The sequence below is a fragment of the Oncorhynchus mykiss genome, chromosome 18, assembly GCF_013265735.2.
Source record: "Oncorhynchus mykiss isolate Arlee chromosome 18, USDA_OmykA_1.1, whole genome shotgun sequence".
Lineage (NCBI taxonomy): Eukaryota > Metazoa > Chordata > Actinopteri > Salmoniformes > Salmonidae > Oncorhynchus > Oncorhynchus mykiss.
Window position 1 is genome coordinate 58,813,647 of NC_048582.1, and position 114,325 is coordinate 58,927,971.

The 114,325-nt window shown below is 42.0% G+C and overlaps 10 protein-coding genes across 16 annotated transcripts; 4 read left to right on the forward strand and 6 right to left on the reverse strand.

Annotated features, from left to right (window-relative positions):
• Window positions 1–9,555: 9,555 nt before the first annotated feature.
• nanos2 (nanos homolog 2) lies at window positions 9,556–10,283 on the forward strand. Its single transcript, XM_021572954.2, has one exon. It carries the CDS (start codon window positions 9,582–9,584, stop codon window positions 10,119–10,121), a length of 540 nt encoding a protein of 179 aa, XP_021428629.2. The 5' UTR covers window positions 9,556–9,581; the 3' UTR covers window positions 10,122–10,283.
• Window positions 10,284–10,564: 281 nt separating this feature from the next.
• Window positions 10,565–38,895, reverse strand: LOC110496613 (nuclear pore complex protein Nup153). Of its 5 annotated transcripts, none has more exons than XM_036953389.1 (21): window positions 38,701–38,895; window positions 30,576–30,789; window positions 25,495–25,782; window positions 25,135–25,262; window positions 24,774–24,902; window positions 23,736–23,852; window positions 23,197–23,241; window positions 23,067–23,120; window positions 21,546–21,674; window positions 19,897–20,082; window positions 19,542–19,661; window positions 19,218–19,322; window positions 19,019–19,103; window positions 18,820–18,921; window positions 18,010–18,579; window positions 17,598–17,789; window positions 16,589–17,428; window positions 16,087–16,419; window positions 15,604–15,858; window positions 12,348–12,510; window positions 10,565–12,056 (listed from the first exon to the last, which is right to left on the reverse strand). In XM_036953389.1, exons 1-21 carry the CDS (start codon window positions 38,776–38,778, stop codon window positions 11,963–11,965), a joined length of 4,227 nt encoding a protein of 1,408 aa, XP_036809284.1. In that variant the 5' UTR covers window positions 38,779–38,895; the 3' UTR covers window positions 10,565–11,962. The 5 variants fall into 5 exon arrangements, with proteins under 5 accessions (XP_036809284.1, XP_021428284.2, XP_036809285.1 ...); XM_021572609.2 differs by having other exon boundaries at window positions 25,102–25,262; XM_036953390.1 differs by having other exon boundaries at window positions 30,576–30,786; window positions 38,701–38,878.
• Window positions 38,896–40,634: 1,739 nt separating this feature from the next.
• ptdss1b (phosphatidylserine synthase 1b) lies at window positions 40,635–50,096 on the reverse strand. Its single transcript, XM_021572611.2, has 13 exons — window positions 49,808–50,096; window positions 48,323–48,414; window positions 48,001–48,045; window positions 47,761–47,885; window positions 46,283–46,441; window positions 45,838–45,989; window positions 45,218–45,359; window positions 44,772–44,884; window positions 44,492–44,557; window positions 43,846–43,945; window positions 43,533–43,601; window positions 43,350–43,407; window positions 40,635–41,630 (listed from the first exon to the last, which is right to left on the reverse strand). The coding sequence occupies exons 1-13, from the start codon at window positions 49,984–49,986 to the stop codon at window positions 41,539–41,541; spliced, it is 1,392 nt and encodes a 463-aa protein (XP_021428286.1). The 5' UTR covers window positions 49,987–50,096; the 3' UTR covers window positions 40,635–41,538.
• A 270-nt stretch (window positions 50,097–50,366) lies between these two features.
• Window positions 50,367–60,046, forward strand: LOC110496618 (cytochrome b-c1 complex subunit 7). 2 transcript variants are annotated; one of them, XM_021572615.2, is made up of 5 exons: window positions 50,367–50,392; window positions 50,793–51,153; window positions 58,266–58,334; window positions 58,470–58,636; window positions 59,842–60,044. In XM_021572615.2, the coding sequence occupies exons 2-5, from the start codon at window positions 51,075–51,077 to the stop codon at window positions 59,917–59,919; spliced, it is 393 nt and encodes a 130-aa protein (XP_021428290.1). In that variant the 5' UTR covers window positions 50,367–50,392; window positions 50,793–51,074; the 3' UTR covers window positions 59,920–60,044. The 2 variants fall into 2 exon arrangements, with proteins under 2 accessions (XP_021428290.1, XP_021428291.1); XM_021572616.2 differs by lacking the exons at window positions 50,367–50,392; window positions 50,793–51,153 and adding an exon at window positions 57,201–57,348 and having other exon boundaries at window positions 59,842–60,046.
• A 2-nt stretch (window positions 60,047–60,048) lies between these two features.
• On the reverse strand, window positions 60,049–63,245 carry LOC110496616 (leucine-rich repeat-containing protein 14B). Its single transcript, XM_021572612.2, has 3 exons — window positions 62,812–63,245; window positions 61,905–62,533; window positions 60,049–61,338 (listed from the first exon to the last, which is right to left on the reverse strand). The coding sequence occupies exons 1-3, from the start codon at window positions 63,085–63,087 to the stop codon at window positions 60,663–60,665; spliced, it is 1,581 nt and encodes a 526-aa protein (XP_021428287.1). The 5' UTR covers window positions 63,088–63,245; the 3' UTR covers window positions 60,049–60,662.
• Window positions 63,246–64,199: 954 nt separating this feature from the next.
• LOC110496617 (protein naked cuticle homolog 2) lies at window positions 64,200–92,525 on the reverse strand. Of its 2 annotated transcripts, XM_036953392.1 has the most exons (8): window positions 92,280–92,525; window positions 92,138–92,164; window positions 91,963–92,048; window positions 67,051–67,111; window positions 66,591–66,670; window positions 66,348–66,443; window positions 65,714–65,990; window positions 64,201–65,574 (listed from the first exon to the last, which is right to left on the reverse strand). In XM_036953392.1, the coding sequence occupies exons 1-8, from the start codon at window positions 92,302–92,304 to the stop codon at window positions 65,057–65,059; spliced, it is 1,170 nt and encodes a 389-aa protein (XP_036809287.1). In that variant the 5' UTR covers window positions 92,305–92,525; the 3' UTR covers window positions 64,201–65,056. The 2 variants fall into 2 exon arrangements, with proteins under 2 accessions (XP_021428289.2, XP_036809287.1); XM_021572614.2 differs by lacking the exons at window positions 91,963–92,048; window positions 92,138–92,164 and having other exon boundaries at window positions 64,200–65,574.
• A 333-nt stretch (window positions 92,526–92,858) lies between these two features.
• On the forward strand, window positions 92,859–101,753 carry LOC110496619 (cation channel sperm-associated protein 4). The gene is made up of 11 exons (XM_036953393.1): window positions 92,859–93,109; window positions 93,306–93,398; window positions 93,650–93,793; window positions 94,128–94,229; window positions 94,369–94,466; window positions 94,927–95,056; window positions 95,412–95,548; window positions 98,742–98,904; window positions 100,473–100,687; window positions 101,058–101,220; window positions 101,352–101,753. The coding sequence occupies exons 1-11, from the start codon at window positions 93,077–93,079 to the stop codon at window positions 101,520–101,522; spliced, it is 1,449 nt and encodes a 482-aa protein (XP_036809288.1). The 5' UTR covers window positions 92,859–93,076; the 3' UTR covers window positions 101,523–101,753.
• Window positions 101,515–104,404, reverse strand: LOC110496620 (GATA zinc finger domain-containing protein 1). The gene is made up of 5 exons (XM_021572618.2): window positions 103,959–104,404; window positions 103,189–103,311; window positions 103,006–103,065; window positions 102,698–102,881; window positions 101,515–102,531 (listed from the first exon to the last, which is right to left on the reverse strand). The coding sequence occupies exons 1-5, from the start codon at window positions 104,136–104,138 to the stop codon at window positions 102,359–102,361; spliced, it is 720 nt and encodes a 239-aa protein (XP_021428293.2). The 5' UTR covers window positions 104,139–104,404; the 3' UTR covers window positions 101,515–102,358.
• Window positions 104,405–104,672: 268 nt separating this feature from the next.
• chrc1 (Chromatin accessibility complex protein 1) lies at window positions 104,673–108,373 on the forward strand. Its single transcript, NM_001165203.1, is given in 4 exon segments — window positions 104,673–104,837; window positions 105,182–105,308; window positions 105,410–106,489; window positions 108,120–108,373. Coding segments are annotated over 3 exon segments (348 nt in total). The 5' UTR covers window positions 104,673–104,696; the 3' UTR covers window positions 105,490–106,489; window positions 108,120–108,373.
• An 8-nt stretch (window positions 108,374–108,381) lies between these two features.
• si:ch211-57n23.1 lies at window positions 108,382–112,842 on the reverse strand. The gene is made up of 3 exons (XM_036953394.1): window positions 112,695–112,842; window positions 111,300–111,917; window positions 108,382–108,765 (listed from the first exon to the last, which is right to left on the reverse strand). The coding sequence occupies exons 2-3, from the start codon at window positions 111,845–111,847 to the stop codon at window positions 108,624–108,626; spliced, it is 690 nt and encodes a 229-aa protein (XP_036809289.1). The 5' UTR covers window positions 111,848–111,917; window positions 112,695–112,842; the 3' UTR covers window positions 108,382–108,623.
• Window positions 112,843–114,325: the final 1,483 nt, after the last annotated feature.

The window sequence follows — 114,325 nt, forward strand, 5'->3', positions numbered from 1 at the left end:
GAATAGTGAAAACATTAAAACTATTATATAACACATACAGAATCATTTAGTAACCAGAAAGTGTTAAACAAATCAAAAAATAATTTTATATTCGAGATTCTTCAAATAGCCAGCCTTTGCCTTGACTCTTGGCATTCTCTCAACCGCTTCATGAGGTAGTCACCCGGAATGCATTTCAGTTAACAGGTGTGCCTTGTTAAAAGTTAATTTGTGGCCTCCCGGAGGGCGCAGTGGTTAAGGGCGCTGTACTGCAGCGCCAGCTGTGCTGGGCGCGAACCAGAGCCTGGTTCTGTCGTAACCGGCCGCGACCGGGAGGTCCGTGGGGCGACGCACAATTGGCCTAGCGTCGCCCGGGTTAGGGAGGGCTTGGTCGGTAGGGGTGTCCTTGTCTCATCGCGCACCAGCGACTTCTGTGGCGGGCTGGGCGCAGTGTACGCTAACCAAGGTGGCCAGGTGCACGGTGTTTCCTCCGGCGCATTGGTGCGGCTGGCTTCCGGGTTGGATGTGCGCTGTGTTAAGAAGCAGTGCGGCTTGGTTGGGTTGTGTATCGGAGGACGCATGACTTTCAACTTTCGTCTCTCCCGAGCCCGTAAAATTCAAAAAAAAAAAAAAAAAAAAAAAAAGTTAATTTGTGGAATTTCATTTTCCTTCCTTTCCTTCTTAAGCATTTGAGCCAAGATATCCCAATTTGGTAAAAATACCAAGTCCATATTATGGCAAGAACAGCTCAAATAAGCAAAGACAAATTACAGTCCATCATCACTTTAAAACCTCTTTGGGCTAGGTAGGACGCTAGCATCACACCTCGACAACATCCGATGAAATTGCAGAGCGCGAAATTCAAAATACAAAAATTGTAATACTAAACATTCATGAAAATACAAGTGTCTTGCATTGTTTAAAAGCTTAACTTCTTGTTAATCCAACCGTGTTATCAGATTTCAAAAAGGCGTTACGGCAAAGCATACCATGCGATTATCTGAGGACAGCGCCCCGCATACACCAGCATTAAAAACATTTTTCAAACCAGCAGAGGAGTCACAAAAATCAGAGATAGCGATAAAATAAATCCCTTACCTTTGAAGATCTTCCTCTGTTTGCAATCCCAAGGGTCCCAGCTACACAACAAATGGTTGTTTTGTTCGATAAAGTCCTTCTTTATATCTCAAAGAAGTCCGTTTAGTCGGCGCGTTTGATTTAGTAATCCACCATTCCACATGCAGACAAAGGAATCCCAAAAGTTAATGGTAAACTTTGTCAAAACAAGTCAAACAACGTTTCTAATCAATCCTCAGGTACCCTAATATGTCAATAAACTATACAATTTAAGACGGAATGTAGTATGTTCAATACCAGAGACAAATAACGAAGTGTGCAGCCTCATCCACGGAACCACAAGACTACAGTCCTAATGAGAGACACCTTGAAAAACTAGAACTACTTGCTAATTTTTCAAAAAACAAGCCTGAAACTCTTTCAAAAGACTGTTGACATCTAGTGGAAGCCATAGAAACTGCAATCTGGGAGGAATTCCTTTGAATATTCCATAGACAAGCATTGAAATGGCCTGTGACCCCCCCAAAAAAAAAAATTCCGGATGAATTCTCCTCGGATTTTCACCTGCCATATCAGTTCTGTTATACTCAGACATTATTTTAACAGTTTGAAGTTTCTAAGAGTGTTTTCTATCCAATGGTACCAATTATATGCACATCCAAGCTTCTGGGCCTGAGTACTTTGGGCACGTCAGTCATCCGAACTTCCGAATACTGCCCCCTAGCCCAAAGAGATTTAAGACATGAAGGTCAGTCAATACACAAAATTTCAAGAACTTTGAAATTTCTTCAAGTGCAGTCGCAAAAACCATCAAGCACTATGATGAATCTGACTTCCATGAGGACCACCACAGGAAAGGAAGACCCAGAGTTACCTCTGCTGCAGAGGATAAGTTCATTACCAGCCTCAGAAATTGCAGCCCAAATAACTGCTTCACAGAGTTCAAGTAACAGACACATCAACATCAACTGTTCAGAGGAGACTGCGTGAATCAGGCCTTCATGGTGGAATTGCTGCAAAGAAACCACTACTAAAGGACAGCAATAAGAAGAAGAGAATTGCTTGGGCCAAGAAACACGAGCAATAGACATTAGACTGGTGGAAATGTGTCTTTCGTTCTGGAGTTCAAATTTGAGATTTTTGGTCCTAACCTTTGTGAGATGCGGTGTGGGTGAACGGATGATCTCCGCATGTTTATTTCCCACCACAAAGCATGGAGGTGGTGTGATGGTGCTTTGCTGGTGACACTGTCTGTGATTTATTTAGAATTCAAAGTACACTAAACCAGCATGGCTACCACAGCATTCTGCAGCGATACGCAATCCCATCTGGTTTGGGCTACGTGGGACTATCATTTGTTTTTCAACAGGACAATGACCCAACACACCTCCAGGCTGTGTAAGGGCTACTTGACCAAGAAGGAGAGTGATGGAGTTCTGCATCAGATGACCTAGCCTCCACCATCACCCGACTTCATTCCAATTGAGATGGTTTGGGATGAGTCGGACCGCAGAGTGAATGAAAAGCAGCCAAGAAGTGCTCAGCATATGTGGGAACTCCTTCAATACTGTTGGAAAAGCATTCCAGGTGAAGCTGGTTGAGAGAATACCAAGAGTGCACAAAGCTGTCATCAAGGCAAAGGGTGGCTATTTGAAGAAACTCAAATATATTTTGATTTGTTTAACACTTTTTTGGTTATTTCATGAATCCATGTGTTATTTCATAGTGTTGATGTCTTCACTATTATTCTACAATGTAGAAAATATTACAAAAAAAAAAAAAACCCTTGAATGAGTAGGTGCTCTAAAACTTTTGACTGGTAGTGTATGACACCAAAAACCTGTAAATTTGTGATACTGAACAGTGCTGGAGAGTATTCCATAGAAACAACGCCATCTTGTGTTCAAAACAGCTTTCAATTCAACGTTCATCATGGCGACATGAAGTTGGGGGGGAAATCCCTTAAACTTTATAAATGATTGGAAAATAAATTTCATGATTTATTTTTTGGTTAATTTACAATATTTGTATTATAATAATGACCCTCTCCCTCCCCCTCTCATTCCCCCTTGCTCATTTTCTCTATCCTCTTCCTAGTACTTCACCCCTATGTGCCATTTTCTACTTCCCTCATTTTATCCATCCTTTCGTTCTCAGACACACTAGGCTCTAATAGATAAGATGCTCCCAGGCAGGTACGAGAACATCTCCACAGTTTGCTCAGTCTGTTGAAACGTGGAGTCATTTCTCCATCTCCAGATAGGCTAAGAGAAGCTGCCCACTGACCCCACTTCTGACTTCCACTCTCCCTGACCCCTCCACTCCCTCCATCCCCTCCTCCCTGGGTCTGATTGGGTCGGTGTCCAGGGGGTCCTGCTGGATCCCTGTCGGGCTGGGTGTGGTCTCAGAGGCCTGGAGGACCTCCACAGGGGTGACTACGTCCCCCTCTCCGGTTTTCCCTGCAGTGTCTGGGCCACGGACACCAGCTGACTTAGTCCTCGGGCTCACCTTCAGCTCCCCATCTTTGACCTGAAAGAGAAAACAAAGAAATGTGTTTAGTCTGAAGCTGGCTAATGAGCACAGGTCATATTCAAGGCAAATGTAGTTCAAGTTGGTCCCAGTTTAACCCCCTAAAGCCAGTTTTCCCCTATTCCCTCACCTAACATTGATATTTTTCACTTCATAATCAGTAGCTAGCTCTTCATAGGCCACTTTTATCTTATTCCTCAGCTTGTTAATTCTCTCCTTGGCCTGCCTCATCCTCTCCTCCATGTCCTCTTTGCTGGTGACAGACTGGTCCCTCCTGACCTTCACAGACTCCAGGTGACAGTGTCTCTGTGTCAATCGGACAATACACACACACACACACACACACAGCAATTAAACCATGAGTGAATACACACTGCAACAACAGATATTAGGCAGACACTCATGTACTGTAGTTAGTGTAATTAACAAAAAAATATCTTCAATAGTGTTACTGTCCTTTGCATATTCAATCAGCTATGCACTCACTTACCATAAGATGGCAGCAGTTTTATAAATAATCAGAACACTAATCAAGAGACTACCCAACCAAGCCCCAGTCTTAAAATGACAAGAGATGATGGAACTCATCCTCTCACTGAAGGTCCCCACTTTACTGGGGGCTGTACCCAGGAAACTACCGCCACTAGCAGGAGTGTGTGTTTGATTCTGACACCACTATAAAGGTCTGAGGCTACAAAAGGCTACACTTTTCTCTGCCCCACCAGTAGCCCTGGCCGGTACCCACCATGTTGTATGCCTCCCCGCTGGCCCACTCCCTGGGCTGGGCAGGTATGATGCCTTGGCTAAGTAGCTGCTCCAGAATTTCACTGGACCTGGGTCTCTCACCACCCTCATGAACCAGGCTAGGGATGTGGGCTAGGAGTGGGAAACACACAAGGTCTCTGACAAGCATACACTCTTTCACTCTCTCTCTTTTACACACACACACGCTAGTGGTGGTAGTTTCCTGGGTACAGCCTTTGGTAAGGTGGGGACCTCTCCAGTGTACAGGACCACTCCACTGTCTGTGGTGAACTTTGACACTGCAGAGTCGCCCCTACTACCTTGTCTACTCCCTGTGTCATCCTGTTGGGAGGAATTACAAAGTCACCTATGAGTTAAATACACAGTGGCAATGTCCTAAATGAGCTTAAATATATACACTGAACAAAAATAATAACACAACATGCAACAATTAACGATTTAACTGAGTTACAGTTCATATAAGGAAATCAGTCAATTGAAATAGGCCCTAATCTATGGACTTCACATGACTGGTCAGTGGCGCAGCCATGGGTGTGCCAGGGAGGGAATAGGCCAACCCTCTGGAGAGCCAGGCCCAGCCAATCCGAATAAGTTTTTCCCCACAAAAGGGCTTTATTACAAACAGAAATACTCCTCAGTTTCATCAGCTGTCATCAGCTGGTCTAAGACTATCCTGCAGGTGAAGAAGCCAAATGTGGAGGTCCTGGGCTGGCATGGTTACACGTGGTCTGTGTGTTACCATGGCACGTTGCTACAATACATCTGACCCGGTTTAAGGCCAGTAGGTGTCAGGGTCACTGCAAAACAACAGCCAATCTATTGTCCTTAATATAAATCCCCTTCCAAGTCGTTATTAGTCCTTGTAGGGGCCCCTGTGCAAGCAGTTTGACTGCAACCAATTACTTAACATGAAATTTTAAATCACACATACAAGAAATAAAAATATTTAATATATGCTCTGGGAGGAGAAAGCAGAGCCAGGCGTTCCTGTGTTGGAAGTGACCATGGTGGTTCCACACGGGCAGGAGACACAGACAAACCTCCTGTCGATGTCCAACGCCTAGCTCTTAGCCTCATTTGCATGGCCTCCATAGTTTTCCTGTATGTCAGGTTACAGATAGCTATTGAGCATTTAAGTGTGTTATGTTGATGTAGTCAAGTCAACTTTTATCAAGACAAAAGAAAATCTCGATGGTCTTTCATACCCACAACCACAAGGAGGCGATATTGAGGTGTGCGGTGTTGCTCTCATAGAACAGTCACTGTTAGTTCCAGAGGAGGTACGTTTTAGCAGACTGATTTGTCTTCTTCACTACTGTCGAGGGATAACTCACAAAGAGGAGTAGTTTCTTCTCGAGTTCTTGGTCTCCTGCAGAAGACCAATGTGGGGCTGGAAGGGTAGAAGCAGTGGGTCAGGGCAGCCACACATACATACTGACAACAATTAACATTGTATTGTTACCATGAAACAATTATAGGATGAGAGAAGGCAAGTGACATACAGACAAGACAGACAGGCAGGCTGACCAGCAGGCTAGACAGGGACAGACCTGATCCATGCAGAGCTCATAGTTGGCCCTTTGGGCCAGGACGTCCAGCTGGGTGTGGGTCAGCTGTTGCTCAGAGTTCATGACCCGTCTCTCCACCTTCTGTATCTCCTTGACCAGGCCCACCAGTGTCCGCCACCTGGGGACAGTTCAAAGGTCAGTCAACTTATATCATCAGCATCACTAAGGCTACTAAGCTCAAGAAATATTGTTTTACATGACTATCCTTTTCAACATTCTGTTTTATAGCCCTTGCACAACGGAATTAAGTGGAATTCTTATGTAGAACTCTTTAGGTCTCTGTCAGGCTTACAGCACATTTCACAACGGTGTCAATATTTACAGAAATGCCAAGTGATCACAAGGCAGGTCCCAACTGTACGGCAGATGAATGATCAACACGGCTAGGATCAGGATATCTGAACACCTGCCGTTTCTCCCACTCCAGAGTATCCCTGTCCCCAGCACAAGGTGCACCTGTGTAATGATCATGCTGTTTAAACAGCTTCTTGATATGCCACACCTGTCAGGTGGTTGGACACGATCTTGGCAAAGGAGAAATGCAGACTAACAGGGATGTAAACACATTTGTGTGCAAAAATTGGAAGACAAATGAGCTTTTGTGCATATGGAATATTTCTGGGATGTTTTATTTCAGCTCATGAAAACACGGGACCCACACATTACATGTTGCATTTATATTTTGTTCAGTAATATCTTGCATTTTTCAAATTCTACCAACTGGACAATTTTTGACTTGTAGCTAAAAGGTTGTAATTTTTATGCAATTTGTACCAACACTGGCTTCTTAATGTCCACTTGAAATACATTATTTTTCATCAGATTTCACAGTCCGTGCCTAAAATTATATTAAGCCTTTACTAACAGGAGAATGCATCAAACCACTTCCAAAATAAATCACTTACCACATGAATTCAAAATTATAAAAATGACAGAAGTATATAGCAAAGAGCTTGAACGTGGAGCAGCTTATTAGCAAAGAAAAAAGTGAAATGTGGCAAAATTCAAAACTCTTCAGAATCACTTGGAATCCTCCATTGGAACTATACCGTCTGTGACAAAACCATTTCTGACATCCCAAGTAAGCCAGTAAACATATTGTATGTTGAAAACAGAATGGTGCAAGGTCACAACAGAGTACAATGTTTGCATTTGTACTGGCACCTAATCAATGATTTTATAACATTGTCATGTTTTTCTCACTGCACGTGGTCAACTGTGTCAATGTAAGGAACACATGCAGCTGGTGGAGAATACAGGAGGGTTTGCATGCATGCAGTCAAAACGCTAAGGACACTAAATGTGATACCACAGTGCCTTGCGAAAGTATTCGGCCCCCTTGAACTTTGCGACCTTTTTACACATTTCAGGCTTCAAACATAAAGATATAAAACTGTATTTTTTTGTGAAGAATCAACAACAAGTGGGACACAATCATGAAGTGGAACGACATTTATTGGATATTTCAAACTTTTTTAACAAATCAAAAACTGAAAAATTGGGCGTGCAAAATTATTCAGCTCCCTTAAGTTAATACTTTGTAGCGCCACCTTTTGCTGCGATTACAGCTGTAAGTGGCTTGGGGTATGTCTCTATCAGTTTTGCACAGCGAGAGGCTGAATTTTTTTCCCATTCCTCCTTGCAAAACAGCTCGAGCTCAGTGAGGTTGGATGGAGAGCATTTGTGAACAGCAGTTTTCAGTTCTTTCCACAGATTCTCGATTGGATTCAGGTCTGGACTTTGACTTGGCCATTCTAACACCTGGATATGTTTATTTTTGAACCATTCCATTGTAGATTTTGCTTTATGTTTTGGATCATTGTCTTGTTGGAAGACACATCTTCGTCCCAGTCTCAGGTCTTTTGCAGACTCCATCAGGTTCTCTTCCAGAATGGTCCTGTATTTGGCTCCATCCATCTTCCCATCAATTTTAACCATCTTCCCTGTCCCTGCTGAAGAAAAGCAGGCCCAAACCATGATGCTGCCACCACCATGTTTGACAGTGGGGATGGTGTGTTCAGGGTGATGAGCTGTGTTGCTTTTACGCCAAACATAACATTTTGCATTGTTGCCAAAAAGTTCAATTTTGGTTTCATCTGACCAGAGCACCTTCTTCCACATGTTTGGTGTGTCTCCCAGGTGGCTTGTGGCATTCTTTAAACGACACTTTTTATGGATATCTTTAAGAAATGGCTTTCTTCTTGCCACTCTTCCATAAAGGCCAGATTTGTGCAATATACGACTGATTGTTGTCCTATGGACAGAGTCTCCCACCTCAGCTGTAGATCTCTGCAGTTCATCCAGAGTGATCATGGGCCTCTTGACTGCATCTCTGATCAGTCTTCTCCTTGTATGAGCTGAAAGTTGAGGGACGGCCAGGTCTTGGTAGATTTGCAGTGGTCTGATACTCCTTCCATTTCAATATTTTCGCTTGCACAGTGCTCCTTGGGATGTTTAAAGCTTGGGAAATCTTTTTGAATCCAAATCCGGCTTTAAACTTCTTCGCAACAGTATCTCGGACCTGCCTGGTGTGTTCCTTGTTCTTCATGATGCTCTCTGCGCTTTTAACGGACCTCTGAGACTATCACAGTGCAGGTGCATTTATACAGAGACTTGATTACACACAGGTGGATTGTATTTATCATCATTAGTCATTTAGGTCAACATTGGATCATTCAGAGATCCTCACTGAACTTCTGGAGAGAGTTTGCTGCACTGAAAGTAAAGGGGCTGAATAATTTTGCACACCCAATTTTTCAGTTTTGATTTGTTAAAAAAGTTTGAAATATCCAATAAATGTCGTTCCACTTCATGATTGTGTCCCACTTGTTGTTGATTCTTCACAAAAAAATACAGTTTTATATCTTCATGTTTGAAGCCTGAAATGTGGCAAAAGGTCGCAAAGTTCAAGGGGGGCGAATACTTTCGCAAGGCACTGTATGTTTCTGGCCAGACCTTAGTCTAGTCATCCTCCGTCTAGACATAATGAGGCTCCATGTACAGCTGCAAAACCAAATCAAGAAGATAACCATTGACCTTTAAAGTTTAAACCCTCAGGGCCTTATTGATCAATCTATTCATATAGCGGACATATCAACACATTTGCTGTAATAATCAGGAATTCCAGCACCAATGCACAGTTGAAGCATTTTCTACACAATGTTGGCTTTAAATGCATAAGACTATAGGTTATTGTTCATACAACTTTGAATTAAGGAGAATATGAATGTGAATTGACAAAAGGGACCACTGAAATCCGATTTGACCTGTTCTACCAAATTAAGCTACACAATATGGGCATAAAATGGTCCTACAGATATACATTTAAAATCTGCATACAAGCTTCCTCGTTTGGTGTACAGTGTTAAAAATCTGTGTTCAAACACTGCAGAACTATAAAGAGAGAGTATGGCAACAAACATAATTACCTTTAATTATCTGACAGACAGCTCAACCTCTACTCAAGTGTTGTTTGAAAAGGTTACTGTCAAAACAATAGCTGCACGTGGCAATGTTTACCACCTGGCTGGGGCCAGCCCCTTGGGACAGACACACTTCGCAAGCAAACCGCCCCTCCGACTAGACAGACAAACTACATTCCTAAAATGTTTGCCCCGGGCCACTATAAATTGCTGGAATGCGTCCAGGCCACAAACATTATTGATGCAGAGTTCCAGACGCGTGTGCATGATTTCCGGAAAGGTTTCAACAATGCAAAGAAACCTAATGGCTGAGAGCAGCCTCGCCCCAACGCATGATTTCGACATGTGGCATGACTATATGAACCTAGGGAGGCTGCTGGAGAAACTGTGTGACGTCGCAGATCGGACAGCGACCACCTGTACCCAGCTAAAGGAGCACGTGCCGGACGCAAAAGACCACCAGACCGGTCGCCAGGAGCAACAATGGTTTCGTCTGAATTCGATCGGGACTGAGAGTCTGAGTTCTGCAAGCAGCATTTCAGGCAACACGAGCCACAGCCTGGGTTCCGGTGATTACTGCGGCTTCTGCAAGCAAAATGGAGAAACGGCAGAGATCTACCGGAGCCACAAACTGAAATCCAAAGACAGCAAAGTCATCTGCCCCATTCTGAGGAGCTACATTTGTCCTATGTGTGGCGGCACCGGAGACAAAGCTCACACGCGCCGGTACTGCCCACAGCGCAACGGCGTGGTGCCGAAATACCGGGGGACTGTGGAGTAGAAAACAGGAGGAAAATCAATCTGTACATATTTATGGAGAAAATATATCCAACGTTCTTGTTCAGTTAGGTAGACCTATTGTTAACATATATATTTTTTACAAAGTGGCTAATGCGCCTTTGATGTTCTGCTATGAAAAAAATAAACCTATTTTCGTACATAACTTAAATGGTTTTTGTTCACGTTCTCCTTCCTCAATTCTGGAATATGACATGTTATAAAACTAAATAATTTCATACTGAACCTGTTTAAATAGGCAAGTCAGTTAAGAACAAATTCTTATTTACAATTATGCCTACCGGGGAACAGTGGGTTAACTGCCTTGTTCAGTTGGCAGAATGACAGATTTTCACCTCGATCTAGCAACCTTTCGGTTACTGGCCCAACGCTCTAACCACTAGGCTACCTGCAGTCTTATTATTTTGTGGGAAAGAAATCACAACATGTTAATTACATATTATAGTTTTATTGACGGCAATTACCCATGGATCTTATTTTTATTACTAATCCAGTAACAATCATGGCTTTAAAATTAAATCGACTACCTTATTATCCAAAGTCACCCTAGTCCATTTAAACAAGCAATATAAAAATATATACTAATACTTTGTACAATACTGGTTTTGGTCCAAACAAAAGTGGATCAGAAATGCCAATATACCTTTAGTCTTCAAAGGATCCCAATATGCATTTATTTTTTTAATGGATTTCAGGCAACTTTGAATATAGGGATTTACATAATAAATTCTAATGACAAAATGCTGAATGTAGAGTTGGTTTAACACACAAATTCAACTTCACAGATAAAAAAAAGAAGCAAGTTACTATTTACAGGTTATAATGTTCAAAGGCCAATTAAGAGAGCGGCAGGAGGTGGTGAAGGGAGAGAACGTGAATAAGAAAAGGGAAGAGAAAGAGGGCACAAGAGAAAACATGAGAATAAAGGAGATGGAGCGACAAAGGGATTAAAAAAGTAGTAAGAACAGTGAACGAATGTGGAACTACAGATTTACAAAGTCCTAAGGATGATATTTCAGGAGTCGGTCTCCAGCCCCAATCTCCACAGTGCTGGGGTAACGGTCCTCTCTTCCCCACTCTCCTCTGCCTCCATTTAAACACATTCATAAGCTTCTCACCTACAACTGTCCGACAGCCTCAACCAGCCACTACCACACGACACTTTCGTCCAGTTTACACACACACACCTCAAATCTGTATACAGAAAACAAGCACGCGTCATTCAGTACACAGAAAACTGTACTGTAAGCTTACACGCCATTGACACTGTCTACGCCTCAAATAGTACCCTATTCCCGACCCAATGATGTGCACTGCTTCAAATTCACAAGTTAAACTAAAGTTCACTACATAGGGAGTAGGGTGCCATTTGGAATTCGCACCACAGTTCTTAATCTCTGCATTAACTTTCGCAGTTCATAACCTGATCACCCATACTAATCAACTTAACAGTACGATTTTTACACTGTCAACTTTCAATTTCAGTTTTTGCATTTGTATTTTAATTACAAAAAGTCACGACAATGTTCTAGCCAACATTTGGAGGTGTTGTTAAGCAGAAGTTTCTCGCTTGATTGTGTTGTTGTCGCCATCATACTGTAGGTTCATTTGCAGTTTATTTTTTAAGCCTGACACCTGCTCTGTACAAGGGTCCCGCTCTCTAGTTGCTCTGGGGTCTACCCCCCCCCCCCATCAGAGTATCACCCATACATCTCCAAATGGGGGCTTCACCAGAGCTCTTTTACATGCTAAGTAGTTCAGTGTTTGTCCAGAGGAAGTAGTCCTGTCTATGCTTAAAGGGTCAAGTCTAGTCCGATGGATGTTTTACTTCTTACGCCGGACTGCTGTTTTGATCTTGCGTCTAGCGATTGAGTTCTGTCCTGCAGGGGCTGCAGTGAAGGTGGTGCTCTTTGTTGACCTGTAGTAGGGGATAAGACGTCATCAACACATAATTCAAACTAAGCGTGCGCACATCCAATAACTTGCAGATGTTCGGTACAAAAAGGCAACTATTTTTATTTAATTATCATCAACACCATCACAATTATACATTACATTTGTGTTAAATGCAATGACTTGAGACTAACACCTGAACCACTAAACCAGGAAAAGCAAAAATTCTGAGAGCATATAAATACCACTGTATTTACATAGGGACGGGTGAATTTGGGCCAATCCTTTTTTCAGGAGTTGGAGCTGTTGGACTCACCCAATAAAGTTAAAGCCACCTCCAGGTGCACTGGGTTGGGGTGCCATGGAGGGCGTGGCAGAAGAGGCGGGGGACCCTCCTGGTACCCCTCCGAAAGCAAACACCCCCGTGCTGTTACTGGACGTGCCGAACGCACCGACTCCTCCAAACTGGAAACCTCCACCTGGTAAAACCATGGACATCGGGTGAATCTTTGAAGTTGAATCTTTAATGTTGCGTGATAGGATGATTCAAAATTAATCTCGTTACTCAGACTTAGTAAAATGTTTTTTTTTTTATCATATCAATCTTAAAAAGGGCATTTGTTTTTTTTATTGCCTTCAGAATATATTCATACCCCTTGAATTATTCCACATTGTGTTATAGCCTGAATTCAAAATATTTTTTCAGTCATCGACACTCAATACCTCAATGACAGAGAAAACATGTTAACATTTTTGCAAATAAAATGAAAATTAAATACAGAAATCTTATTTACATAAGTATTCACACTCCTGAGTCAATATTTTAGAAGCACATTTGGCAGCTTTTCCAGCTGTGTAAGTCTAAGCACTTCTCAACCCTGGATTGTGCAACAATGGTTGCTGATCATTGCTAGACAGAAATTTTCATGTCTTGCCATAGATTTTCAAGCTCATTTAAGTCTAAACTGTAACTAGGCCACTCAAGAACATTCACTGTTGTCTAGGTAAGCAACTTGTGTATATTTGGCCTTGTGTTTTCAGTTATTGTCCTGCTGAAATATGAATGTCTCCCAGTGTCTGTTGGAAAGATGACTAGGTTTTCCTCTAGGATTTAGCCTTTGCTGAGCTCTATTCCGTTTCTTTTCATCATAAAACACTCCTTAGCCCTTGCCAATGACAAGCAAACCCATAACATGTAGCCGCCACCACACTTGAAAATATGATGAGTGTCAGTGATGTGTTTAGGGCAAACACAAAATTTGATTTGAAATACAAAGCCTTATTTGTCACATGCGCCGAATACAACAGGTCTAATACATCTTACCACAAAATGCTTACTTACAAGACCTTAACCAACAGTGCAGTTAAAGAGTTAAGAAAATATTTACCAAATAACCTAAAGTTAAAAAAAAAATAAAAACGAGGCTATATACAGGGAGGTATTGGTACCGAGTCTACAGCCCCGTTGATGTGAATGTGGGCTTGTTCAACCGGCCTTTTCCTGTAATCCACAATCAGCTCCTTTGTCTTGCTCACATTGAGGGAGAGGTTGTTGTCCTGGCACCACACTGCCTGGTCTCTGACCACCTCCCTATAGGCTGTTTCATCATTGTCAGTAATCAGGCTTAAGACTTGTGTTGTCAGCAAAGTTAGTGTTGGAGTAGTGTTTGGCCACACAGTCGTGGGTGAACAGGGAGTAAAGGAGGGGACTAAGCACACACCCTTGAGGGGCCAGAGTGTTGAGGGCCAGAGTGTTGAGGATCAGTGAGGCAGAGGAGTTGTTGCCTACCCTTACTACCTGGGGGCAGCCCATCAGGAAGTCCAGGATCCAGTAGCAGGGGGAGGTGTTTATCACTTCATGGCTACCGACGCGAGTGCTACGGGCAGTAATCATTTACACAGGTTACCTTTGCTTCCTTGGGCACAGGGACTATGGTGGTCTGCTTAAAACATGTAGGTATTAGACTCGGTCAGGGAAAGGTGAAAATGTCAGCGAAGACACTTGCTATTTGGTCCGTGCATGCTTTGAGTACACGTCCTGGTAATCAGTCTGTCCCCGCAGCCTTGTGAATGTTGACCTGTTTAAAGGTCTTGCTCACATCGGCTACCGAGAGTGTGATCACAGTCATCTGGAACAGCTGGTGCTCTCATGCATGCTTCAATGTTGCTTGCCTCAAAGTGAGCATTAAAAAGGAATTTAGCTCGCCTGGGCAGCTCGAGGCCGGGTTTCCCTTTGTAGTCCGTAAAAGTTTTCAAGCCCTGCCACATCCGACAAGCGTCAGAGCCGGTATAGTAGGATTCAATCGTAATCCTGTATTGACGCTTTGCCTGTTTGATGGTTAGTCGGAGGGCGTAGAGGGATTTCTTAGAAGCGTCCGGATTAGTGTCCCGCTCCTTGAAAGCGGCAGCTCTAGCCTTTAGCTAGATGCAGATTTTGCCTGCAATCCATGGCTTCTGGTTGGGATATGTGCATATGGTCACTGTGGGGACGACGTCATTGATGCACTTATTGATGAAGCCTGACTGAGGTGGTATACTCCTCAATGCCATTGGATGAAACCTGGAACATATTCCAGTCTGTGCTATCAAAACAGTCCTGTAGAGTAGCATCCGCATCATCTGACCACTTTTGTACTGAGCATGTCACCTCCTGCTTTCATTTTTGCTTGTAAGCAGGAATCAGGAGGAAGGAATTCTGGTCAGATTTGCCAAATGGAGGGCGAAGGATAGCTTTGTATGAGTCTGTGTGTGGTTTCACGTGACATGCTGGTAGAAACGAGGTAAAACGGATTTCAGTTTTGCCTGCATTAACGTCCCCGGCCACTAGGAGCGCCGCCTCGATGACCATTTTCTTGTTTGCTTATGGCCTTATATAGCTGGTTGAGTGCGGTCTTAGTGCCAGCATCGGTTTGTGGCGGCAAATAGACAGCTACGAATAATAGAGGACAAAGTCTATTTCTTTGCCACATTTTTAGCAGTTTTACTTTACTGCCTTATTGCAAAGAGGACACGTTTTGGAATATTTCTTATTCTGTATAGGCTTCCTTCTTTTCACTCTGTCATTTAGGTTAGTATTGTGGAGTAACTACAATGATGATCCATCCTCAGTTCTCTCCGATCACAGCCATTGAACTGTGTAACTGTTCTTCTTTGCGAAGCATTGGAAAACTTCCCTGGTCTTTGTAGTTGAATATGTTTCAAATTCACTGCTTGACTGAGGGAACTTCCATATATAATGTGTGGGGTTTGTATGTGTGGGGTAGAGATGAGGTAGTGATTCAAAAATCATGTTTATTATGTGACATGTTAAGCACATTTTTATTCTATGCTTGCCATAAAGTGCTTGAACACTTGACATTTCAGCTTTTCATTTTTAATTAATTTGTAAACATTTTAAATAACATTCCACTTTGACATTATGGAGTATTGTGTGTAGGCCAGTGACAAAATCAATTTAATCCATTTTAAATTCAGGCTGGAACAAAATGTGGAAAAAGTCAAAGGGTGTGAATGCTTTCTGAAGGCACTGTACATACACTAAACAACCCCAGAAAGTGAACGTAGCAACCCACCTGGTGCGGCGGGGGTGGATGAGCCAAAAGCGGGCGTGGAGTTGGCTTGGTGGTCGAACACAGGGACAGAGTTGGCCTTCCCCCCGAAGGCTGGGGGCTGGGAGGCCGTGGCAGAGAAGGGGGACGGGGCGGGAGAACCAAACGCAGGGGCATTGGGCTGGGAGGTACCCTGACCAAAGGTAGGAGCTTGTCCCGACCCAAAGCCAGAGGAGGAGGCAGGGCTGAATACAAACTGAGCAGGGGCTGCTGATGGAGCTGGAGAGACAAGTTGATTACATTTCAACCAACAGAAAAAGAGCACTTAAGTGGAAAAACATCTTGGGTAAACTATTGGTCAATGCAGTCAACAGCTACACATATTCAATCAAGAGAAGTGAACAGAAAAAGCCCAACACTATCAATTCACAGTAAAATAGTGCACTGGCATCATTCGGGATGAAAACAAACAATGTTCCTTGAAAATAAGTCCTAAAAAGAACCAACCTGTAGTTAAGGCAGTGGAGAGCGGTGCCGCTCCAAAAGCGAAGGAGGGAGCAGCAGTGTTAGGTCCAGACCCAAACAGGAATGGTTGAGCCGGGCCAGGGTTCAGGGAAGCTGCAGGGGCAGGCAGGCTGTCCTGGCTCTGCCCAAACAAGAAGGACTTGGCTGGGGTGGCCTCACTGGAGGCACTCTGCCCAAACAGGAAGGTACTGGGGTCTGGGATAGGGGCTGGGGTAGTGCTGCTGGTGGGCCCAAACAGCCTGGGGGCAGGGGTGGTGGAAGTAGAGGTGGTGGTGGTTGACATAAACCCAAACACTGGCTTTGAGGCTGCAGCATCTGCAAGAAAAACAACTGAATTAAAGAATGATTGGTTTAGGTGCAGACAGTGTGTACATTCACACAAAAAAAGTATCAATTTTATAGTAGAACATCCATTTAAAGAATTGACAAATACAAAATGAGTTAATAATAACATGAACTAACTATTGCAGGGTATCCCTCCCACCTGTAGCGCTTTGCCCAAAGCTGAATGAGGGCTTAGGGGCTTTTGCTGCTGGGGTCTCGCTGTCTGCCAGCTTCCCAAATGTGAAGGTAGGTGCTTTGGGCTGGTCTGCAGATGGATCTACCATAAAGAAGGAAAAGCCTCCAGAGGGAGCCGATGCCTCCGCCCCTTTACTAGCAGCACTGAACAGGAACCCAGACCCCATAGAGGCCTCCTTCTCAGGCTTCCCAAAGGTGAAAGGGTCCTTGTCTTTCTCTAGCAATTCCTCAAATATGCTGCCCCCTAGTGGTGTGGCCAGGGTAGGAGGCTCAGCCAGCTTCCCAAAAATAGGAGCTGATGCTGTTGTGGTGGTTTCGGTAGAAGCTCCACTGTCGTTCTCTGTAGAGACAGGAAGGCTTAAAGTAGAGGTGGTGGTTGTCGGTTTTGATAGTCCAAAGGAGAACCTTCCGTCCGAGGGTTTGCTCTCCGTGCTAGCAGCTGATGTAGTGCCGAACGTGATCCCACCGCTGATGCCAAATTTGAACCCGGCACCCATACTCAGGGCTTCAGCCTTCCTCCCCTCGTCCGCTGCAGGGGTGGAAGCAGTAGATGCTCCAAATTTGAAGCCCTCTGTGGAGCTGCCGAATTTGAAGCCTGCAGAGCTGCTGGTGTCTGTTGAGGTGGTGTCTGATGAGGCAGCTGCACCGAATTTGAAGCCCCCTGAAGAGGAGTCAGAGAGGGTGCCGCCGAATTTGAAGCCCCCAGAACCAGAGGCCGAGTCCGATGACACCCCCATGCCAAACTTGAATCCCCCTGAGCAGGTGTCAGACAAGGACTGGATACCAAATGACGAGGAACCGAATGCTGAAAGAGACGGAGGATCACATTAATTAACTACTTCAGTATTCTGTATAAATTTCTAGTTCAGGATTCACATCTCTCCTCACTAATATCAAAGCTCTTGCTACAATGACAACGCCCTCTAACGAAGCCTCTATAACACACAAAGATGGCAGTTGACAGCTGTACGTACCTTTAGGCTCTACTAAAGCCCCAGGCTTGGGGGTCTGACAGGCCACACACGCCTGGTCTACTCCCTTGTTCTGAACACAGCACACGTCACACTCCCACGCTCCATCTGGCTTCTTGAACTGGGCCCCAAAGCCTAGTAGAGGAGTGATGCTGACAGGGGCGGGAGTTAGAGACGGAGTCGCTGCCGTCACTCCTGTTAGGTAGATGAAGATATGAGCGATAAGCAAAAATGTAAACATCAATTTGCACCAGATTTCTTTAAAATACTTTCTTGAAGATCTTCTGATGCAAAATTAACAGTGGGCCAAGATAGCAGTACTGAGACAAACACTCTCAAAGGCAACTTCATGAGAAAAAAACATTACTAAGCCAAAAACTAAAAAAACAACCAGGTTGTTCCCTCTTCTCATTACCTGGCTTAGTGCTCATACAGGAAACACACTTGATGTCCTGCGCCTTGTTCTGCACCATGCACATGTCACACTCCCACGCTCCCTCCGGCTTCTTAAACTTGTCCCCGAAGCCCAAGAAGGGGGCAGCAGCGGGCAGAGTCTTAGCCTCCGAGAAGGCATGCAGAGTCAGTGTGGCTTTAACTCCAGTCCCAGGCTTGGCTGTCTCACAAGCTACACATTTGACTGCTTGAGGCTTGTTCTGAACCAGACAAGTGTCACAGTCCCAGCTTCCCGCAGACTTTGTGAACAGGGCTCCAAAACCAGCAGCGGTAGTAGTGGTGGAACCCTCCAGCCCGGACAACGTTGTGAAGTGTTCACTGTCAGTCTTCGCTAAAGTAGAGTTTGGATGTGGGGTCATACAGGCCACACACTTTGTGGCAGTGGGTTTGTTCCTAACCATGCAGACGTCACAGTCCCAGGAGCCTGTTGGCGCTTTGAACAAGTCCCCAAGGGAGGGGGCAGTGGACATGACTGGGGTCTCCTGGGGGGCTTTGGGGACAGGAGAGGTCTGAGTAACAGGAACGGCAAACCCTATGGGAAAGAGATGGGGTTAAAAACCACCCTAAATAAAACCAGAAAGGAATATAAAGACACTATTTGAAAATACACTCATTTAAACCCACCATTAAAAAGAGCCACAACACTGTCACGACAAATTACATAAGTAATGACAAATGATGGCAGATGACTTGTAAGTCGTATAAGAGAGAGATCAGGTAAAGCGTTACTAGAAACGTCAAGGTTCTGTATTCATGTTGCCGTCCTTCTCACCAGGTCCTTTGAGGAGCTCCAGCACACTGCCCTGTTTCAACATCTTGGCTGGTTTAAATGGCCCTTCAAACTCCTCCATGCTCTCACTGGCAGCATGCTTCACTACAGAGATACCAATGGAAACAGAAGACAACCATTAGGTATGAAATTGGTTTCCCTTTACATCAAGGCTTGGATCTTGTTCTCATCCCACTCTTACCTGCTGCCACTACTGGGGTGACCATCTTCCCGTTGGATAGTGACAGACCCGTTTTCACTACAGGTGCACTGAAGGTAAATCCAGACTAAGAGACAGAAGATGGTCAGCATCTCACCATTGTTGAATGTCAGAACAGAAACAATATTCTACGGGGGTCAAACTGTCATCATAGCAGGTATACTCAAGCTGCGGGACTTACAGACGGGGAAAAGGATGGTGGGCTAGCAGCAGTTGTCATGACAATAGGGGAGGAGAAAGTGAAAGGTGTGGAGGGAGGGGTGGAGGGTGCTGTAGTCAGTGGCACCTGAAAGAAAGACAGACTTCATTGTCATTAGGATGGACACAACACATTTGGATACATTGAAATAAAGCCAACTTAAGATATCAAAAGTCAATGGCCGTGTACCAAATGGCACCCTAAATAGTGCACTACTTTAAAGCAGGGCCCTATTGGGCCAAAAGTTGTGCACTTTTAAGGGAATAAGGTGCCCTATGGGACACAGTCAAATGGAGCTGGACGGACCTCGTTAGTGACGGGCTCCACCAGGACGGGTGTGGTAGTGACAACAGGCTTGGGGTTGGGGAAGCTGAAGCTGGGCAGACCGATTGAGGTGTTGGCCGGCAGGGCCGGTAGCTCAGCAATCTGAAGAGAGGGGTCAGAGTGTAGAAAACCATTAGCAGTACTATACATTAACCAGAATATCTATACTACACATGGCAATTATTGCCATTTGCTGCTTTGCACAATTAGACAATGGTTTCAACCCAACCACTCACTCAGAAACATTTCAGAACCAACCAATCATTTATTGCCTGGATCACAAACTTCTCGCCAGACAGAATAGAAGGGGTCATATAGATAAGAGATGTGTACCCACCTCGTCTTCAGGTCGTTTGGACGAGGGTCTTGTGCTGGTCCTCTCCCTCTTCATCTTCCCTCCTCCTGACCCTGTGCTGCTGGTTGCAGGAGTGCTGGACAGAGGGTAGGTGGGCAGGCTGCTGCTGCTTGTGCTTTGACAAGGATCTGCCACTGCTTCAGGAATCAGAGGGGATTGTCTTGTGGGCTGGAAAGGAAGGAGTAAAGGGTAGGGTTAAACATGAAGCATAAATACATCTGGTTCTATGGACTGGCTGTAATTTGGAAAGCAACTATCTGGAATAAAACAACTTCAGCTTGTTAAGGCTTCTACACATCTATCCAACTACAGCCAAACCAACAGTCTATGGATGCGTTTTAAAAGAATCAGCCGGTCTCAGTTGGTAGGGCTGGGCTATACAGCCTACAAATCATTTCTAGATTTTTTCAAACTAATGTGCGATGCACAATATAAAGTATAAATACTGTTTTTCTTCATATAAGCTTCGTTTCACAATCAAAGGTCAATAAACCGCAATTAAAAACAGCCAGGAATAATCAAATGTAAAATCATACCTAGACCAAATAAGCCTTCCACAAGTATAACTTAATTATTTATTTGATCAAAATAGTTTAATGTGCTTTTTTTGTTGTTGCAATAATCACTGATCTGGCTTTCAAGTATGTCTATGAAAATGTCATTTTTGAACAACGCACCACCACTAATGACGACACACTTCTGGTAGCAGGCATTTTTGAACATTAACACAGGTCTCAAACAATCAAGCCCACGTATTTAAAGTCTAGCCAACTTGGATCTAACTTGCTTGCTAAAAAACAAAACAGGACAGTTGAATTATGAACACACCCTTCTGTCCGTCACCAACTGTTTGAACAACAGCCTGTTCACTTTGTTTAGATGTTGAAATCCAGCGGCCTGCCTGGATAAGAAGATTTCTAAGAATGAGAACGAGTGGCCAATTCCTTACATAAAATGTGTCTTTTCATGCCCATTGCACATTGTGTTTTATCAGACTAGACAGCTAGCGAATAAGCCTGTGGCTAAGATGCTGCTAGAGGTATGTGGTACCGCAATAGCACGCATGACAAACTGAGCATTCATTTCCCACATGGTCATTGATGCTCTCGTTTTAGTAGGGTCTGCTCTGTTCTATTTTTCAGGAGTTGAGACATTTACAGACATCTCGTCCATTACAGTAAAATAACGTTTAAGTGTTTGTCTCCATATGACCTATTCTTTTGAACCAAACCTCAAATAGCGAGTTTAAAACTGCTCGGTGTCAGAGGAAGAAGTTATCGTGGTCGTTGTGATGAAGGGCAGGGGCTTAGTGTCTGTGTGAGTGGGAAGGTGTAGTGCACACAGCACAAAGGAGACCAGAACAAAAATACATAAAACAATTATAAAACCAAACTAAAAATGAATGCGATACAGGCATTTGGAACATGACAAACATATTCAAATGAATTAACTTGATATAATCGCCCAGCCTTAGTTGCTGGACATCATAATTGGTCCCAATTCAACATGTAGAAACAGCCATGGACAGTCTGAGTTGGGGGAAAAACTCAACACATCGATAGTTAGTTGGCTGTAGTTGTATGGATGCCTAGAAGCCATTAGGTGACTAATCTGGAAGTGGGGGTCCTCACCGTGCCTACGGGGGTCTGGGCCAGGCCCCCGGGGGTCAGAGAGGGCCTGAAGGACATTGAGCGGCTCCCAGACACCAACGCTGCAGCCGGGATAACCAACTTCTGGACTGGGGGGAGGGGAGAGTCCAGCTGGAGGGGAACACAGAAAAGTCATAAATACTCAAAACAATGTGTCCCAGGCACACACGAATACAAACATTTTAAAAGTCCATCACTGGCAGTGGGCAGCATTTGGTAAGCCAACACACCCCTCTCCATGCTCCGTTTTCACCTATTCTAGCAATGTGGGTCAACACACAAGTTAACCCGTTTCTACATACGCATTGCTTGCGGTTTGGGGTTTTAGGAAGGGTTTCTGTATAGCACTTCGGTGATGTAACAAGGGCTTTATAATACATTTGATTGACTGAACCTAGCGATCTCAGGTCATACATTACACATATTCTTAACTCCCTTCAGTAACAGTTTGGTATAAAGAATACGAAGACAGGCCTTGATATTTATTTTAAGTGACGTTTATTATACTTCGTTTTTTGAATCAGCACTGTTTCTTTCTGTTCCTCTCAGTCTCTGTAGCTTCCGGGTATGATGGAATAAGGACCCGAGCTATGGCAAACAGGGCTGGCTTTGTAGAGCCTGTCCATGTGAATGAGCGTATTGGAAGACAACCCCACCGCTACTGACAGGGTATGTAAATGTTTATATTTAAGCATAAGGGCCGAGAGGGGTGTGGTATATGGCGAATAGACCACGGCTAAGGGCCGTTCTTATGTTCTAGTGACCAGCTGCCACAGCTGGGACCATTTAACAGTTACTGACGACCATCCAGCCTTAACATGACTAAAAATGGACCCCGCTAGATAGCAGCGCACACTCAACACTCAAACAAATGCCCGCTTACTTTAACACACGCCAGATCACATACAGGACATAAACACGGCAGAGCAGAGGTGATCATCTGACCCAGGCTGACACACCTGTTAACTACTGCAGACACGCCACGCTAGCAGACGGCAATACTGGAAGGGTAGGAGAAGCTAGTGACAGCACTTTTCAAACCAACCAATAGTGTTTGGCTCAAGACCTTTCAGCTGCTGCTGTGCATGTTAGCTGTTGGGGATTTGTAACATTGCGGACTAACAGCTGGAGAACACTAACCCAGGTTTGAAATGCCCTAAGGTCAGCTGTCAGTGTCAAGAGATAATGTATTGGGGTTTCGAAGATGAACACTAGCTGCGCGATACAGACCAAAATCTATGTCACAATAAAATTACTGAATTATCACAATAAAAAGTTTATTTTTACTACCCATAAAACTACTTTAGCCCTAGTCACACGGGATTAGTATTACTACAGAACGTTGGTTATATAATTATTACTTCAGAATGTCCATTACTGCAGACGATTCGGAAGGGATTTGTCGTCGTTGTCACATTTCACATTTCTCTAGTTGGTTATTTACTGTAATGAATGACATAAGCAAAATGTCCATGATAAAGGGTCGGTGTCTCAAACACTTACCCGTTTTTTGGGGGCCTGGAAATGTGAAAGGTCCAGAGTGCTGCCATCAGGGAACTGCAGGACATAAGAAATGTGAACTGTGTGACAACAATTGAGAATAAAAAAAGAAAAATTTATTCACAACACTTACTTTTGACAAGGGAGAGGACACCGTAGAGGGGATTCTCTTGGCATCCTGTTACGACAAACACACAAATGATGCATTTGTTACCATAAATAACTTCCTACAGAGACAGAAATATTTACCATAGCTTAGTAGTCAAGTGGACACCACAGGAGGTTGGTGGCACCTTAATTGGGGAGGACAGACTCATGGTAGTGGATGGAGAGGAATGAGTGGAATACATCAAACATATGGTTTCCATTTGTTTGATGCCATTCTATTTGCGCCGTTCCAGCCATTATTATGAGCCGTTCTCACCTCAGCAGCCTCCACTGCTTGACACGTAAACATTATTTCCTTGTGAGGATTCACCACTACAAATGGCTTCCATAGAAATTACAGAAATGCCTAACAGCTGACACTAATACTACATACACAGAGGATCTATACAACACATTTCTATCAGATGGTTCTGTAGCCATTGAGCCAAAATGAAATGGCCCCTGTTCATGAGAATCTGAGGGTTCCATATTTAATTCAATGTAAACAACTTTATTGGTACACACAGCGAGGGGGCTGGACATGCGCTCCAGGGACTGTAAGATGCGTCGGGCAGTAGCGCTGGTCACCCCACAGGGCGGAGCCCCAGCAGGCTTGGCCTTGATCTGTCTCCGCAATGGAGCCTAGAGGGGAAATACACATCAATCAATCACATTCTATTTACATAGAGAAGCACTTCCTACAAACCCATTTGCCACAAAGTGTTTAACGCAAACATGGTTTGAATGAATGCCAGGTTAATGAAACAGCAGTGGTGGAAAGGCAGAGCTTTGGTCAAGTCGTGCCTGCAGGTTAATACCCTGTACCAAAAAGATCACGCATAAGAAATATATTGCTGTGTTTTAAAAACACAGATCTAAAATACTTCTTACTGTAATTTCTGCAAAGCATCAGACTAATTGTGTGCTTCAGTTGCACCTCTCCACTCGGATGAGAATTCACAAATGTGCATTCTGTCAGCAGACAGTGCTCAGTGTAGCCAGCCTAGTTCTGTGGTAAAATGCAAGATTAAGTCCAAGAAAAACATTATTTCTATGATAAACAGAAATATGATGGCCATGCATCATTTTTGCAAAAAAGCTATTTTACTTGTGTGGCTGCTAGCCAAATAGTGATGCACTTCTGTGGAGCCATTTTCTGCCGATGTGTGTGTTTTCTGTGAAGGAAATCTATAGTTGCACACCCCGATCACGCAATTGAGGCAACAAAATAACACTTCACTTTCAATATAAAACAGCAGATTTCTCAACTCTAACATGTCCCCTGCAGCTCCATTTCCCCTGACTAACATACTATTTCCTATCTGTTATTATTCAGATCATCACAGCTCTATTTCCCCTGACTAACATAATATCTATTATTATTCAGCACAGGGCATCACAGCTCTATTTCCCCTGACTAACATATCTCCTATCCGTTTGAAATTAAAATGTTGGTGCTGGCAGGCCAGAATATTGCTTTTGGGGGGAGGGGGGATATTTCTTGCCTAGGAGAAAATCAATAGGGAAAACACTTGTGAGTTGTAGTGGAGTGGGGAGCATTACCTGGTAAGGTGTGGCTGTGCGTGAGCGGGCTGTTCTAACAGCAGCTGCTCCCCCGTAGGTAGTCTTCCCTGGGTAGAAGGGGGAATCCCCCAACTGACTGGAGTTCAGCACTGAACTGTTCAACGTGGACTAGTGGAGAAGAAAAACATGGAGGCTGCATGTCAAACAATCATAACGGTGAAAAAGCAACAGTTTCCAAGCCACATGTATGTATGCAGGTTTTCCTGTAACGAATCGGTCATTATTGCAGCTGGTCAAAGTAAATCACTTTAACATCGATAGCTAAGCAAGTAAGGTTAGAGTTTGCTGACTCTTGACTGGCACTCACAGTGGAGGACTGACTTGACTGACTGACACTCACAGCGGAGGAAGTCCCAAAGACAGACAGGTTGAATGCAGGTTTCTTGAGACTGGACTGGGACTGCTGGGGCCGGTCCATCTCCGGAGAACAGAGCTGGGGTAGCGACGTGGTCTTAAAGTTTGGTACTTCTGGGTACAGAGAAGAGACATTGTGTGATTACTCAAACTTGTGTCATGCAAATATGTAACAAAGGACTGAATTTCAGTAGTACTGGCTATGGATGCTAAAATGTTATTTTCAAAATTTGGGAATTATTTCCCAAAGCCACTTTCAACCATTAAAATATATTGTTCTGACTCTAGAACTCAACAGGATTGTTCATGGTGAAAACGTACTCTTACCACACACAATCCACACTACCTTTTTCTGATGCGCGTGATGAGAAGCCACTGGTGGTGGAGATATTGTCATCCTCGTGGTGGGAGCTATTGTCCTTGAGCTCCTTGACTAGGGAGAAGCTTGTCGACGCCCCAGCGAAGGGGCCCCCAGCGAAGGGGGCGGAGGAGGTGGAGGGCTGGGAGAAAAGGGAGCTTGGGCTCCCCAGGGCCGGGGTGGAGTCCAGGGAGGGGAAATGGAGGTGGGAGCGATTGAGGGGGGGCCTCGACAGAACATCCTGGAAGTTCAGGGATACCCTGCTTGTCGAAGGCTCTGGAGGGGTGGAGGAGAAATTACTAGGGTTAAGATGGGTTGATCCATATTTTGAGCTTCAAAATTGCAATGAAGGGGGCCCCTTCAATTTAAGCCTACTAGAAAGTGTGCGCCTTCAGGCCTGAAGGGAAGCAAAAGTCATTCCACTACCTAAGGATAGTTGAGCCCCCCTAACTGGCTCAAATAGCCAACCAATCAGCCTGTTACCAACCCTTAGTTTTCTGGAAAAAAATTGTGGTTTGACCAAATACAATGCTATTTTACAGTAAACAAATTGACAGACATTCAACAAGCACTGTACTTACATAAATGACTGATGACTGGATGAGAGGGATTCATGATAAAAAGATTGTGGGGGATGTTTTGTTGGACTCCAGTACAGCTTTTGACATTAACGATCATAGTCTGCTGCACAAAAATGGTGTTAAGGCTTTACACCTCCTATATTGTGGATAAAGAGCTGTCTAACAGAACACAGATGTTCTTTAATGGAAGCCTCTCCAACACAATCCAGGTAGAATCAGGAAGTCCCCAGGGCAGCTGTCTAGGCCCCTTATTTTTTTTCGGTCTTTATTAACGACATGCCAGTGTCTCTATGTATGCAGATGATTCAACACTATACATGTCAGCTACTACAGCAACTGAAATGACTGCAACACTTAAAAGAGCTGCAGTTCTATTCAGATTGGGTGGCAAGGAATAAGTTGGTCTTAAATATTTCAAACACTTAAAGTATGGTATTTGGGACAAATCATTCACTAAACCATAAACCTCAGAATCTTGTAATAAATAATGTGGAAGTTGAGCAAGTTGAGGTGACGAAACTGCTTGGAGTAACCCTGGATTGTAAAAATGTATTTTGACCATGACAGTTTACAACAGTAGCTAAGAAGGGGAGAAGTCTGTCCATAATAAAAGCGCTGCTCTACCTTAACAGCACTATCAACAAGGCAGGTCTTACAGACTATAGTTTTGTTGCACCTGGACTACTGATCAGTCCTGTGGTCAGGTGCCAGGAAGAGGGACTTATGAAAATTGCAATTGGCTCAGAACAGGGCAGCATGGCTGGCCCTTGGATGTACACAGAAAGCAAACAACAACATGAACGTAAATCTCTCCTGGCTCAAAGTAGAGGAGAGATTGACTTTATCACTACTTGTATTTGTGAAAGGTATTGATTGACATGTTGAAAGCCCCGAGCGGTCTGAAGTACTGGTGCACAACTCGGACACCCATGCATACCCCCCCAAGACATGCCATCCGAGGTCTCTTCACAGCCCCCAAGTCCAGTACAAACCATGGGAGGCACACAGTACTACATAGAGCCATGACTACATGGAACTCCACGTCAGGTAACTGATGCAAGCAGTAGAATCAGATATATATATTTTTAAATAGATAAAAATACATCTATGTAACAGCAGGGACTGTGAAGCAACACAAACATACGTGCTATAGACACACATACACATGGATATTGTGTGTTAGAAACACTACAGGTCAAAAGTTTTAGAACACCTACTCATTCAAGGATGATTTATTTTTACTATTTTCTACATTGTAGAATAATAGTGAAGACATCAAAACTATGAAAACACACATATGGAATCATGTAGTAAGCAAAAAAAAGTGTTTTATATTTGAGATTCTTCAAATAGCCACCTTTTGCCTTGACAGCTTTGCACACTTGACAAATCCCACATATGCTGAGCACTTGTTGGCTGCTTAACCTTCACTCTGCGGTCCGACTCATCCCAAACCATCTCAATTTGGTTGAAGTCGGTGGATTGTGGAGGCTAGGTCATCTGATGCAGCACTCCATCACTCTCCTTCTTGGTAAAATAGCGCTTACACAGCCATTGTCCTGTTGAAAAACAATGGCAGTCCCACTAAGCGTAAACCAGATGGGATGGCGTATCGCTGCAGAATGCTGTGGTAGCCATGCTGGTTAAGTGTGCATTGAATTCTAAATAAATCATTGACAGTGTCACCAGCAAAGCACCCCCACACCACCCATGCTTCACTGTGGGAAATACACGTGGAGATCATCCGTTCACCCACACTGTCTCACTAAGACATGGCGGCTGGAACCAAAATCTCAAATTTGGACTCCAGACTAGAGGTCGACCGATTATTGGAGGACCAAAAAAGCTGATACCGATTAATCGGACGATTTTTTTAAATGTATTTGTAATAATGACAATTACAATAATACTGAATGAACACTTATTTTAACTTAATATAATACATCAATAAAATCAATTTAGCCTCAAATAAATAATGAAACATCAATTTGGTTTAAATAATGCAAAAACAAAGTGTTGGAGAAGAAAGTAAAAGTGCAATATGTGCCATGTAAAAAAGCTAACGTTTAAGTTCCTTGCTCAGAACATGAGAACATATGAAAGTTGGTGGTTCCTTTTAACATGAGACTTCAATATGCCAAGGTAAGAAGTTTTAGGTTGAAGTTAATATAGTATTTATAGGACTATTTCTCTATATACCATTTGTATTTTATATACCTTTGACTATTGGATGTTCTTATAGGCACTTTAGTATTGCCAGTGTAACAGAATAGCTTCCGTCCCTCTCCTCATCCTCTACTTGGGCTCGAACCAGGAACACATCGACAACAGCCACCCTCGAAGCACCGTTACCCATCGCTCCACAAAAGCCGCGGCCCTTGCCGCTTGAAACGTTTGAAATGCTATTAGTGCGCACCCCGCTGACTAGCTAGCCATTTCACATCGGTTACACCAGCCTAATCTCAGGAGTTGATAGGCTTGAAGTCATAAACAGTGCAATGCTTGACGCACAACGAAGAGCTGCTGGCAAAACACACGAAAGTGCTGTTTGAATGAATGTTTACGAGCCTGCTGCTGCCTACCACCGCTCAGTCAGACAGCTCTATCAAATCATAGACTTAGTTATAACACAATAACACACAGAAATACAGGTCAATGTAGGTCATTAATATGGTCGAATCCGGAAACGATAATTTCGAAAACAAAACATTTATTATTTCAGTGAAATAGGGAACCTTTCGGTATTTTATCTAACGGGTGGCATCCTTAAGTCTAAATACTGCTGTTACATTGTACAACCTTCAATGTTATGTCATAATCACGTAAAATTCTGGCAAATTAGTTCGCAACAAGCCAGGCTGCCCAAACTGTTGCATATACCCAGACTCTGCATGCAATGAACGCAAGAGAAGTGACTAACCTGGATTTCTTTTAGCTAAATATGCACGTTTACAAATATATACTTCTGTGTATTGATTTTAAGAAAGGCATTGGTGTTTATGGTTAGGTACAGTCGTGCAACGATAATGCTTTTTTCGCAAATGTGCTTTTGTTAAATCATCCCCCTGCGTTGAATCGATTATATACAACGCAGGACACACTAGATAAACTAGTAATATCAACCATGTGTAGTTAACTAGTGATTAAGATTGATTGATTTTTTTTTACAAGATAAGTTTAATGCTAGCTAGCAACTTACCTTGGCTTCTTACTGCATTTGCGTAACAGGCAGGCTCCTCGTGAGGCAGGTGGTTAGAGCTTTGGACAAGTTAACCATAAAGTTGCAAGATTGAATCCCTGAGCTGACAAAGTAAAAATCTGTTGTTCTGCCCCTGAACAAGGTAGTTAACCAACCGTTCCTAGGCCTTCATTGAAAATAATAATGTGTTCTTAAAAACACAGATTTCAGATTATTGTGAAAACTTGGAAATCGGCCCTAATTAAATCGGCCATTCCGATTAATCGGTCGACCCCTACTCCAGACCAAAAGGACAAATTTCCACTGGTCTAAAGTACATTGCTTGTGCTTCTTGGCCCAAGCAAGTCTCTTCTTACTGGTGTCCTTTAGTAGTGGTTTGCAGCGATTAGGCCATGAAGGCCTGATTCACGCAGTCTCCTCTGAACAGTTGATGTGTCTGTTACTTGAACTCTGTGAAGCATTTATTTGGGCTGCAATTTCTGAGGCTGGTTACTCTAATGAGCTTATCCTCTGTAGCAGAGGGAACTCTGGGTCTTCAATTCCTGTGATAGCCAGTTTGATGGTTTTTGCAACTGCACTTGAAGAAATGTCAAAATTCTCCATATTGACTGACCATGTCTTAAAGTAATGGACTGTTGTTTCTCTTTGCTTATTTGAGCTGTACTTGCCATAATATGGACTTGTTATTTTATCAAATAGGGCCATCTTGGCTCAAACACATTAAGAAGGAATTAAATTCCACAAATTAACTTTTAATAAGGCACACCTGTTAACTGAAATGCATTCCAGGTGAAGCTGGTTGAGAGAATGCCAAGAGTGCAAAGCTGTCATTAAGGCAAAGGGTGGATATTTGAAGAATCTCAAATATAAAAATACTTTTTTGGTTACTACATGATTCCATGTGTGATTTCATAGTTTTGATGTCTTCACTATTACTCTACAATGCAGAAAATAATAAAAAATAAAAACCCTTGAATGAGGCGTCCTAAAACGTTTGACCTGTAGTGAAGTATGGGCCTGATGGCACAAAGTTAGTGTGTTGTGAATTCTGTAATGAAAGTATTGTAATGTTGTTATAATTGTATAACTGCCTTATATTTTGCCGTCCCCAGGAAGAGCGGGCAGCAGCTAATGGGGATCCATAATAAATACAACTACTGGAATTAGGCTACACAATCCAAAAACAAAGGATCAAATATGAAAAATATATTACGACACCAATGGGCCAGATCTTTGCCATATAGCATGAATATATTTGATATACTGTATAATATGCCATATCAGCTCACCTGTATTACTGGTAGCGGGCTCCGCAGAGTCCCGTCCATCAGGAAGGGGGTCTACCTCCTCACTGCCATTAGGAGGGGCCTGACTGTTCGGCTCCTCCCCCAACATGGCCCCTCCCCCTTCTGTAGCCTCCCCGTTTGTGAAGTATTTCTGCATCCAGGAAGGAACGATGCTCTTGACTGTGTCTGTCACTCGACTAATCAGGCCCGACTGCTGCTGGTGAACAGAGAGGAAAGAAGGGTAGAGATAGTGGGGGAGGGAGAGAAAAATGGGAAGGAGGAAGACTTTTAGGACAATAGGTTGATATTTAATGAGAAAATAAAAACCATAATGATGAACATCTACTGTTATGTGTTGAGGGGTATGTGTTACTTGGTATTGATCGAGAGACAGAGCAGTGGGTGCACGTCAAAGTCATTCCTCTCAAGCAAAGCCCTACTTAAAAGCTCTTAGTAGCCATGTTTCCATTACCTTGTCCAGTGATTATGTCAACATTTACTAAGTTTACATTGAAAATAAATGCAACAATTATCTGCTACGGTGTGTTTCCATTTAAATGGTCTTCTTTCGATAGAAAAAGCTTTGTATAATGATGTCACAACAAATAATATTTTTTTTGTTGCTAAAACCTAGAGTCTAATAAAAATGAAGTGGTTGAAGTGTTTCCATGAACCATTTAGGCAAATCGACATTAATAAATTGGCGACAGCCTGTATGCCCTCCCACCTATCTGTCTCATGTCTTAGGTAGCCTGCAAAAGCCAGCATGGATAGAATCAAATCTAATTGTATTTGTCACATGAGCCAAATACAACAGGTCTGACAGTGAAATGCTTACTCACAAGCCCTTATCCAACAATGCAGTTCAAAAAATAGTTAAAAAACATATTTATTGAAAAAAAAAAAAAAAAAAAAAAAAAAAATGCTATATACAGGGGGTACCGGTACTGAGTCAATGTGCGGGGGTACATGTTAGTCAAATTAATTTGTACATGTAGGTAGGAGTAAAGTGACTATGCATAGATAAATCAGTAAGCAGCAGGGTAAAAAAAAAAAACACTGGGGGGGGGGGACAATGTAAACAGTCAGGTTGGCCATTGGATTAATTGTTCAGCAGTCTTATGGCTTGGGGTTAGGAGCTGTTAAGGAGCCTTTTGGACCTAGACTTGGCGCTCCAGTACTGCTTGACTTGCGGAAGGAGAGAACAATATGACTTGAGTCTGACAATATTTTGGGCCTTCCTCAGACACCCCCTAGTATAGAGGTCCTGGATACAGGAAGATTGGCACTAGTGATGTACTACGCAGTACGCACTGCCCCCTGTAGCACCTTACGGTCAGATGCTGAGCAGTTGCCATACCAGGCATAGAAAATTAAAAAAGGTAAAGCAGACATCCACCTCAAACCGAGCGTCAAACTGCATATAAACTCTTATTCCATAAATGAACTTGAAATGCTATCTGGCCATGAAATGAGTCCAGCTGTCGAACTTTGAGGATCTGGGGACCCATGCCAAATCCTTTCAGTCTCCCGAGGGGGAAAGGTGTTGTTGTGCCCTCTTCACAACTGTCTTGGTGTGACCACACAGTCGTGGGTGAACAGGGAGTACAGGAGGGGACTAAGCACACACCTCTGAGGGGCTCCCGCGTTGAGGATCAGCGTGGCAGATGTGTTGGTGCCTATCCTTATTACCTGGGGGCAGCCCGTCAGGAAGTCCAGGATCCAGTTGCAGAGAGAGGTGTTTAGTCCCAAGGTCCTTAGCTTAGTGATTAATAAAACTATGGAAGAAACTATGGTGTTGAACGCTGAGCTATAGTCAATGAACAGCATTCTCACATAGCTGTTATTTTGTCGTGGTGGGAAAGAGCAGTGTAATAGAGATTGCATCATCTGTGCATCATATGCGAATTGAAGTGGGTCTAGGGTATCTGGGATGATGCTGTTTATGTGAGCCATGACCAGCCTTACAAAGCACATCATGGCTACCAAACGCAAGAATTTACTAATACTTGAAATATTCTAATAATTCTCATCTGCCAATGTATAGCCACAGCCCATGGTGAAACTTACCGTAGAGCTGAAATAATTGGATGGTGAAACTTGCATTCAGCCAACCAGAAAAGCAAGGCGAAGCAAGTCAGGCATTCTTGAAAGATTAATTCTAAATGCTTACTCCTTGCTTAAAGACTGGAGCTTTGATAACATTTTGCCCCGTATGTATACCTTCTTAATTATTCGACAATCATTTGTCGCAAGTAAGTTTGACAAAAGAAAAACCCACCCCATCGAACAGATAAAAATGTTGTTGATCTTCAGAACAGCTCTCCTGTAGCTGTCGTTTCTATTACACATGTCGCAAATGTAAAAAAAAAAAAAAATTGCGACATTGCGTTTGTCAAATAAACCCGGGTCAATGGAAACTTGACTAATGAACAGTGGGCCAGACAGGAGTCTGGTGCAGCACGGACCTGGTACTGGAGTTAATAATGCAATAACAGTACACCCATCTTCTACAGTAGATCTAAGTCTACGATGGACATGCTTCCGGTCTTTAAACCAATATCACAATACAAGATAGTCCCTAAGTGCTACCCAGCTCCATTAACGACACTAAAATGTCCTTTTAGAATGGTTCTGCAGAAACCTCAAGTCTGGGTACATTTTTGTTGCAGCAGTATAGAGCAAAACAGAGGACAAGGGATGTAAAAATGTTGCTAGCACCACTTCACATGTACATTGGCTAGTCTACTCGCTTGGTAGCTTTCTACTCCTGATAACGACCATATCCTCCACTCCACTTCTGCTTATCTGTAAAACGCACCAGTCGCGCAGCGCATCTGCTATTCAACCTGTCCACACTAAATCCAGTGTTTTACCAAAATCTGACCAGTGTAAACAATCACTCTAGATAAGTCTAACTAATTAATGTACCAGGCCCAGCCTCTCAGAGGGCCAGTTCGAGCTCGCAGGCCTTTGAACGCAGCTCTTGTGATTCTACGGAGTTAAGGACGCTGCATTTCTCCTGTGAATGTGGCCATGAGACCACAGGACCGTGCCAGAATGCTGCTCTTATTGTTCTCCCAGGAAGCACTTCTGTGTGCGGTTGAAACAGTGAGATGAGGGTGAATACGGTCTGGCGGTGTATAATTGACAGATGAAGTTCAAGTGAACCAGAGCTGCTAGCCTATACAACAAACTGGACAATGCATCTGACTGACTGTAGGCTTTTCAAATACAAGAAAAGGCCAAGTTGTGTGTGCATTTCAAACCACTGCACAGTAATACAGAACAGCAGTTGAACTTACATCTGTCCTGTTACATGTGCCAGCACAACCATAACTCATAATTAAGGACCACTACTAAAGCTGCCTGATTTCAAACCCTCTGTTATAACACTAGCTCGCAGTGCCAGACAAACATATAAATGCAAGGTTTATGAGTTCCTATATGACTGGAAGAGCCTACAACACCACAATATGCCCTGGAGCTAGGGGTGGTTAGCTCCATGACTCACTTCCTGACTAGAGACCACACATGTTTAAACAAGATTACTAGGCCTTCCTATATCAGTACCAAAGGTGTGTGGGTGTGTGTGTGTGTGTGTGTGGGGGGGGTAATCTACAAGGGAGGTCATGCACGGTCAAGGGAAGTCCAATCTATCTGCAAAGTTAAGAGAAGCTACATGGTTGGTCCACCACAGTTCAGTATGGCAGACAAAGTGAGAGTGGGTATACTGGAAATCCCCCCCCCCCCCCCGCAACCCAAATTATTTGTGATTTCGCTCGTGTTTTTCCCTCCAGTAACCTGAAAAAAGCTGCTGTGATGACACCATTTCAAACATTTACATTTAAAAGTGAGTAGGTCTACTGCTTCCCTCTCAATCATTTCCCAGTTGATAGGAGAGAATTTATACTTGTGGGGTCCAATGAAACAAATGGGATAATCAGCTGACATGTAGGTCCAAACAAGCACAAACAAAACCCCAACTGGAAGTTTGAGTTCACTGGTCTAAAGTGAACTCCAAGTCAAATATTCCACTAGTTTGCTATGGCCTACACATGCTCTTTATTATTACTGCTGGCAGACTCTGCTTTCACTTTCCAATGACCAATCTACCAGGGATGCACAATATATCGGTGAACATATTGGAATGGGACGATATTTGCTAAAAATATCAACATCGGTATCAGCCTGATGTCAAAGCTGACATGCATACCTATATAACATCGGTACATGACATAATGACGCCACGCAACATTTTGCACTACACGTGGCACACGTGGCATTCCTATCCTAACCCAGAATGTTTGCTGTGTGGATCGAGCAGTAAACAAGTCGAGCAGTCATTTGAAAGAGTAAGAACATTTCAGCAAGGCAACTCAAAGGCAAAATTAATTAATGCCAAGATAATGTAATTAATTAGTGTTTCATTCAAAAAAGATACGTCAAATAACACAGCTCTATTATAGAATGTTGTGTGTTATGAATTTGCACGTGCAAACCCAGCACCACCCCTACTTATCAGCAGCACTGTCAAAGCTGTACAAAAGTCTGCAAACACAGACCATGAAACAATGTGTTTACAATACCGCATTGGTAATAAAGCATTTTTTGTTCGACCACAACTTCTGGGGTACCTAGCTAGCACCAATACAACCAGCCTGAAAACAAATGACCAATAGAAACTAGTCATTTTCATAATTCTTAGCAATGATTTTGGAATCCTTGTGAATAAGTATTAGCTAGGTAGCCACTTGTTGTTCGCCTATTGAAAATTAACTTCATAAAAAAAAAGAAATAGCTAGCCAGCCACTTAACCCTGTTGCCCAAAGCTAACATTATAAGCAGCCAGCTAGCTTAATCTGGCTAGTGAGGCTCGACCGGACCGGGTTGAGAAGCTAGCCACAATAAGGATTAGGCACAAGAGGAATTTGCAGTATGCCTTCAAAATAAAGGTATATCATTGACAGTCATGCAGACGGTTACTACAATTGGTGGAATCATGCCATATTTAGACTAGATAATGTTAAACAAGGTTGGAATGTGATGCAATGAAATGGGGTATCAGTCTACTCGATCTACACAGAACACAACTGTGAAGAGTTTACGCAAATATTAGCGTTGTAGCTCTTATTGCGGGACTGCGACTGTGTGAAATCCCCTCACCAGTCAGCTTATTGAGTGCATTGACATTCATATTGCACTGTACAGCTTTACCTAAGGATTGGGGATCAATGAAATGGGGTATCCGTCTACTCGATACCCAAGATATTTTCCCCCATGTCCTCCTCAGTTATCAGACTCCAAAACATCCACGCAGTATTGTTTTTCCTTGGGAATAGTGTTCAATACACATAGGTTGACAATAAATGTGGCTCAATTCACAGTTTTTTCAGAGATCTTCAATAAGAGCTACGACGCTAATGTTCTCTGGGTGTCACTGAGTATTTTATTTGATTTATTTCACCTTTATTTAACCTTTATTTAACCAGGTAGGCAAGTTGAGAACAAGTTCTCATTTACAACTGCGACCTGGCCCAGATAAAGCATAGCAGTGTGAACAGACAAAAACAGAGTTACACATGGAGTAAACAATAAACAAGTCAATAACACAGTAGAAAAAAAAGAAAAAGTCTATATACATTGTGTGCAAAAGGCATGAGGAGGTAGGCGAATAATTACAATTTTGCAGATTAACACTGGAGTGATAAATGATCAGATGGTCATGTGCAGGTAGAGATACTGGTGTGCAAAAGAGCAGAAAAGTAAAGAAATAAAAACAGTATGGGGATGAGGTAGGTAAATTGAGTGGGCTATTTACCGATGGACTATGTACAGCTGCAGCGATCGGTTAGCTGCTCAGATAGCAGATGTTTAAAGTTGGTGAGGGAGATAAAAGCCTCCAACTTCAGCGATTTTTGCAATTCGTTCCAGTCTCAGGCAGCAGAGAACTGGAAGGAAAGGCGGCCAAATGAGTGTGTTGGCTTTAGGGATGATCAGTGAGATACACCTGCTGGAGCATGTGCTACAGGTGGGTGTTGCCATTGTGACCAGCGAACGATTTTTTAAGGCGGAGCTTTACCTAGCATGGACTTGTAGATGACCTGGAGCCAGTGGGTCTGGCGACGAATATGTAGCGAGGGCCAGCCGACTAGAGCATACAGGTCACAGTGGCGGGTGGTATAAGGTGCTTTAGTAACAAAACGGATTGCACTGTGATAAACTGCAGAGTAGAGTATTGGAAGCTATTTTGTAGATGACATCGCCAAAGTCGAGGATCGGTAGGATAGTCAGTTTTACTAGGGTAAGTTTGGCGGCGTGATTGAAGGAGGCTTTGTTGCGGAATAGAAAGCCGATTCTAGATTTGATTGTAGATTGGAGATGTTTGATATGAGTCTGGAAGGAGAGTTTACAGTCTAGCCAGACACCTAGGTACTTATAGATATCCACATATTCTAGGTCGGAACCATCCAGGGTGGTGATGCTAGTCGGGCGTGCGGGTGTTTTTTTTGGCAAGGAAAATATCAGATATGTATCGGTGCATCACTACAATGTAGCAGTTCCTGTCTTTGCCCAGGGACTATTAATACAATTAATTTATATGAAACTCCTAAATGGTGCAGTGTCCTTACCTGTCATCTGAAAATATATAAATATATTTACTGACATGTATTGAAGACAATGAAAATCTACTGTGGGATTTCATGTCAAGGTATTTAATGGTCCTGAAAATCTGGATAATGATAGGACTTAGAATGACCCTGTTCTAAACGACATGGACAGCCATGACCAGTCATTCTAAAATCCCATCCAACAGACTAGTTGCAAGTCAAATAAGTGGGACCTGTATTGAATTTACCTGCAAAAATCACAAAATCAGATGAACAGTCCAATAAATCCCAGTAACGTTACTTTTTGCAGTTCACTGCCGTTATCTAGCTAGATAAATAAGAAATTAGCTAGGTAGCTATATAAATATCAAGAACAGCGCAGGACAAGTTAGCTACTACTCACAGATATTCCAATTTCTAACTGTAGCGACACAACAACAACAAAATCGCCTACAACTAGCAAGCAGGACGACTAACGTAGAGGGATCGAGTGACACTGCTCGGTGCATATGTATCCCGCCTTTCTTGTGGTGTGTTCTCACTGGTTACGTTTCCACACCGCCTCACATTTATGCCCCTTTCGAAATGAACAAAACCAGGTCATAATATTGCCTTGATTTCAAAAAATATAGTAACAGACTGAATAGCTACCATCACGGACTGATGTTGACAGTTGACGTTAGTTTACTGATTGTATGTGTGTTGCCTTTGCTTTGTAACGTTAGATTGTTACCACGTCGTAACGTTAACTAGCCTCTACTTGCTTAGCTAGCGGTCAACCATGTGGGTTGACTTAAAACAATACTGGAATTATTCACTAACGTTACCGAGCTCGTTAACTATCACAGTGCCCACTACACATTAACGTTAGCTAGCAACTAGTATCTAGGTAAACGGCTAAGAAACGGAAATATACCCCACTGACGACTGTATTTAAAAACATTGACAATATATAGTTAAATACTTTCATGATTAAAGTTAGATAATGTAAGCCACAAAGATATGATATGCCATAGCGAACGTTACATGACAATGACGTTGGCAGCGAGACAATGAAAAGCTAACAAATGATACCTAGCTTGTACATTTAGCTAGCTGTTAGCATCATAACCTAGATAACTACTTGCTAGTGCATAGCTACGCAGCAGGTACGCAAACTTGACAAGAAGCCAGTGTTACGTCTAACCTAGTAAAGTTCTATATTTCTACACGACAGCGTGTTAAATAAGTATGGCTGCCGTTAGTCTTACAGTAACTGCCTTAAAAATTAACACACCTGTTAACAGATATTGGCTGGTAATATTAGCTTGTTCCCCGAACCAGCTAAATGTCTATCACTTTGCTAAATTAGCTAGTTAGCTAGCTTGACACAGCGTGGAGGCCATGAGCGCTAAGACTAGGCCGCACAAAAATGTCTCAAAGAAAACAATAACACACGAGCGAAAAGACAACTGTTAACAAACTACATGCTATCCTTCAATGTGGAACATCCATACGAATATGGTCATTTCATTTACCTGTTTGCTTTTGGCGTAAGGTTTAGAAGCGATATGATATCTTCTGCTTCTAATTTTCCCTCCACCCGTGGCAGCCATGGCTAGATCGAATCTCAACTAGCCGCCAGATAGTCGTCCTGTCATATCCTAGAATTCAGCGCGCTCAGTCCTCCGACATACCCTAATGCCAGGAAGCTTCACCTAAATGAGAACTAGGGGAAATGTAGTTTAGGCATTAATCACGCGTGTGTTCCTCTACCAACCCTGAAATGTCAATTTTCAAAGGCCTTTGGTTTGACAAGGGTATTAATTTTGTATGTGATTTGTTAGACAACACAGGGGATTTTCTGCAGTTTGATGAGTTTATTGGTCAATTTCAGGTTAATATTACTCAGAGAGAATATATTAAGGTTTGCAAGGCAATTCCACTTCATATACTTGGACTTATTCAGAACACTTTGTTTTATTGTCAGGTTGTTCCCACTTTTCCAAGTTTACAAATGAATGACTTGAACCTTTTGGATTTCAAAAAAATCAACAATAAGTGGATACGATTGTCAGTTTAGTCATTTTTTGGTGATTATAATTCAATATATTGCTATGGAATTGGCCAACCCATGCTATGGTCAAAAGAGACTACCTAATCGACTACCTAAGCGACTACCTACCTAACTACTTTTAGCTTAATTGTCCAGTTATCCCAAAAGTTAAAGGAACTTATTTTAAAATATTTTCTTCCATCTAGCCTGTTAAGGACTTATTGTACAAAAGGTTCAAATTTGACAAAGTACCTTGTGTTTTTGGTTCCTCTGATTCTGAATCTATAGAGCATTTATTTTTTTCATGCCACCATTCCAGTAAACTATGGTAGTGTATAAAATCTCCAAAATTACCTGTTTTTTACCTTTGATGTTAAATGGCATTATGCTTATCCTTGTAATGCCGATCATAACTATTTTATTAACATTATTGTCTTGGCCAAATAATTATATTCACAAATGTAAACAGGGGTAGGAAAATTCCTTATTTAGTATTTTTTTTCTTTCATTTAACTATTACAATTTTATAAAGTTGGAAAAATTAGAGGTCATGTCTCTGAATGTCTGTTAATGTCTCATTGCTTTGTCACATCTAAATGATGTCCACGCCTGGTGTTTTATTATATTTATTCATTGTATTCACAGGAATGTCCCTGTATTGATGTGTAATATAATTTTTTTTACATAAATATCAGACATATCGGACATTGCCCTGAGTGACAAGTGAAATGAACAGGTTTAATGTCACGTTGCCTACATTTCCCAGTGAAAAATAAATAAATACCAGTTGCGTAAATTACTTTAGTAAAAATACTTTACCGTATTAAGTCGTTTTACTTCACTGCATTCTTAAAGAAAATGTACTTTTCATTCCATACATCATACTTTAAAGTATTTGTTACATTTTGAATGCCAAGCAGGACAGGAAAATTGTTTAATTCAAGAGAGCATCCCTGGTCATCCTTGAGTATGCCCCTGGCTAGCTGTTAATGTAAAAAAATAATACATTTGTTTGGTCCGGTTTGCTTAATATACAGAATCACTTTTGATACTTCATTATATTTAAAACCAAGTAGTATTTTACTGAGTGACTTTCACTTGAGTCATTTTCTATTAAGTTATCTTTACTTTTACTAAAGTATGACAATTGGGTACTTTTTCCACCATTGATGAATACAAACAGTTGCACTAGAATAAAACCATCAAAACATGTGTATGCATGCATTCTTTTGTCATAGTGTAATTTGTTCAAGCCACAAAGCATAGGAAATTGATGGGAATATCTTTTTTTCAAACACTCCAGTAATAAATCCACTGACAACAATGAGATTACATTTTTTTTTGGTAAGAATGAGTCTCTGCTGCCACCTACTGGTAGACATTGTTTGTACACAAAAGACCACAAAACAAAAACAATTCTTTGTCCTGTTTTAAATATTTATTAGAAAGCTATATTCATATAAATGATCTTGTAACAGTGTGCAGTTCACATAATTCATACAAAACAAATGCACTCTTAATGCTTGTATAAAAACAATGGTTAATCATATTACCTTTCACACACTCACTTAAACAAAGTGAGTCGTCATGACATAATCAACATTTTAAACATTTAAGGCCTGGAATTATCTTAAAAACAGATCTGTCCAAACAGGGTTGAGACCAATTCCATTTCAATACTAGTCAGTTGTAAAATGTATTTAAATTATCTTTGAAATTCTCATAGAAAAATGTGAACTCTGACTTTCAATATATATAGCTTGAACTGAATGAGTTAAAATAATTAGCAATAATAAACTCTGAATACAGAAAAGGGAAACCAGGCATCTAAAACATTCAGGCTTTAGCTTCACATAATTTAGATTTTCATTGTAAGTTAAATAAAATCCATCCTGTAATATTTATGGTCATCATTTGAACAAGAGGGGGAAGAGTGTGAAGAGTAAAAATGCATTCGGTACACCTTGGTGTTCAGTCAATTCTGTGAAGATTGTAAACTCAACAGTTGGTGCCTCCTCATCAAGTGGTAAATTCAACTTTTGTTGATTGGTTGTTGATCTCACAAACACAGTGAAGTGGGGGGTTGCTCTGGGTAAGAGCGTCTGCTAAATTACTAATGTAAATGTAGTAAAGCTCTCTGCTCAGCCTTCTCCAGTTTATGCTTCATTTATCTCATCAATGTTCTTTAACCACCTTTCAACCAATGTAATATCCCCACCTCTTGAACCTCCTTACCCAAATTCTCTTCCTTCCATCTCCCCACAGAGTTGTTGGGTGCAGTAGGGATGTACCGTAGTCCCTTCATTGGCTCTCATTGCTTTTAATCTTCGTGTCCATTGACAGCTTTGGTTCTCGCAGAGCCTCTCCCTTGTTTAGATGGACTGGCTGAGTTATTCCGAGAGTCTCTCTCACCTACAAGAGGATACATATAGGAAATATGCTCCTTGACAAACACCAGCAAATATATACAGTTGATGTCGGAAGTTTACATACACCTTAGCCAAATACATTTCAACTCAGTTTTGCACAATTCCTAACATTTAATCCTAGTAAAAATTCTTAGGTCTTAGGTCAGTTAGGATCACCACTTTATTTTAAGAATGTGAAATGTCAGAATAATAGTAGAGAGTCATTTATTTCATCTAATATTTCTTTCATTACATTCCCAGTGGGTCTGAAGTTCACATACCAAATACTAATTGAGTGTAGCATTGCCTTTGAATTGTTTAACTTGAGTCAAACGTTTCGGGTAACCTTCCACAAGCTTCCCACAATAAGTTGAGTGAATTTTGGCCCATTTCTCCTGACAGAGCTGGTGTAACTGAGTCAGGTTTGTAGGCCTCCTTGCTCACACACGCTTTTTCAGTTCTGCCCACAAATGTTCTATAGGATTGAGGTCAGAGCTTTTTGATGGCCACTCCAATACCTTGGCTTAAGGACAACAAAGTAAGTTTGCCACAACTTTGGAAGTATGCTTGGGGTCATTGTCCATTTGGAAGACCCATTTGCAACCAAGCTTTAACTTCCTGACTGATGTCTTGAGATGTTGCTTCAGTATATCCACATAATTTTCCTACCTCATGATTCCATCTATTTTGTGAAGTGCACCAGTCCCTCCTGCAGCAAAGCACTCCCACAACATGATGCTGCCTCCCCCGTCCTTCACGGTTGGGATGGTGTTCTTCGGCTTGCAAGCTTCCCCCTTTTTCCTCCAAACATAACGATGGTCATTATGGCCAAACTGTTCTATTTTTGTTTCATCAGAACAGAGGACATTACTCCTAAAAGTAGGATCTTTGTCCTCATGTGCAGTTGCAAACCGTGGTCTGGCTTTTTTATGGCGGTTTTGGAGCAGTGGCTTCTTCCTTGCTGAGCGGCCTTTCAGGTTATGTCGATATAGGACTCATTTTACTGTGGATATAGATACTTTTGTACCTGTTTCCTCCAGCATCTTAACAAGGTCCTTTGCTGTTGTTCTGGGATTGATTCACACTTTTCGCACCAAAGTACATTCATCACTAGGAGACAGAACGCGTCTCCTTCCTGTGCAGTATGACGGCTGCGTGGTCCCATGGTGTTTATACTTGAGTACCATTGTTTGTACAGATGAACGTGGTACCTTCAGGCGTTTGGAAATTGCTCCCAAGGATGAACCAGACTTGTGGAGGTCTACAATTTTTTTCTGAGGTCTTGGCTGATTTCTTTTGATTTTCCCATGATGTCAAGCAAAGAGGCACTGAGTTTGAAGGTAGGCCTTGAAATACATCCACAGGTACACCTCCAATTGACTCAAACAATGTCAATTAGCCTATCAGAAGCCATGACATAATTTTCTGGAATTTTCCAAGCTGTTTAAAAGCACAGTCAACTTACTGTATGTTAACTTCTGACCCACTGGAATTGTGATACAGTGAATTATAAGTGAAATAATCTGTAAACAATTGTTGGAAAAATGACTTGTGTCATGCACAAAGTAGATGTCCTAACCGACTTGCCAAAACTATAGTTTGTTAACAAGAAATTTGTGGAGTGGTTGAAAAACGAGTTTTAATGACTCCAATCTAAGTATATGTAAACTTCCGTATATTTGCTATATAAAAAGACCTCATTCAACTTAAGTCGAACGCTTACCTGTAATGTCATAATCACATGACTCTATTAGGTTGCCATCATCACTCTCAGAGACACTCTAGAAAAGATGGTTCTTGATAGTCATTTACAGGCAAAAATAACAATTAGAAAGACAAAACTACACTAGACAAAGGCCGACATAGCCTTTCTGTACAATATAATGGAGACTGGCTGCAGACTTACCTTTAACTCAGGCTCATACTTCTGCTCATACCGCACCATCCCATACAGACAGAGAAGTGTGATGAAAGCCTACAGAGAGAGAGAGAGATGTAGAGAGCACTGACAACACAATGCGAGCACTTACAGTACCACCCACATAGAGGTCACATGCATACCAATGGAATTACACAGTCTAAATAACATGTCACTGTTATGGACACATGAGGTATGGTAATTGAAGCAGGGAGAATTGCTTTGGAGGTTATCACATGCGCACACATACACACACAGCGCGAGAGCGAGATAGAGAGACACACACACACACAGCCCTTACCACACACAGAAGCCACTGGAACACAGACCGAGCTTGTGTTTTAGAGAACACGTCCTGTCCAAACTTGACACACGCCAGGGCCTCCAGGAAGGCTATGGCCCTGTGGGTTAGATAGAGACCGTTGTTAACGGACACTGACCACCAACAAACATTCACCTCTAACAATAATTACATTTTACAACAGGGATACTATTAGAAAATATCTATTTGTTTTTATTAAACAATGGCCCCATTTTTTGTTAATCACACTGTGTTTTAAGACACACAAAAAAATAAAATCACAGAAAACAAATACATTTCCTTCTTAATTTTAGTCACCAGACTGCAGAGGGTACTTAGACTTTCGCTGAGCTTATAATATTGAAGGGGTGAAGCCAGGGGCATATAAGGGCCTCATTGTTTTGTATTTATAGTGAGAGAGCAAGAGAAAGTAAGTCTGGTCCCCATGGTTACCAAAGCCTAGTCGGGGAAATCACCAGCTTGGGACAGCGATGAGGTCAGCATCAATATTTTGAACAAAATTGGACGTGACCCAATTTGCCATCCACAGCATTTCTGAGACGTTTGTCAATGACGTGGTCCCAAATTTAGAGTGGAGTTCAGCAACAGCAGGAAATGGCCACTAGAGGATACAGGAAAGACTCACCCAAACATCCAGCATTGTGTTCCCACTCGTTTGCACTGTGTGTCTGTCAGATATGCATAATACTGTCTGAGAGAACAGGAAGACAAACATTCAATACAGTTTATCTACAGCCATCACAACAACAGAATGTTTGACATAAATAATTGAAAACTTCTTCCAACTCAATTCCATCTATACGAAAAGAGACTGAGAGACTGCACGTGTCAAACTGTCATAATTCCCTTCTGCCTCTAGAATGTAGAGTACACGTGTGGAGTGGCGTGGTGGAAAAGGTCCCTACCGTACAGTAGGGGCTGTGATGATTCCAAGAAGGAGAATCCGGCACCAGCTGAGAGCGTGAGATGCCTGGAACACGAAGATGTGCTTCAGGAAGAACGTGTTCAACTCAGTCAGCTGTTTAGAGGACAGGAAGTAAAGACAGACAGGAAGTAAAGTCGTAGCATAGCAACATGTTTATTAAAACGTCCCTGTACACACAGCTTAGATATCATACAATCTACCCCATAACCTTCAGGTATGTAGTAGGATCATAGAAAACATACCAACTGCTCAACTACAAAAAAACTCCACAAATTTTAGTAAATAGTTTAACTCCATTTGTTTCCCAAAAGAGTTCAATCACAAATTACTTTCAAGTCAATATACACAGAGTAACTACATAAAACTGGATTCTAACCCTGGCACTAAATACTATGTATCATTTCCAGATCAGAGGGTAGAGCTCACCTGCCAGAGAATCATAAAGACGTAGATCCCTGCCACCCTCTGGAAGGAGGACTTGGGGTCTAACCATCGTACGTAGGTCCAGCTTGCTGGGGTGAACTGGAGCACAACCCGCTTCAGCTTCCCTGTGGTCGTGTGGATGTCTCTGAAGACACAGCATAGATACAGATATACAGAGAGGCATACACTTACACACTGGGAAGTAACACCGATGGGTGTTGACAGACAGTTAGGCACACAAGGTTAAACACAGAGATACTGTACAGGCATTAAGAGACATACATTGATGAGAAAGCACACATGCACTAAATCAGAGCAGGCAGCAATTCCATAGAATAAATGTATTTTAATTGGGACTGGTGAACTGTATTGTGTCATCTGGGCTCCCGAGAGGCGCAGTGGTCTAAGGCAAGAGGCATCACTACAGTCCCTGGTTCAAATACAGGCTGTATCACATCCGGCCGTGATTGGGAGTCCCACAGGGCGGCGCACAATTGGCCCAGCGTCTTCCGGGTTTGGCCGGGGTAGGCCGTCATTGTAAATAAGAATTTGTTCTTAACTTAAATTAAAATCTGTCATGACACTACAGGAGAAGGGAGGAAACCAGTAGGAGGAGAACTTACTTGATGCTGGCCCATTGGTAGGTCCGCATCTCCAGGAAGCGACACACAGTCATGCCCAACCAGATGCCCCCTCCATTACACAGGAGGATGTCCAGGATCAACTGGTCCCACCAGCACTCAGCAAAGTTAGGCAGCAGGTGCATGAAGAACAGCTGAGGGAGGGAGAGACAGACAGGTAGAGACAAAGGTGAATGTGGACTTACAAACTGACTCAAAATGTGCCAATGCAACAGAATATTTCAAATCAATCAGATCCCAAAATGGGATCTGTTGATGGAAATCGAGCAGCACTTCACAAAGACACGTGTCCCAAACAGCACCCTATTCCCTTTATAGTGCACTGCTTTTGACCAAGGCTGTTGCTCTGCACAAAATAAGTGCACTGTACAGGGAATAGGGTACCATTTGGGAAGCAGACACAGACTTCCTTGCACCTTTTATTTACCTCAGTGAGCTCCCAGGTGATGCTGATGGTCCAGCAGAGGGCGTAGCTGCGGATGAGCATTGCCTTCATGGCCCAGCCCCCGAAATGCCCAAACGCAAAGATGTCAAAGTGGCTCAGGATCCGCTCCCAGGTGATCACGTGACAGTTCACTGCATATTCCTGCAGGGGGAGAAAGGCCAGGTAAGACACGAACACGGAAGAGCCAGGTAAGACATGGACACGGAAGAGCCAGGTAAGACACGGACGAGCCAGGTAAGACACGGACGAGCCAGGTAAGACACGGACACGGACGAGCCAGGTAAGACACGGACGAGACAGGTAAGACATGGACATGGAAGAGCCAGGTAAGACATGGATGAGCCAGGTAAGACACGGACGAGACAGGTAAGACACGGACGAGCCAGGTAAGACACGGACACGGACGAGCCAGGTAAGACACGGACGAGACAGGTAAGACATGGACATGGAAGAGCCAGGTAAGACATGGATGAGCCAGGTAAGACACGGACACGGAAGAGCCAGGTAAGACACGGACGAGCCAGGTAAGACACGGAAGAGCCAGGTAAGACACGGACGAGCCAGGTAAGACACGGACACGGACGAGCCAGGTAAGACACGGACGAGCCAGGTAAGACACGAACGAGCCAGGTAAGACACGGACGAGACAGGTAAGACATGGACATGGAAGAGCCAGGTAAGACACGGACGAGCCAGGTAAGACACGGACACGGAAGAGCCAGGTAAGACACGGAAGAGCCAGGTAAGACACGGACGAGCCAGGTAAGACACGGACGAGCCAGGTAAGACACGGAAGAGCCAGGTAAGACACGGAAGAGCCAGGTAAGACACGGAAGAGCCAGGTAAGACACGGAAGAGCCAGGTAAGACACGGAAGAGCCAGGTAAGACACGGAAGAGCCAGGTAAGACACGGAAGAGCCAGGTAAGACACGGAAGAGCCAGGTAAGACACGGACACGTGTATGTAGCCAAGTTATCCTTACTCATTGTGAATTTATTCCTCGTTATAATTGTTCTATTATTTCTCCCTGCATTGTTGGGAACGGGCCCGTAAGTAACAACTTCACTGATAGTCAAAACCAATCGTTTATAAAGCATTTGAGATAAGATAAGATAAGATAAGTTATCAATATTTAACAATACCTGTTTTACTAATAACATTTTGCGAAACTGCATGAGCAGAGCAGGCTGATACCAATTGTTTAAACCAACGCTGACTATAGGCTAAGTGGTAGCTCTGTCCTCAACGTCTTATGGTTCACCCTCTTACAGAAAGCTGGTATTATCTGCACAAATGTAATTGGATGACATTAACACATAGGGTGGAGTAGAGCGTAGAGTGGAGTAGAGAAACCAAACTATGATCACTTAATCAGCATCTAGGGCAACTTCACCCTACTCCCAAATATGGTGTCTGGCATGAGGTAGACACTGTAGCATACCAAGATCATAATGACTCACCATGACATCAGTCTCACGGGTAGCGTAGCGTAGGTTGGGGTCCACCCAGTACATGAGCCTCTTCACCTGGGCCCAGTTCAGGAAGATGAGGAAGACCAGGAACAGGAAGTACAGAACACTCAGACCTGACAACAACAGGAACGAACCAATCAGAGCGGAGTTCCATGGACATGGTTCCATAGAGGTGCTCCACTGACACTGACAATGTGACTTGTTGTACTCTGCAGTAGGACAACTCACCAAATACCATGCGCCAAATTGCAGGATGTGGTCTTGTGAATGGACCTGAAGTGGATAAATAACGCATTTACACGTTTCTACCATTATCAGAGTGGATCGACCAAAACCCTCATATACTGCAGTTCAAAATTTAACGTAGCATACCCACTAGCAGTAGGTGCACCATTCACTCGCACAGTCAAAACCAGAAAGACCTGAATGTCTATTATGTGACCATTGATCTACAACATTCCTCCCACCCATCAACATTCAGACACACCCTTTCCACCAGGTGCTGGGCAGGGTTATTGACAAGTACAAGGCAGTGACATTGAGTAACTACCATTGGGGAAGGCCAGGACACTGATGACGAGGAAGAAGGAGACAACCAACAGGAAACCCACTCGAAGGTTGTTGTCAACATCTGCATCATCCCTGGAAAAGAGAGCAGGGTTTGATGTCAAAAAGCATTGGCTGAGATTTGCAATTTGTACATTATTTTCAGAGGATAAAGTGAGGTTTACTATGATAAAGTAAATGTGACATTCAAATGTGACATTTAATAAAGTTTCTGTTCGATTATTGCATTTTCAGCATTGTATATATTATTACAATAAATAACATTAAAGGCCCAGTGCAATCAAAAACGTGATTTTCCTGTGTTTTATATATATTTCCACACTGAGGTTGGAATGATTCTGTGAAATTCTGAAAATGATGATAATTTTAGTGTGAAAGCTGTTTGAAAAGAGCTGCTGAAATTTCAGCCTGTTCTGGTGGGATGGAGTTTTGGCCTGCCTGGGTGACAACACCAGGCCGTAAATCATTTCATAGACCAATACGAAAGAGAGTTCCAAACCTCTCTGCCACTAACAGCTTGTTTTCAGTTTTCCCCTCCCCACTCAGACCACTCCCAGACAGTCATATAAACATTATTGCTTGAGAAATTGCTACCCACCAATGATTTTGAACTAAAAGAACTGCCGCATTGGACCTTTAAAGATGTAATCAGCAGTTGAAACAATAACAATGTGTTTTCCACAGCCCTGTTTCAGTAAAAGGAAGAGAGATGGGACTGGAGAAATTAAACCACTCTCAAATTCATCAACAGAGCTATGGATGCAAGGATGGACCATCCATGATATCAAAAGTACACTTTAACCCATGTTGAGTCAATATAGTATTTGTTTACATTTACTTTGTTTACAAACATTGGAGTAAAACAAGCTTATCTTTTGGGTTCTGATGGGGTATGACAGTTGAACTAAGTTAATTAATGCACCTGACTGTGCTGCTGCTCCAGTTTCAACTATTCTGCCTTATTATTATTCGACCATGCTGGTCATTTATGAACATTTGAACATCTTGACCATGTATTGTTATAATCTCCACCCGGCACAGCCAGAAGAGGACTGGCCACCCCACATAGCCTGGTTCCTCTCTAGGTTTCTTCCTAGGTTTTGGCCTTTCTAGGGAGTTTTTCCTAGCCACCGTGCTTCTTCACCTGCATTGCTTGCTGTTTGGGGTTTTAGGCTGGGTTTCTGTACAGCACTTTGAGATATCAGCTGATGTACGAAGGGCTATATAAAATAAATGTGATTGATTGATTTATAACTTATATATTCTTCAAGAATCAATGGGTACATATAATTAATTTATAAGTCCAAAAATGGATGTAGCAACTGCATATTGCCCCTTTAAATGTCTAATCATCTGTAGTTTAATTAAACAATTTAGGTTTACACTTGGGTTAGATAGCTACGCCAAGTTAGCACAACCACTAGGCCTACCGGCAAGTCAAATGAGCTGTCAACGACTATTGGGTTACCTGGAAAAGACGAAGTACATCAAGCTAGCCACAGTGAACGTCAAAAGCGTGAGAGTGTGAGGCTTGTAGAAAAAGTTAATGCTGATGCCCTCCACTTGTTGCTCGTTAATCATCCGAAAGTGTAACATGTCATTCACATCATCCGTGCTTAATTTATGGGATCCCAAAGCAGGCGCCATGGTTGAGTGATAAGGAGTTTCTTCCACAAAATTCCCTGTGTCAGCAGTTCTCGACAGGACAGGTTGATCTGCCTGTAAATAAATTGATGAGGACTGGGGATGGGCGGAGAGAAGACTGAACAAACCTGAAAACGGCCAATCAACTCAACAAACTATAGGGCTGTAGTAGGAATGCACATTCCAATACCAACACTCCCAATTAATTCCACTGCAATCTTCCTTTAGAAAGAGTTTATATTTTAATATTTATAAGACCAGAAATTCACAATGAAAGGACAAGGGAGTTTTCTTTATTGGTCCTTCATATATTGTTTTAGGTTGAACTAGCTAATTCCCCTGCTGTACGCGTATTTTGGTACATCCCTTGGAGAGGACGCTTCCGTAATACTTCCGTGAGAGCGCACACGTGAGTCGACTGACATTGGCGCTATCTATTGTTGTTTTTACGTCTGCTCAGCTGGCATATTCATGTTTTGACCCATTTTCTGTAATTTATTGCATGGTTTCATCCATTTTATACTTGCAAAAACGACTATTTCTGTCTGCTTGCTGGCTGCCCGTATGATTACTCTATGCAAGCCAGCTAGCGTTAGCTAGCTATCCATTAGCTCAATGAAACATGCCCCTCAATCATTGTTTTATCTAGTGCTTCTCTACACAACAACAACATTCTCCACCAGTCAAGCTCAAATAATACATATAATGGCTAAACAACGTGTGACTTGTGTGATATTTTATTCCAGTTAGCTGCATATATGTAATGTACAGACACCCGTGTCACAATGTACTCTGTGTTTCTATAACAGATCTCCATCGCTTCAACCTGTATCCAGCTGTGTCAGAGATGTACCTCATTACTGTCAAGGACTGTGGGTATCATCACCCTCCAGTATTCCACTGATGCCCAACATTGCCCTGCAGCCTTCTGGAATTATTTCAGTGTTCCAGTATTGCTTTCCATGCTCTAGAGAAGTCAGAACCCACCTCAGACGCAATAGAGGTGTAAACTATGAGTGCGGAGTTACTGTGAATCTCATGCCAAGGTCCAACCATTTCAAACGAAACGCAGGGATACCGATGGGACTGATATGGTGCCATATCAGAATCCTCTCTCCCATCAACTCAGAAATGTAGGGATGTCGCTGAAGGAGTGGCAGACTGCCTTAGGTACTAATGCTACCCCTTTGTACAAACACACACCCATACACACTGGTCACTTCTCCCTAAAGTTTTTGCCCTCTCCAGATTTGGACGATGCCCCAGGACACTGTATTAGAAGAGATCAGTGATGAGGAGGACATTTTTTTTAAAGTAAAAGCTAATTTACTGTGTTTCTATACAATAAAAAAAACACATTTAAATGCTATCAGTCCAGCAAAAACATCCAAAAATGACCCCATCCATTATCACCTTGGCTGCTGTAGGTTCATTCACCTCAGTCAATCTACAAACACATAGCCTGTTAGCTACAATTGTAATGTTATACCCCTGAAAGGGGGAACATATGAGAAACTATTCAAACTGACACGTAGCATCAGCAATGTCTCAGTAGCCTACTGTCTGTAAAGCAAAGTTATGAGAACTCAGTAGTGTATTTTTGACTGACAGACCTATCTTTGTGCACTCAGAGTGTTGGTGTTTGTTTGTTTGGGGGATGTCTGTAGACACGGCAGCAGTCACAGAACGGTTTTAAAATGGCCTTTTGTCCGGCATCTCGCAAACACACTCGGTATCGTTTCTGACTCTAGTTGTCTACTTGAGCCAAGTGCGAGCTGTCGTAGTTCGTTTCACGTCTCTGGCCCTTGGGCCTGTGCCGCAATAGGGAGAATTTAGCCATGTGAGAAAGTGGTGTTCCTAAAAAGGCAAATGAACATAAGGAACAAACCCACTGTTCATGATTCAAGTCAGGAAATTAGAATTTTAACTATTAGAACTCAGTCATATCAAGAATAAGCGTTCTAATCATTGATCAATGCTGGCAGCAATATTTAGATGTTGACCCGTAATTCATTTTCTTTATTTTGTACAAAAAATATATATTTATGTTATTCATTTAAAAATATATATATATTAGGAAAAAAAATACAGAGGTCCGGACCTTGGTGTCCTCGTATGTAGTTAGGGGCATTTCAGAGTTTATTATTATTCTTTTTTAGCTTGGTATATTAGTCTAGCAGCCAGATATCTAAACTTGTAGTAATCATGGTCGAATTACATACCGGGTGGCCCCCATTGATTTTGTTAGTCACTCTCACTCAGATGTCATATTAAAAAGGGCGAACATGTCTCTCTGCCCTATGGCAAATAATTGCATGAAATTTGTTATAAAATTCAAAAAGCTTTTCTCTGCCTCATGGCAAAGCAAACTTTCTTTAAAACTGCAACATTTTCTCTACGCTCCATGGCAAAATTTGTAGAATTGCAGGAAATTTGCTAAAAAATATATATGTTTTTTCTCCGCTGTCAAGACAAAATGCTAAGATGTTTTACTCGCAGGGTGGGGGTGCCCGCCCCAACAAAATGTTGCTTTGGGCACTTAAAAGCTCACAGAAGGCCCGGCTCTGACTGTATGTGTGTGTATGGATGTGGGTATGCAGACCCACGAGCCACTGCGGCCATTCATGAGTTCTGCTTTTTTTGTGGTCCCCACCCCCATCAGTGCCCATCCCTGGTCTAGTATGAAGTGAACCAGAGCAATAGATGTTCTGTATATCTACAGTGCCTTGCGAAAGTATTCGGCCCCCTTGAACTTTGCGACCTTTTGCCACATTTCAGGCTTCAAACATAAAGATATAAAACTGTATTTTTTTGTGAAGAATCAACAACAAGTGGGACACAATCATGAAGTGGAACGACATTTATTGGATATTTCAAACTTTTTTAACAAATCAAAAACTGAAAAATTGGGCGTGCAAAATTATTCAGCCCCTTTACTTTCAGTGCAGCAAACTCTCTCCAGAAGTTCAGTGAGGATCTCTGAATGATCCAATGTTGACCTAAATGACTAATGATGATAAATACAATCCACCTGTGTGTAATCAAGTCTCCGTATAAATGCACCTGCACTGTGATAGTCTCAGAGGTCCGTTAAAAGCGCAGAGAGCATCATGAAGAACAAGGAACACACCAGGCAGGTCCGAGATACTGTTGCGAAGAAGTTTAAAGCCGGATTTGGATACAAACATTTTTCCCAAGCTTTAAACATCCCAAGGAGCACTGTGCAAGCGATAATATTGAAATGGAAGGAGTATCAGACCACTGCAAATCTACCAAGACCTGGCCGACCCTCTAAACTTTCAGCTCATACAAGGAGAAGACTGATCAGAGATGCAGCCAAGAGGCCCATGATCACTCTGGATGAACTGCAGAGATCTACAGCTGAGGTGGGAGACTCTGTCCACAGGACAACAATCGTATATTGCACAAATCTGGCCTTTATGGAAGAGTGGCAAGAAGAAAGCCATTTCTTAAAGATATCCATAAAAAGTGTTGTTTAAAGTTTGCCACAAGCCACCTGGGAGACACACCACACATGTGGAAGAAGGTGCTCTGGTCAGATGAAACCAAAATTGAATTTTTTGGCAACAATGCAAAATGTTATGTTTGGTGTAAAAGCAACACAGCTGAACACACCATCCCCACTGTCAAACATGGTGGTGGCAGCATCATGGTTTGGGCCTGCTTTTCTTCAGCAGGGACAGGGAAGATGGTTAAAATTGATGGGTAGATGGATGGAGCCAAATACATGACCATTCTGGAAGAACCTGATGGAGTCTGCAAAAGACCTGAGACTGGGACGGATATTTGTCTTCCAACAAGACAATGATCCAAAGATGCCCAATTTTTCAGTTTTTGATTTGTTAAAGTTTGAAATATCCAATAAATGTCGTTCCACTTCATGATTGTGTCCCACTTGTTGTTGATTCTTTCACATAAAAATACAGTTTTATATCTTTGTTTGAAGCCTGAAATGTGGCAAAAGGTCGCAAAGTTCAAGGGGGCCGAATACTTTCGCAAGGCACTGTATATGGTGTTATCATGGGGGACTGTGGTCTAAATGCCTAGCAGCACTTTCTACTCCACCCATTCCATTGGTCCCAATGCAATACACTAAGCCTATAAATTACATATGGGCTTATAGAGAAACTATTCTACATGCCTATGTAAAAGTGCGGTTGGGGTTACTCACTAGAGGTCTGTAGAATCTTTATATGGTATTTCATAGGGGACTCTGGTCTAAATACCCAGCAAAACTCCATATTATTCAGAACCCCATGAAATGACACCATATTAAGATTCTACAGACCCTACTGAGTACTCCCCACCCCACTTATACATCAGCACAAATAATCGTTTTTCCTGTACAGTGTTGTAGTTCTACTTTACACTGCAGTGGAGGCTGCTGAGTGGAGAATGGCTCATAATAAAGGCTGGAACGGAGCGTTTGAAACCACGTGTTTGATGTATTTGATACCATTCCATCTATTCTGCTCCAGCCGCTACCATGAAACCATCCTCCCCAATTAAGGTGTCACCAACCTCCTGTAGTATAGTGTTCAAGCATCCCATTTTAAGCTGTTTGACCACAGTAAAAGTCCAGCAACACTCCATATTCATAGATCCATGAAATGAAACCATTTGACTATCTATACATAGTCACTTTAATAACTCTACCTACATGTACATATTACCTCGATTACCTCGACACCGGTGCCCCCACACATTGACTCTGTCTGTACCGGTACCCCCTGTTTATAGCCCCGCTACTGTTATTTACTGCTGCTCTTTAATTATTTGTTATTCTTATCTCTTAAGTTTATTTTTTTATTTTCTTAAAACTGCATTGTTGGTTAAGGGCTTGTAAGTAAGCATTTCACTGTTGTAATTGGCACATGTGACAAATAAGATTTGATTACATAGATTCTACAGACCCTATTGAGTACTCCCCACCCCACTTTTACATCAGCACAAATAATATGATTTTCTCCATACCATACAGTGGAGGCTGCCGAGGGGAGAACGACCCATAATGTCCGGAATGGCATAAATGGGATGGCTTCAAACACCTGGAAACCATGTTTCCTGATTCCGCTTTAGTCATTATCACAAGCTTGTTCTCACCCACAAGGTGGCAACAGCCTCCTTTTTATTTATTTTTTATTTTATTTCACCTTTATTTAACCAGGTAGGCAAGTTGAGAACAAGTTCTCATTTACAATTGCGACCTGGCCAAGATAAAGCAAAGCAGTTCGACACATACAACAACACAGAGTTACACATGTAGTAAAACAAACATACAGTCAATAATAAAGTATAAACAAGTCTATATACAATGTGAGCAAATGAGGTGATAAGTGAGGTAAAGGCAAAAAAAGGCCTTGGTGGCAAGGTAAATACAATATAGCAAGTAAAACACTGGAATGGTAGTTTTGCAATGGAAGAATGTGCAAAGTAGAAATAAAAATAATGGGGTGCAAAGGAGCAAAATAAATTAATTAATTAAATACAGTTGGGAAAGAGGTAGTTGATAGGGCTAAATTATATGTGGGCTATGTACAGGTGCAGTAATCTGTGAGCTGCTCTGACAGTTGGTGCTTAAAGCTAGTGAGGGAGATAAGTGTTTCCAGTTTCAGAGATTTTTGTAGTTCGTTCCAGTCATTGGCAGCAGAGAACTGGAAAGAGAGGCGGCCAAAGAAAGAATTGGTTTTGGGGGTGACTAGAGAGATATACCTGCTGGAGCGTGTGCTACAGGTGGGAGATGCTATGGTGACCAGCGAGCTGAGATAAGGGGGGACTTTACCTAGCAGGGTCTTGTAGATGACATGGAGCCAGTGGGTTTGGCGACGAGTATGAAGCGAGGGCCAGCCAACGAGAGCGTACAGGTCGCAATGGTGGGTAGTGTATGGGGCTTTGGTGACAAAACGGATTGCACTGTGATAGACTGCATCCAGTTTGTTGAGTAGGGTATTGGAGGCTATTTTGTAAATTACATCGCCAAAGTCGAGGATTGGTAGGATGGTCAGTTTTACAAGGGTATGTTTGGCAGCATGAGTGAAGGAAGCTTTGTTGCGAAATAGGAAGCCAATTCTAGATTTAACTTTGGATTGGAGATGTTTGATATGGGTCTGGAAGGAGAGTTTACAGTCTAACCAGACACCTAAGTATTTGTAGTTGTCCACGTATTCTAAGTCAGAGCCGTCCAGAGTAGTGATGTTGGACAGGCGGGTAGGTGCAGGTAGTGATCGGTTGAAGAGCATGCATTTAGTTTTACTTGTATTTAAGAGCAGTTGGAGGCCACGGAAGGAGAGTTGTATGGCATTGAAGCTTGCCTGGAGGGTTGTTAACACAGTGTCCAAAGAAGGGCCGGAAGTATACAGAATGGTGTCGTCTGCGTAGAGGTGGATCAGAGACTCACCAGCAGCAAGAGCGACCTCATTGATGTATACAGAGAAGAGAGTCGGTCCAAGAATTGAACCCTGTGGCACCCCCATAGAGACTGCCAGAGGTCCGGACAACAGACCCTCAGATTTGACACACTGAACTCTATCAGAGAAGTAGTTGGTGAACCAGGCGAGGCAATCATTTGAGAAACCAAGGCTGTTGAGTCTGCCGATGAGGATGTGGTGATTGACAGAGTCGAAAGCCTTGGCCAGATCAATGAATACGGCTGCACAGTAATGTTTCTTATCGATGGCGGTTAAGATATCGTTTAGGACCTTGAGCGTGGCTGAGGTGCACCCATGACCAGCTCTGAAACCAGATTGCATAGCAGAGAAGGTATGGTGAGATTCAAAATGGTCGGTAATCTGTTTGTTGACTTGGCTTTCGAAGACCTTAGAAAGGCATGGTAGGATAGATATAGGTCTGTAGCAGTTTGGGTCAAGAGTGTCCCCCCCTTTGAAGAGGGGGATGACCGCAGCTGCTTTCCAATCTTTGGGAATCTCAGACGACACGAAAGAGAGGTTGAACAGGCTAGTAATAGGGGTGGCAACAATTTCGGCAGATAATTTTAGAAAGAAAGGGTCCAGATTGTCTAGCCCGGCTGATTTGTAGGGGTCCAGAGGTCTCCAGAGGTCTCCTGTAGGTCTCCTGTGCTATCATATGCATGATTTGTATTGAGGGGAATTTATGTGACCTTGTGACATGTTTTAAAACCCACATTTAATGCAAACGTCACTTAAATATTATTTGTCATGCATCATGAATAAATACTGATTAATGGTACTTTTCTACTAGTATGTGAGTGACCTTTATTGTGAAATGTTCCGAAATTCCCTAACTCGGAAGTACTTTCCTAGTGTTGCTGACGAGACGCGGATTCGTTTTACCTTAGACAGAACAACATGGGGTCGAGGGCACCAGGTAAAAGTCACCTGTCTTTAAGCATTTATTTAGCCCAAAATTGAGATGAAACATTGCACATATTATTGAGTAAAGTGGGATGTTGATTTGTGGTATTTTGGTGTGTTCAAATCCATGTTTTTGAGATCTCCTGTGTCGTGTCCTCTACTGAGTGTCCTAGCTAATGTCAAGCTAGCTATGACAAATCAAGGGAGAGCTCAGTGGTGTGACCCAGAATGCTAGTGACATATTTAACCTTTAAATGTAATATATGTCAAATGCATTTTCAATTGATAGGTAAAGCTGTGCTTCGGTCTGATCAACTTTCAAACGCCACGCCAGTACAGATGGACGATTGTCAAACACTAAGCAGCATCCATTGCCTAGCTAGGTGCAGTGGCTAACGTTAGCTAACTTGGTAGTTATAAACATCTAGCTAGCTAAAACTTAAACAAAGCAAGATAAATTGGCATATTAGCCAGCTCAACTTGGCTAGCTAACAGTACCCGGTATTACTAATGACATTGATTATCATGTCTGATGTCCTCTCTCCATCTTCTTCCTGTACACCTCGATGTCAGAAATATATCCAGATCGCACAGTTCCCACATAGCTAATACTCTGTAGATAATAACAGCATGGCATGTGATCTACTAGCACTCTATCCAGTTATCCACCACAAATATAATGTTTGCAATTGGGATACTATCCTTGGTTTGTCCCAAATAATACTGTCAAACCCTCCCTCAAGTCCCTAGTTCTGTAATCATCTCAATTCTAGTTCATCTACTTAAGCATCTTCTTAAATGAATAGAGAACATGATTTGGTGTCTCGTTGCTTTTGTACTGCAGTGACTGCAACTGCTTTACTAACTGTGTTTTAGGAAACCAAATCTTGACAGCAAATGATCTGACTCTTATTCTGGCCTCCCACACAGCAGCTACCGGCAGACTCCTGGTCGGCTTCCGTAAATGGTACTACAATGCGGCCGGATTCAACAAAATTGGCAAGTCTTGGAGTCTTTTTCTTTGGGGCCATCTGTGAGGATCTTCAGATAAATCTTTTCACTCAGTCTTAGAAACATATATAATCTTCAGTTAGATATTTCTCCTACACTGTGTGGTGCTTGTTTTGGTTCCAGGTCTGATGCGTGATGACACGATCCATGAGGATGGCGATGTGAAAGAAGCCCTGCGGAGGCTCCCAGAGAAAGTGTACAATGACAGGATGTTCAGGCTCAAGAGAGCCCTGGACCTGTCCATGAAGCAGGCAGTTCTGCCTAAGGAACAGTGGACTCAATATGAGGAGGTATGGAAGACCTGGGCTCAAATGCCATTTGAAATATAATTTACTTTCTCTGTGTTTGATTGAGCTTGCCTGGCATAATGGACCTATAGAATATCCCCAAAATGTTCAACCCTGCCCATCTGGCACTCCAGGCAGGCTAGAGCAAACGGTCAAAGTATTTGAAAGATTTCAAATAGTATTTGAACCCAAGTTTGAGGTACAGTGCATATAGAGTACCATAGTGGAGGGGTCATAATGCCCATGATGGAATGATGTTTTGATAAGTGTAAATCTCTAGGACAAGGTTACTTTTTTGATAACCGTGTAAATCACTCTAGGACAATGTGACTTTTATCAATATATTCACCTCTATTTACCCCCCTCGACCCCAAATGAGACGCTAATTAGCTGCTAATGTGGCTATCATAAAGAAATTCAAATGCCATGATGATCTAGACGAGACTGCAAGAATCTCTGGATTAACTGTCTAATGTTAGCTAACTGTAGTAATAAATAAATTAGCAACATTTCTTTAAATGGACAATTCTGTGAACTGTCTTTCGCATGTTTTAAATTGACACAATACCTGTTAGTAAAGGTGTCAGCTAGAGATGGTGTCTACTTTGGTGCAATTAGCATTTTCGAATCTGATAGTAAATAAAGCCGAATAAATTGATCACAAGTCACCTTGTCTGAGAGATATTTACATGGTTATCAGAACGTCACACCAGGGTAAGCCTACATGTAAAACAGCCCTTATTTGAAGTTTCTAAAATCCCCTATGGGAAAATGAATGGTTGAAAAATGTTTGGAATCATTTCCCTGTTTTTGACTGCTAGCTTTTATGGGTATTATGACACCTCCACTGTTGGGCTCTATAGTCTCACAATCAATAGTTTGTGTACAGGAAGGGCTTTGAGTTATCACTGAGGAAATAGAAGATATGTCAGAAGTTTCACAGAAGTTGACGTTATGGCATGTGGTGAAGGACAAAATCTAACCTGTCAGAGGTGATATTGTTCCCATATTGATCATGCTACACTACTTGAATAATCAACATGAAGCATGTAGGAGTAGAGACTTAAGGTTGGATTGGAATTGGCCAATTGTTGAGGAGTTTGGAGATGCCTATAAAGCTGTTTAATGTCTACCAGATGTTTTTTTATACTAAAAATCACATCTGGTACAGAATTAACCTTGTTTTTGTGTTTGACCTTTCTCCATAGGATGTACATTACCTGGAGCCTTACCTGGAAGAGGTCATCCGTGAGAGGAAAGAGGTTGAGGAGTGGTCGAAGAAATGAGATGAATCTGGAGGGCTGCTGTTCTTTCTCTTTGGTCTGGTTCATTGTTGTCCTCTGTTGTAATGTTTAAAATCAAGTTTACCCTATGGGAAGACTGCTTATTAAAAATGTACATTTTTGCAAAAGATGTGAGTGAGAAGGATTTTTATTTTTTAAAGCAAACCAGGATTTGATCCCCACAGTAATAAAGTTGTATTTACAGTAAAGTCAGTTTAATCCCACATTTTATAGCACTTTTGTAAAAACAAACTTTCACTCTGGTCACATATAAATGTCATAATATACAAGATGCATCTAAACTGAAATATATACAGTACATGTAAATACATGTTCAGTATACAAGTAGTACTATTCTTAACTAAGCATTCAATGCTTTACTATAATTGCCACTCATGAATGGAAGACCAAAAGGACAATTCAATCTATACTATAATCTAGGTCCAGTTGCATGTCAAAAAATCCCCTGATAATGGGGCAATACATTTGTCAAAATATCTGTTACAAGTACAGATGAATTGGTACGTTTGGATAGAAAACATTACTCAAGGCCTTCAGTCATCCCAATAGTCTAAAGCCGTCTCTCTGTCTCCTTCCCTTAATTTGCACTGATTTCTTAGACTTCTTTTGATCAGTGGAAATTAAGTGGGAAGCCACTATAGACAATTGAGATGAACCACTTGTATTGCACAAACCCTTTCTCTGTTAACCCTCTAATACCCTCCCTCTGGTATTCTACCTGAACTTTAATCAACCTCTTTGTTGGATCTCCTGTTGTCCAGGGCTGTAATTGTATCAATAAAGTTTCCAATGACGCTATTGAAGGATTTCACCATGGACACCCCCAGCTCGTTACTGGTCTCGTTGATATCCGCGTCATAAGCGCCCAACAAGGGGGTAACCACCTCTACGTTCCCCCTCCCCGCCCCCTGAAGGATCCCCATCAGTTGACCCCTGACATCCTGGAACATCTCCCTGTCGTACTGCAGCAGCACCGTCTCATCCATGGGGTAGGAAACGTCCTCGGGGTAGCAGTCCCTGGGCACTGGCAGCTCCACGTACCTCAGGGCTGGGAACCCGGCGGCCAGCGTGGAGAAGAGGTGGCGCAGGGCCATGGCGCTCAGAGGGTTGCCCAGTATCTTCAGCTCCTCCAGGCCGCGACAGGGAGCCAGGGCCTGGGTCAGGATGTCCATGTGTTCGTCCTCCAGGTCACAGTCCTCCAGGGTGAGGCTGTGGAGAGTTGCGGCGCAGCGCTGGAGCAGCTTGATGAAGGTGGTGGGGAAGAGGCCACACACGTCATGACCACTTATGTCCAGACTGACCAGGTTCTCGCTGTGCAGGCTGTTGGCCAGGTAGGCCATGTCTGTTCGGTTCAGGTGACAGTTGGCCAGCTCCAGGCATTGCAGTGGGGTGATCAGGGGGCTATGGACAAGGCCGAGGGTCAGAAATGTATTACAGTAAATGTTCACTATTTTGCAATGTTATCAATTGTTTGTATGTGTGTGTGTGCTCCTCATTTCATGCATGCTTGACCAAAAAAGCAAAGACAATATGAAATCTTTACGATGCATGCCCAATTAATGGACAAGTGCAGGTGTCCGTCCGCTTGTTGTTTTGGGTCATGGCTTCAGTGATATTTCAGTGTCCACTGTAATTGACACCGTATTCCCTTCAAAGTGCACTACTTTGGACCAGAGCCCATAGGGTTCTGGTCAAAAGCAGTGCACTATAAAGGGAATTGGGTGCCGTTTGGGAAGAAGACAATGTCAGCCGTTGAGTGTCCCTTGGTTTCTGGCCGACCTGCAGATTTAGCAGCAGTCAGCTGTCTACATTGTCCCCCACAGCCAAGCAACAAAAACAAAATGCCACTGAGTACTGCAGCCCTCATGCTATGATATTACACAGTGGGAATGCATCAGCTTGAATAGACACCCCCAGAGCTATATATACAGTAGACATCAATACCTAATACACACACACACGAGCACCTTAGCAGTCTTCGCAGGTGTCCGGTGAGGGTGGAGAAGCCCATGTAGAGCTCTGTCAGTTCAGTCAGCCGGCTCAGCAGATCCCCAATGGTCGCCAGCAGGTCATCCTCATCTGAGCCCAGCCTTCGCACGTCCATCGCCCCCGCAGGCAGCGTCAGGGACTGCAGCTGGGGGAACTCCATCCGGGACAACAGCAACTCCAGGTGCGGGGCCTCCAGGTGAACGTTATGGACCACCTCGAGTCTCCTCATGGCTTCCGGTTGGGCCACACGCAGCACGTAGAACAGCTGTTTGAGGGCCAGGGAGTCGGCTCGGAACCCAACGAAGCGCAGCTTCAAGGGGCAGTGACGGAGGAGCAGGAAGGCCTGGGCCACCACCTCGTAGTTCCGCCCAGTGACGAAGCCGTTCAGGCGCACGTCCACCTCAGTCTCGAGGGCGGAGGGTGCAGCGTCACCTGCCTCGATGGCCACCATGACCTCGTAGCACATGCGGGTGAGGAGATGGGTGCGAGCCCAGCGGCCCAGGGTGGATCCACAGGCACAGGAATGGTGCTCTGTGTCCTTCAGCCCAGTCAGGTCTACCACACGGAGGGTCTTGGCGTAGGTCTCTGGGGGCCGCAGTACATAGGACTGGAGATGGAACATAGAATCTAGCTGTTTATTGCCATAAAATGGGACTTTGTCTTACAAATCAAACACATAGGCCCTAATATGATGTAAATTGTAAATGTTTATTGCCCCAGTGGAAATTAAAGTAACTACAAACACATTCAGACTTGAAGGAAAACAAAAAACGTGTCACATTGGCCAAGACCCAGTGCCTCAGTTCACAAGTAGCACTTTTGACAAGTGAAAATTATAGATTGCACCTTTAAAGAAAATAACATCAGAACACATAGTAAGCCTACCTTCAGGCCAGTCAGCAGAGATTCCAGGCACAACCGGCAGGTACATGAGGTCAGATCCTCCTGGCAGTCCACCGTCTTTCCCAGGAGCCTTTGCAGGTTAAGCTCGTGCAGGGGCCAAGTTTGGACGAGGTCGTGGAGGAGGAGGGCCATCTCGTGCATGTAGCAGGCCTTGAAGAGGAGCGGGTAGAGGTTGAACGACACACAACTGAGGTTCTCCCTGGCTCTCTGGCCACTCTGGGCGAACCCCTCAGCAGCGAGGAACCTGAGACTTTTCATGGCTCTCTCTTCTATGTTCTACCTGTCCTCGAGGTCTAGGTCTTGAAGTGTTAGGATCAACCAATCATCCCCTGTAACTGGATGTGTTTGTGTTGCTGCTCTCTCCCCGAGGGTCTCTCTGTGTGTTGTCTGTCTCTGCCAGTACTGTATATCTCGTTTTGCTGTGGTATCATGTTGTGAAAGAGAGGCTTGGGGCACGTGGTAGGTGAGTGGGAGGACTATTTTTAGAAACAGCCGTCTCGTTCCCTTCAACTCGTGAACAGGGAATCTATTTACAACCCACACCAAACGCTGAGCAGCAACAACCGTTCCTAGCCTACTGCTTACAACATGAGGCCCAAGATCCTTACATACCGGCAACATTGAAATGACCTGTCTATGCAATCAATCTAAACATAAACACCAGTGACAATAACAGCAAAGCAATGTAAACAAACATAGAAAACACAGTACTGCTACATGTACATTACTGCCATACAGGGTAACATTGGCAACAAGCTCACGATGAAATGATAGATTTACTGAAGGCTAAACTGTTTATCAAGACCTAAGCAACGGTGGATCAGACGTCATAGCGTAACTTGACCGGTTACGAAAACATTCATTTGGGTACACTGGAACCTCCAGAGTGTTCTAACACTGGAACCTCCTGAGTGTTCTAACACTGGAACCTCCAGACTGTTCTAACACTGGAGCCTCCAGAGTGTTCTAACACTGGAACCTCCAGAGTGATATAACACTGAAACCTCCTGAGTGTTCTAACACTGGAACCTCCAGAGTGTTCTAACACTGGAACCTCCTGAGTGTTCTAACACTGGAACCTCCAGAGTGTTCTAACACTGGAACCTCCAGAGTGTTCTAACACTGGAACCTCCTGAGTGTTCTAACACTGGAACCTCCAGAGTGTTCTAACACTGGAACCTCCAGAGTGTTCTAACACTGGAACCTCCAGAGTGTTCTAACACTGGAACCTCCAGAGTGTTCTAACACTGGAACCTCCAGAGTGCTCTAACACTGGAACCTCCAGAGTGTTCTAACACTGGAACCTCCAGAGTGTTCTAACACTGGAACCTCCTGAGTGTTCTAACACTGGAACCTCCAGTGTTCTAACACTGGAACCTCCATAGTGTTCTAACACTGGAACCTCCAGTGTTCCAAATACTTTGATGACAAGTATTAGAGCCTTAGCATGTAATGTTTTGCTTTGGCCATGAGAGAGAAACACATTTGACAACTTCCACACGCCGTAAACAGTGTGTATTATTTTATTGTTTCTTGCAAATGTTTATTTTATTTAGATTTTTCATATTGCCAAATTTGAAAGCATCAGCCTTCATTAGAGAGTGTGTATTTTTCAATTGACACACTACAATGAACACAAGCAAAGTTGATCATGCTTTAATACATCAAAATACAAACAATACAAAACATACTGCATAAACTCTAATACAGGGATGTAACTGATTAAATATTTGCCTTAATGAAGGTATTCATTAATTATATTAAATGTAAGTTGTAATCACAGGAGGTTGGTGGCACCTTAATTGGGGAGAACGGGCTTAAGGTAATAACTGGAGCGGATTCAGTGGAATGGTATCAAATATAACACATGGTTTCCGTTCCATTTGCTCCATTCCGGCCATTATTATGAGCTGTTCTACCCTCAGCAGCCTCCACTATAAAAACCTGAGAAGAAACATCAGTTTAGAGGGCTTCCAAAGGTGAGTAGCATATTCAACATGGCACATTCAACATGAAACTCAGTTATCAATACAAGGCATAACAGTTCAATTTTGTACGGAGTTGCTATTACTCCTTAGCATGGAGAGTGGTGGTGTCCCACAGCCCTATACTATATCTAAGGCCCACCTGACCTGACCAGGAATGGCTCAGGGCCCTAGCTATGGGCTAAACCACAGGGAGGTGTTTCTCTCAGTCTCTGTATCCCTGAGTGGAGTGCAGACTGCAGTCATGTCGGGGGGTGGTAGTGGTAGTGATGGTGGTGGTGGTGGTGATGGTGCTCGTGGTGGTGCTCATGCCTCTGAGCCAGGGAGACCAAGCCCCCAGACAAGGCAGGCAGGCTGGGCAGCATCTCCCTCTCTCCCCCTGGCTGAGCTTGAGAAGCAGGCTGGTGTAGGTGGTGGAGGGTTCTGGAGGGGGACCCAGCTTCTCTGGCCCTGGAGCGAAGCCTCTTACTGTGGCTGTGCTGTAAGGGGAGTTGGGGCTGGAAGTGTGGCTGGGAGGAGTGGCACCACATGAAGGGCTGGTGGCCATGGAGCTTGCTTGATTTTCCCCCACGTCCTCCTCCCCCTCCTCCTCCTCCACCTCCTCTGTCTCTTCCCACTGCCTTGACGTGGCCCCTGAGAGACCTATTGAAGGAGAGGCCCCTACCTCTGGACTCAGTTGCGCCGCAGTTCTCCCCTACCAACACTGAGCGGTGCTGCTGGTCTGAGCGTGCGTCCACTCTGGGCTCCTGAGAGGGGGCGTCTGCAGAGGATGGACAACAAACATCATGTTATGTTGCCATTTCTCTTTGTTGAATGTCATTCATCTTTGGTGTATTTTCAGTAAAAACATGTTGACTTTAGTGCCTCAAAAGTGCTGAAAATTGTCATTGTGTACCTACCTGCATTGTCAAACTTTGAGGAATAGTTCTCTATCCCAGCTAGGTCTAAGTAGTGGTTCCTGCGTTCTGTGTTTTCATCCACACAGTGAAAAATCCTCTCTGGGCTCCCAGCCTCCTCCTGCTGGACCTCCATTCTGTCACCTGTTCTAGAGCCCCGGCCAGAGCTACTGGAGGGGCCTACCACCAGTTTGACCTTCAGGGCTGTGCTGCTACAGGACGGCTGCTTGGCCGACGCTTCAACCACCTCATAGATGGACTGCATGAGACTGCACATATCCTGTAACACACGCACACATCATTGTTCAGCCAGGCACATACACGCGCACACATGTGCACATCATCACACACACACAAACACATCATCATACACGCACAAGCACATCATCACACACACACAAACACATCATCATACACGCACAAACACATCATCATACACACACAAACACCATCATACACACACAAACACATTATCATACACACCAACACACACACACACACAGAAACACATCCTCAAACACGCACGCACACACACACACACACACACCATTAGCAGGGCAGCATAGTTATCTTAATCTAAAGAGAAAGTGTATTATGTGCAACAGTTGCTTGTTGTCGGCGTGTGAAGCTGCAGTACCTGCTTGGTGACTTTACCGCTGTTGTCAAAGTGATACAGTGTAAAAACCCTCTCTTGCCGAGTGTCATCCTCCAACACCACGGTGCACTCTGTGTCCTGTAACCATGAACAAACACAACGGATGAACAAACACAATTGTACCATATTATTCTCATCAAACAAACCCCTGCTTTACTGTATAGCAGTAATAAACTACTATGTTATCTACATAGATTCTATATAGATTGTCCTTTTGAAGCTCACGTCAACATGACTGTTTCTCTTCCTGGGCTGTCTGAATGGAACGTGGATGGAGCTCTCCCTCTCCTCTGGTGGCAGTACCACTGTGAAAAACACACAACATTCTCATTAGCCTTGGGCTGGGAAAGCTTGTGTCGACTCAACCTATCACATTCTCATTAGCCTTGGGCTGGGAAAGCTTGTGTCGACTCAACCTATCACATTCTCAATGAATGGGTATTTGCTGTTTACAGACGATAATACACACATAGTATCCCACGTTTAAGGCATTCGCGTACAAATATAAAACAAATTCCTTTTTTCCCAGACAAGAAAGGGGTATGCTTAGTAAAGATATGAATCATACTGAATCAAACATATTAATCATTGAGTATGATGTTAAGTTTATGATGCATGCTAGATTTGAATCAGTGCAACAGTAATGTGATCAGCCTGATCCACTGAGCTGTCTTTCTCTACTCACCCTGTAGGGGGCACTTATGGTCCAGGACCTGCTCTTCCTTCACTTCCCTTCTGCACAACTCCTGGAAAAAGAGGGAGAGGAGGGATGGACCAAGTGAGAATTAGGAGAGAAAACATTACAGAAGTGGGGTAGGAATAGAGAGAGGGAGAACAAAGCAATAAGTGCCTCAGTGATGTGAGAGCAGGAAATCTTTGATCGTCTGGGGGGCCTATTGTTTGTCATCATCTGGGTAAGTAATACTGTGAGAACCAGCATCACACCTCAACTTCTGATAAATGTAATAAAGCAATATGAATGTATAATGTGTTCTAATCAGATGTAATGCAGACACAGCACATCCGCCTCTAAATACACACATGCACACATGCGCACGCGCACACACACACACACACACACACACACACACACACACACACACACACACACACACACACAAATTAGATATACAAGTAACTAGTAGAGTACCAGTAGTGATTCATTTCCCCTTTGGGATGAAAGCTGAGCTTCTAATCTGATCCCTGATCTCCTCCACTCAATGAGACAGTATGTTCTACAGCTGAGGTACTAAAGGTCAGCGGAGAACCCCGAAACCTTGTCACATGGGACAGAATGGGGAACAGAAGGTCAAGACGTCAGACAGATGACTGACCTTCTCTCCCACTTGGCACACACTGGTTGAATCATGACGTTGAACCAACGTGGAATAGACATGAATTGACATCTGTGCCCAGTGGGCTGTTTGTCTCTGGTTTCTAATATGGCCTTACTGAGAGATATAATCTGTCAGGGTCTATTTTCCTAACATATGAAGAGCTACTTCTGCTATCAGAGTCCAAAAATGGCTGACATTTGCTCAAATCTACCTCAGAATCAAATGTAAATATACAGAAGAAGCAGAAGACAACTTTCTATTCTATTCTAGGTGTTTTATTCTATATTATTTTATTCTAGTATAAAGCAGAGATGGAATATTGCACGGAAGAAAGGTAGAACCTATCAGGGTGAATTTACTGTAAGAGCAGGCAGGCAGTCATGCCCTGGCCATGCCAGCTGTGACATCACTCTATCCAGTAAAAGTAGATCCATTAAGTCCCTCTTGGTAATAAAGTAATATCACCCACCGAGTTCCCATATATGAGTAGAAATCAGCGTCTCATATGGAAACAATAACACGTGGTAAATGTACAGACTATGTTCATGAACCTGCTGAGACTACAACCTATTTATAATGCCTATGGGCTCAAAAATGCTCAAGATGGATATTAGCTTCAATTAATTCCACTGGGTACTTCTTGTTTGGCGAGTACCTACACTTTGAAACTAGGTGTTCCCTTGAACGGTGCAGAGCATATTGCATGTGTTAGCAAGACCTATCAAGATCTGAGCATATGATATCCAACACTCTGTTGCAACACGTTTTCTGAGAAACCCGTCAGAATTTTCTGAGAAACCCGTCAGAAAATGACAGTGAGAGCACCAAAACATTGGATCTATGCGTCTGACTCTCTCCATCATAGACAGTCCGAACAGCACCCAGTCGCCCACAGCAACAGAGTAACAAAGAGCCTGTGGAGTCTGAGAGGATAATGCTGACAGATAACCTTGACTGCTGATGGCTTCACCCAGCATCCCAGCCAAACTCCTGCCATCGCCCGCCACGCTCTGCCTGCTAAGGGCCCTTTTAACTGGGGTAGGGTTACTGACCGAAAGGGGGGGGGGGGTAACCCTACCCCAGATGTACTGGGTGTCACCGATTTTTGCATCCTGTCCCGTAGCCCCCCTCTCTCCCACTCCCATTAGTCAGAGTCAAACGCAGAGCCCTGGGAAGAGAACAGTGTAGGGCTTTGTTTGAACAAACTCTCTTCCTGTCAACTAATACCTGGATAGGTGGGTGATCATCCCTCTTCCTGTTAACCAATACCTGGATATGTGGTTGATCGTATGGGGGTGGGGCTGCATGGGGAAGGATGGTTGCTTTATCACAGGAGTTTATGTGAATCGGATTCAATATACAAAATAGGAAGATAATTAACTGAAAGTTGGTATTCAGTTGATATACGAGTATTAGAAGTTGATATGCAAAAAATGTAAAGGGGTTAAGGGTTGATTACAGACTCAGGCACAGAATAACCATTAAGAAGTGCTCAATTTCAGAGGCCTGGCCTTGTTCACAGAAACCAGATGTGAGAGATTTCTGGAGGAGGGGAACAGAGGGAGGGATTTGGATGTTGAGCTGTAGTTGGGTGAGGAAATTCTGGAGTCAGAGTCCGTATGGGTGGTTTGGCTGCTGAAACATAGAGATAATTTCACAGGAAGAAAATGTCTCTCTAGCCTCCAGAACTTAGATAGCTAGCTATAGAATCAGGCCTCTCTCCAACTCGCCAATCTGGTCTGCTGGCCTTCAGGGAGCAAAGCATTGGGAAATTTCAGATCATTGTGCGTAGAGATGTCGAAGTGTTCTCACCACTCAATGACATGATGAACCATGGTTTCTTGTTTATTTTCTCTCTCTCTGACTCTCTCTCTCCTCTCTCTCTCTCTCTCTCTCTCTCTCTCCTCTCCTCTCCTCTCCCCTCCCCTCCCCTCCCCTCCCCTCCCCTCCCCTCCCCTCCCCTCCTCTCCTCTCCTCTCCTCTCCTCTCCTCTCCTCTCCTCTCCTCTCCTCTCCTCTCCTCTCCTCTCCTCTCCTCTCCTCTCCTCTCTCTCTCTCTCTCTCTCTCTCTCTCTCTCTCTCTCTCTAACTCTCCTCCTCTCTCTCTCTCTCTCTCTCTAACTCTCCTCCTCTCTCTCTCTCTCTCTCTCTCCCCTCTCGCTCTCTCTCTCTCTCTCTCTCTCTCTCTCTCTCTCCTCTCCTCTCCTCTCCTCTCCTCTCCTCTCCTCTCCTCTCGCTCTCTCTCTCTCCTCTCTCTCTAGACTTCTGTCTGAGCTAACAGCCCAGCAAACAGGGTGGTTTCCAAAATCACTTGAAGGTTCTCCAAGTAACCAAACATGAAAGGGGGAGAAAGACACCCAAACGATCCAATCTGTGTTTGGGAAAACCAGCTTCCCTGGCTCAGAGATGTAATATTCTGGGAGGCGATCTCAGCCCAAATATGATCACAGAGTCCAGAGTCTGAACAGTCTACAGCCGATATAATAATGAATCGAAACCTCTGGGGCAACAAACAGGACAGAAACAATACGAGGATGGTTGGAAGGAAGATTCCCACCACTGGGCACAGATGTAAATTCAACGTCTATTCCATGTTGGTTCAACGTAATCTCATTAAAATTACATGGAAACAACGTTGATTCAACCAGTATGTGCCCAGTGGGCCTCTTCAAACACAACAGAATGACTGGTCCAGTTCTCCAACACTGCAGTTATAAATCCATACACACTAGACATACTGTGATGTAAACTGCTACCCGATGTGGTTGGTTTCTCCTCTAACTTTGTTAGTGTTTGTACATTCTAATCTCTGGCTCTCATATCTGTTCCTGATCCAGACCTGATTTCGACAAACAGATTTGATAATCAAATGTGCCTTTGTTAATCCATCAGGTGATGTTTTCAGCACTCCAGCCTGAGTTACTGTAATTGGACAGATACAGCATGTCAACATTGAGGTAAGTCTGAAATTGTTTAAAATCCTGTTTGAAATAAGGATGACACATCCTATAGGTTTTTCTGCAAACATTGTATCAGATGACTTCTGAAAACGGAGCAGAACCAGTACAGAATGGAAGAAAACATCACAATCAATAGCTGCTGAGATCAGACACCTTACAGTAAAGGCAGTAGGGCCTCACTCCAAAACATGGCTGCTGTCTATTTTCAATTCATGCATGGTAAATATGTTACTCTTTCTGAGAGAGGAAAGTCTAGGACCAGTGCGCGCAGCACACACTCTATACAAAACACACATGCACACACACACGCACGCTCACACACGCACACACACACACTCCTTTTGAAGTGGAGAAGCCAGAAGAGGAGGAGAGAGAGAGGAAGAAAATGGTAATTGTTCCATGGCTAACAGTGGGATCTCTGACCGAGGTGGGTGATGGAGACCTTTGGTGTCTCACTGGGTCTATGAGCTGAGGCTGCAGGATGTTGACACAAAATATAGGTGTTACTGCAAGACCCTTGGAACACAGACGGAGGCCTCACAGCCGAAACAACGGGGAAACGAAAGAGTGAAATATCTCACTCTACAATCAAGGATAGACAGTTCACTATTAGATTCTGCTGCAACACAACCGGGACGTTGCGGTTAATGTGACCTTATAATTGACATTAGAATCAAACTTCCTTACTGAAAAGAGAACAAACCACGAACATAAGCTCAGACAGCCAGGCACACATACTGTATGAAGTGCCCAGGAAAAGAACTGATCATTCACTACAAACTGAAGGCCCCTGCTGACAGTTACATAAGCAATGGTGTCATGGAGCAGTTAATGGTGGGGCTGCAAAACAGAATCACAGAAACAACTGATTTGCCATTAAAAAGACATGGCGGATGTTGGTCTCATTACAGGAACCTGGCAGACTCTGCCTCTCTTTCCTAATTACAGGCTCCAGACAGGCAGCAACATAGACCAACACTTCATTAACACCTCCTCACTACCACAATGAGTTACAAATGTCCCTGCAGTTGGCATTCAGTATGGCTCCAATGGTTTTTCCAAGTGTTGAGAGATGATTACGAGAGTGAAAAGAATTCATCAAAAAATATGTGAGTGAGACAGTGAGGGGTCACACAATTAAATAAGACTTATGAGCATGATGTTGTATAGGACACTCACTATGTTACATGATGAGGTCGTATAGGACTCTCACTATGTTACATGATGTTGTATAGGACTCTCACTATGTTACATGATGTTGTATAGGACTCTCACTATGTTAGATGATGTTGTATAGGACTCTCATTATGTTACATGATGTTGTATAGGACTCTCACTATGTTACATGATGTCGTATAGGACTCTCACTATGTTACATGATGATGTTGCATAGGACTCTCACTATGTTAGATGATGTTGTATAGGACTCTCACTATGTTACATGATGTTGTATAGGACTCTCACTATGTTACATGATGTCGTATAGGACTCTCACTATGTTACATGATGATGTTGTATAGGACTCACTATGTTACATGATGATGTTGTATAGGACTCTCACTATGTTACATGATGTTGTGCAGGACTCTCACTATGTTACATGATGTTGTATAGGACTCTCACTATGTTATATGATGATGTTGTATAGGACTCTCACTATGTTACATGGTGATGTTGTATAGGACTCTCACTATGTTACATGATGTTGTATAGGACTCTCACTATGTTACATGATGTTGTATAGGACTCTCACTATGTTATATGATGATGTTGTATAGGACTCTCACTATGTTACATGATGATGTTGTATAGGACTCTCACTATGTTGCATGATGTTGTATAGGACTCTCACTATGTTACATGATGTTGTATAGGACTCTCACTATGTTACATGATGTTGTTGTATAGGACTCACACTATGTTACATGATGTTGTATAGGACTCTCACTATGTTACATGATGTTGTATAGGACTCTCACTATGTTATATGATGTTGTATAGGACTCTCACTATGTTACATGATGTTGTATAGGACTCTCACTATGTTACATGATGTTGTATAGGACTCTCAATATGTTACATGATGATGTTGTATAGGACTCTCACTATGTTACATGATGTTGTATAGGACTCTCACTATGTTACATGATGATGTTGTATAGGACTCTCACTATGTTACATGATGATGTTGTATAGGACTCTCACTGTGTTACATGATGTTGTATAGGACTCTCACTATGTTACATGATGATGTTGTATAGGACTCTCACTATGTTACATGATGATGTTGTATAGGACTCTCACTATGTTACATGATGTTGTATAGGACTCTCACTATGTTAAATGATGTTGTATAGGACTCTCACTATGTTACATGATGATGTAGTATAGGACTCTCACGATGTTACATGATGTTGTATAGGACTCTCACTATGTTACATGATGTTGTATAGGACTCTCACTATGTTACATGATGTTGTATAGGACTCTCACTATGTTACATGATGATGTTGTATAGGACTCTCACTATGTTACATGATGATGTTGTATAGGACTCTCACTATGTTACATGATGTTGAATAGGACTCTCACTATGTTACATGATGTTGTATAGGACTCTTGATATGTTATATGATGATGTTGTATAGGACTCTCACTATGTTACATGATGATGTTGTATAGGACTCTCACTATGTTACATGATGTTGTATAGGACTCTCACTATGTTACATGATGTTGTATAGGACTCTCACTATGTTACATGATGTTGTTGTATAGGACTCTCACTATGTTACATGATGTTGTATAGGACTCTCACTATGTTACATGATGTTGTATAGGACTTTCACTATGTTACATGATGATGTTGTATAGGACTCTCACTATGTTACATGATGTTGTATAGGACTCTCACTATGTTACATGATGTTGTATAAGACTCTCACTATGTTACATGATGTTGTATAGGACTCTCACTATGTTACATGATGATGTTGCATAGGACTCTCACTATGTTACATGATGTTGTATAGGACTCTCACTATGTTACATGATGATGTTGTATAGGACTCTCACTATGTTACATGATGTTGTATAGGACTCTCACTATGTTACATGATGATGTTGTATAGGACTCTCACTATGTTACATGATGATGTTGTATAGGACTCTCACTACGTTACATGATGTTGTATAGGACTCTCACTATGTTACATGATGTTGTATAGGACTCTCACTACATTACATGATGTTGTATAGGACTCTCACTATGTTACATGATGATGTTGTATAGGACTCTCACTATGTTACATGATAATGTTGTATAGGACTTTCACTATGTTACATGATGATGTTGTATTGGACTCTCACTATGTTACATGATGTTGTATAGGACTCTCACTACATTACATGATGTTGTATAGGACTCTCACTATGTTACATGATGATGTTGTATAGGACTCTCACTATGTTACATGATGATGTTGTATAGGACTCTCACTATGTTACATGATGATGTTGTATAGGACTCTCACTATGTTAAATGATGTTGTATAGGACTCTCACTATGTTACATGATGATGTTGTATAGGACTCTCACTATGTTACATGATGTTGTATAGGACTCTCACTATGTTACATGATGTTGTATAAGACTCTCACTATGTTACATGATGTTGTATAGGACTCTCACTATGTTACATGATGTTGTATAGGACTCTCACTATGTTATATGATGTTGTATAGGACTCTCACTATGTTACATTATGTTGTATAGGACTCTCACTATGTTACATGATGATGTTGTATAGGACTCTCACTATGTTACATGATGTTGTATAGGACTCTCACTATGTTACATGATGTTGTATAGGACTCTCACTATGTTACATGATGATGTTGCATAGGACTCTCACTATGTTACATGATGTTGTATAGGACTCTCACTATGTTACATGATGTTGTATGGGACTCTCACTATGTTACATGATGTTGTATAGGACTCTCACTATGTTACATGATGATGTTGTATAGGACTCTCACTATGTTACATGATGATGTTGTATATGACTTTCACTATGTTACATGATGATGTTGTATTGGACTCTCACTATGTTACATGATGTTGTATAGGACTCTCACTACATTACATGATGTTGTATAGGACTCTCACTATGTTACATGATGTTGTATAGGACTCTCACTATGTTACATGATGATGTTGTATAGGACTCTCACTATGTTACATGATGATGTTGTATAGGACTCTCACTATGTTACATGATGTTGTATAGGACTCTCACTATGTTACATGATGTTGTATAGGACTCTCACTATGTTATATGATGTTGTATAGGACTCTCACTATGTTACATGATGTTGTATAGGACTCTCATTATGTTACATGATGTTGTATAGGACTCTCACTATGTTACATGATGTCGTATAGGACTCTCACTATGTTACATGATGATGTTGCATAGGACTCTCACTATGTTAGATGATGTTGTATAGGACTCTCACTATGTTACATGATGTTGTATAGGACTCTCACTATGTTACATGATGTCGTATAGGACTCTCACTATGTTACATGATGATGTTGTATAGGACTCTCACTATGTTACATGATGATGTTGTATAGGACTCTCACTATGTTACATGATGTTGTGCAGGACTCTCACTATGTTACATGATGTTGTATAGGACTCTCACTATGTTATATGATGATGTTGTATAGGACTCTCACTATGTTACATGGTGATGTTGTATAGGACTCTCACTATGTTACATGATGTTGTATAGGACTCTCACTATGTTACATGATGTTGTATAGGACTCTCACTATGTTATATGATGATGTTGTATAGGACTCTCACTATGTTACATGATGATGTTGTATAGGACTCTCACTATGTTGCATGATGTTGTATAGGACTCTCACTATGTTACATGATGTTGTATAGGACTCTCACTATGTTACATGATGTTGTTGTATAGGACTGACACTATGTTACATGATGTTGTATAGGACTCTCACTATGTTACATGATGTTGTATAGGACTCTCACTATGTTATATGATGTTGTATAGGACTCTCACTATGTTACATGATGTTGTATAGGACTCTCACTATGTTACATGATGTTGTATAGGACTCTCAATATGTTACATGATGATGTTGTATAGGACTCTCACTATGTTACATGATGTTGTATAGGACTCTCACTATGTTACATGATGATGTTGTATAGGACTCTCACTATGTTACATGATGATGTTGTATAGGACTCTCACTGTGTTACATGATGTTGTATAGGACTCTCACTATGTTACATGATGATGTTGTATAGGACTCTCACTATGTTACATGATGATGTTGTATAGGACTCTCACTATGTTACATGATGTTGTATAGGACTCTCACTATGTTAAATGATGTTGTATAGGACTCTCACTATGTTACATGATGATGTAGTATAGGACTCTCACGATGTTACATGATGTTGTATAGGACTCTCACTATGTTACATGATGTTGTATAGGACTCTCACTATGTTACATGATGTTGTATAGGACTCTCACTATGTTACATGATGATGTTGTATAGGACTCTCACTATGTTACATGATGATGTTGTATAGGACTCTCACTATGTTACATGATGTTGAATAGGACTCTCACTATGTTTCATGATGTTGTATAGGACTCTTGATATGTTATATGATGATGTTGTATAGGACTCTCACTATGTTACATGATGATGTTGTATAGGACTCTCACTATGTTACATGATGTTGTATAGGACTCTCACTATGTTACATGATGTTGTATAGGACTCTCACTATGTTACATGATGTTGTTGTATAGGACTCTCACTATGTTACATGATGTTGTATAGGACTCTCACTATGTTACATGATGTTGTATAGGACTTTCACTATGTTACATGATGATGTTGTATAGGACTCTCACTATGTTACATGATGTTGTATAGGACTCTCACTATGTTACATGATGTTGTATAAGACTCTCAGTATGTTACATGATGTTGTATAGGACTCTCACTATGTTACATGATGATGTTGCATAGGAATCTCACTATGTTACATGATGTTGTATAGGACTCTCACTATGTTACATGATGATGTTGTATAGGACTCTCACTATGTTACATGATGTTGTATAGGACTCTCACTATGTTACATGATGATGTTGTATAGGACTCTCACTATGTTACATGATGATGTTGTATAGGACTCTCACTACGTTACATGATGTTGTATAGGACTCTCACTATGTTACATGATGTTGTATAGGACTCTCACTACATTACATGATGTTGTATAGGACTCTCACTATGTTACATGATGTTGTATAGGACTCTCACTATGTTACATGATGTTGTATAGGACTCTCACTATGTTACATGATGATGTTGTATAGGACTCTCACTATGTTACATGATGATGTTGTATAGGACTCTCACTATGTTACATGATGTTGTATAGGACTCTCACTATGTTAAATGATGTTGTATAGGACTCTCACTATGTTACATGATGATGTAGTATAGGACTCTCACCATGTTACATCATGATGTTGTATAGGACTCTCACTATGTTACATGATGATGTTGTATAGGACTCTCACTATGTTACATGATGATGTTGTATAGGACTCTCACTATGTTACATGATGATGTTGTATAGGACTCTCACTATGTTACATGATGATGTTGTATAGGACTCTCACTATGTTACATGATGTTGTATAGGACTCTCACTATGTTACATGATGTTGTATAGGACTCTCACTATGTTACATGATGTCGTATAGGACTCTCACTATGTTACATGATGTTGTATAGGACTCTCACTATGTTACATGATGTTGTATTGGACTCTCACTATGTTACATGATGTTGTATATGACTCTCACTATGTTACATGATGTTGTATAGGACTCTCACTGTGTTATATGATGTTGTATAGGACTCTCACTATGTTACATTATGTTGTATAGGACTCTCACTATGTTACATTATGTTGTATAGGACTCTCACTATGTTATATGATGTTGTATAGGACTCTCACTATGTTATATGATGTTGTATAGGACTCTCACTATGTTACATGATGTTGTATAGGACTCTCACTATGTTACATGATGTTGTATAGGACTCTCACTATGTTACATGATGTTGTATAGGACTCTCACTATGTTACATGATGATGTTGTATAGGACTCTCACTATGTTACATGATGTTGTATAGGACTCTCACTATGTTACATGATGTTGTATAGGACTCTCACTATGTTATATGTTGTTGTATAGGACTCTCACTATGTTACATGATGTTGTATAGGACTCTCACTATGTTACATGATGTTGTATAGGACTCTCACTATGTTACATGATGATGTTGCATAGGACTCTCACTATGTTACATGATGTTGTATTGGACTCTCACTATGTTACATGATGTTGTATAGGACTCTCACTATGTTACATGATGTTGTATAGGACTCTCACTATGTTACATGATGATGTTGTATAGGACTCTCACTATGTTACATGATAATGTTGTATAGGACTTTCACTATGTTACATGATGATGTTGTATTGGACTCTCACTATGTTACATGATGTTGTATAGGACTCTCACTACATTACATGATGTTGTATAGGACTCTCACTATGTTACATGATGATGTTGTATAGGACTCTCACTATGTTACATGATGATGTTGTATAGGACTCTCACTATGTTACATGATGATGTTGTATAGGACTCTCACTATGTTAAATGATGTTGTATAGGACTCTCACTATGTTACATGATGATGTTGTATAGGACTCTCACTATGTTACATGATGTTGTATAGGACTCTCACTGTGTTACATGATGATGTTGTATAGGACTCTCACTATGTTACATGATGTTGTATAGGACTCTCACTATGTTACATGATGTTGTATAGGACTCTCACTATGTTACATGATGTTGTATAAGACTCTCACTATGTTACATGATGTTGTATAGGACTCTCACTATGTTACATGATGTTGTATAGGACTCTCACTATGTTATATGATGTTGTATAGGACTCTCACTATGTTACATTATGTTGTATAGGACTCTCACTATGTTACATGATGATGTTGTATAGGACTCTCACTATGTTACATGATGTTGTATAGGACTCTCACTATGTTACATGATGTTGTATAGGACTCTCACTATGTTACATGATGATGTTGCATAGGACTCTCACTATGTTACATGATGTTGTATAGGACTCTCACTATGTTACATGATGTTGTATGGGACTCTCACTATGTTACATGATGTTGTATAGGACTCTCACTATGTTACATGATGATGTTGTATAGGACTCTCACTATGTTACATGATGATGTTGTATATGACTTTCACTATGTTACATGATGATGTTGTATTGGACTCTCACTATGTTACATGATGTTGTATAGGACTCTCACTACATTACATGATGTTGTATAGGACTCTCACTATGTTACATGATGTTGTATAGGACTCTCACTATGTTACATGATGATGTTGTATAGGACTCTCACTATGTTACATGATGATGTTGTATAGGACTCTCACTATGTTACATGATGTTGTATAGGACTCTCACTATGTTACATGATGTTGTATAGGACTCTCACTATGTTATATGATGTTGTATAGGACTCTCACTATGTTACATGATGTTGTATAGGACTCTCACTATGTTACATGATGATGTTGTATAGGACTCTCACTATGTTACATGATGTTGTATAGGGCTCTCACTATGTTACATGATGTTGTATAGGACTCTCACTATGTTATATGTTGTTGTATAGGACTCTCACTATGTTACATGATGTTGTATAGGACTCTCACTATGTTACATGATGTTGTATAGGACTCTCACTATGTTACATGATGATGTTGCATAGGACTCTCACTATGTTATATGATGTTGTATAGGACTCTCACTATGTTACATGATGTTGTATAGGACTCTCACTATGTTACATGATGTTGTATAGGACTCTCAATATGTTACATGATGTTGTATAGGACTCTCACTATGTTACATGATGTTGTATAGGACTCTCAATATGTTACATGATGATGTTGTATAGGACTCTCACTATGTTACATGATGTTGTATAGGACTCTCACTATGTTACATGATGATGTTGTATAGGACTCTCACTATGTTACATGATGATGTTGTATAGGACTCTCACTGTGTTACATGATGTTGTATAGGACTCTCACTATGTTACATGATGTTGTATAGGACTCTTGATATGTTATATGATGATGTTGTATAGGACTCTCACTATGTTACATGATGATGTTGTATAGGACTCTCACTATGTTACATGATGATGTTGTATAGGACTCTCACTATGTTACATGATGATGTTGTATAGGACTCTCACTATGTTAAATGATGTTGTATAGGACTCTCACTATGTTACATGATGATGTTGTATAGGACTCTCACTATGTTACATGATGTTGTATAGGACTCTCACTGTGTTACATGATGATGTTGTATAGGACTCTCACTATGTTACATGATGTTGTATAGGACTCTCACTATGTTACATGATGTTGTATAGGACTCTCACTATGTTACATGATGTTGTATAAGACTCTCACTATGTTACATGATGTTGTATAGGACTCTCACTATGTTACATGATGTTGTATAGGACTCTCACTATGTTATATGATGTTGTATAGGACTCTCACTATGTTACATTATGTTGTATAGGACTCTCACTATGTTACATGATGATGTTGTATAGGACTCTCACTATGTTACATGATGTTGTATAGGACTCTCACTATGTTACATGATGTTGTATAGGACTCTCACTATGTTACATGATGATGTTGCATAGGACTCTCACTATGTTACATGATGTTGTATAGGACTCTCACTATGTTACATGATGTTGTATGGGACTCTCACTATGTTACATGATGTTGTATAGGACTCTCACTATGTTACATGATGATGTTGTATAGGACTCTCACTATGTTACATGATGATGTTGTATATGACTTTCACTATGTTACATGATGATGTTGTATTGGACTCTCACTATGTTACATGATGTTGTATAGGACTCTCACTACATTACATGATGTTGTATAGGACTCTCACTATGTTACATGATGTTGTATAGGACTCTCACTATGTTACATGATGATGTTGTATAGGACTCTCACTATGTTACATGATGATGTTGTATAGGACTCTCACTATGTTACATGATGTTGTATAGGACTCTCACTATGTTACATGATGTTGTATAGGACTCTCACTATGTTATATGATGTTGTATAGGACTCTCACTATGTTACATGATGTTGTATAGGACTCTCACTATGTTACATGATGATGTTGTATAGGACTCTCACTATGTTACATGATGTTGTATAGGGCTCTCACTATGTTACATGATGTTGTATAGGACTCTCACTATGTTATATGTTGTTGTATAGGACTCTCACTATGTTACATGATGTTGTATAGGACTCTCACTATGTTACATGATGATGTTGCATAGGACTCTCACTATGTTATATGATGTTGTATAGGACTCTCACTATGTTACATGATGTTGTATAGGACTCTCACTATGTTACATGATGTTGTATAGGACTCTCAATATGTTACATGATGTTGTATAGGACTCTCACTATGTTACATGATGTTGTATAGGACTCTCAATATGTTACATGATGATGTTGTATAGGACTCTCACTATGTTACATGATGTTGTATAGGACTCTCACTATGTTACATGATGATGTTGTATAGGACTCTCACTATGTTACATGATGATGTTGTATAGGACTCTCACTGTGTTACATGATGTTGTATAGGACTCTCACTATGTTACATGATGTTGTATAGGACTCTTGATATGTTATATGATGATGTTGTATAGGACTCTCACTATGTTACATGATGATGTTGTATAGGACTCTCACTATGTTACATGATGTTGTATAGGACTCTCACTATGTTACATGATGTTGTATAGGACTCTCACTATGTTACATGATGTTGTTGTATAGGACTCTCACTATGTTACATGATGTCGTATAGGACTCTCACTATGTTACATGATGTTGTATAGGACTTTCACTATGTTACATGATGATGTTGTATAGGACTCTCACTATGTTACATGATGTTGTATAGGACTCTCACTATGTTACATGATGTTGTATAAGACTCTCACTATGTTACATGATGTTGTATAGGACTCTCACTATGTTACATGATGATGTTGCATAGGACTCTCACTATGTTACATGATGTTGTATAGGACTCTCACTATGTTACATGATGTTGTATAGGACTCTCACTATGTTACATGATGTTGTATAGGACTCTCACTATGTTACATGATGATGTTGTATAGGACTCTCACTATGTTACATGATGATGTTGTATAGGACTCTCACTACGTTACATGATGTTGTATAGGACTCTCACTATGTTACATGATGTTGTATAGGACTCTCACTACATTACATGATGTTGTATAGGACTCTCACTATGTTACATGATGTTGTATAGGACTCTCACTACGTTACATGATGTTGTATAGGACTCTCACTATGTTACATGATGTTGTATTGGACTCTCACTATGTTACATGATGATGTTGCATAGGACTCTCACTATGTTACATGATGATGTTGCATAGGACTCTCACTATGTTACATAATGTTGTATAGGACTCTCACTATGTTACATGATGTTGTATAGGACTCTCACTATGTTACATGATGTTGTATAGGACTCTCACTATGTTACATGATGTTGTATAGGACTCTCACTACGTTACATGATGTTGTATAGGACTCTCACTATGTTACATGATGTTGTATAGGACTCTCACTATGTTACATGATGATGTAGTATAGGACTCTCACTATGTTATATGATGTTGTATAGGACTCTCACTATGTTACATTATGTTGTATAGGACTCTCACTATGTTACATGATGATGTTGTATAGGACTCTCACTATGTTACATGATGTTGTATAGGACTCTCACTATGTTACATGATGTTGTATAGGACTCTCACTATGTTACATGATGATGTTGCATAGGACTCTCACTATGTTACATGATGTTGTATAGGACTCTCACTATGTTACATGATGTTGTATAGGACTCTCACTATGTTACATGATGTTGTATAGGACTCTCACTATGTTACATGATGATGTTGTATAGGACTCTCACTATGTTACATGATGATGTTGTATAGGACTCTCACTATGTTACATGATGTTGTATAGGACTCTCACTATGTTACATGATGTTGTATAGGACTCTCACTATGTTATATGATGTTGTATAGGACTCTCACTATGTTACATGATGTTGTATAGGACTCTCACTATGTTACATGATGATGTTGTATAGGACTCTCACTATGTTACATGATGTTGTATAGGACTCTCACTATGTTACATGATGTTGTATAGGACTCTCACTATGTTACATGATGTTGTATAGGACTCTTGATATGTTATATGATGATGTTGTATAGGACTCTCACTATGTTACATGATGATGTTGTATAGGACTCTCACTATGTTACATGATGATGTTGTATAGGACTCTCACTATGTTACATGATGATGTTGTATAGGACTCTCACTATGTTAAATGATGTTGTATAGGACTCTCACTATGTTACATGATGATGTTGTATAGGACTCTCACTATGTTACATGATGTTGTATAGGACTCTCACTGTGTTACATGATGATGTTGTATAGGACTCTCACTATGTTACATGATGTTGTATAGGACTCTCACTATGTTACATGATGTTGTATAGGACTCTCACTATGTTACATGATGTTGTATAAGACTCTCACTATGTTACATGATGTTGTATAGGACTCTCACTATGTTACATGATGTTGTATAGGACTCTCACTATGTTATATGATGTTGTATAGGACTCTCACTATGTTACATTATGTTGTATAGGACTCTCACTATGTTACATGATGATGTTGTATAGGACTCTCACTATGTTACATGATGTTGTATAGGACTCTCACTATGTTACATGATGTTGTATAGGACTCTCACTATGTTACATGATGATGTTGCATAGGACTCTCACTATGTTACATGATGTTGTATAGGACTCTCACTATGTTACATGATGTTGTATGGGACTCTCACTATGTTACATGATGTTGTATAGGACTCTCACTATGTTACATGATGATGTTGTATAGGACTCTCACTATGTTACATGATGATGTTGTATATGACTTTCACTATGTTACATGATGATGTTGTATTGGACTCTCACTATGTTACATGATGTTGTATAGGACTCTCACTACATTACATGATGTTGTATAGGACTCTCACTATGTTACATGATGTTGTATAGGACTCTCACTATGTTACATGATGATGTTGTATAGGACTCTCACTATGTTACATGATGATGTTGTATAGGACTCTCACTATGTTACATGATGTTGTATAGGACTCTCACTATGTTACATGATGTTGTATAGGACTCTCACTATGTTATATGATGTTGTATAGGACTCTCACTATGTTACATGATGTTGTATAGGACTCTCACTATGTTACATGATGATGTTGTATAGGACTCTCACTATGTTACATGATGTTGTATAGGGCTCTCACTATGTTACATGATGTTGTATAGGACTCTCACTATGTTATATGTTGTTGTATAGGACTCTCACTATGTTACATGATGTTGTATAGGACTCTCACTATGTTACATGATGATGTTGCATAGGACTCTCACTATGTTATATGATGTTGTATAGGACTCTCACTATGTTACATGATGTTGTATAGGACTCTCACTATGTTACATGATGTTGTATAGGACTCTCAATATGTTACATGATGTTGTATAGGACTCTCACTATGTTACATGATGTTGTATAGGACTCTCAATATGTTACATGATGATGTTGTATAGGACTCTCACTATGTTACATGATGTTGTATAGGACTCTCACTATGTTACATGATGATGTTGTATAGGACTCTCACTATGTTACATGATGATGTTGTATAGGACTCTCACTGTGTTACATGATGTTGTATAGGACTCTCACTATGTTACATGATGTTGTATAGGACTCTTGATATGTTATATGATGATGTTGTATAGGACTCTCACTATGTTACATGATGATGTTGTATAGGACTCTCACTATGTTACATGATGTTGTATAGGACTCTCACTATGTTACATGATGTTGTATAGGACTCTCACTATGTTACATGATGTTGTTGTATAGGACTCTCACTATGTTACATGATGTCGTATAGGACTCTCACTATGTTACATGATGTTGTATAGGACTTTCACTATGTTACATGATGATGTTGTATAGGACTCTCACTATGTTACATGATGTTGTATAGGACTCTCACTATGTTACATGATGTTGTATAAGACTCTCACTATGTTACATGATGTTGTATAGGACTCTCACTATGTTACATGATGATGTTGCATAGGACTCTCACTATGTTACATGATGTTGTATAGGACTCTCACTATGTTACATGATGTTGTATAGGACTCTCACTATGTTACATGATGTTGTATAGGACTCTCACTATGTTACATGATGATGTTGTATAGGACTCTCACTATGTTACATGATGATGTTGTATAGGACTCTCACTACGTTACATGATGTTGTATAGGACTCTCACTATGTTACATGATGTTGTATAGGACTCTCACTACATTACATGATGTTGTATAGGACTCTCACTATGTTACATGATGTTGTATAGGACTCTCACTACGTTACATGATGTTGTATAGGACTCTCACTATGTTACATGATGTTGTATTGGACTCTCACTATGTTACATGATGATGTTGCATAGGACTCTCACTATGTTACATGATGATGTTGCATAGGACTCTCACTATGTTACATAATGTTGTATAGGACTCTCACTATGTTACATGATGTTGTATAGGACTCTCACTATGTTACATGATGTTGTATAGGACTCTCACTATGTTACATGATGTTGTATAGGACTCTCACTACGTTACATGATGTTGTATAGGACTCTCACTATGTTACATGATGTTGTATAGGACTCTCACTATGTTACATGATGATGTAGTATAGGACTCTCACTATGTTATATGATGTTGTATAGGACTCTCACTATGTTACATTATGTTGTATAGGACTCTCACTATGTTACATGATGATGTTGTATAGGACTCTCACTATGTTACATGATGTTGTATAGGACTCTCACTATGTTACATGATGTTGTATAGGACTCTCACTATGTTACATGATGATGTTGCATAGGACTCTCACTATGTTACATGATGTTGTATAGGACTCTCACTATGTTACATGATGTTGTATAGGACTCTCACTATGTTACATGATGTTGTATAGGACTCTCACTATGTTACATGATGATGTTGTATAGGACTCTCACTATGTTACATGATGATGTTGTATAGGACTCTCACTATGTTACATGATGTTGTATAGGACTCTCACTATGTTACATGATGTTGTATAGGACTCTCACTATGTTATATGATGTTGTATAGGACTCTCACTATGTTACATGATGTTGTATAGGACTCTCACTATGTTACATGATGATGTTGTATAGGACTCTCACTATGTTACATGATGTTGTATAGGACTCTCACTATGTTACATGATGTTGTATAGGACTCTCACTATGTTATATGTTGTTGTATAGGACTCTCACTATGTTACATGATGTTGTATAGGACTCTCACTATGTTACATTATGTTGTATAGGACTCTCACTATGTTACATGATGATGTTGCATAGGACTCTCACTATGTTATATGATGTTGTATAGGACTCTCACTATGTTACATGCTGATGTTGTATAGGACTCTCACTATGTTACATGATGTTGTATAGGACTCTCAATATGTTACATGATGATGTTGTATAGAACTCTCACTATGTTACATGATGTTGTATAGGACTCTCACTATGTTACATGATGATGTTGTATAGGACTCTCACTATGTTACATTATGTTGTATAGGACTCTCACTATGTTATATGATGTTGTATAGGACTCTCACTATGTTATATGATGTTGTATAGGACTCTCACTATGTTACATGATGTTGTATAGGACTCTCACTATGTTACATGATGTTGTATAGGACTCTCACTATGTTACATGATGATGTTGCATAGGACTCTCACTATGTTACATGATGTTGTATAGGACTCTCACTATGTTACATGATGTTGTATAGGACTCTCACTATGTTACATGATGTTGTATAGGACTCTCACTATGTTACATGATGATGTTGTATAGGACTCTCACTATGTTACATTATGTTGTATAGGACTCTCACTATGTTACATGATGTTGTATAGGACTCTCACTCTGTTATATGTTGTTGTATAGGACTCTCACTATGTTACATGATGTTGTATAGGACTCTCACTATGTTACATGATGTTGTATAGGACTCTCACTATGTTACATGATGATGTTGCATAGGACTCTCACTATGTTACATGATGTTGTATTGGACTCTCACTATGTTACATGATGTTGTATAGGACTCTCACTATGTTACATGATGTTGTATAGGACTCTCACTATGTTACATGATGATGTTGTATAGGACTCTCACTATGTTACATGATAATGTTGTATAGGACTTTCACTATGTTACATGATGATGTTGTATAGGACTCTCACTATGTTACATGATGTTGTATAGGACTCTCACTACATTACATGATGTTGTATAGGACTCTCACTATGTTACATGATGATGTTGTATAGGACTCTCACTATGTTACATGATGATGTTGTATAGGACTCTCACTATGTTACATGATGATGTTGTATAGGACTCTCACTATGTTAAATGATGTTGTATAGGACTCTCACTATGTTACATGATGATGTTGTATAGGACTCTCACTATGTTACATGATGTTGTATAGGACTCTCACTGTGTTACATGATGATGTTGTATAGGACTCTCACTATGTTACATGATGTTGTATAGGACTCTCACTATGTTACATGATGTTGTATAGGACTCTCACTATGTTACATGATGTTGTATAGGACTCTCACTATGTTATATGATGTTGTATAGGACTCTCACTATGTTACATGATGTTGTATAGGACTCTCACTATGTTACATGATGATGTTGTATAGGACTCTCACTATGTTACATGATGTTGTATAGGACTCTCACTATGTTACATGATGTTGTATAGGACTCACTATGTTACATGATGATGTTGCATAGGACTCTCACTATGTTACATGATGTTGTATAGGACTCTCACTATGTTACATGATGTTGTATAGGACTCTCACTATGTTACATGATGTTGTATAGGACTCTCACTATGTTACATGATGATGTTGTATAGGACTCTCACTATGTTACATGATGATGTTGTATAGGACTTTCACTATGTTACATGATGATGTTGTATTGGACTCTCACTATGTTACATGATGTTGTATAGGACTCTCACTACATTACATGATGTTGTATAGGACTCTCACTATGTTACATGATGATGTTGTATAGGACTCTCACTATGTTACATGATGATGTTGTATAGGACTCTCACTATGTTACATGATGTTGTATAGGACTCTCACTATGTTACATGATGTTGTATAGGACTCTCACTATGTTATATGATGTTGTATAGGACTCTCACTATGTTACATGATGTTGTATAGGACTCTCACTATGTTACATGATGATGTTGTATAGGACTCTCACTATGTTACATGATGATGTTGTATAGGACTCTCACTATGTTATATGTTGTTGTATAGGACTCTCACTATGTTTCATGATGTTGTATAGGACTCTCACTATGTTACATGATGTTGTATAGGACTCTCACTATGTTACATGATGATGTTGCATAGGACTCTCACTATGTTACATGATGTTGTATAGGACTCTCACTATGTTACATGATGTTGTATAGGACTCTCACTATGTTACATGATGTTGTATAGGACTCTCACTATGTTACATGATGATGTTGTATAGGACTCTCACTATGTTACATGATGATGCTGTATAGGACTCTCACTATGTTACATGATGATGTTGTATAGGACTCTCACTATGTTACATGATGTTGTATAGGACTCTCACTATGTTACATGATGATGTTGTATAGGACTCTCACTATGTTACATGATGATGGTGTATAGGACTCTCACTATGTTACATGATGATGTTGTATAGGACTCTCACTATGTTACATGATGATGTTGTATAGGACTCTCACTATGTTACATGATGTTGTATAGGACTCTCACTATGTTACATGATGTTGTATAGGACTCTCACTATGTTACATGATGATGTTGCATAGGACTCTCACTATGTTACATGATGTTGTATAGGACTCTCACTATGTTACATGATGTTGTATAGGACTCTCACTATGTTACATGATGTTGTATAGGACTCTCACTATGTTACATGATGATGTTGTATAGGACTCTCACTATGTTACATGATGATGTTGTATAGGACTCTCACTATGTTATATGATGATGTTGTATAGGACTCTCACTATGTTACATGATGTTGTATTGGACTCTCACTATGTTACATGATGTTGTATAGGACTCTCACTATGTTACATGTTGATGTTGTATAGGACTCTCACTATGTTATATGATGTTGTATAGGACTCTCACTATGTTACATGATGTTGTATAGGACTCTCACTATGTTACATGATGATGTTGTATAGGACTCTCACTATGTTACATTATGTTGTATAGGACTCTCACTATGTTACATTATGTTGTATAGGACTCTCACTATGTTACATGATGATGTTGTATAGTTCTCTCACTATGTTATATGATGTTGTATAGGACTCTCACTATGTTACATGATGATGTTGTATAGGACTCTCGCTATGTTACATGATGATGTTGTATAGGACTCTCACTATGTTACATGATGATGTTGTATAGGACTCTCACTATGTTATATGATGTTGTATAGGACTCTCACTATGTTACATGATGTTGTATAGGACTCTCAAGTCCCTACAGCTCTCTAAACCTGATGAACTCATTAACAGTATTAGGCCAACATCTAAGGCACAGGAGGCTGCTGAGGGGAGGACGACTCATAATGGCTGTAATGGAATGAATGGAATGGTATCAATCACATGGAACCCATGTGTTTGATGTGTTTGATACCATTCCATTCATTCCGTTCCAGCCATTATTATGAGCCCGTCCTCACCAGTTAACGTGCCACCAATCGCCTGTGATGTGAGGGCCGTCCACCCACCAGCAGACACTACGCCTACCATACCTTGTTCCCTTCACTGTCAGTACAGCTTGTCTCTGTTGCAGTCAGAAAACCAGGACCAGATGTGTAGGTTCAGTATGGCGGCACTGAAAGACCCCGCTGTTCTGGACGGCGGCCATATGCGTTTCACACCGACATGACAGCCTCCTCTCACAGAGAGAGCAAAGGAAGGAGCAGGGAGAAAAAAAAGCCTCTTTCCAAACACCTTTCATGTCCCTGGCTTGGCTGTGAGCCATGATCCTGTGGCTGCCTTGCCTTGGCTGGGACTGGGAGGGAGGGAGGGAGCGTGTCAGCTAGTTTATTATCCTGGGCTGGAGCAGACCTGGCTGAGACTGACTGAACCCCAGTGTGAACCAAAGTGTGAACCCCAGTGTGAACACCTGTGTGGACACAATATGAGCCCAAAGTGGTGACTGACAGTATCAGTCCTCTATTCAATTGATGGATATTAACAAGACTGACAAGACAGTAATTCTCAATGTTATTTGTTGTTTACCATTTTTCCAACCCTAGATAGTACATACTTTGGTTGTGATTTTGGTATAAAGATTGATGAATACAACAACATCCTGTCCTCAATATTGAGAATGGTCAGTTGACCTCCCTCTGTCTTATAAAAGAGCCACCTTTACATGTCCATTAGAGTTCTTACCCCTCCCACTCTAGGAGGCCTTGGTCCATTCATCTGCCCTGTCACAGAACTCCACCATTCTGGTTCTCATTAGCATCATTATCTAAGTTCAAGCCTCTCCACTCTAATGACACACGTCTGTGTTGCTATCCATTTACAGGCTTTTCTATGCCAAAAAAAAGCCACACTTTTATCCAAAGCGACTTATGAGTGCATACATTTTTTCCAACTATCATGATGCTACACAACGGAGCTACAGAGGACAACTTGATATTGATGTTGATATTGATATTTGTGATGAGGTAACTGACTTTCTGAGGTAAAGGCATGTTACTCTCTCTCTCTCTCTCTCTCTCTCTCTCTGTGTGTATCCCCCCCCCCTCTCTCTCTCTCTCTCTCTGTGTATCTCCCCCCTCTCTCTCTCTCTCTCTCTCTCTCTCTCTCTCTCTGTGTATCTCCCCCCTCTCTCTCTGTGTGTGTATCTCCCCTCTCTCTCTCTCTCTCTCTCTCTATCTCCCCTCTCTCTCTCTCTCTCTCTCTCTCTCTATCTCCCCCCTCTCTCTCTCTCTGTGTGTGTATCTCCCCCCTCTCTCTCTCTCTGTGTATCTCCCCCCTCTCTCTCTCTCTCTCTCTCTCTCTCTCTGTGTGTATCTCCCCCTCTCTCTCTCTCTCTCTGTGTGTATCTCCCCCTCTCTCTCTCTCTCTCTCTCTCTCTGTGTGTATCTCCCCCTCTCTCTCTCTCTCTCTCTCTCTCTGTGTGTATCTCCCCCCCCTCTCTCTCTCTCTCTCTCTCTGTGTATCTCCCCTCTCTCTCTCTCTCTCTCTCTCTCTGTGTGTATCTCCCTCTCTCTCTCTCTCTGTGTGTATCTCCCCCCTCTCTCTCTCTCTCTCTCTCTCTCTGTGTATCTCCCCCCTCTCTCTCTCTCTCTCTCTCTCTGTGTATCTCCCCCCTCTCTCTCTCTCTCTCTCTCTCTCTCTCTCTCTCTCTGTGTATCTCCCTCCTCTCTCTCTCTCTCTCTCTCCCCTCTCTCTCTGTGTGTATCTCCCCTCTCTCTCTCTCTCTCTCTCTCTCTCTCTCTCTGTGTGTATCTCCCCTCTCTCTCTCCTTCTCTCTGAAATCTGGAAAAGTGACAAAATGTTAATCATGTCTGAACTCAGGTGTAAAATATATCAACTGTATTCTAATGTACTGTACCTGCTTAAATCTGATTGTGTGGGTGTGGAGACCAGTGTGTTCCCACTCTCCCTGACAGGTGAGCACATTGGCAGCAAAACTACCACCTACAAAACAAAAACGAAATTCGAAATAGTCTATACCCTGCATGACATTTTATATTTGAGAGACATACTTCTGAATAGGTGATTCTTACCTTCAGGATTTTCTCTGCGTTTACAGGCTATCCAAATTATGCATGAATGGAAACATAAAATATAGAAAGACAATACAGTTATATTTTGGTTATGAAGAGATTTACAGTAGCCTCTGAAAAGACTCTAAATACCAAGTTTTACCATGTTTTGATTGGAGTTTGCCCATATTTTGTGGTATTTCCTCTTGTGCCTTGAACCTTCATCTATTTGCGAATTGACCAAGACATCTTCATCATCTCCCATTGATAACAACAAAGACAGTTATATCCTGTATGCACCGATATATCCATTTTCCTATCAAGTTATTCGAGGGTTGAGATCGGCTAAAGTTGGTTGAGGTAAACAAGAGGACCGAAGCTTTGGGAAAGTGCTCGCAATATGGACAGAGGGAATTTACGGAATTTAATGTGAAAAGAAACGAATAATCTATATAGGGTACAGCGCCTCCTGCTGTACATTAGGAGAAAGTATTTCCCCAAACTAACTGTGGATTTGTATTGTGTGTGCATATAACAAATTACAGTGTCATAATGTAACGCATGCATGATGTGCCTATGCATGTGAACATAAAATAAGAACCCTTCATTATACAAACGTTTTATTTGTTTAATAGCTCGATCGCTGTTTCCCTAAATAGGCTACTGGAAACTCCCTGTGATAAATATTGCCACCCAGTGGTGGAAACACATTGTGACACGTGTCTGCGTAATTAGAATATAGAATGGACGGAGGACTGAATGACGAGAACGCTACTTCAGTTCCAATCACCTGTTGCACGATTATGACATCTATCTTCTGGAGCGAGACCTTTTTGGTCAAAGATTCCTCAACATTCTTCATAATATTTTCAACTGGGCTGGTGAGACAAAAGCGGTAACGGGGTATAGCTTCCATGGCATTCACCTGAAAAATGGGTTGAAGGGAGAAGGCGCGAAAAAATGGATTACAGGAAACGCTTGATGATCCTCCAGGTAGGGCTAGACGAACTCCAAACGCCAGGGTAGGCCTATTGGCTGTTTTCGCTCTACCACCATGTCATCTATATGCTCTCTTTGTACATTTATTCAAGTGTATTATCTGCTTTGAACTTTTCCATATATTTGAACAACTTTTACAAAAGACTAACATGTTTTTGGGGCATCCAATTAACAATTTTTTATACTGCAGCGGGCGTCGGAGAGCACCGGGAGGAGGTGGTCCATACTAGAGCGCGATGAGGAGCCTGAGATGATCAACATCAGAGACATCACCCAGCAAAAGGTGTAGGCTATATTTATACTGTTGGGCTTTCACAGGTATGATTACTTATATAGTGAATAATGAGTGGGTTAACATAGAGAGATATACAGAGACATCACACTACTCAGTTTTTTCAAACTATTTTCAGACAGATCTTCATCACTGATACTGGTACCTGGGGAGATTATTCCATTATTTTCACCTGTCCAGGAGACAGGGGCTCCGGTTCAGCTAGATGAATACCAATAATGACCTCTGACTATACCTTATAGGATGACTCAGACACTGAGGACTATGTCTCCCAGGTGCTCATGGGTGCGCTGCTGGAGAACTTCCTGTTCAAATTACTCATCATCGTCATGATTGTCAGCAACTGCATCATTATGGCCTTCCAAACTGATGCTATCATTGCCAAGGTAAGTTATGGTCACTGAGGACATCTTGGTGTATGGTGTAATTGAACATTTTGTGTTGTGGATATGTGGTGGTGTAGGGATGTTATATGATGTACTGTTTTATCTTTAGCTCATTCAGTACATACATAGTTCACTGTTTTATCTATTGATTCATATGTAATGTGGATGCTTTGGTGTGTTTGGACCCCAGGAAGAGTAGCTAATGGGGATCCCTAAAAAATACAAAATACAAAGAGGTATTGTAGGCCTACTTTCAAACTGAAAGCTCATTTTATATGACAAGTCAACATATAAGAATGACCTGAAATGCTATGGTATGATTGGTTCATTGTAGAAGTATGACATTGCGTTCAGCATCTGTGAGCATATTATCCTCACCGTCTTCATCTGGGAGATCCTGGTCAAGTGGTACTACGGCTTCAACATCTTCTGGAAGGTAACGTCTGGTCAGGAGATTGATTTGACACAATCTATTACCTACTGTGGCCTTCTCAGAGACCATTGTGGTGTCATTCTCTCTCTCTCTCTCTGTCTCTCTCTCTCTCTGTCTCTTTGTCTCGTTTTTGGTATTTCAGAATGGCTGGAATGTCCTGGACTGTTTGGTCACTCTTGCTCTGATGCTTGGACCCCTGATCTTTCCCCAGGGTGGGGACAGTTTACTAAAGGTCATCAGGTGAAGGAGTACCCCTCACACTCTGCAGAAACGCATTAGTGGAAACGTAGGGTGTTCTCAGTGCAGGCCTGGTTGTAACTAGATATGTTTGAGTTGTGTCGGGGACAATTTTACACTTTTAGCTAACCTCAACCCTTTTTCTAATCTTAACCTAATTCTCCTAACCTGCCACGATAATTCTCCTAACCTGCCACGTTAATTCTCCTAACCTTAACCTAATTTAGTTTTAGGACAATATTTTTTTTGTGTGTCAAACTTCAACATGAAACATTATTTGTTGTGTAGTTGTTGTTGTGTGCTGCTTTCCCACTGGTCACACACCTGTTGAATCAACAGGGTTTCCACGTCATTTCAATGAAATGACGTTGAACCAACATGGAATAGACGTTGAATTGGCATCTGTGCTCAGTGGGTTGTCACTCCATGTTGTAATGTGTTATTTATTGTGTGTGTGTTCCAGGGTGTTGAGGGTAATCCGTAGTATCAGGGGTTTTGCCTCCATGCAGGGTATGGCTATGATGGTCACCGTCATTATGCAGTCCATTCCAGACATGGCCAACATCTTCTTCCTCCTCCTCATCATCATGCTTGTAGGTGTTAAATCATGTACAAATTCAACCTCTCACTCTTTCTAATTCTCTCTCTCTCACTTCATCATCATTCGTCTTAATCCATTACCACTTCTTCACCTCATTCTCGTGACTTTGAATGAGAAAAGAATCATGAGAACAGTCAAACTATAACGCCCCAGTTCTTGCTCTTGTTTCTAGTATTTAATATGTTGGTTTGTTACTATGGCCCCAGATGAGTGTGTGATGTTTCAAGGAGTGATATGTTGTCCCCTGTGTTTGTGATGGTGGGACATCTGCTCAGTTGTCCCCTGTGTTTGTGTCTCTCTGTGTTTGTGTCTAATGTCTCTGTTGATTTTCTGTCTGTGTCTGTCAGGTGTTTGCGGTGTTCGGCGTGACCCTGTTCAGTGCTGCTGTCCCATCAGCCTTTGGGGACCTGTTCTCAGCCCTCTACACCCTCTTCATCTGCATCACCCAGGACGGATGGATGGACATCTACAGGGAGTTTAAGGCGTAAGTGACACAAGGCCCTACATTTCCCCTCATCCAGTTCATACAGTATGTCCTTGGATAAAGACTACATTTCCCCTTATCCAGTTCATACAGTATGTCCTTGGATAAAGACTACATTTCCCCTTATCCAGTTCATACAGTATGTCCTTGGATAAAGACTACATTTCCCCTCATCCAGTTCATACAGTATGTCCTTGGATAAAGACTACATTTCCCCTCATCCAGTTCATACAGTATGTCCTTGGATAAAGACTACATTTCCCCTCATCCAGTTCATACAGTATGTCCTTGGATAAAGACTACATTTCCCCTTATCCAGTTCATACAGTATGTCCTTGGATAAAGACTACATTTCCCCTTATCCAGTTCATACAGTATGTCCTTGGTTAAAGACTACATTTCCCATCATCCAGTTCATACAGTATGTGTCCTTGGGTAAAGACTACATTTCCCCTCATCCAGTTCATACAGTATGTCCTTGGATAAAGACTACATTTCCCCTTATCCAGTTCATACAGTATGTCCTTGGTTAAAGACTACATTTCCCCTCATCCAGTTCATACAGTATGTGTCCTTGGATAAAGACTACATTTCCCATCATCCAGTTCATACAGTATGTGTACTTGGATAAAGATTTTGAAAAACAAGAGGAGATAATTTTATTAGTCTAATGCAGGTTAGTGTTTTTCATCATGAATCTTGTCTCCTATTGCCCTGGAAGAGGTGGTCTTCACAAATATCCCTTAAACAATGTAAATTACACTTTGGTCCTATTATTGCTCACACAGTTTCTATTTGGCGCAAAATTGAAAATCAAAATGGAATCAAAATGTCAGGCCCATACCCAACTCTGAATATATGTTGGGATGTTTAAATTATCTCGGCTCCCGAAAGGACTGATCTCTATTTTACACTGAACAAAAATATAAACGCAATATGTAAAGTGGTGGTCCCATGTTTGATGAGCTGAAATAAAAGATCCCAGAAATGTTCCATACACACAAAAGCTAATTTGTAAACAAATGAGCTTTTGTGTGTATAGAACACATGATCAGGATGATCATGCTGATTAAACAGCATGATCATTACACAGGTTCACCTTGTGCTGGGGATAATAATAGGCTACTCTAAAATGTGCAATTTTGTCACACAACACAATGGCACAGATATCTCAAGTTTTGAGGGAGCATGCAATTGGCATGCTGACTGAAAGAATGTCCACCTGAGCTGTTGTCAGAAAATTAAATGTTGACTTCTCTACCATAAGCCGTTTTAGATCATTTGGCAGTACGTTCAACCAGCCTCACAACCTCAGACCACGTATATGGCGTTGTGTGGGCGAGCGGTTTGCTGATGTCAACCTTGTGAACAGAGTGCCACATGGTGGCGGTGGGGTTATGGTATGGGCAGGCATAAGCTAATGACCACGAACATAATTGCATTTTGTAATCTAACATTATCTTTGTATAAGGCTCGTGAATAGGGACTGAGGGGGGGGGGCTGGGGTTCTCTTTTGTATTAATTTATCTTATTGTTGTTGTACCTGCAACCCCCCCCCCAAAAAAAATAAAAAGACTAAACTAAATAAAAAGTTGTTCATAAAAAAATAATGTTGTTCTGGAGGCAGCTCTGCAGTGGTCACTAGCTTGCACAGCCACAAAGTCATCAAATCTGCCTTTTAACTTAACCTTAACCACACTGCTGACCCTAATGCCTAACCTTAACCACACTGCTGACCCTAATGCCTAACCTTAACCACACTGTTAACCCTAATGCCTAACCTTAACCACACTGTTAACCCTAATGCCTAACCTTAACCACACTGTTAACCCTAATGCCTAACCTTAACCACACTGTTAACCCTAATACCTAACCTTAACCACACTGCTAACCCTAATGCCTAACCTTAACCACACTGTTAACCCTAATGCCTAACCTTAACCACACTGTTAACCCTAATGCCTAACCTTAACCACACTGCTAACCCTAATGCCTAACCTTAACCACACTGTTAACCCTAATGCCTAACCTTAACCACACTGTTAACCCTAATGCCTAACCTTAACCACACTGCTAACCCTAATGCCTAACCTTAACCACACTGTTAACCCTAATGCCTAACCTTAACCACACTGCTAACCCTAATGCCTAACCTTAACCACACTGTTAACCCTAATGCCTAACCTTAACCACACTGTTAACCCTAATGCCTAACCTTAACCACACTGTTAACCCTAATGCCTAACCTTAACCACACTGCTAACCCTAATGCCTAACCTTAACCACACTGCTAACCCTAATACCTAACCTTAACCACACTGCTAACCCTAATGCCTAACCTTAACCACACTGTTAACCCTAATGCCTAACCTTAACCACACTGCTAACCCTAATGCCTAACCTTAACCACACTGTTAACCCTAATGCCTAACCTTAACCACACTGTTAACCCTAATGCCTAACCTTAACCACACTGCTAACCCTAATACCTAACCTTAACCACACTGCTAACCCTAATGCCTAACCTTAACCACACTGTTAACCCTAATGCCTAACCTTAACCACACTGCTAACCCTAATGCCTAACCTTAACCACACTGTTAACCCTAATGCCTAACCTTAACCACACTGTTAACCCTAATGCCTAACCTTAACCACACGGCTAACCCTAATGCCTAACCTTAACCACACTGTTAACCCTAATGCCTAACCTTAACCACACTGTTAACCCTAATGCCTAACCTTAACCACACTGCTAACCCTAATGCCTAACCTTAACCACACTGCTAACCCTAATGCCTAACCTTAACCACACTGTTAACCCTAATGCCTAACCTTAACCACACTGCTAACCCTAATGCCTAACCTTAACCACACTGTTAACCCTAATGCCTAACCTTAACCAGACTGCTAACCCTAATGCCTAACCTTAAATTAAGATCAAAAAGTGTTTCATACATTTTTACAATATAGCCCATTTTTACTCTGCCGATATCAAAACGGAAATCACTCAGTTCTACCTCCAGGACAAGTCTCATGACAATTAACGTCAACCTGCTAATTGTAGTAAAATGGGGCTTAACATTTTGCAATAGAGTGAAAAGCTTATGTGAAAATGCCTACATATTGTAGACATAGTTCTATGTATTTTGTCCTTATGTGGTAAGTGTTGTCCTTTCTCTCTGCACTGTAGTGATGAGGGGCTGATGTACGGAGCTTCTCTCTACTTTTTCATCTTCCTCACTGGCGGAGCCTTCATCTTCGCCAACCTTCTCGTTGCCGTGGTAACCACCAACCTTGAGATCTCCATGCCCGACTATGATGAAAAGAATCCGAACGAGTGTTCGCCGGCGGCGGTTAGTCTGTCACTCTTTCCCTTTTCACATTTAGTGTTTGTCACATAGTGTTATTTATATCAAGGCACTGTCTGTAACGTATTTTTGACCCTCAAATGTGTATTGTTGATCAAATAAAATAAAATGTTATTTGTCACGTTGCCAAATACAACAGGTGTAGTAGACCTTACCGTGAAATTCTTACTTACAAGCCCTTAACCAACAATGCAGTTCAAGAAATAGAGTTAAGAAAATATTTACTAAATAAAGTAAAGTGGAAAAAAATACAAAAATGTAATAAAATTAAAAAGTAACAAGAAAATGACATAACAATAATGAGGCTATATACAGCGGGTACTGGTACCGAGTCAATGTGCAGGGGTACAAGTTAGTCGAGGTAATTTGAAAAGTGACTATACATAGATAATAAACAGTGGGGGGGGGGGGGGGGGGGTAAATGTAAATAGTCCGGGTGGCCATTTGTCTGGTTGTTCAGCAGTCTTATGGCTTGGGGGTAGAAGCTGTTAAGGAGCCTTTTGGACCTAGACTTGGCGCTCCTGTACCGCTTGCCGTGAGTTAACAGTCTATGACTTGGGTGACTGGAGTCTTTGACCATTTTTTAGGCCTTCCTCTGACACCGCCTAGTATATAGGTCCTGTATGTCAAGAAGCTTGGCCCCAGTGGTGTACTGGGCCGTACACACTGCCCCCTGTTGAGCCTCACGGTCAGATGCCGAGCAGTTGCCATACCAGGCGGTGATACAACCGGTCAGGATGCTCTCGATGGTGCAGCTGTAGAACTTTTTGAGGATCTGGGGACCCATACCAAATATTTTCGGTCTCCTGAGGGGGAAAAGGTGTTGTCGTGCCCTCTTCACAACTGTCTTGGTGTGTTTGGACCATGATAGTTTGTTGGTGATGTGGACAATAAGGAACTTAAAACTCTCGACCCGCTCCACTTCCACCCCGTCAATGTTAATGGCAGCCTGTTCGGCCCTCCTTTTTCCTGTATCTCATCATTGTTGGTGATCAGGCCTACCACTGTTGTGTCATCAGCAAACTTAATGATGGTGTTGGAGTTGTGCTTGGCAGAGCAGTCCTGGATGAACAGGGAGCACAGGAGGGGACTAAGCACGCACCCCAGAGGGGCCCCAGTGTTGAGGATCAGCATGGCAGATGTGTTGTTACCTACCCTTACCACCTGGGGCCGGCCTGTCAGGAAGTCCAGTTGCAGAGGGAGGTGTTTATTCCCAGGATACTTAGCTTAGTGATGAGTTTTGTGGTCACTATGGTGTTGAACGCTGAGCTGTAGTGAATGAACAGCGTTGTCACATAGGTGTTCCTTTTGTCCAGGTGGGAAAGAGCAGTGTGGAGTGCGATTGAGATGGCGTCATCTGTGGATCTGTTGGGGGGTATGCGAATTGGAGTGGGTCTAGGGTTTCCGACATCATGGTGTTGATATGAGCCATGACCAGCCTTTCAAAGGATTATTACAAGCTAGCTGCCATTCAAAATCATCAATACGACCACTGCTCTTTCGTAGTTCCCTGTGTATTTTGTCCTCTCTCCTCAAACCGTCCCCTCACACAGCTGATTCCAGAGGACACGGGAGGCTTGGCGGAACAGAGCACCATCCACATGGAGGAGGTGGTGACCAAGTCCAACATGACCCGGCGCCAGAAGCCCTGGAAGGCGAGCTGTCTAGAGAACCTGACCATGGACACCTTCGAGGAGCTGGCCCTTGTCACGGCTGCTATGCAGAAGAACATGGCTGCCTACAGGGAGATAAGACAAGAGCTGGACAGGTAGTGTAACGGAAGTCTCTGTTCTAGCTAAAAGCTATTGAAGCCACTATACATTTTTTCATCGTCCATCACAGTAACTGATTTACGTTTCCAATTGGCTCATTCATCCCCTCTCCCTGTAACTATTCCCCAGCTCGTTGCAGTAAATTATGTGTTCTCAGTCAATTTACCTGGTAAAATAAGAGTTCCATAAAATAAAGTAATTGTGATACCAAGAAATTATGTTTTTCAATCTCTATTTTTCTGAATTCAATTAGACAATTTTTTCTCCCTTATAAGTAAAGATGGTCTTTAATGAAAAACAAATGGTCTTTGTACAGTGGATGAATTGTAGGTATATGTCCGACCATGGGTATGTGTTTATCCACAGTATAGTGGAGGAGGTGCACAGCCTGTCTTTCAACGTAAAGCAAGAGCAGGAGGTGATGATGAGGAACCATATGGCTGCAACCCTCCAGGACAACCTATTGAATAATGATATCGCCACAGGCCGCACCGGAGACATACTGTCCACCCTCATCACCCTGGAGAAGGTAGGAAGGCAGTGGACATAGCACCCTATTCCCTATGTAGTACACTCATTTTGACCAGAGCTTTATGGTTACACAATAGATTGACTCTTCCTAGAGTTGTCGATAAGCTTACATTCACTATTCTGTTACAGGCTCATGTCATAGACTCGAACACAGCATCTGCTCACCTGTTCCAGAAGGGGAACATGCGTCACACAGCCATGAGGCTGTCCATGGACAGCCCGATGTACTACCAGTCTACTTCTACACATATGGATGCGGGACACAGTAACACTCCCAGCACACACCACAACACAGGCTGAACATACTTTTAATAGGAATTTCTTCATGTCCCAAATCATTTGGCTTTACTGATTAGCTGAAATGGTCTCAAAGATAATGATAGATTTACATGGCTAAATCAGACTCAGGCTTGCTGCACACATTTCCACATGCAGCTCAATATTAACCATGTAATGTGACATCAAGGAAGAGTTAGTTTCTTGATAAAAAAAAAAGACTGGTGACTGAGGTAAATGATCATAAAGGTTTCACAAAGTGTCTAAAATATATACCAAAAGGGATAGAACTTGGGAGTCTATTAAAAGCATCTTTATAAATACTTTGTTTTATTTTTAGGTATAACACGTAACATGTATTGCACAGATGTCTAAATAAAAATGATATGTTGTTTGAAAAACATTCCAGTACAAAGCTTATGAAAAAGGTATTTTCCACATTTATTACCGAATAAAAAAAGTAAATCCCATGTCTGACTGTCACCTCAGGATGATCATTTCATGGGTCCGTCCCTGTACTGTTGGAAGGGTTTGACTTAGAAGGGTTTGTAAACGTTGAATTACAAACACTTTCAATATTCAGACTATTATAATAATAATAATTATTATGTGGGTGTTTATATTTGTCCCATTTCATACATGTACAAGTGTGTATTAATACACGTGTGAATTGGAAATGTGTTTTTTTAGCATGTCCCAACTCACCCTGAACCACTCTCACGAGTAGGTCATGGCCGGGGTCTGCCATTATCAACGGCGACCCTGGAGCAATTTGGGTCAAGTGCCTTGTACTAGCAGACTAACAGACAAAGTTAATATCTTCATGTTAATTGACCCAGCGGCTAATTGCTGTTGCCAAATTATTCTTTGATAGCGATGGCCGGCGTGGGTCCAATATGAGTCCAGATGTAGCCTTTCTCTGGACGGATAGGAATGGTGGGATAGGGGCAGCTCCTGGACTTGAAGTACTCTGAGGGGGCGTGGCACACAAACTCCAAGTACTCCATCTTCCTGGGTAGATCCTCCTCTGGACCTATAGATACAATCAGAAAATCAGTAATGGAAACATCAGCTAGTAGTGGTCTTTTGAGTCTACTGTGACATTACTCCCAAATACACAATGTTCAGAAAGAGACCACTTTTATTTCTGTGTGCTCAAATGTAACTTAAATAAATATTTAGGTTCAATCATCACTCACCAACAATGTAAGTGGCTGGATCAAACAGGTCCTGAGGACTGGCCTGGGTTGGTATCAACCAAGTCAACGCGGCACTCCTCTCACAGTACTGGTCCTGGATGAAACCTCTGATCTGTGCATAGTACGGCCTCCCATCATCCTCGTCTGTCACTTTGATGACGTCTCCCATCTGATAATACACACCCTGCACAATGACACGAAGGCAGAACGATTGTTGACAGCTATCTGTGGCATACATTATACAACAGATACGTTTGTTATGTTTGCTAACATATTGTACAGAAAGGATTTATAAAAAGTAAACATACCTTATAAAAGACTGATTCTGATGTGATGATTGTGGAAACAGATTCTGGTGCTTTGATTGGCTGTGTGTGTGAGGGGGGGGGGGGGGGGGGGGGGGGGGGAGGAGCTTAGATTTGAACCCCTGTGATTTCTGACAATCCAACACAAAGATAGTTCCTGTGTATTAGAACTAATAATATACTTACATTTTTTAGTTTGAATATGTGTCTTCTGCCTTTTCCTTTGGTAGACACCTTTTTTTCAGAGGCAGGAGCTTTGTACTTTGTGCTCCTCAACCGTGCTGATCTCCTGTGGATCTCTTGTTTAGACTGTGGGCAAGATGTGTCAAATACCAATATTACATCTCCATCAGGGTGACAATGTGTAAACATGCATATATTGTTAGTATGGAGTTACAGTCACTAAGGGGAGCACAGCACAGTACATTATAGTGCAGGCCTATGTACACTGAGTGTACAAAACATTAGGAACACCTTAATATTGAGATGCACCCGCTTTTGCCCTCAGAACAGCCTCAATTTATCGGGGCATGGACTCTACAAGTTGTCAAAAGCATACCACGGGGGTGCTGGCCATGTTGACTCCAATGCTTCCCACAGTTGTGTCAAGTTGGCTGGACCATTCTTGATGCACATGAGAAACTGTTGATCGTGAAAAACCCAGCAGCGTTGCAGCTCGACACACAACCTAGTTCCATACCCCGTTCAAAGGCACTTAACACTTTATTCTTGCCCATTCACCTTCCTCGGAATGGCACACATACACAACCCATGTCTCACGGCTTAAAAATATGTATTTAACCTGTGTCATCCCCTTCATCTACTGATTGAAGTGGATTTAACAGGTGACATCATCAATAAGGAATCAGCGTTCACCTGGATTCACTTGGTATGGAAAGAGTAGGTGTTCCTAATGTTTTGTACACTTAGTGTATGTGCTCAAAACGACAAACAACCTGCTTGCCCCCGCCATTATTCTGTAGTGTGTTGGAGGACACCGAGGGTCCAGATGCTCCACTGCTGGTGCTCTTCCCCGTGCAGTTATTGCACAGGATCTCTCCTTGGTTTCCCTTTTTCCACATAGACGATGAGTTTGTTTTGCAGACAGCGCAACATGGTTTCAAACCCAGAGGCATCTTGAACGTGTTGGCCAGTGAAATGATGAATGCAGAAGCTAGCTAGCTAGCTATTTAGCTAACTGCTTTCTGGCTAACAACATCAGCAACAAAAAAAGAGCCACTCGTCCGCTCGCGCAGACAAACAGATACAGAATGCAAATAAAACCAGCAATAATCGAAAGCTATGTTTAAAGGAACAACACAGATAACCTGTCCGTAAAATGTATTTTCCTTCTTTCAGATAGTTAGTGACGTGTTGGAGCAGTTAAAAGTGTAACGTTATTGCGCCACCTACTGTGATGGAGTGTATCGGCAGCCTTATTTATCTAGCAGGCAGGCTTATAAACGCTTAGATACTTCTTTGTAAAAATCAAGCAAAAAACGATAATATTGTCTGAAACAGAAGTACATACGGTAGCTAGCTACATTAGTTTTGGGTGAGAGAAGAAAAAAAAACGATCCAAGCACTTTTACTACGTCACTGATCAGGAAGTAGTGGGGAACTTCCACTCCTCGCAACTGTATATCAACGGTTGCTACCAGTACCACTGAAGAAATTTCCTTATTCATGTCAAAATGTCTGGAGACAACGTTAATCATGCATCTAACAGCAAAGGCATCTCTCTTCCAATGACTCGCGTGAAAATGATCATGAAAAGTTCTCCCGACGTCTCAAGCATCAACCAAGAGGCTCTTCTCATCACCACCAAAGCAACAGTAGGTTGAATTCAGTTTACTTGCGTAGTTATGCTAGCTAGCCAATAGCTAGGTCTGCTAGCTAGTTTTGCAGCATTTTCATATAGGCAGTGCTAGCTAGCTACTTCCATTAGTTCAAGCTCGTGAAGAAGGTAGCTAGCTAACCCTGAATGGCTGTAACAGTTAGCCAGCTAGCCCTGCACTGACATGGCTGTAGAGCCTCAACCAAAATAGGATGTAAACCCTAATGTCTGAATGTCTTTGCCTTGTAAATTGAAGACTGGCCTCCATTATAGTGTCACTCTTAATAAATGGGAACTGTCCTATGTAATAACAATTTCATTCATAACACTCGTGTCTTGTAGGAACTGTTCGTTCAGTACTTGGCTCTGTCCTCGTTCAACAATGGATCAGGGAAAGACAATAAGACACTCTTGTACAGTGATCTGGCCAATACTGTTGAGGGAACAGAGACTTTTCAGTTTCTCACAGGTAAGAACTAGTGTTGCCACCACCACGTGACTTACATTCTCTTCTCTCTGAGCATACAGTAGGTAGTCAATATTGACTATCTGTTCATTATACCGTTGCAGATATCCTACCAAAGAAGATCTTCGCTCGAGATTACCTGAAGCTCATAGAGGAAAATCCAATTGAGGAAGCAGACAATTGAAAAGACATGCAACCCTTCAAGCAATAGTGGTTGCTAGAATGGAGTCTGAAGCTTTTTTTCTCCAGCTCATTCCATACTACTTCCAGGCGATGCTATTATGTAGGCCAACACCTTCCCTGAGACGTACTAGAGTATATTATGTTTACTACCATTAGTTGCCCAGTCTTCCAGATAATGGTCATTCAGTTTGGGGTCAGAAAGAATCAGTATGTGAGTTGACTACAGATAAACCATTAAAATCATAATCATATGTTGACCATGATACCACCCCCATATTCCCCGCTACAGCAATCACCTGCTGCCGAAGAGAAACATCTGTGCTTCCTCTGGTTTTGATACCACTCAGTGCAAATAGTGCAAGCTTTTATCTGTTTTGGGCATTATTTTTCTAAACAAGATCTTGAAGCAAAGGTTGAACAAATCAGGTGCTTTAAAAATATATATATATTCCATACATATATTCCAGTTCTCAGGTCAAACCAAATTGACTCATTGTGTCCTTTTTATAAAGAGGAACCCCAATGCACAGTCTTTGCTAATGCAGACTATCTACTTTGACTTTTTGTATTATATACCTTTCATTCATAAACAATGTTTAACTTATCTTTAGAGATCTACACATGCAAACTGATTCCTTTTAGCAACGTTACTGAGTATAAAAGACACTTTAGACTTTTGCTGTGTTTAATGTGATATGTACCATATTACTCAGTCAAAACCCATTGGTAGTTTCAGTACTGGGTGGTTGCGGGCAGCACTAATTTAATATTGAATCTCTAATTTCATTTTTTAGTAACAGCTCCTCTCAGATTGTAATGAATATACGCAAGGACAGGCATTGCAATATTTAGGTTTATGTGAAAAAAATAAATCAGACTTAATGTTACATTTATTAAATCAGTCTAAATATGCCACTGTGTGTGGTTGAACTATAAAGCAGGCTACTGTAACTGCTAGCGTGTATGGTCTCAAAAATGGAAAGAATGCACTGAACTTGAACCTCTGTATATACAGTGCCTTGCGAAAGTATTCGGCCCCCTTGAACTTTGCGACCTTTTGCCACATTTCAGGCTTCAAACATAAAGATATAAAACTGTATTTTTTTGTGAAGAATCAACAACAAGTGGGACACAATCATGAAGTGGAACGACATTTATTGGATATTTCAAACTTTTTTAACAAATCAAAAACTGAAAAATTGGGCGTGCAAAATTATTCAGCCCCTTAAGTTAATACTTTGTAGCGCCACCTTTTGCTGCGATTACAGCTGTAAGTCGCTTGGGGTATGTCTATCAGTTTTGCACATCGAGAGACTGAATTTTTTTCCCATTCCTCCTTGCAAAACAGCTCGAGCTCAGTGAGGTTGGATGGAGAGCATTTGTGAACAGCAGTTTTCAGTTCTTTCCACAGATTCTCGATTGGATTCAGGTCTGGACTTTGACTTGGCCATTCTAACACCTGGATATGTTTATTTTTGAACCATTCCATTGTAGATTTTGCTTTATGTTTTGGATCATTGTCTTGTTGGAGGACAAATCTCCATCCCAGTCTCAGGTCTTTTGCAGACTCCATCAGGTTTTCTTCCAGAATGGTCCTGTATTTGGCTCCATCCATCTTCCCATCAATTTTAACCATCTTCCCTGTCCCTGCTGAAGAAAAGCAGGCCCAAACCATGATGCTGCCACCACCATGTTTGACAGTGGGGATGGTGTGTTCAGCTGTGTTGCTTTTACGCCAAACATAACATTTTGCATTGTTGCCAAAAAGTTACATTTTGGTTTCATCTGACCAGAGCACCTTCTTCCACATGTTTGGTGTGTCTCCCAGGTGGCTTGTGGCAAACTTTAAATGACACTTTTTATGGATATCTTTAAGAAATGGCTTTCTTCTTGCCACTCTTCCATAAAGGCCAGATTTGTGCAATATACGACTGATTGTTGTCCTATGGACAGAGTCTCCCACCTCACCACTTGTTGTTGATCTCTGCAGTTCATCCAGAGTGATCATGGGCCTCTTGGCTGCATCTCTGATCAGACTTCTCCTTGTATGAGCTGAAAGTTTAGAGGGACGGCCAGGTCTTGGTAGATTTGCAGTGGTCTGATACTCCTTCCATTTCAATATTATCGCTTGCACAGTGCTCCTTGGGATGTTTAAAGCTTGGGAAATCTTTTTGTATCCAAATCCGGCTTTAAACTTCTTCACAACAGTATCTCGGACCTGCCTGGTGTGTTCCTTGTTCTTCATGATGCTCTATGCGCTTTTAACGGACCTCTGAGACTATCACAGTGCAGGTGCATTTATACGGAGACTTGATTACACACAGGTGGATTGTATTTATCATCATTAGTCATTTAGGTCAACATTGGATCATTCAGAGATCCTCACTGAACTTCTGGAGAGAGTTTGTTGCACTGAAAGTAAAGGGGCTGAATAATTTTGCACGCCCAATTTTTCAGTTTTTAATTTGTTAAAAAAGTTTGAAATATCCAATAAATGTCATTCCACTTCATGATTGTGTCCCACTTGTTGTTGATTCTTCACAAAAAAATACAGTTTTATATCTTTATGTTTGAAGCCTGAAATGTGGCAAAAGGTCGCAAAGTTCAAGGGGGCCGAATACTTTCGCAAGGCACTGTATTTTCTACAAGTGTTTGTAACAGCAATTTCATCCCCTCTAACGATTGAGACTTGCCTTTTGTATGTTTTTGTGTTCCATAGTTTAGTTAATGAAAATAAAATATTCATGCTCTACAGATTGTCATTCCCTATTTGTGTTCTATTGTTTTCACCTTGTTGCAACAAAGCATTTACATAAATGTTACAATTTTATACCACACTGTATGAGTGTCACAGTTTTACTTCAATAAATAACATCTCTTTCTGGAACGGGTGTGCATGCTGAGTATAAAAATATTTTATTTCCATCAAAATCTCCCTGATGCTGTAGGCTTTGCATGCAGTTTGGGTTTCAGATAGGAATGTGACTACGGAAGAATAAAATACCTAGTTCATATACAAAGAAAGTGCACCTCATGTTTTGTAAAGGGTTTTTTAACCTGAGTTTGCATGCATTGTTAGTGGGATATATTACATGATGGTACAGTTCATTCAAAAAAATATCCTGAAGAACACATTCACTGTGCCATTAGTTTGTCAAGTCGGAGTTGCATGACGTGTAAAGACTTCTCTAGGCTAGAGAACTGTTTCTCTAGGAGGGCTGCCACGTTGTCTTTTCCGTTGATGGAGTCCTTCGTTTTGGCAATGTGCTCCTTTATACTAGAAACAGACAACAAAAAAAAATCACAAAAGGTTCTCATACACATGAACATAAAAACATGTTTCATACATTTTACTATAACAATGTACTCTTTGAGCTCCTAAATATTTACATCGACACACTATCAATTACACATGAGTATTTAGTTGTGTATTTTGTGTGCGACTGTTCTTGTCTATCAGTGTAACAGTGTTTTGTTACATGTCATGTGTTATGTTTTTGTGTGGACCCCAGGAAGAATAGCTACTGCTTCGGCAAAAGCTAATGGGGATCCGAATAAACAAATACCAGCGGGATTGGTTCAAACTGTATCGTACTAGAAAGAAAAAGTCTGATCTCATTCAATTGCATTGTAATGAATCTCATACCAGGACTTTGATTCAGCCAGATGTGGGGAGGACTGAAGAAGTAGAACGTGAAATGATTCAGGCGACTGTTCCCGCTCTGTTCTTAGACCCCTCTACTCAGTAGGACAGGTCCTGACTAGTGGTTGATCATGCATGACTTCATCTGCTAGGAATTCAACAATGCTGGTTGGAGCAGAAAGCTCCACATACCCTTCTTTTTCTGCATTGCTTGCTTTTGGGTGTTTTAGGATGGGTTTCTGTATAGCACTTTGACATTGGCTGATGTAAAAAGGGCTTTATAAATACATTTGATTGATTGATTGACCCTTTAGTTCCCTCACTCCCCTACACATTATCCTGCTTGCACAAGTCCCTAGAGGAAGTAACCTCAATTCCCTTTGATGAACAAGCTTCTACAATCATTGAATTTCTCAATAGTTTTACTATGCCTTCAACAAACAGTGTTAAAAAAAACATTGATATATATGACTGTTTGAGTATTCATTCCTTAGGAGTAAAAATAAAAGCAAAACTACCATGCCGTCCTGTTTAACACAAACAGCACGTGGAACAAGACTAGGGGCCAACTCAGTGCTGTGGTGCAGTGAGTGAATCTACCCCCTCACCCTGAGAAGGTCCAGTGCTCTGTCCCCTCACCCTGAGAAGATCCAGTGCTCTGTCCCCTACCCCTCACCCTGAGAAGGTCCAGCGCTGTCCCCTCACCCTGAGAAGGTCCAGTGCTCTGTCCCCTCCCCCTCACCCTGAGGAGGTCCAGTGTTCTGTCCCCTCCCCCTGAGAAGGTCCAGTGCTCTGTCCCCTACCCCTCACCCTGAGAAGGTCCAGCGCTGTCCCCTCCCCCTGAGAAGGTCCAGTGCTCTGTCCCCTCCCCCTGAGAAGGTCCAGTGCTCTGTCCCCTCCCCCTGAGAAGGTCCAGTGCTCTGTCCCCTCCCCCTGAGAAGGTCCAGTGCTCTGTCCCCTCCCCCTGAGAAGGTCCAGTGCTCTGTCCCCTCCCCCTGAGAAGGTCCAGTGCTCTGTCCCCTCCCCCTGAGAAGGTCCAGTGCTCTGTCCCCTCCCCCTGAGAAGGTCCAGTGCTCTGTCCCCTCCCCCTGAGAAGGTCCAGTGCTCTGTCCCCTCCCCCTGAGAAGGTCCAGTGCTCTGTCCCCTCCCCCTGAGAAGGTCCAGTGCTCTGTCCCCTCCCCCTGAGAAGGTCCAGTGCTCTGTCCCCTCCCCCTCACCCTGAGAAGGTCCAGTGCTCTGTCCCCTCTCCCTCACCCTGAGAAGGTCCAGTGCTCTGTCCCCTCTCCCTCACCCTGAGAAGGTCCAGTGCTCTGTCCCCTACCCCTCACCCTGAGAAGGTCCAGTGCTCTGTCCCCTACCCCTCACCCTGAGAAGGTCCAGCGCTCTGTCCCCTACCCCTCACCCTGAGAAGGTCCAGCGCTCTGTCCCCTCCCCCTCACCCTGAGAAGGTCCAGCGCTCTGTCCCCTACCCCTCACCCTGAAAAGGTCCAGTGCTCTGTCCCCTCCCCCTCGCATTGAGAAGATCCAGTGCTCTGTCCCCTCCCCCTCACCTTGAGAAGGTCCAGTGCTCTGTCCCCTCCCCCTCACCTTGAGAAGGTCCAGTGCTCTGTCCCCTCCCCCTCACCCTGAGAAGGTCCAGTGCTCTGTCCCCTCCCCCTCACCTTGAGGTCCAGCGCTCTGTCCCCTCCCCCTCACCCTGAGAAGGTCCAGCGCTCTGTCCCCTCCCCCTCACCCTGAGAAGGTCCAGTGCTCTGTCCCCTCCCCCTCACCTTGAGAAGGTCCAGTGCTCTGTCCCCTCCCCCTCACCTTGAGAAGGTCCAGCACTGTCCCCTCACCCTGAGAAGGTCCAGTGCTCTGTCCCCTACCCCCTCACCCTGAGAAGGTCCAGCACTCCATCCTCTCCCCCTCACATTGAGAAGGTCCTGCGCTCCATCCCCTACCCCTCACCTTGCTACTGTCCTGCGCTCCATCCCCTCCCCCTCAACTTGAGAAGGTCCAGCGCTCCATCCCCTCCCCCTCACCTTGAAGGTCCAGTCCTCTGTCCCCTACCCCTCACCTTGAAGGTCCAGTCCTCTGTCCCCTACCCCTCACCTTGAGAAGGTCCTGCGCTCCCTTCCCTCCCCCTCACCTTGAGAAGGTCCTGCGCGCGCGCGCTCCCTCCCCCTCACCTTGAGAATGTCCAGTGCTCAGTCCCCTCCTTCCTCTTCTCCTCCAGTGTGAGGAACACCTTCTGCATGGTCTCTGTCGTCTCTGTCACGTTCAGGTAGTCCGCCCTCACCACCTGCAAGTCCTCCAAGGCCTGCTGTTTAAACGAGGCTGAAGTTCCCCCTTCTACCACCACCTCGCTGGCCAGGGACACCGCCTGCAGGGCCGCCCTATTCTGGAGCACCAGCAGACGAGACTGCTCAAACTCCTCCGGCCCGGCGATGTCGTCCCAGCAGACTGGGGAGGCAGAGGGCAGCCAGAAGCGCTGGGAGCAGTTGACAGGATTCCCCGGAGTCTCTGTCACAAATGGGCTGTCGGCGGGGAAGCTGTGGAGTAGATCCTGAAGGTTGAAGGAACCGGAGCCCCACTCCCAGTCTCCCTGCATGGGCTCCCCTGACTCAGGGTCGGGCGTGGGTCCCACCTCTGCCCCCACCGGGCACCAGGCACTCAGGAGGCAACAGGAGAGGCAGAGCCAAGCCCAGCTAGTTGTTCCATCGTGGAGCCACTTCATCACAATGTAGCTGGACTAGTCTTGTTCCCCAGCAGTGTGTCTATTAGCCTGGCAAGCAAGGCTACTGGGCCTGAGGAGTAATGCAATGGGCATTGTCATTTAGATAGGCCTAATTTGTGCCGCTAGAAATAAACATGGTACTAGTCCAGCAGTGAATCATTCATCCAGGAAAACATGAGCTCATTTCCAAGCCACAGGACTCTTTGTTTTGAACATTACAGTTCACAGTAACTTTTCTGTATTTCTCACATATAATATGTTCTGCAGACAGAGGTTAGTGACTTTAATCCGTTCTTGAACAACTTTCACCAATTTTTTCCTGTGTATTTTCTTCCTACCAGTAGGGTGGTCTAACAGTAATGTTTGGCATGGTGGCACTAGGGCAGACTGTCTAAACACGGAAAACTGGTATGTCCTTGCTGCAGGCGATAAAATGTGTTTAAAAATATTTCCCTGGTACTTACAGTACAAATGCAAGCCTATAAAGCTTTGCAATAATGTTGTGGGACCATCACTGTTAAACACATCTTAATGAAACCACCTGGACATGGGTGAAATATAAACAACTAAATGCAAACCCAGTGGGCTACTCCACTGCTTATGTTATGAACAAAATCATTTAGATATTTGGTTCCAACGAAATTGGGGTCAATCGAATCATTACCGACAGGCGGTGGAAAATAATCCTAATCGTTCCAACACTGCAATCGGTACATTCTGCAAACGGTCATAATTTGTCGTATCTTCCTGTTTATACAATATCTTCGCTAAACTGTCAAGCAAAGCAACAACATACTTACAAATGTAATCAAACGGCGTATTGCAAATTTCTTAATGCAAAGATTACCTTATAGAAGAAAATTCCGGAGACGTACGCAGTTTAGTCCGTCGCTGGTGCAAGTGAAGTCAAATTACACATGGTGAGTTTTTGGAAAGTATGACTCGCTCTCTCCCTCTTTCTCTCAGCGGTTTGAACAGCCTGGTGTCAGAGCATTTCGTATTATTCTGTACGTAAATCCGAGGCATAATTTAGTATGATATGCATGTTACATTTCGCAAGGTATATATTAATTTGTACATGTTCACCACCCATTTCGTATGATATGTTACGAAATCCAGCTAGGTGGCTAACGTTACCTAGACTAGCAGTTAGGTTTAAGGTTAGCTAAAATGGTTTGGGTTAGCTAACATGTTAAGTAGTTGCAAAGCAGCGAACAATTAGTTGAAAAGTAGCTAATGAACAAAAATAGTCCATGATCCGATTTGAACTCTCAACCTTTGGGTTTCTAGACGTTCGTGTTATAGGCTCACCCACCCAACATGTGTTTGCCTTGAGTAACCATCTGCCTTATGTAAGAATATCCCGGATTTACGTTTACTCTGTTACGTCTAGTCTGACACCAGGCCGAAGAACAAGAAAAGCACCATGAATTTGTCGAATACCAACAGACTGCGATTTTGTAGTGTAATTTTGCTTGTAAAATTGGTCATTTTACTTACCTGGTTTACTTACCTAAATTTGTCCTTTTACTTACCTGGTTTATGTGGTACTGCCAGCTGTAATTTTAGATGCCAACTAATAAATAATTTGTCCTCCATATCTTCTGAAAGTTGACTTAATACGATATATATTGTGCGCAGGTTGTGTCCTGCAGATGACATGGACTCAAGTAGAATACATGGGAAAAAGTCGTCCCCAAATTCAAGTTTGTCAGTTGATTGTATACCCCAAAAGACTTCTAAATCAAGCAGTGTCAATATTCCGTAGCATATGTGTTTTAGGAAATCGGCAGTCTACTTCCATTCTATTGGGCTTGAACGGCACAATCAAATATAGGTGGTGCACATGCAACAGTCGGATCCATTTCGAGGAAGGAAAAAAAATAACACTGCTAGGTGTAGACTACTGTACTTGTGGGAGCAGTATAAAAACCAAATAGACTTTATGGCTGAAATAAAAAAGTATAGCACCTCATTTATACAAGTACTAAATCATATTGGGATTTATGGACACCATCTGTGTGTGTTTAGGGAGTGCTGTTTTGGCAGTAAAATAGAAAGGACTGCAAGAGGTGTATTTGGAAAAGTCTAGCACTGACATAAGTAAATAGGAATGGCAAAAACAGCTAAAGATGGACAGTGTTATTTCATTGGGAACATGTGGTTCATGAAGCCAAAAATGTGTCATACTAAATAATTAAATTGCAGAATCTATAATGTCCACCTACAAGCACCATAACCAGTTATTCATACATACATCAAGGCACAAGATTAAACCATTCACATTTCAACCAAATCTTTATATACATAGTAAGAGACAACAAATTAAGAAACTTGATATTTTTATGAATTAATGCAATTTACAGTCAAGCCAGAGTTAACTATATTAAATGAAACATTCACATTTTCTATCAGGGCTTTACAGCATCTCTCGTGTTTGTAATCATAATTGTTAACAAAAAAAGTAATAGAAATCAA

Coding starts and splice junctions, on each gene's coding strand:
- nanos2 (XM_021572954.2), top strand. CDS start 9,582: ATGCAGAGTTCCAGACGCGTGTGCATGATTTCCGGAAAGGTTTCAACA.
- LOC110496613 (XM_021572609.2), bottom strand. CDS start 38,778: ATGGCTGCCACGGGTGGAGGGAAAATTAGAAGCAGAAGATATCATATC. Junction 16,420..16,588: donor CTTTGGGCAAAGCGCTACAG/GTGGGAGGGATA, acceptor TTTTTCTTGCAG/ATGCTGCAGCCTCAAAGCCA. Junction 12,511..15,603: donor ATCCACCCCCGCCGCACCAG/GTGGGTTGCTAC, acceptor TGGTTTTACCAG/GTGGAGGTTTCCAGTTTGGA.
- ptdss1b (XM_021572611.2), bottom strand. CDS start 49,986: ATGGCGCCTGCTTTGGGATCCCATAAATTAAGCACGGATGATGTGAAT. Junction 47,886..48,000: donor AATTTGGCGCATGGTATTTG/GTGAGTTGTCCT, acceptor TGTTGTTGTCAG/GTCTGAGTGTTCTGTACTTC. Junction 41,631..43,349: donor ATGTGATTATGACATTACAG/GTAAGCGTTCGA, acceptor ATCCTCTTGTAG/GTGAGAGAGACTCTCGGAAT.
- LOC110496618 (XM_021572615.2), top strand. CDS start 51,075: ATGGTGCCATATCAGAATCCTCTCTCCCATCAACTCAGAAATGTAGGG. Junction 51,154..58,265: donor GGAGTGGCAGACTGCCTTAG/GTACTAATGCTA, acceptor CCTCCCACACAG/CAGCTACCGGCAGACTCCTG. Junction 58,637..59,841: donor AGTGGACTCAATATGAGGAG/GTATGGAAGACC, acceptor CTTTCTCCATAG/GATGTACATTACCTGGAGCC.
- LOC110496616 (XM_021572612.2), bottom strand. CDS start 63,087: ATGAAAAGTCTCAGGTTCCTCGCTGCTGAGGGGTTCGCCCAGAGTGGC. Junction 62,534..62,811: donor CTCTGCTGACTGGCCTGAAG/GTAGGCTTACTA, acceptor TTCCATCTCCAG/TCCTATGTACTGCGGCCCCC. Junction 61,339..61,904: donor CACCTGCGAAGACTGCTAAG/GTGCTCGTGTGT, acceptor CCTTGTCCATAG/CCCCCTGATCACCCCACTGC.
- LOC110496617 (XM_036953392.1), bottom strand. CDS start 92,304: ATGGGCAAACTCCAATCAAAACATG. Junction 92,049..92,137: donor ACGCAGAGAAAATCCTGAAG/GTAAGAATCACC, acceptor TTTGTTTTGTAG/GTGGTAGTTTTGCTGCCAAT. Junction 66,671..67,050: donor CCATAAGTGCCCCCTACAGG/GTGAGTAGAGAA, acceptor TGTTTTTCACAG/TGGTACTGCCACCAGAGGAG.
- LOC110496619 (XM_036953393.1), top strand. CDS start 93,077: ATGGATTACAGGAAACGCTTGATGATCCTCCAG. Junction 93,110..93,305: donor AACGCTTGATGATCCTCCAG/GTAGGGCTAGAC, acceptor TTTATACTGCAG/CGGGCGTCGGAGAGCACCGG. Junction 95,549..98,741: donor ATCTACAGGGAGTTTAAGGC/GTAAGTGACACA, acceptor TCTGCACTGTAG/TGATGAGGGGCTGATGTACG.
- LOC110496620 (XM_021572618.2), bottom strand. CDS start 104,138: ATGCCTCTGGGTTTGAAACCATGTTGCGCTGTCTGCAAAACAAACTCA. Junction 103,312..103,958: donor ATAATGGCGGGGGCAAGCAG/GTTGTTTGTCGT, acceptor TCTTGCCCACAG/TCTAAACAAGAGATCCACAG. Junction 103,066..103,188: donor ACATATTCAAACTAAAAAAT/GTAAGTATATTA, acceptor TCACACACACAG/CCAATCAAAGCACCAGAATC.
- si:ch211-57n23.1 (XM_036953394.1), bottom strand. CDS start 111,847: ATGAAGTGGCTCCACGATGGAACAACTAGCTGGGCTTGGCTCTGCCTC. Junction 108,766..111,299: donor GAGCACTGGACATTCTCAAG/GTGAGGGGGAGG, acceptor GTCTGTTTCTAG/TATAAAGGAGCACATTGCCA.